At 39.2% G+C, this 125,261-nt stretch overlaps 7 protein-coding genes and 1 long non-coding RNA gene across 9 annotated transcripts in view; 3 read left to right on the top strand and 5 right to left on the bottom strand.

The window, feature by feature from the left end:
• Window positions 1–6,315: 6,315 nt before the first annotated feature.
• On the bottom strand, window positions 6,316–8,438 carry LOC309709488 (zona pellucida sperm-binding protein 4-like; the record flags this gene model as incomplete). Its single annotated transcript, XM_082538103.1, has 6 exons — window positions 6,316–6,499; window positions 6,583–6,775; window positions 6,864–7,021; window positions 7,195–7,292; window positions 8,128–8,301; window positions 8,427–8,438. 6 exons carry the CDS (start codon window positions 8,436–8,438, stop codon window positions 6,316–6,318), a joined length of 819 nt encoding a protein of 272 aa, XP_082394229.1.
• Window positions 8,439–11,464: 3,026 nt separating this feature from the next.
• On the top strand, window positions 11,465–13,776 carry LOC309711482 (zona pellucida sperm-binding protein 3-like; the record flags this gene model as incomplete). Its single annotated transcript, XM_082541836.1, has 8 exons — window positions 11,465–11,866; window positions 11,967–12,085; window positions 12,283–12,386; window positions 12,490–12,664; window positions 12,778–12,895; window positions 13,007–13,089; window positions 13,176–13,423; window positions 13,588–13,776. 8 exons carry the CDS (start codon window positions 11,465–11,467, stop codon window positions 13,650–13,652), a joined length of 1,314 nt encoding a protein of 437 aa, XP_082397962.1. The 3' UTR covers window positions 13,653–13,776.
• Window positions 13,777–14,864: 1,088 nt separating this feature from the next.
• On the top strand, window positions 14,865–43,235 carry mapk8ip2 (mitogen-activated protein kinase 8 interacting protein 2). Of its 2 annotated transcripts, none has more exons than XM_082540319.1 (14): window positions 14,865–15,692; window positions 25,920–26,025; window positions 33,851–34,090; window positions 34,212–34,290; window positions 34,587–34,790; window positions 35,288–37,484; window positions 37,665–37,876; window positions 38,479–38,554; window positions 39,178–39,350; window positions 39,444–39,553; window positions 39,636–39,758; window positions 39,888–39,958; window positions 40,050–40,148; window positions 40,821–43,235. In XM_082540319.1, exons 1-14 carry the CDS (start codon window positions 15,628–15,630, stop codon window positions 40,891–40,893), a joined length of 3,828 nt encoding a protein of 1,275 aa, XP_082396445.1. In that variant the 5' UTR covers window positions 14,865–15,627; the 3' UTR covers window positions 40,894–43,235. The 2 variants fall into 2 exon arrangements, with proteins under 2 accessions (XP_082396445.1, XP_082396446.1); XM_082540320.1 differs by having other exon boundaries at window positions 14,867–15,692; window positions 34,587–34,688.
• On the bottom strand, window positions 22,309–24,087 carry LOC309711538 (gastricsin-like; the record flags this gene model as incomplete). The annotated part of the gene is given in 5 exon segments (XM_082541919.1): window positions 22,309–22,419; window positions 23,404–23,522; window positions 23,848–23,932; window positions 23,934–23,966; window positions 24,064–24,087. Coding segments are annotated over 5 exon segments (372 nt in total).
• LOC309710657 (arylsulfatase A-like) lies at window positions 43,049–53,124 on the bottom strand. The gene is made up of 8 exons (XM_082540322.1): window positions 50,950–53,124; window positions 46,565–46,805; window positions 46,215–46,433; window positions 45,249–45,418; window positions 44,722–44,846; window positions 44,123–44,250; window positions 43,937–44,039; window positions 43,049–43,857 (listed from the first exon to the last, which is right to left on the bottom strand). Exons 1-8 carry the CDS (start codon window positions 51,168–51,170, stop codon window positions 43,571–43,573), a joined length of 1,494 nt encoding a protein of 497 aa, XP_082396448.1. The 5' UTR covers window positions 51,171–53,124; the 3' UTR covers window positions 43,049–43,570.
• Window positions 53,125–53,239: 115 nt separating this feature from the next.
• On the bottom strand, window positions 53,240–63,116 carry arsa (arylsulfatase A). The gene is made up of 8 exons (XM_082540321.1): window positions 62,820–63,116; window positions 60,429–60,669; window positions 60,073–60,291; window positions 59,561–59,730; window positions 59,154–59,278; window positions 53,989–54,116; window positions 53,803–53,905; window positions 53,240–53,711 (listed from the first exon to the last, which is right to left on the bottom strand). Exons 1-8 carry the CDS (start codon window positions 63,038–63,040, stop codon window positions 53,419–53,421), a joined length of 1,500 nt encoding a protein of 499 aa, XP_082396447.1. The 5' UTR covers window positions 63,041–63,116; the 3' UTR covers window positions 53,240–53,418.
• A 36,566-nt stretch (window positions 63,117–99,682) lies between these two features.
• The window catches only part of shank3a (SH3 and multiple ankyrin repeat domains 3a), a 223,719-nt gene continuing 198,140 nt past the window's right edge, over window positions 99,683–125,261 (top strand). Inside the window, exons 1-5 of the mRNA XM_082542543.1 lie at window positions 99,683–100,005; window positions 123,272–123,400; window positions 123,810–123,894; window positions 124,029–124,209; window positions 124,395–124,844. The gene's annotated coding sequence lies outside the window, so the exon portion shown is untranslated. The remainder of the gene's footprint in view (window positions 100,006–123,271; window positions 123,401–123,809; window positions 123,895–124,028; window positions 124,210–124,394; window positions 124,845–125,261) is intronic.
• Window positions 112,413–114,061, bottom strand: LOC309709502. Its single transcript, XR_014277526.1, has 3 exons — window positions 113,226–114,061; window positions 113,029–113,140; window positions 112,413–112,948 (listed from the first exon to the last, which is right to left on the bottom strand). It is a non-coding gene; the product is annotated as an uncharacterized lncRNA (long non-coding RNA).

The following is a 125,261-nucleotide window of genomic DNA, read 5'->3' as shown; positions in this document are numbered from 1 at the left end:
TATTTTCTCAGATGGTTGTACAAACAATAACGATATTATGTCATATCCATATCATGGCAGACAACATATGCTCAAGTGATGAGTTTTCTTAGTTATATTTTGTAGGGTCTTAAACCTACAGTGTGAAGTGCCTTGGCAATCATTTTGTTGCCACCATACAAATAAACTGAATTGTAATGAATATAATATCAAGCCCCACACTTCTGCCTTTGTCCAAAATACTGGCTCACACCACCAAATCAATGTACAAAGCCAGGTCCACAAGGACATGGATGATCGTGTGTGGTGTGAATGAACTTGACTGACCTGCACTGAACCCTGATCTTGCTTTGTGGACTGAGTTCATTGATTTGTAGGGTGAGCCAATACGTGTGACAATAAAAGTGTAAGTAGCTGAAATAATTTTTAACAAACGGGTAAAAGAAGGAAAAAATATCAAAACTGTTGCACTCAAAAAACCTATTGGACAGAGACAGCGTCTTGCAAGATGGCAAGAGAGCTTGTCTTCATTGTTGTTCGTCTTGTGTAAATGTCCAGAAAGCATGGGCCATGGATAATCTGTGGAGACACGGGTAACAACACATTGGTCACTTAAATTATACAAGAAATTCACTAAAAATGGCAAAAACAGTTACCTAATTTGAAGTTCTCCACTCAAATTCCGTAAGCCGCTGGAGGAAAGTTCTGACATGAGGGTTAATGTGAACAACCTTTCGCTTCACAGTGGTCCCAGTCTTTCTGCTTGTCCCAACCTTGGAGGTACATTTTGTTCCCTCTTCAGGGTTTATCCTTACAAAAAACCTTGCACACGCTGACTCCTGGTATTCCAGGTTCAATACATAGAATGAACCAAAGAAGACTGACATTGCATCAGCAAAGGTGTTCTCTTTGTCCAGCTCAACAATTACACGCCCCTCTGCACTCACCATCCAGCAGGTGGCAATTACAGAACTTTGAGCTAGCAAAACAGAGACTGGATACCTGTGTCCACGAAAAGCTCCTGTGCCAAACAGAAATTGTAATATGGTCTAATCAGCTCTATTTCATAAATGACTTCTTACCAAGCATAATCAGCCTTGGAGTGCCTGGCAGGTTGCTCTCTGCTTCAAGGGACATCCTGGTAGATGTTTCCTGCCAGAAAAAGGACCAAGACATTTTATGTAACAAATAAAAAAATATAACAGGACAGCAAGCAACAGCATTAAACCTAGAGCTGTATGAAAAAAGCTTACATCTGCTAAGACAAAGAGGGAGTCTTCATCTTCCTTGTAATACTTCATCATGAGAAGTATGGCTGCTGTGCCAACCTTGTTGTTGGTCAAAACTCCCTCACTTTCTATCTGCTGGATGAGTGTCCTTATACCAAGGTTCAATCTGAGCTTCTGGGTGGAGAAATAGTTAACAATCCTTCTGCCTTTGGTTATGAGGGCCTGACCTAAGCACTCACTGATATCGATGCCTGTGAGTTTGTGAAAGTGGTTTGAAAGACCTTTCTGAGTAAACAAGAATGGCCACTGCTCCTGAATTTCAGCTACTGAAAGTGAGGGACAACTGTTGATAAGCTGCCGCTGAGAAATATATGTGAGGCACATGAAGTCATCCACATCAGGTCTCTCCAAAGCTCCAGGTCCTTCTGAATTAAAAATTGTTAACAAGATGTCTTTCTTTTCCTCTAAAGAAGCTGACGTTTCCCCCTCAGGAAGTTCAACTGGCTGCCAATGAATACAGCCATAGCTATCCACAAGGCATCTAACTTTTTTATGTGAGGTTGCATTACTGTTGGGACTGCAGTCTTCCTCATTCCTGGTTCTCTTTGTTTGACGAAGTCTATGTGTTGTATTATCTCGATTAACATGTTCAACTCTAGATTTGATGCTTCTTAGTAGTGAATAATGTCCACAACCCAGTCTTTCTCCCTTTTCAGTAAAATCTGCAAATGTTTGAGGGTATCTGTTTACAATGATCTTAGCAACCTCTTCACAAGATGCACGTTTAGGTGTTTCTGCAGTTAACTTGCATGGCCTCCACAACAATTCTAACCATACTTCTGTCCTCTGGATGACCTCTGTCTCCTCTTGTGATTGCATGCGACAGTTGGAGTGGAAATCATTCCCAAGCTCCAGAGTAATGGTGTCATTCAAATTCTTTGGTCTGCCATCTAAAAAAAAGAGAGATGGTGTTAGATTCAGTGTCTACTTTTGTTACAGCTGCAAAGATGCTGAAATTCCTCTATGATGCTCTGTATAGTGCTGGTTGGCAAGAGCATTTTAGCCTGCATTTTTAAATGACATAAAGTCAACTGTCTTCTAATAGATTAACTATGTCCTGTCCTTGTATTATGGCAAATCCCCCAATTTCTTGTTGCCTTGACTGCTGAAGTGTCTACTTATGTTTTTGAGAAATATGGCTGGAAAATGATGTTCGGACACTGAAGTATTTAGAGCAACCTTCAAATGGACATAATACTTCCCCCCCATCTTTGATATGAAATCTGAGAGAGGCACAAAGAGCTGTGAAGTTTTGTGCAGCATACCCACATCCAGGAACATGAACACACCAGTGAACTTATAAAACTCCTCCTTAGTCGTCTCCCTTCTTGTTCTGTGATTCCTAGGCATATGTGAATGAAGGCAGAAAATGTTCTGAAAGTGGCAGGACAGTTCTCAGCTCCACAAGAAAACCTATAGTTACCTACATGTTTGTGGCTTTTAACATGCAAACTGAACAATATATATTTGCGTGCACTGAAGCCACAAAATTTAGAAATACACATAGTTGCAAAAAGTTCAGTGACCAATTACCTTTCCTAAATGACATATGCAATGCAAATAGTAAGAGTATTGTCAATAGGGACCAATTCCCAGTTTTTACATGATCAAAATTATTCACAAAAGGCTTCAATAAACAGAAAATGTGTGCCGACAAGAGAGCAGTGCACAAAAATGAAAAGATATTTGAGCTCGACTCTTTAATGGGTTTAACATGACTTAGTCAGCACCCCGCACCGTACAGGTAGTACAAGCACACCTGAAAACACTGACCATCTAACAGCTTTAAACATTTGGGCGCAACCTCGGTAGTTCACCGATTCACCTGTTGCAAACGTCCAAGTTTTTATCAAGTCTCATAAATCCATTGGCAACTATTACCTAACTAGTCTTTTGAGTCTCCACATTCATAGATATAGACATTTTGTCTTAGCATTTGAATGAAAATATCCTGGTAGGGTAGCTTGAAAGTCAAAACAAACAGTACTAAGAACGCATTTCTGACTTCTCTCGAATAAGTGAAAAAAAATCCAACTTTAATGTGTCCCATGTCAGTCCGTTTTAGGGAAAAAGTGTTAAGTGGTTTCATTTAATTTTGAGATACTCCCGCATGGACGAGCAATTTGGAGTCTAGCAGAGTTATCACTAATTGCATACGATCTTCAGATATAATCCAATCAACCTTGCATTTAACCCGATTGAACATCCAGTAACCTCTGACTACTTCTAAGTTGCACATGTTAACGGTCTATTCATCAATAGTTGATGGTCATGTTGTTCTCCTGCTTTGCAGCTTTGTTTGAGTCTGAATTGCGGCTTAAACGTGCAAAACTTGAGAAGCAGATCAATATTTTCTTCTTGTTGTTATTTAATGGTGGTTGGCAACCAGCGAAAGGAGCATTAACCACCTCGAGCAATATTTTCTATCCTCATTGTTGTTCTGAAAGTGAATACCCGACGTGTGTGTCATACATCACGTTGTGCGTCAGGTGAAGGTGTGGTGTCGGCTATCGCACCTGTCGCATTACAAAGCTTTAAAAACGTAACAATCGCTTTAAAAACACAACCCAACGCGTTAAACATGAACAAACATAAACACCCGTGTTACATTATCACGTATATCCAGGACATCTCTTCTGAACCAAGATGAAGTGGTGCTACAAAGGAATTATTTCTTTAGGAGAGTGCATTTAATAGCAGTCTGGCCTGCCACAAAAGGCACCGCTAAAAATACAGTTTCTGCTTGTCCCAGAATTGATCAATTTTGTGAAGTTGTAGGACTGATGCTGGTTAGTGGATGTGACACCTGAACTTGAGTAAAATGACGACCAGAGCATATTATTAGGTTAGTTCACTGTAGTTAGGCAGAGGTGTCTTAAAAAGTACCACCTTATACAAACCAAATGAAGGTCCAGTATAAGAAAGAATAAGAAGAGAAAAAAGGAACACCCTGCTAAATGAAGTCATTTTTAAACATTACTCTAAATGTAGCCATTAGTTTTTGTTGCTGGCCATACAAAAAATAAGTATACTTCAAGTATATTTCCCAAGTATACCTTACCTAGTACGTGTACTAATAATGCTTCTTGGGATTATATTGGCCCCCGTTTTAGTACATAACAGTATTCTTGAAATGAACTTTTAGATGTACTTTTTGTTCACCATAATTGTACTAGCATAATGTCATAATGTCTACAAGAGTATAATTAAATATACTCGACTCTATCACAATACTAACCTTACAGTATTAATAATGTTTCACATTGTTTGAATAAACAAATACATTTATTAATATATGAGGTTCCATTCAGTTCAAGGAATTAAATTTTAGTGTGGCTGCAACTTACTCCTTAATTTAAAAATTATGCTGTATATTGTAGTTTATATTTTATACTACTTTCACAGTGAATCGCATTTTATAGTAATACACTCTGAATGAGGATTTAAGTAATTACTCTTAGATCTACAGTAGAAAACAACAGAAATCCAGATGGTGTAATAGTATAATCTCAGTAACATCACCAATTGTTACATTTGCTGTATTTTACAGCTGTTTCCATGAGTACGGTGAGTTATCGTAAAAATAATGTAATCTCATGGAATTTTCCCACAATTACATGCAAATTACAGTACTAAACTGCTAACATCCTTTAGAGTTTTTTACTGTTGATTTTGCAGTACTAAGCTATGGAAATTACTGCAAAGGCTAACAGTGTTGTGATAAAACTTTGCAGTGCCTGATTTTATGCACTGAAAGTCAATTGACTTCATACTAAAGCGTATTTGTATTTTGCCTTTTATTCTGACATTTTATCTCCAGACAGGACCATTATAAGAGTGTTGCCTCCCAAATTTGCTGTTTTGAGGTGTACTGCTCAACTGATTAACTTTCTCTAACCCTCCTCAGTAATGCTTTACTTTTCATATCATTTTAACAGGTTTTTTTTTACAGCAATCTTTACATCAAATAGAGACATTGTTAGTGGTTGCAACAAGAGCAATAACAATATAAAACATACAAACAAAAACTTTTCATATCATTACTGTAAATGGTCAATGAATTTGTAGTGAATAGTGAACAGCCATACAGGATATGAAAAGTTTTGGAGTTATCAGATAATTTAAAAAAAAGTGAAAGTTTGCCTTTGCTGTGAAAGTATGCATGAAACTTAATGATCCACTTCCATGCACTGAAGGAGTAGTTTCAAATAAGATGTGTTTAGATGTGTTTTTGATGCTGTTATTTTAAAGAAAGTTTTCTTCACAAGACTTTATTTGACTAAGTTTGTCTTTGTTCTGAGTTACTAACATACCTTTTGTTTACAATCGATACAAGCAATATTAAAATATGAGAACTGACATACAATATGTATAATAACTTAAAACTAAGCTAAATCCCACTGAAATGTCATATGGAAAATAATTTGAGGGCTGCATAAATAATAAACCTGAGTAATGCTTTGTGAGGGAATGAAAGGATCAGGCAATGCTTTTATAACACTGAATATTTATTTGAAACACAGTCAATTCAAAGATTTCATCATTACTATGATCTGTTAGGATATTCTGTACTTCTTTGCACAAAGATAAGCTCTGGGCTGCTAACCACAGTGGTTTCTTCTCTTGTGACTTTCTTGACAGAACCAGCAATTTCTCTCCCTGTGGACATGGCAAGTGTCAGTTTCTATCAGACTTGCACTAAGTAGATCATAAAATGATGGGAAATGTACTATTTCTTTTTCAGATGAACCTTTTCAGCGGAGACCTTTTATGGTATGGCCACTGTTTAGCTTCGTTAATCATCTTACTCAAAAACAAGGGGGATCAAACTCCAGGAAACACTGTACTGATGGTGTCAGTGTACAACTTACTTTTTCTGAAGCACCTGGGTTCACAGTTATTTCCAAGAGTAGGTTGGTAAATAGCTACATCACAGTGGATGTACAGCTGGTCAAAAACAGAAAAAAAGCACATCTTTGAAAATATGTTACAACAAAAAGTAAGCATGAAATGAAAATAAAGATATTTTTCGCTTAGTATTGGGATGCTATACCTTTTCCTGTAAAGGAGGCATAATGTTTGGCTTTGTAGCTGCTGACTGGGTTGAACTACCATCGCCTACAAAATGGAACATTTTGAAAACAAAGCGGTTGTGGTGGCTTGGAAACTTGAATCCAAATGAGGGTCTGGGAAGCAGGGTTGTTAGGTAGCGGTCATCACGATAGGGGCAGCTATGTTAAAAGCAAAGTGTGTACAGTAAACATCAAAAATATAATACAAATGCCTCCAAATTAAGAGCACCACCTACTCTTACCCATCAATCAGCAAGTCCCACTGAGGAAGACTATGAAGATAGGAATCAGAGGTTGCCCAACATCTTTCAAGAGTTAAGACAAAGTTGGGATCGGTCCTCTCCATCAGGTAGACCTCAACGTAAACAGGATCCCTCAAAACCTTTCTGACAGGGTATTCGACAGCGGTGTAAAAAGAGGTGTAGACTTCCTCTTCTGTCCAAAAAATGAGAATAGTTGTAGTTGTTGACACATTCCCTACTAAAAGAGACTATCTTTGCAGATTTAGCTCTCCAAGACTAACCTTCAACACAACCCTTGGCAACACATTGTCCATTGGCCAGCTTGAGTTCCACACGCACAGGTCCAGCAGCTGCAACTGAGTTTGGCGGAGGAACCGGACCAACATCAATAACCAAAGCCTCAACTGTGGTGCCAACATATCTGCACTGGAACAACAACCTGGCACAAGAAATACAGTTTATCTTAGTCACTCATGAAGTAATTTAGCTATAAACTTTGAATAACAATTTCTTTCTCACTGAACGTTTTCGATCTTCTAGTTTCTGCCCATGCGTGGTAACATTTTTGCCTATGCTGTATCTACTTTCTGATAAAGATATTAAAATATTTACTCATTGTAGGTGTCCCTGGTAATGGATCCATGGGGTCCAGTAATCACTTGGTATACGGAAGACATCCTGTTCTCGTAAATTAGAACACCAGGCTCCTCCTACAGTATAATGACAGGATTTCAGTCTTTAACATTGCCTGTAAAAACTTAAACTTAAAACTTAAATTGTTAACTGAGATTCTAGTGCATCGGCCCAGACAGTTTCTCCAGGAAAGTTAGTCAGTGCATAGGCCCCCTCGCCAATAACTTCAAATCATCTGCTAAAAACCTTGGTATTACTTGTGATCAGCACCTGAATTTTGAAACTCAAATCTCAAAGGTTACCCAATATTGTTTCCTTCATCTCAGAAATGTTGCGAAAATCAAACCTTAAATGTCAGTGAATCCTCTTGAACTTTTAGTACACACTTTAAGTTTCTGTCAGTCCTCAGATCGTCTCCAATTAGTTCCGAATGCAGCAGCAAGGCGGCTAATGAAAATTACAGTGGTCACATATTATACCTGTCCTTGCATCCCTTCACTGGCTTTCAGTGAAATTCAGAATCCACTTTAAAATTCTGTTATTGACATATAAGGCTCTACATGTACAGGCCCCTGGTTATTTAGCTGAGTTTCTAACACCTCAATGCAGCTGGCCTCTCCGATTGTCTGACCAGGGTCTTCTAACTGTCCCTAGCTCTGATTTTAAAACCAGAGGTGTTGTAGCACCCAAACTGTGGAACAGCTTTGCTCAGTCAATGAGGTTGGCTCACTCTTTTATTTGTTTTAAGCAACTACTGAAAATAAAATAACAGTTTGCGGCTTTTATGTGAACTGTGCAGTAAACTCTGTGTTTTGAAAAGTGCTATATAAATAAGTTTTTCATGATTACTATTAGTAGTAGGAGGAGGAGTATTAAAAGTATCATTATTATTAATTCAGTTACAACACTTACTTTTACAACTGTACCACAGGCAGTGACAGGGAACTCATAGATGGCAAAAGCTGAAGTGCTGCCAACTGGATTGCAGCTGTGACCATTCTCATAGAAAGAAATTGTCTCCAAGTCAGTGTTGAGCAGAGTTGCATCTCTGGCCACCACCACGATGAACAGGCCTTCCTTGGTGCACTGAAGTGTCACTGAGGCAACAATAATAATAAAGTACAACAAAAAGAAAGACAAATGCAAATGCTTTTACCCTTTCACCATAATGTATCAGTGGTGTAGTTTATCTATAAAGCAGAACTTCTTACCAGATTTGCCATATTAGCACATGAGTCCATCAAAACAACAGTTTATAGCGTCACATTCAGAAGCAGAGATTTCATTAGTGCCACACGGTATCCTGTAGTTTTCCGCAACTTCACAAGTGTGAAATGACTCTAAAGGCTTTTGAGGGTTCAGAGGTCTTTTGGGCTGCTGAGGCTGCTGAGGGTATTCAGGGTTATTGATTTGCTTCTGCCCCTGTGGAGATGGTGGGTATCTAGGATTCTGAGGGTTCTGAGACCCTTGCCCATAATTTTGGGCATTCGATCTATAGCCCAGCAGGGCAAATAATAAAAGACGACAACAAGTCAGCTTTAGTACCATTACGTCACATAAAAGAACAGCAAATTCTGTGAAATGTATCCTGCAAATATGTTGACTTTTATAAGGTATGGTTAATGATGGCCTGTTAGGATCTCACATCTGAACAGTTTCATAACAAGAACCTTCACAGGGTCTGTCTGACCAACACTGTGCCTTCACAGTGTAAACAAAAACTTTTATTTATCTTTCATTTTGACATCGTTGCAAATCGTTGCAACAGGATGAAGTGTTCTTTGTCTGTGATTTAAAAAAAAAAAGAAGGTATAATTAGACGTAAGCAGGTCATCTGTGGACAGAAGGCAAGAGCTTTCAGTATTATGTATTTTGGCTGCATGAGCTATTCAGTCATTTTATTTGTGACAGGTTAAAATGTTAGTTTTAAAACTCCTGAGAGTCATTTTGTAAATCTATACTGTGCATGCATCTCAAACAAAATATACAGTTTCCTCCTCTTCGGTAACCTCTTCGGAGTCAAAGTCTTGTTTAGGATGAATTTTTATTTATTTAAGTCACTCCTCATAAAAATAAACGGTTTATTTTACGTGATAACCCAATAAAATCATGAATTTGTAATAATGTAATAGCATCTAGAGAGGTAATTCTGAGTAAATTAAAAAGTGATATAAACAAATTAAACCAGAGAAGAAGTATTGTGCAAATTGTACAGCTACTATTGTTTATCTGATGCACAAAAAAAACTTGTGTCTCCACAATTAAACTTTTTGTCACTGTTGTCTATATACCTGCACCCATTACTCACATGAAAACAGACTTTTTTTTTTTTAATGTTCTTTTATATAATTTTTTCTTCTCTTGCAAAACTGTGTACTGCAAAGCTCTGAGTGAATGTCTTTATAGTTTTGGCCAAAGTGATAGCAAAAGTCTATGAATCTCTCTGGTGGGTGTGTCACTCCTATCACTATGGCTGTTTAGCAGCTGGTGGTGGACTTCAGAAGGGGTCAGCACAGAGACTACAAGCCCATTATCATCAATGGAGCTCCAGTGGAGAGGGTGCAGTCCTTCAAGTATCTTGGTGTTCACATCTCCTCAGACCCGACATGGGCTGCCCACATTCAGGTCCAGACCAAAAAGGCTAGGCAGCGCCTGTATCACCTACGACAACTGAGGAAGTTCAGGGTCTCTCCAAAGATCCTCAGGATTTTCTATACAGGCGCTGTGGAGAGCATCCTCACACAGAACATGACATCGTGGTTTGGGAACAGCTGTGTGAAGGACCAAAAAGATCTCCAGAGAGTGATCCGTACAGCAAAACGCTGCTGCAGGATTGCTCTCCCCCCGCTTCAGGACACCTACACCAGGAGATGCCGGACTACAGCAGCGCAGATACTGAAGGACCCGTCCCATCCTGGCAACAAACTGTTCCAACTTCTGAATACTGGTAGAAGGTTCCGCATCTTCCGGGCAAGGATAGAGAGACTCAAGAGGAGCTTCTATCCCCAAGCCATCCGTGCCCTAAACACACACACCCGCCCTCTCACATCATCTATAATTGACTGAGACAGGACTCTCTTCCAGACGCTCTAAACCAAGGCACAATGTACATTTCAATTCCTTTAATTTTAAATATGTTTATATTGTCTATCCTGTAAAATAGTCAGATGTCTATTCATATTAATGTACAAAATTCACCTGCTTGCTGCTACTACTGCACATTCACCCAATGTATATACTATATATATATATATATATATATATATATATATATATCTATATATATATATATATATATATATATATATATATATATATATATATATATATATACATATATATATATATATATATATATATATATATATATATATATATAATGTTCCTCCTCTACCCCCCCCCCCCCCCTCCCCCCCACAATTTTTGCACATGTCGAGGAGCGTGTCAGGCTACATTTCACTGTGTGTTATACTTGTATAACTATGCATGTGACAAATAAAGAACCTTGAACCTTGAACCTTGAACCAGATCTCAGTACTGACTTGAAAGTGCATGGACTGCATGGCAAAAATCCTTCTTCAATTTTTTTTCTCCAATGTCCCTTACTGGGATCCATACTTTCACATGTTCTTTAAAGGAAACTGGATTTAAATACAATAACAACAACAACTCCCACCCACCTGCCCACTGTTATTAAAAAATATATAAAGGCCTTTTGATTTTAGACTTCCCTTGTGTTAGAATGGCTCAATAACATTTTCTTTCTCATATCTCATATATCTTCTTTTATTTTGTGGTTGGTGGTTAATCTGTTATGAATTAGAGCCATATTGATCTGCAGACCTTTACATAAGGTGCTTTGGCAAAATATTGATTTTGATCTACTATGTTAAGGGCACCTAAACCAGGGTCAACATAACCTTTTGTGTCCTGTTTTTCTGCTGCATCTTTGTCACCTGTTTGAATATCTTTTCTCACTTGTTTGAAGAAACCATGATTGAAGAAGATTTGCCTGTGTGCTCCACAGTCACATTTTATGACTAAGAAACTGAAGAATCTGAATCCAGATGTATAAAAAAGTTGCTAGTTAGCAAGTGCAGTCATTTCAGTAGCTAAAATTGATGTTCATCAACCCTGAGGCCAGCTGAAGGGGAGGGAATGTAGTGGAAGTAAACAAGTTCACTGTGTTATAAAAGCAGATGGGCATTTCCAGCTCCCTTACAGCACCCAGTGAACTACCGTGGGCACCATGCTACTGAAGTGTGCCACTGTTTGCCTTGTGGCACTGGCCTTGCTTGGACTCTGTGATGCTCAGGGTGGTTTTGTGCCTGGGGTGTGGGCTCCAGACCACCAACAACAAAAACAAATATTTGAAAAACCACTCACATGGAAATACCCTGAAGATCCTAAGCCCAAGCCTAAGCCTGATGTGCCGTTCCAGCTGAGATATCCTGTTTCTGCTGCATCTGTTGCTGTTGAATGCAGGGAGGACATTGTTCGTGTGGAAGTCAAAAAGGATTTCTTTGGAGTTGGCCAGCTGATAAATTCGGCTGACCTTACCCTGGGTTCATGCGCTGTTGTCGGAGAGGATACGCCAGCTCAAGTGCTGATTTATCAAGCTCAGCTGCAGAATTGTGGGAGCACATTAAAAGTATGAAGAATAAATATTACATTATTTTGAAATTTAATTCAAGAGCTGGAAAACAGGTTTATGTATAATTTGACTTGTTTTGTATATATATTTTTGCTAGATGACTGGAGATTCCTTAATCTACACCTTCACACTGAACTACAACCCCCAGCCTGTGGGTGATTCTCCTGTGATTAGGACCGACAAAGCAGCTGTAATTGTTGAATGTCACTACCAAAGGTACGTAAACATTGGGAAGATTTGTTAAGATAAAGACATCAAAACAATAGAATTATATTAGTATTTAATGTGCTCTATAGTACGACCTAAATATTTTTAGTAATCTAGAATTTACCAAATGTAATCTGGATATTTCAGTGATATATTATTCTTGCTTTAGTTTTTTGCATTCTCGTAAAACATGTCCTGTCACTTAGAAAGCACAATGTAAGCAGTCTCGCTCTTGAACCCCTCTGGGTCCCATTATCTGTGGCTAAGATGGCACAAGAGTTTCTGTACTTCACCCTGACACTCATGACTGGTGCGTTTAAGATCAGTTTCTCAGTGTGTTTTATATTGTATGCGACCTTGATTCAAAATACATACTTGTTTGAATTATAGAATTGTCATGTCTTGTTTCACAGATGACTGGAAAAATGAGAGGCCAAGCAACCAGTATTTCCTGGGTGACGAGATTAATTTTGAGGTCTCTGTCATGCAGTACCACCATGTGCAGCTCCGTGTTTATGTGGACAAATGTGTAGCTACCCTTTCAGCTGATGCATCTTCTAGCCCCAGATATGCATTCATAGAGCAAGGGTAATGTAGTTTGATGAGATTGTTGAAGTTGTTTTGTATATTAAGACCTGATTATCACAGATGCCTATGCTACTGGTTACTATGGTCATTTCACATTGTTTTCTTGTGTGCAGGTGTATGATTGATGGTAGGCTCACTGGATCTGTTTCGAGGTTCCTGGATCGCACTGCAGAGAACAAGCTTCAGTTCCAGCTTGAATCCTTCAAGTTCCAGAATGCTAACAGTGGAAAAGTATGCAATTCCAAATTTGAGTTACTAAGTGCATTGTGTTATATTTTCAACAACATTACTAATGTAGAACTATTACATAGAATAATAACATAAATTCTCTCCTGTTCTTAGCTGTACATTACCTGCAACTTGAGAGCAACATCTGTTGCCCAAGTCATTGACAGTAACCACAGAGCTTGTTCCTACATCCGTGGGTGAGTCTACCTTTGTACACATGTATCAATGATCATTAGACCAGAACTGATGTGGCGATACTGCTTACATTTCCATTTCTCCCAAGGTGGAAAGAAGCTGCTGGATATGATGGTGCTTGTGGCTCCTGTGAGTCTTTAACAGGTGGGCAAACTAGTATTGGAATTATTAGTGGCACTACTGGAGGTGGACTTGGTAATACAGGCACGGGAAATACAGGAACAGGGACTACAGGCACTGGAACTGGAAATATTGGTGGCGGAACCACGGGTTCTACAAGCCCAATTAAACAGGTCCCTTGGTTTAGGGGGAGACGGGACGTGTCTCAGCAGGAAGGTATGTGTTTTAAAAAAATATAAGTATTGCAACATTTTAGTAGAGGGAAAGTTTCATTTCAGTTGGTCCTACAAAAAGATAATTGTTTTATGCTTTCTATTTTTTAAGTAAAAAAAAACCCCCACAATGATGCATACTGCAACAATTCTTCTTTCTTTTCTCAGTTTTGGAATGGGAAGGAGAAGTCACCTTGGGTCCCATCTCCATTGAAGAGAAGAAGATAGCTTAAAACAATTTCCTGCTATAAACACGGCCATTAAAATGAACTTCATCTGTGGTTCATGCCTGAACATATGTTAATTTCATTCTTCTTATTCATAGCTCACAACAATATAATAAGACATTGAGGAATGAAAAGGTCCTTCACTGAAACGTAACTCCTTTTACATGCCCCCTCTCTGTAATTACAAATGTTTTATATAGAGCTTGTGTATCCATGAATTGGAACTATTCACATGTAATGAAAATAAAAACGCAACTGTTTGAATTTATTGTGTAATTCACTCAGAACTTTCTTAAGCTTTGCATTGGATCTATTGTAAATTGAAACAAAAAAATAAAATCTAGAAATTAAGAAACATTGAATAGATATAATAACAAATATAATGAGTTAAAAGAGCAATCAGGGGTTGAGCAAAAATGACTCAATAGCACATGTTAGACAATATAGTCACCTGTCTTGTTGTATTTCTGTCAATATGCATGCTTTTAGGGTAAAACAAACAAACAAAAAGGTAAAACAAATCAATATCAATATCATATCACTCAGAAATCATAAGTGGATGAAGGACGAAGCCATTCACAATCAGCCCCAGGCCATATCCTCATAGTGCCTCCTGATTGGTGCCCTCAGCCTGTCATCACAGACAGCACCCAGAACTCAAACACAACCAGCAAAAACATACAAGTAGCACAGAGTAATAGAAACATGTTTGCTAAATATGAGAAATATACACCTAACAGTGAAAGAAGAAGAAGCCACTTAAAGAGGCCTAACTCTCATCTTCTCAGATGCCCTCTCAGTCAGTCAGCATCTACACCTCAAAGAGCAAAAACACAGGAAATCCGGGCTCTAATCATGGCTCTTATTGTGCTTCCAGGTAATCCCTGTTTTCATTCAGCAATGAGCTTTTGCTGTCACCGTGTGGTATAAATGCTAAACTTCAGTTTACCGAGAGAGAGTTTCAGCACCACATGCAGTGAACAGCTACGCGGGAGGTCTGATCATAAAGCAGTATAGCCAAACACTTCAAAGTGTGGTTTTATGGAAGTTCACTGAAACACAAACCTATGTTCTCTGTTTTATTAAACTCATTTTTATTTGGGTCACGATGGAAATCCGGTAAGTTATGGACCCGAAATTAAAATTCATATAATTACATTTAATGTGTTCACCCACACTGCAGAGGCACCAAATGACTATTTCTGGGAGACGTTACAGTATATAGGCCTTGTAAACCTTGCAATTAAAAAGCGTCCTCCAGTCCATTCTAAGGCACGGTTACAAAACGAGGACTTAGAATTGAAGTCCCTGCCTTTTCCCGGGGAATCCTCGGATCTCCCCAAGGCTGGTCCACACGGATGTTGGCACGAAAAGCACGTTTGCTTTGCCTGCAAATTTTACTCACTGTAATTTCATCTTAACAACTTTATGGCCGCTGTTTTATCTGTTTTGCTCCGTGTGACCCTCTAGGCTCTGACTACATCCACTCAGCACAGCCTGCTCATATGGTATCAGCACTGACGTTATACCGTCTCCGCTTTACACCCCCTCCTCCTCCGTCTCTGCCTGTCTCCGCACTGCTGGCCCGTATCTGTTGTGTGTCACGGGCAGCATCACAGCGGCAGACATTTGGAGAGAAAAACACCGACTGCGGATACAAATTGCCCGCTTCATGTTTCGCAAGGACCTAACCGGGGAACACAGAGATTTCCGCGTTATTGCGCGCTGCCGCTGAAGCTCTTTTTTTTTTGTCTTATTTGCCTTGACACCCCTCCTTATCCTGCCTGTGTGGATGGTTGACTGCAGATTTCATGGTGCTGAGCAGGCTTGTCTGATTGAAGGCTTGCGGCCAGGGGGGCATCTGTGGGGCCGCAGATAGAGAAACCTCTGTCCACTGTCCCGTCCCGTGCAGTGTAATTGTGAATGGACTGCGCTCCCTCCGTGATTTTCTGCAATCGCTCTGAGTCATTTGTGGAAGAAGATGGCGGACAGGGCTGAGATGTTTTCCCTATCCACCTTCCATTCTCTCTCGCCTCCTGGATGCAGGTAAGAGCTCGTATGTAAAGTGACAGTGAGGGGTCGATGGAGGATGCGCTGGGCTGATATGAAAAGGCGCCGTGCATGTCGGTCTGTGCTGCTTTGATGACTGCAGTAAAAACGCACATCCCCAGCCTAGGTTGTAATAGATACTGTGAATAACCTGCTCGGCCTTCTGCTGCCTCACTGCGCGCATGTAGGTGCTGCAGCTGAACATTGCTGGTTGTTTATGTTTTTGGGAGAGACGACTTGGTGAAGAGGGAATAAAAGACTCGCGTTTTAGAAATTTCTGAAAATTGCAAAGAATGGCAAATTGTAAAACATATTGCATATGACTGATCTCTAGCTGTGGCGACAGTCACCCGCTTTGCGCAATCTCTGTGTGAGGCCCACGCCCTGTTGAGTCCAACCCAGGCAAGGGCACGTTGCTGAACAATGATTTACGGAAGTCCTACTGATATTGATGTTGTGTCAAACGCCTCTAATGTGACCTCTGCGACAATCAGTATGACAAATCAGCCCCGGTTTCTTCTTGTAGAAGCATATTTGTGGGTGGGTTACTCTTGCAGAGGCAACTTATTTCACACGTAGCGTTAAATCAGTGCTCTCTACAAGGGTGTTGTTGTTTAAAATATACAGTTTAGCTTGTTATAGTGTAATTGGCGGTAAGATGAGAAACACAGAGACATCTTGTAGTAAATTTAATGAACTGTGTGAAGAGAGTGCAGTAAACCTACTTTTGATGCTGGATGTGTATTGGTAACAATGTAACATAACAAATAATAATAATGTGTTTTAACAATGTGATCAGCATAAACAGACTTGTAAGACATCACTAACAAAGGCCAGAGTTAAGTAAACCAATTGGTACCTTTTCCGAGCTTTAGACAAGAAATTTATATATATGAAATTTATATATATATATATATATTTAAAAAAAATTAAGCTTCTTACTAAATGTAAACATTCTTAAATCATAAAATGTACAATAGATAAAAAATTCATTTTGATTTTCTCCTAATTTACATAATTTGTACAGCCTGTCATGGTCCTGGATGTATTTCTTTAGTGCTATCATCAAAGAAGTTTGCAGGAATGAAAGTGTCCGGTTCACAGTCCTTTGACTTCTTGATAAGTTGCAATAATGGGGGCGTCAAGGTTGTAGTTTTTCTTAGAGTGGAGACATATTTGCAATTTCAGCTATTGCAAAAAGTGCACAGCTCTAATCTGTATAGTCAATCATTTTACATCTTTAAATTCCTGTATTCCTGCAGCATAATTTAACACAAGACTTTGGATTTGTTGATAATAGACCCCACTGGCTCTTACAGCTGATTATTTGAATTCTAACCTCATAGTTCATAAATTCATCAACAGTAAATCCTATATATTGATGTATGTACACTTCCAAAGGCCAAAGTTCTTATACTACTTGGATTATCTTTTTCCTGGAATGGTTACAAATACAAATCTGGGTGTATTTCTACTTTTCATATGATTTTCATATGTTATGATATATAACCTTCAGTGGCTGCTGTAAGGCTTTACTCTGTGTCACCAAACATAGCAGGAATAATAAAGAAAACACTGTTATTTCTAACTGGGTTGCACGACTACAACATACAGCTACTATAAAATACTAGCCCAGAGTAGCAGAGAGAAACTGGATAAACTACAACACTAAAAAGACTTTATCTGGCGTGTTTATCAGGATAACATAAACCCTGTGCTCTAATGTGCATGAAGTAAACACATTTCATTTCAACGTGCCTGCTTCTGCCTCCAACATGGCTCATATCCTACAGAGGCAATCACATTAACAAACCAGTCCTGGTAGATTTTTTATCCACAGCATGTAGTCATGTGGGATTTCAACTGCACTGCTGGATCATGTCAAATCAATAGACCAGATCGTTTGCATGACTACCGGTGACCTGTTCAGCTCACTCAGCCAAGCTCTGACCATGGTATTAATGTTTTAAATTCACAGCACTACAGCCAAATCTAACGAATCTTAATTATATTAGAGGAATCATGTGAGGAGTAGTTTATTGCATTACTCCTTTGTGGAGGCTAATTGGTTTGTTTCTGTTGTTTTCAGGTAGTTTTTTTATACATTCGAGAGGGAACAAGTGGTTTGTGTTTATTTTTGGTTGGCTCTTCACTTTTTGATTATGAAATATCAGTAAGTAGGGATGTAGAAAGAGTCTTTCTGTAAATGTCTGTGCGTTTGATTGTGTCACAGCTTTTGTGTATGTGTGTGTGTGTGTTGTCTCTTTCTCTGTGCATCTGTGTGTGACAGATTCATGAGTGAAGCCACCAGTTGTGTGATGGTGTGGTCTGGTAATCTGCCTTACATAACCCTAACACTGTTTCCAGTAGGCAACAAAATCCACGAGAGGCAGCACCTCTCTCCCTGGAGCACCAGAAATTTTTTACAGGTTACAATTTCCCCTTTGCGGATGGAAAACGTCCTCAGCTGGAAATCTAAACTTTAAAAGAAGCATATGAATATGCTTCAGTGAGCAATTGATGGGAGATTTTAATTAATTTCTGCTAATAAGAGAAAACATGGTAGCACTTTCTTCCAGGCACAGAGAGCTTTATACCTTATATATACCTTATATAAAAGTATAAAGCTCATATATAGGAGTAGAACTTCATGGTGATTAAACTTATCCAAAGCATCATCTTACAGTAATGTACATAGAAGCTGTTCCACTGAGCTGTGCTTTGTTTCTTCATCATAAATATTCCCTGCAGTGGATGAAGGCTGTTTTGGATTATTACAATGCAAAGCCTTGTCCAATGCCGGGAACCCACACCTTGAAGTTCATTGATCACATTTTGCCCAAGGGTTTGGTCGGTCTTTCTTAGACTTGCTGAGGCAGCAGTCGTACTGTGCGCAGTCATTTGTTTGTTTTTAGTTCATGAGCGTGAACTGCTCTGTTTCCAGTTGTGCTACCTTTTTAAGGATGCCATTTTTAGGCTCCAAATTTATCAAAGGTCCTATTGACTCATTATCTTTTTTGACCTTATTCACATAATACACAAGTAAATCTACACAAAGCGGAGCCTTGGTTATTTGAATGCCATTCTTATTTTTGTTCTTATTTCATCCCTGTATATAACACATTTGCGAATCACAAGTTTGGGAAAATTAATTACATTTGTTTGTCTCTAAATAAAACCTAAAACAACTGTTGTTTTTTCATTGCTAATTTTGGGAACAAAGATACAAACAGTGTATTTTTCACGGCCTAGAATTTAACCAGTAATAGAAATAGTGATTTGCTTCAACCTCTAGTTTAATATATAGAAGTTTTATGAACATTTCGTGAACATGATTATTTTATGAAGTATGCAACCCCACCTCTCCACCCCCATGAATCCCATGTTTTCCTGTTAATGTTCTACTTTTGCCTTCCAACTCTTTGAAGTCATTTGGAGAAAAACAGAGGGGGAGGGGGTAATGGTGGGTATGGTTACCATGGCGTAAGAGGCTTAAATCAAATACAAATGCATTTTAGCTTAAGCGTTCCATCCTCACTCTTTTTGCAGATTTTAGCTTCAGTCTCTTTCCCACTGTCTTACATTTTCTGTGCAACTATCACTTGCCATGCCTTCACCTGTCAGTCTTTGCAGCTTGCTATTTTTTTTCATTTAACAGCAACAAAATAATGAGTCATATTTACACATTTTCCTCGCGTCTAATGGCTTCATTAATCCAAATCCAGACCAATCTGCATGAGATCATGTGCTCACAGCAAGATGATGTATCATCAGTGCCTTTGACTCAAACATGGCATGATCTTTGCATTTGGAGCTGAGGAAGACATCACAGAGTCCTTCGTTAGCATAAATGTGTGACTCGTGCGCGTGTGTGCGTGCAAGCTTGAGTATTTGTGTGTGTGGGGGAGGGGCATGCATACATGTGTTTGTCTCTCTAATGGTGGCTGAAAAACCTGGAAAATTATCTTGCTAATGAGTCACTACCAACTACAGCATGTCCTTGGCTTTTAAAGATGATGTCACTGTGAAGCAGGTGTTCATGGTTAAAAGGCAGCTTAATCACGCCACCACTTCAACCCCCGCCACCATTACCACTGCCACCACACCCACATCTGTATCTACTCTAATATTGTTATCAGAGTGTCATCAGACTTCCTCTCAAGCTTCTATTTTTGTCCAATTTCATTCTTGGATTGTGAGCGTATACTGATATATATTTGCATATTTCCTGGCATGTAGCCTACTAAATATTCATTCAGTGTGATTAGGGTTATTTAAAAATAACTAAATACCATCTGATAGTAAAGGGTAAGTGAATTGTCAAAACACTACCACCCCATTTCATCCATTAACGAAGATATTCATGCAGCAGATATATTGATGGGCGTATCCGGAAGATTTGGGGGTTCAGTGTTTTGGCCAAGGAGACACGGCCTCCCCGTAATCTAAATTAGGACTGCCCCCAAACATTTACATCCGTAATACATTTTCAGAAAAGCTTTATTGCATGTTTGAAAGAGTGTGGAGGCTAATTCTAAAATAAATTACAGAAGTATTAAAAGTCGAAGTCAGTCTGATAACCATGCAATCTTTCATTTTTCACAAGACAAAGGAAGCTTTGAATGTGTGGATGTGGAGACATTAAATACAAAGATGACAGTTCGCAGCTTTGAGAAATTCCGTTCTGGACATGACGGTGTCAGAGATGATGGAAAATAACTGTTAGAACAAATGCGGGCTGGAGCAATTAACTGAACTGAAGCTAAATCTCACGACACAGAGACGAGATGGGAGGAAAACCTTTATGTGGCAGTCAATCTGGGTGTGCCATTGCAGCAGCATGACCAGCGTCGGCAATGGTAATTTTTTGCTGACTTGAGTTTTGGGAGGTAGGATTCTCATCTTGCTCTGAATGTCACAATGTTGAATATCTGGGGATGGATCAGATGTTGGAGACTGGTATTGTATATAGATGATTCTTGCTATGTAGCCCTGAAGCCTCAGCTTGAAGTCCTAACTATTAAGACAAACAACCGACATCAAGCGTAGTAATCGATAAACCACGCAATGTGACAGACACTGCCCGCTCGCTAAGACACTGTAAGCAGTAGTGTCAGCACTGCAGTGGTATGGCTCAGCTTACAATCTCATATGTATCCTCAAAATATAAAGCTATTTAATACAAAATGCTTTAGAAAAAGACAAAATTGTGTCTGTGTTTGGTCTTTTCTTCATCTGAGTGGAGGAGACATGAGGTCACATTTTACTGTGCAAACTGATAAGCACACCAAGAAAATGGCACCGGTAACATAGTGGATTAGGTAGCAGCAGAGGAGACAAGGAATAAGAGACTGTGAAATCTATTACAGAGATGTGTCCTGAGACAATGGAAGAAAATGAACATTTGTGGTGCTTGGCATTAAAATGTTTTTAAAATCTGTATTTATATATGCTTGTGAAAGCAAAGCAAAGATTTTAATTTCTCTTCGTCTTTTTCTTCCTTTGTATTCACCGTTTCTTCGTTGATACAGCGTTTTCATCTTACTCCTTGTCTGCCTTAGCATCTTATATCATTGGTTCATCTGTTGTGTCCATCAGTTTCACTAAAATGTCACCTAAAAATCAAACATGGGACTTTCTCCTTGTATGCTGGTGGTGACTTGCTTGCATACAGCTTCACAGATGCTGTGTGTTTCTTTTCCCATTGTGAATTCCACACCCACAAACACCTACGCTTGCAAACACAGGTTCCCTGGAGAGCTCATTAATGAGCTCCTTTCTGACGTTTGGTTGCTTATAGTACTTATTGTACATATAGTACTTATTTTTCTATTTTTGTTTAACCTTTATTTATACAGGTAATCCCACTGAGACTCAGTGTCTCTCTAACCCTAACCCTACCTGTTTCAGACAAGTAGAATTAATAGATTTTGTAATAGAATTACAAAATCGAAAGAATAAAATAGCAAAAACTGTCTAATGTTGAAACAATAGACACTTTTATTTGATGAGGACAGATGATGACAGTCATGTCACAACAACAGATCAGTCTGACTGATACTGTGATGAAAATGTATAATTTTGTGCAAAATGAGCTTTTGCCTCACAAGTTCAGTCCAGTTGTTACATTTCAGTTTCACAAATTTTAGCCTAAATAAAAGTAGTTTTTCCCACACAGACACGTGTGTTCTGTAAATGACAGCATTATCACGATACTAATTCATTTCACTCAAAAATGAAAAGTGATGATAGATACACTGTGCAGCATGACAAGTGGCAACACTGTTGATTTATTAATTGCTCTTTTACGTTTTGTGGAAGATGAGTGTGTTCCCTAGCCTACAGATAAATGCCCACCCCCAATCAAAGTCTCATCCTTGCACAAAATCTAAGTCTGACTTGTATAGCAACATTTTTTCTGACAATTTTATCAAACAATAGTCCAATATGCTTGCTTGCAATAGTTCTAGAGAAAATGTAAGATGTAAACAAGGTTTTTGAGCAGATACAAAGTTAACATCAGATTTATGTTCAGCTCAGATCTCACTATTGACATTTAGACAACTATAGCAAAACCAACTCGGCTGTTGGTCCAGCCGTACTAGATTGAATATTACTCTCTGAGGAGCACGTCTCCGAAGGGCCGCAGGGGTTGGCCATTAGGAGAGGGCTGGTAAGTGGGGGTCATACTGACAGAGCAGTACTGGCATCCATTTTGGTTCTGCTGGAGGTGCAGACAGGAGATTCGATTGCTCATATTAGCAGTAAAAAGTTGAAAAATAAACAAAAACATTGGACATTCTTACAGGCATGGGTGGGCATGCTTTCATTTGCTTTTCATTTACTTGAATTACGTAAGCAGGAGGAGGCAGCACTAATAAAAAAGCGCAGGGTTGGCAAATTGTTGCACTCTGAAGAGAGAGTGTTTGTCTGTTCAAGTTTCCTGCCTATCCATACTAATTTTATTGGGCTCCATGACACTGCATGATGTAATTCACACCTGGTTTGGGGTTTGAGGTTTCTAAACTGGCCTGGCAGCTCTGTGAGCACCAGCCAGTGTTTATCAGGAATCTGCATGAAAAAAGATGGTTTTTGTGTCCCTAATTTATTTTAAAGAAAAACAAAGTCTGAACAAAATGTTGAAAAGCGCAGACCCTTGGACACCAATCTGCCAGTAGGTCTCAGAGGTGGCAGGAGTCCAGCAGATGATGCTGACTACTGGTACAAGCTACTGTCTATTCTCTGAAAGAGAGCACACTACTCAGCTGTTCTCATCTGAACCACAAATCAAACCGCTGCTTAGCTGTCTGTATAACAAAATTAGTTCAGTGCCGCTAAAGCGCAGTAGCAATGTAAAGTAATGTAGCTGAGGCGGGATATAGCACAAATGTTTATGTTATCAAAGTTGTACCTAGACAAGAAGAAACAAAAGATTTTGCTACTCAGCAGGTTTTGAGTAATCATGTTGTCCATGAGAGGGGTCCGTCTTCCAGCTGAGATGGAAAGATTGGGATAGTCCGAGAATGCGGTCAAAAAAAATCTCATTCGATTAATCTCTGCTCAAACAAGATCAGATCACCTGGTTAGTGATTACGATACCACCAACCTACAGAATTCAAAATTACCTTCTACAATGAACAAATTATAGAACAGCCTCACACATGTTTGTACTGTTAAAATATAATATTGTGGTTTGGGTTTGACCCACGTTAACAGTGTCACATCTGAAGACTCCACTGAGGCTTCGGGTTTCATAGGGTAGGTAGAAATACAGACATTTTGCAGTGGCGGTTGAGGACTGCTGGGGATCAAATTTTCTACCTGTCTCTAATTGACATACATCTGGAATACATCTGGAGTTTATGTCTCTATGCATTGGAGAGTTTTTTGGGTTTCACTTGATTTTTAGAAGGTGAATTTTAATCAACTCCAACACTGATGCTTTGCAAAGAACATAAATGCCTGGAATTGCACTGAAAATCTAAATCCCACGTATGGACCATATGTAATCAATGGAAACCAGATGACCAACTGCCACCTTTGCTCTCGTAGGCTATATCAGCTTTAAGTCTTCCATAGGAGATTTTTACAACTAAATGTGTTCTGACAAAGTGACTGATGAAGGATGTGGCAGTGTAAAGCGTGTACTCACTGCAAGCCTGAGTGTTACAGCAGACTAAGTCCACCCACAGGTTGGCAGAGCTGGTGTCAAACAGCACCTCAAAGGACTTTGGGGGGTGTGCCAATGTTGATGTCTCCATAGTAGGTAGTCTAGGCAACATAATAATTGACAGTAGAACAGAATATAGCAAGTTAGCTAGTTACTGCTCGACGGTTGTGTGTCGTGCATAAGAATTGATTTCCTTACATCAGCGTAGTTATTGATGCACATATCTTAGTAAGGCAGCTCATCCCCTCCCCCCCCAAGGCTTGACAGCTACCGCTTATCGAGAGGAGCCCTAAGTTGATAGAAGGCAAAAGCAACATCTTCTATCACTGGCGTTGAAGCTCTTTGAGTTACAGCTATGGGTTCTTTTTTTCCAGATAAAATGATAGCAGTTTCCTTACTTAACCGTTCCTTCGGCAAGCACCACCCACACTAGGACAACAACAAGACACTTGTGATCCCTCCGTGGTACACAACGTTTCTCAATGGCTACAACTCACTTTGGAGCTGTACTGGTGCATTACCACACCAGTGTAATTGTCAAAAATTAAGCCATGTCAGTTCAGATAGGGTCACCTACTTAAAACAAACTTTATGCATAACTTCAGCATGTAATAGGTCTTCAGTACACACCACTTTTTGTAATAACATTTTAGAAACAAAGTCAAAAGCTTTATTATGAAGCACATTATAAATTTGTTTGGGATATCTTACTGGACACATGGAATTTCTGCACTTTCAGCAAAATGCTTTCTCTAATTGTTTTCAGATTATGCTTTTGCTTGTTCAGCATCATATCAAGTGAAAAAAATATGCTCTTGCTCATGTCGCGTCTCTAAAAAACAAAACGACAGAATGAAACCTATGATTATTAATTTATTTCAAGCATTTTGCTAATAGGAGCTCTCCGTACTGTTGGGACTCTTCAAGGACCACTTTAGTACCATTTTATCTGATTAAATTTACATATCAGCACCATGGTTACACTATTTGTGAAGCTGTAGTTTTCCAATAATGAAAAATAAATGTATTATGTATGAACCTCTGTATCAACAGTACTTTAAACAGCTTTACCAAAAGCTTTTGTCATTCACCTTATCCTAATTATGATAGTAATATTTGTCTACCATAATAAAAATATGTTAAGAAAACTCATTTAGGATAATCGTATTTCACTACAAACTGATTTTTCTAACATTTAGCCCATCGTTCAAATTCCTCTCCTGTTAAAAAACCCAATAACCCTTTTTAAGTCATTACACATTCAAGCTGGCAAGCAGTAAGGGGAAGCCCTGATTGCATTAACTTTTTCATGACCCCTTTTGTATTACTGTGCATCAGCCTGTCCTCTTTCAGAACCACAGACCCAATGACATTGTGTACTTTGGACCCCTATATGATTATATGATGTAAGCTCGCATTCATACGTAATATGTAGAGCGTCCTTATCTTTGCAGGAAAGCTGCAATGCAGCATTTCCTTCAACACACTGCAAGCCAGCTGCTGTAGAACTGGAAACCTGCTGTAACTAATAGAGTAAAGACGGCATAGGGTCTGCTCAAGAAAACTTGGAAAGCCATGGCTCATTACAGAGATACACTTCCCTGCTGTAAATGAAAGTTTAGAAATCTTGGTGTAAGAGATAGCAGCGAGTAACGCTTCTGAGTCTTTCTGAGGCATTCAAAGCTCACATTTTTTACAATCATTCCCAGCTAACAGAATTTAAAATATTGACACTGAATTTGGGTGTTTTAGGTACTGCCACTGTCACTCACTTGATTCAGTGAATGCGCCAGACCTTGTTAGTATGAGATATTATATAATTAGAGATGATAGCGGGTGTTTGTGTGGTTGCTTTTGTTCAGCATATGAGCTTGAGATGCAGACAGAGCCTGACAGCCTATGAGTTAGAGCAGGTTTCCCCTTGATCAGTGTGTGAGCATGAATCAAAAAGAAATTCCCTTTTGGACCGTTCACTGATGGAAAAGACATATTGCAGGTATCAGTATTCTTTTTCAGAATTTGCAGTGAATATACCCTCTCTTGTGTATTCCCAGGCCAGCCCACGACATCAGCCTGGAGGAGTTTGATGATGAAGATCTCTCTGAAATCACAGATGACTGTGGGATTGGACTCAACTATGATTCTGACCCATATGAGAAGGTGAGATTCTTTTGTTTTCTCTTTTTTAATAGTGTGTTCTATTTTCTCTGAAGACATTTAAGGATATGTTTCATTTGCTGTGCTTCGTGACACAGAAATAATTCTTTAGATTGCCACATGTGGCTGGAATAAACATGTTTACAGTCTGTTAAAAAAGACGTTTTTGGTCATCAGTGTTAGTGGTGTTGATGCCTTTTGGAGCATTTTTACATTTATTTTTATTATCTGCTAAATAAAATGTTTGTAGTGTCATAAAGGACATCAAACAGGTATTTTACTAGTCACTTGGAAATAATTAACTGTTATTTCTATGCGTGTCAATGACTGGTTCACGGTCAATGAATCATGCTAACAAAACAGCATTAACTGATAACTTCACCCTATTCTCTAAATATGGTCATGTTAGCTTACAAAGCCAATAAACAGTGAGCGATATCACTGTTGATATATTCACTTTTGCATATACAAGTTAAGCAGAGCAAGTCTTATCCCTTTTTTCAAATGGCCATTTTAGGACATTCAAGGAAAGTTATGTGCATGTACATATGTGCTAGATCTGCAAAATAATTAATGTAATGAAATATTACATGAAGAGACAATTAGGGACTGTTTATCCTAGTTGATTAATGCTAACATGAAGCTGAGAGCAGCAGAAAAATGACATGACAAAAATATAATTTTATGAGAATCAAGGGTGGAAACTTCGTTTGTATAGGGATTAAATGTTCAGAACAGCTTATTTGGATCTGTTATTTAAGCATCTCTATACCTTCAGAATTGTATGTAAAGGAAGCCTTCCTCACCAGAATTGCAGTCATTACAGTAAGATAGCTATAATACACAAGGAAGAAAATGATAGCTCCAACAGCTTTGTTTCACTAGAAGAGTGAGTCACTCTCTACATTCTGCACTTATCGTCAAACAAATTGCATACATACTGGTTCTGAACTACTTTCATCATATAATAGAAATTCAAAGCAGGGGTTCCCATAAGGATCACATTCAAGCGACTGTGCTGAAGTATAAGCAAATAATTGAGTCATTAGCTGTATCATCCGACATGTCAGAACGGCTTAGGCTTTAATTACACCATTTCTAAGAACTAATCTTATACCACCAGCCTCTATATTTTCCTCTGTCCATCCTGTGGGATATAAATGTTTTATGCTGGTGGCGTTGAGCCATGGCTGCAGCAGAGGGTGGGTGACCCAGTGCAGTTTGCTGCTATGCAGAGACAACCTCCTTTCCTCTGTCTTTTCCTCCCTCCCAAGTGTCTTTCCCTCCCTCCCTACGCAGTGTTGCTTAGAGACGGAGCTCACATTCTCTCCTCATTCTCTGCCCCTTTTCCCCTTAAAGCCTCCCTCTCTGTATTTTCTTTCTTCCCTGCCGAGGTGCCTGGGAATGAGGATTTAGCTCCGGGATGGTTGGTTTTGAGGGTTAAGCTCCTGGCATAAATCTGTGCTAGATTTTGCTCTTTCTACTTTAATCCACCAACAAAACACATTATGTGAAGAGTTGGCAAAGCTGTTCTGTAAGAGAGGTGTCTTTGCATAACATCTAAGAAGACCTCCAGAGAAGGAGACTTCAGAGAGTGGATTTTACTCAAAGATGTCATAGATACACACACGCACGCGCATTCACACATGCACACACAAAGGTTTGTTTACTTGGTGCCACTCACTTCCAGGTCTTTACCTGGCAGTCTTTACTGTAAGGTAAAGACCCTACAGTATTCGGGAGAAAACCTCAACAGCCAAGCAATCCCATATGAAAAAGCACTTTGCAACATGACAAAAAACCCCTTAATTTTAACAGGAGGAAACCTCTATCAGAATTCTTTAACAGGGAGCCAATGAAGATAAGCCAGTATGGGAAAAATGTGATGTTGCTTTCTTGTCCCTGCTGCTGCTCTCACTGCAGCATTTTAAATTAACTGGAAGCTCTTTAGGTTAACTTTTAGGACAATCCAATAATGATCAATTTAGTAGTCCAGCATAAAAGGGATGAAATCCATAAACTAGTTTTGAATTTCAATTTTAGAAATGTTGGAAATTATAAAGAGAAAGCAGTCCTACATAACGTTTTATATCAGAATCAGAATCAGAATCAGAATCAGAATACTTTATTGATCCCTGGGGGAAATTATTTTTTGTTACAGTGCTCCATTTTAAACCAACATTAAGACAAGACAGACAATACGCTAACTAAGAATAGTACAATATATACATATATATACATACATACATACATAAGTCACTTATAAATAAATATTTGGAGAAGAAACATGGGCATTGAAGGACATATCCTGGTTAAAAATGACTCCCAAGTTCCTCACAATGTTACTTTAGGCCAAGGTAATGCCATCCAGAGTAAGTATCTGGTTAGACACAATGCTGATTGTCCTGATTTTTAGGGCCAAATATAATAAGTTCAGTTTTATTTAAATTTAGGAGAAGAAAATTACAGGACATCCAGGCCTTTATTTCTTTTCTATAGTTTAAGCAACTAATTTATGTCATCTGGCTCTCATTGTTAAATATAACTGGGTAACATCTGTATGCAGTATTTTCTAGTAATATTAGATAATAAAGCAAGCATAATGAAAAAGGTATTGATCCCAGTACAGAACCCTGTGGAACCCCATGGCTAACTTTCATGTGTGAAGAACACTCCCCATTTCCATGAACAAATTGGAATCTATGAGATAGATGCAATCCAAACCATTGCAGTGCATTTCCTTTAATACCAACAGTGTGTTCTAGTCCCTGTATTAAAATATTAGATATGACCACAAGTACTGAATCCTACACTGAGGTCTAACAGGACATGTATGGAGATGTGTTCACTGTCAGAAGCCATGAGAAGATCATTTATAACCTTCTCTAGTGCTGCTTCTGTGCTATGGTGAACCCTAAATCCAAGGTGAAACTCTTCATTCTTCTGTAGATGATCACGACTTAGTAGTTTTGAAGCTACTGTACTTACTGATATGTCATTCATGAAGTCATTACTAGATAAACCCAAAGAAGTTGATTCTATTCATCTGGACGTAGCGTTTTTAGTGGGAAAAACATTTCGTCTGCTACACGTCAGGACAATATGCAATAATGATTAAAACTGCTCATTTACAGTTTAAGAAAAGACAATTGAGTATAATAATAAACAAATAAATAAAATAGAGGTGGTTATTTTATCTACATTAATGTTAAAATCTCCTATATTAACAATTTTTTTTGATCTGTGCACTAAATCAGATAAAAAGTCTGAGAAATCTGATACAGACTCTGAATAAGGGCCAGGTGGATGATAGATAACAGCTAAAATTGATCTTTTTTTGCGTGTTTTCCAAAGCAGTGCTAATAGTTTTCAAATGAATAATAAGTGTCTGGGTCTTTGGTTTATTGTTAGGCTACAACAAAGTCTGCTGCCATTCCTCCACCTCGGCCTGTGCTTTGAGGATTCTGACAGTATGACTTTTGGTTGTGCTGACTCATTTAAATTAACGTATTCATCCTGGTGTAATCAGGTTTTCGGAAGGTGGTGTAGGTATTTAATAATTTACTACCATGAACTAGAGAGACCTAATGTTTAACAGTTCACACATTTTACATTTGGTACAGTTGAAACAATATTTTGTTTTCTTTGTAATTTTTTCAGCATTAAAATATTTTCAGCTGGTATTTTGTTTATTGAGGTCATGATGAGGTCATGACATTCTGTTGGAATAATAATTATAGTCTCTGTTAAGTTAAGCTGCTGAGTGTGTGGGTCGATTGTAAGTACGTGATAATTACATTTGGGAGTATACCTAAAAATGGTTTGGATCTTGAGGACATCAGATGCAAAACAGCAGAAGCCCTGACTGCTCAGTTCACAAACAAGAAAGCACAGGCCAGAGACAGTGTCGGTCCTCGTTATGTTACATCACTGCCCAAAGGAAGTAATCTTGCTGACATAGGATAGATTGGACACACACCCAGTTGCCCTTTGAGTGTTTGTGTATGTGTAGATAACAAAGAAAGAAGGGCAAGAGAGAGAATTTCATGCACATCGTGCTTCACATGGTGTTTGATTCTGCCTGCATCAGTAGGGTGTATGACAGTTTGGCAGCTCCTCATCAGCAGAAACATCAGTCTCTTCCTCATGCACCACACTGTGCTGATGAAGAAAGAAGCTTTTGGTTTTGATGTCAGCACGATTTGCTCATATTGGGCAGCACGTCTTTGATGTTTAGGACGAACAGCCAATCTGAACAGTGAGATTATCCTGCGGCCCCAATCCCCCACTCTGATTAATTCTAATTTGCTATGGTGTTCAAGTCTTAATCTGCAGAACACTTTGAGTTTGTGGTAGGCACACACACACGTGACCAAATCAACGAGACACATGTGATTTCTGATCGAGGAAGCAGTTATTCGCAACCAGATGTCAAAATTCTACAGCGCTTTTGGCCCTAGTTGTCTGTTTCCACAATCTTTAATGTCACTATTGGTTCACTTTGATGGTATTCTTTCAAGCTTTCAAACAAGAGCGACCACAATCCCAAGCCTTTTATTTGTGTATCACCCAAACAAACACACAACTCTTTTCTGCCTCGCGTTGTTCCTGACTCTTGACTTTCTGTCCTTCTAATAGCATCTCTGCCTCTCCAGAGCCCCTGATTGAATGGCATGAGCACATGCATAATTCAGTATGTGACAGAGCAGGGGTGCCTGTGTCTCAGCTGTGATGCAACTCTGATTTTAAAATGTGGAAATATAAATGATACACTGAAAGATGGAGTCCATCATGTGTCATACACTTTTACATGCACCCACATACAGACAGATAAAATTAGATAGACAGACAGACAGCCTGTACATACTTATAGTTATAGCATATTCATTGCATACCTTCATACCGTGTACATTGTAACATACCCATAATAGACCCATATTTTGTACCCTTATACCTATAACAGACCCATTTCTGTAATATATCTATATTATGGCTAAAGCACTTTCTGGATGGATGCAAACTGTATTTCGTTGCCTTGTACTTGTGACATGTGCAATGACAATAAAGTTGAATTCTATTCTATTCTATTCTAGATAGGAGAAATGGCTTTTTCTATACTTTTACAGTTGTGCCTGTGGAAAAGAAATGTCTTTTTATACTTTAAAGGAATGTATAGATAAAAAGAGACACTTCTAAATACATAATTCATCCCAAAACCAAATGAAAATTTATTCTGGGCAAAGAATAAAGGTTCAGCATGCCCTAAACATTTAGGGAGCTAGTGTTAATTATCTTAGATTTGTATCAGATACATGCCTTCTATAGGTTGCTGATGACCTCTTAATTTTCCACACCTCTATAATGGCGACTCTATAATGATAACTTACTCTTATAGTTTCTGCTGTCATTAGTCATGATAGTGCACAGCTCCATGAAACCCAAAGCTTCCTTTCACTCCACTGGGGAATTAGTTTAAAATGGAGCTGCCATCTTACTGATCTTCTGATATGCAGCACCAGCAGAATCAGTAGATAGAGTTAGCCATGCTGAACAAGGCTCTCGTCTCTTAATTAGAGATCAAAAAGCTTATTTTCTCCAACTATTTTTTTTGTAACCGCTATGTTTCTTTGGTAACTGCTATGTAAGAACAGAGCTGTTTAACATGACTATGAATGAGGGCATGCTTGCTCAAGTCTGCTGAGTGACAGGGGAGGGACAGTCAAAGGGTGAGTGGGGATGGCCTTGGGAGCTGAAGACCATGGAGATTGAATGCCGCCAACGTACAACTCTTATTTATAGTTTTTCTTTTTTTCTCTACCTGCCTGTCTGTCAGGTGGCCTTGTCTCCTGACAGCAGGAAGTATTTTCCCTGGCAGATGTGACATTTTCACAGCTCACTGATGAATCTGTAGATTTTTACACACTCATGGAGTTATAGGTCACATATCCTCAGTGATGGATAGTAATGGTTCAGTGTTTGCTGCAAACATTTGATTGCATCTTAATAGATCACTCATGCAAAAATAGATATGTTAATTAGATGTTGATATGCAATATCACGTGTACTTGATGGGTATAGACTGAGTGTGCGTTTCAGTCGCTGTGGCACAAAGTGGCTGCATCCAGCATCAGCAGAACTGTAAGCGGTAGATGGATGAGAGAGTGAGCTTTGATTCCTCCATTAAACAGACTGCACTGAGAGGTGGAGAAACTGCTGTGCTGTCCAAAATAAACAAGCAGGCAAATCAATCCTTGGAACTCCATTATAAAATTCAAAGCAGGGGAGAGAAGATTAAAACAAAACAAAAAAACCCCCAAAAAAACCCCCACAAATATTTGGTGGAGTGATCATGCTCTTTTTTAAAAACTTGCATGAGTGTTGGTTTTTTTACTCAGTTGTTCTAGTTCCTTAGGGAAATATTTTGTAGAGATGATTGTAGTTGAGCAGCCTCGAGTCCTACTTGAGGCATTTATATTATTTAAAAAATACTTAAAATATGTTAAAATGTATGTTCATACGACAGCCCTTCGAGAATTAGTCTCATAGTTTAGTAGTTAAGCCTGTATTATTACCTTTGCTCCATCAGTACATATTGGAACGTATAGCAAAACACACAAGCAGGCCAATGAATGTGTAGCCTATGAAACCTGAAAGTCATTTACTACATTGGTTTCCGGTAAACTAGCTGAAACCTGAGACGCGTCTGATTGATCCACTTTCATGTCAGCGGCCCCCACCCCTCCTTATCCTTAATCATTGCATTACGTCTCCGCTTTGTTCTTTGAGCAGTTCATCGACTTTACTGGTCTGCTGTTTGACTTTCTGAAAATGTTTTGCATTGTGACTTTGTACAGTTGTGGTCAAATGTTTATCATGTGCCTTAATGTCATTAATTTTAGGCTTTTAGTGATTTATTTGAGCTGTTCCTTTTCCAGGGTGGAATAACTGTGCAGAATATGTCTTTAATGACTTAGAAAAAAGAACTGTGTGAAAAAATTTGAATTTATTTTGGAAAAAAGTATAAAAAGTGTACATACACACCCACTATATGGTTAAATATCTCAGTAGCCATCAATAATCTTCTGGAATGCTGTAGAATCATCTGTTCACACAGGAAAAAGAAATCAAAGAAAATCATTAAAAGCATTTATGCAAAAACTGGTCTGAAGACTCAAAAATAAGATTGAAACATATTGTAAAGCTTATCTGTTGTGCTCCTTTACAGCTCTAGCACATTTATATTCTCTTTGTTTCAAATCACCCCATTAGACAAACCCTTAATCCAGGTCTAAAATAATTATTTTGAGTTCTCATCATTAAAAAAAACAAACTTATATTCTAAAAGGTAAGCCCAACAATGTCAGCTGACATTTCAACTTTGGATTATGAGTGAAGATTTAGCCTTAATTATGGACTTTTTTTTTTTTTTGCATGCTTTGCAAGCTATAGTTTTTATGTATACAAAACTGTAATAATTCTTTATAAAATGATTTTTCTTTGTTGTATTATTATATTTAAAAAAATCATAAAATACTCTATAATGTTTTTAAAAAATGCTGTACAAAACATTGTTGAGGGCCACACTTAACTTCTTTGGTTTATGTACAAACACACATTCATGTATTCATGAGTGTGCATGGGAGCTGATCACTGCTGGTGTTGGTATATGTTTAGTTCTCTTTCCTTGATATTGCTCCTCTAATTTTACTGATTTCTCAGACAGGCCTGTTCTCCTCCTTGTTTCTTTTCTGTTGTCAGAACAGCTGATGCTTTAATAATATCGCTGATAATAAAGATGTGGATCACTCTCTCTCTCTGTGTGTCTCAGGACTCCCTTATTCTGGAGAAGAATGACATACACCACCCAGTCTGCTCCTTTCAGGACGACTTTCAAGAGTTTGAGATGATTGATGATGAAGATGAAGATGAAGAGGAGGAAGAGGAAGAGGATGAAGAGGTTGATCCTGATGCACCTCCCTCCCCCTCAGCCTCCCCTCCTCCTTCTCCTACTCTTGGCACCATAAAGAGCAGACCCACCACACTGAACCTAACCACTGCTGTGTCGCAGGTAAGCATACTGAGGCTCTGATTCCAAACACATTACATCAACAAACTGTTTGACATGTGTTTTGAAATAGTTGTTTGCAATTTATCACTAACAATAGTGTTTGTCTCTCTGCCATCTTTAGGATTCACTGAACAACAATAGCAGTCTATCCCCAAAGAAAGGAAGCTGGCAGGACTCTTTGCGCAACCCAGCCTCACAGGGTTAGAACATCATTAGTTATTTATTTGAAAAAAAAAATGCTGTGACTTTATACTGTATGTTTTCTTCTATATTTTTATTTGGCTTTCTATTTCACAAAACAAATATATTCTTTGTATAAGCTTTAAAATGTATAACTAATATTAAATAATAGGCTAATCTATTAATCCTATAGAAAGACCATCCTACTGGATTTTAATGCTATTTTTGTTTAGTAATTGTTCCACATGATAATTCTATTCAGATACTATTATGAACTGTATAACACACAGGGGATAAAAATCTATTGTACCTCCAGGTCGTCTGTCTCCAACCCACTCATGTCTGGAGGATGGTAGCCATGTGACAGGCCAGTGCCCAGCCTCTCCAATATCCCAGGTCCCAGGATCCCAGAGCAAAGGTACTCCACTAAATCAGACAGGGGAGGGCGGAAACCCCCAGTCTCCTCATAGGCCCCTCCTCTGCGACATGGAGGGCAACAGGCGAGAGAGGCCCGAATACGGTAACAAGAAGGCCAGCTCAGCAAGCTTAGATCATCTCATTGATCACTGCTATTTAGTGCTGTATTGTGATGTGAATTTGACTTCAGTGATGCACAAGAGCAGCAAAAATCTCGTATGCTGATTCTCATGAACCAAATCATATTTTTTTAATACTTATATATATATATATATATATATATATATATATATATATATATATATATATATATATATATATATATATATATATATATATATATATGTATATATATATATTTATGGTTTTGACAATGAAACTTTTGCTGGACTTGTTCATGCTGCTTTCCATTTTCAGCTCATTGTGGATTTCTTTACATTGACAATCATTGTTTTTTTTTGCTTTATTCTCATCTGCTCTCATTAATTGTAAACTCTTCTCACATGTCAGCTTATTTCATTATGCAATCTCACCATAATTAACTTCAAAATCACGTACCAGCCTCTAATCTCTGTTTTTTTTTTTCACCTGTCATCATAGGCTCGTTTGGTCAACATAAGTCTCACCCATGTTCTCGTGATGCTACTGATCCAAAGGCTGATCCCTCAGTACAGACAACCAGAGCACCCTCCCTAGATGAGCATTCCCAGTGTTCGGACACAGAGGTGGACCACGATCTCAACAGCGACCACAACCACAAGCACTCAAACCGGCGTGCTACTGATACCTACACCATCACCAGTGAGTCAGGTATGGAGCCAGAGAATGACCTAGATCCAGATGGAACCAGCCGCTGCTTGTCATCCACCGCACCCATTGGAGCTAACGATGGTGCAGATACACCCCTGTCTGACGAGGAGCTGGAGAAGGACTTTGACGTAGAGTTTATGTGTAAGGAGGCCTACGATATGGTTTGTAAGGAGAATCACTCATCATATGTGGAGTTCCCCTCCATTGAACCCTCTGAGCTAGCTTCCTTCTCTAGTTATGTTTCATCTAGCCGCTCAGAAAATATCGACCAGTCCAACAGTTCAGATGCTCAAGAAGCGTCTAATGTGGAGGCAGCAGCTAACGACTCCACCTCTCCATCCTCAGACCCAGGAATAGCAGATATGAACCAACGGGGTTATGTGACTTCAGACCAGGACAAAGACCTCAGCTCTCCAGGCTCTGATTCTGACATTGAAGGGGAGCTGGAAGCAGCATTTGCTTGTGGTGGTCCCGTTGTCTCCAACATGATCTCATCAATCTCAGAGACAGAGCTGGACTTGACCAGTGATGAAAGTAGTAGTGGACGCTCATCTCACCTTACCAACTCCATCGAGGAGGCCAGTTCACCTACGTCAGATCAGGAACTGGATCCAGACACAGAGTTGGAGCAGGACAGTGGAATTGTTGGTCTGAAAACATCTCTACTTCTAGGTCAGCCAGATCCAATCAAAGAAGGCTCTCCTCTACCCTCTCCATCCCCACTACCCTCACCCACAATTGCTACACCATCTCCCATTGATTCACCCATCTTACCCCATGAGGCCTACGATGATGGTCAAGCTCTTACAGGGCTGCAGAATGTGTATGAAGACCTGCCCTGTGAGCACCAAGCTGACCCAGATGAGACTCTTCCTCCAGCTCAATGCAGTGAGGATAGTCTCTCCAGACAGATGGTGCTGCAGATAGAACCAGATCACAGCCTAGAGAGCTTCAAACGCTCCTTCTACCTGCCAGTGGGGCCCAGGCTAATGCCAAGCTCAGATGATTATGATGGAAGTGAAGGAGAGTCTGAATCTGAAAGCGAAGATGACCTGAGTGAGAACTCGGACTCTCCATGGCTGCTTAGCAATTTGGTCAACAGGATGATTTCGGAGGGCTCCTACCCAATCAGCTGTCCTGAGGAGTGTTTCAAGAGGAAAGTGTCTGTGTCTGATACCATCTCACCATCCTCCGACATTGGAGATGGAGATGGCTTCAATGATGAGGACCAAGCTAAGAAAGTTGGAATGAATGGATCACAGGAAAGAGACAAAGAAAGTGAAGAATCAAGAAGTATTGACATGCAGTCTTCAAAAGGAGCAACAGTGATAAATTCTCATCTCTATATGAGCAATCCAACCGCTGATACCATAACCCCACTGATTTTAGAGCGTTGTGCAAACAGCTCTTTGCATACTACTAAAGACTGTGACAAGAACTTTGTAGATAAACCATCTAAGAATGCGATGAGACAAGAAGATGATCCTGAGCCCAATAACGACTTGATGATGTTGGAGGGGAGGAAAGATCTCGACTCACCCAGCCTTAGTGAGAGTGTGATCAGCGACAAAGATGAAGGACGAGAAACGGAGCCCAAGCCAACGAGCCGTTCCTCAGCCTCCCTCGAGCGTATCACAGAAGTCAAACACAGCCTGACACTCGACATACCCAGTGCTCAGACTAACCGATGCTTCAGCCTCACTTATTCCACAGACAATGATGAAGAAGAGGACGATGCAGACTCTTATCCATTCCTAGGTGGCTTAAGGAAGCAGTCCCGTAGAGGTAGCGACTTAGAGCTGGACAGTTCACCACCCATTGATTCCAGCGTGCAGAATCATCCCTTACCTGATCATGACCTCCCACTGTGTGAGAAAGACCTGGCTCTGAGGCAGTCAAATGAAGACGATGGACTGGCCTATGACTCCATGAAGTACACACTAGTGGTGGATGAGAATACTACACTGGAATTGGTCAGCCTTAAAAGGTATGATCTGATAATATGTTTGAAAGCCAGTAAATTGAGTGTTTACTGAGTCTGACACAAAAATCTGTCCTTTAGTTATGAAATTGGAACAATTTTCCTTATTGTGCACCTTATATTAACATGAACTTGCATTACAAATGTTTATTACGCCTTAAATTGGGATTCAACTTGCCTTCTCAGGTGCACTTCTGTTCTGAGTGATGACAGTGAGCTTTCAACTCTTTGCGATGAGGAGCCTTTGGGGACTGCTAACGTGGACTATGGTCATGATGAGGAGGAGGAAGTGAGGCCAGAGCTTCTGAGCTCTTCTGAAGACTCTTCTCCCGAAGCTGACCTCCCTTTCTCCAAGAAATTTCTCAATGTGTTTGTCAACAGCACCTCCCGCTCGTCCAGTAAGTCATAAGCAATTCTGTTCTCTTATTTTAAGAAAGTGTTCATTCTTATCTCTTCCCGAGAGGTAAAAGAGAAGATCGAGACTGCTTTAAAATATTACCCCTAAAAATGAGATGATGCTCCGGTGGGTGTCATCTTACATTAAGGATAAGAAAAGGGGGGAGGTTGGGGGGACAGTTGGCCTGGCTCTGTCCAAAAATCCTGACTCCTTCAGCATTATTTCTAAAATTATCCACTCACAGCCTGCCCTTAGAATGAATAATGTATTAGAGTTCAACTCATCACTGTCAAAATGATATACTAAGATGTGATCTAAATATGGCAGGGTGCCCACACACGACTGATGGGAGGGCTCTACCAGAACATCATCAGGCAGACCTCTTGTCTCAAGATTTATATCTCTAATAAAGGGTGATTTGCATAATAAAAAAGCTCATTATAACAGCCCCATTTTCATTGCATTTTTGATATAATCCATTACCCTTCATTTAGAGCTCACCTTACAGATTTGCATAATAAATGTTCCTCAACAAACAACAGGTTACAGAAAAAACAACATTTTTTTTTAAAATAATCTCAGTCATATCTGTTTCCCATGCAGGCACAGAATCCTTTGGACTTTTCTCTTGTACCATCAATGGAGAAGAGAGGGACCAGACACACAGAGCAGTCTACAGGTAAAACAAACTCAAGCCTGAAATTAGCACCACTGAAGGAACAATGGGCTGGGAGGTCAACCTCCCAATGGGCTGACCTCCCAGCCCATTGTTCCTTCAGTGGTGATAGTTTGAATCATTATGCAAATGTACTGTTTATAAGATTGGGGAAACCAAGCAGTCAGCTGAGACTGAAGAAATCACGTGAGTGACGAAACGTTTCTCCCACTGAAAACGTGTCCAGATGAACAGAAACAACTTTTGGGCAACACTAATTATTTTGGGGAGGAAGACAAAGACATCACATGCGTCTCTTTGCCAACCATAAAGACAACGACAAGAAGAGAAAAGGCAAACAGTGCCTCGGTATTACACAGTACATGTTGTGTACAAATAATTTCACTTTTTTTAACCATAGGTCTCATTCAAAATACCCCATATTTACAACTCTTTGCCTTCCTCTACCCACCCTATTATTTTTCTTTCCCAGCTTTTTCATCAAAGCCTCCCACAGGGAGTCACCTAAAACCCATAAAAGATCAAAATAACTCAGGTTTATAGGAGCAGGAACATCATGTAAGGAAACATCTTTTTACAAAGGCAGTTTCCTTTTTTTTCCTTGACTTCTCTGCTGCCCTCTGCAGGTTCATTCCTAGGCATGCAGATGAGCTGGAGCTGGATGTGGATGATCCCTTATACGTGGAGGAAGAAGAGGACGACTACTGGTACAGAGGCTATAACATGCGGACAGGGGAGAGGGGCATCTTCCCTGCCTTCTATGCTCATGAGGTTATAGGTCAATCCAAAGAGCTGCTGGGTGAGTGCAAGAATACAGCGGCTTATTTCTTTTTGCTTTTTTATTCGAAACACACAGAACGATCACATTTTCTATGCATATTACACTCCGTAGGAATGAAAAGGAATCCAGCGTGGATTGAAACTTTCAGCGTGCAGTTTTTGGGGTCTGTTGAGGTACCTTATCACCAAGGCAACGGCATTCTCTGTGCTGCTATGCAGAAGGTAAGAAAAGCACATTTACACTTTTACTATTATGGATTGTTTACTATGGGCAGGATACAAATGTGGTTTCTCTCTGTGTTAGATTGCAATATCGAGAAAACGGACGGTACATGTGCGACCTCCCTCTCTATGTGAGCTGGAGATTAGCTTGCAAGGAGTCAAACTGATTATGAGCCTGGAGGATGAATATGAATCCCTTGATGAGGTATAAGACAAATAAACATAAATGACATGATTACTCAGGTAATCGATTGTCCCTCTGCTTTGGGATTATGTTGCACTGCTTCATCAGTGACTGAACTCTACTTTTTTTTCTGTCTCTGTCTATATTTAGTATGACAGATGTAGTCACTTCTTCCAGATGAAGAACATCTCATTCTGTGGATGCCATCCGAGGAACAATTGGTAATCAAACATCCATCTTCTGCCCATCCTGCTACCACCGTACAGTGTAACATCCGACTGATTGCATCACACTGTTTTGTTCTCTCTGCAGCTACTTTGGCTTCATCACTAAGCACCCAATGCTGAACAGATTTGCTTGCCATGTGTTTGTGTCCCAGGAGTCAATGCGACCTGTAGCAGAATGTGTCGGGTATGTCCATTTCCACACCCGCTGAGGGCCGTAGCTACAAAAATAAAAAAAAGAAAGAAAGGAAAAAAAGAACTCAAAAAGTAAAAAAAAAAAAATCTATTTGTTATGTATTTTAACTAAAAAAACAAATACATTAAAAAAATAAAATTTTATATTACAGTAGAAGCCACGGTGCTTAATTTGACATATTTAAGTAATAAAAATGACTATTCAGCTACTACTTGCACATATCTTTGCTGGAATCTGATCTCAAAGTCTGGATTAAAGTGCATTTTATTACAAATTTCTTTTGCAGAATGCTTGACAGCAATCCAGTTTGGGGGTTTTTTGTTATTTGCACACTAGCCATATGTGTGTGTACCTGTATAAGGTTAAATGGCAGCAGAATTACTCATGTATTATTCAGCCACAATGTGTTTGAATAATTAAAGATGCACATTAGCCCACTCTCTGAGGCTGGATTAAGAGGAGGCGGCAGAAATCTTTCATCCATCAGATTCTCGCCATTAAGTCAGCCAGAACTTGTGAAAAACAACTTCTGTTTCTGTGTTTTTCACACAAACATTGTGAAACATCAGAAACACTAAACAGCCGTACAAAACTGAATCTAAAAATATCTAATACTATCTCACAGGTAAATCTTTAGTCCTCATATGTCTGTATTTTCTGCAGACGAGCCTTCCAGGAGTACTACCAAGAGCATCTGGAATACGCCTGCCCCACTGAGGACATCTACCTGGAGTGAGAAATGTTGCCATGACAACCTTCTTCCTCCACAGCTTGTGTATGTTCATCAATTTTGCCACCAGAGGGCATTGTCAGTGGGGATTTTCTTTTTTCGCTCCATTGTAAAATACTCTTCTGTCCCTCTAAACCTGGGATCTTCATTTCTACAGTATGCTAGACATCTGACTGATTTCATTCATCCCTTTCTCTTTGTTTATTTCCATGATCTCAATGGATTGATTGCCTGTTTAGTTAATCTTTTTCTATGATATAAAAATTAAGATGCTGAGCACCTGTTTATTTCAAGATTCTTCTTTTGAGATGAAAACAATGTACCTACTACTGCTGTATCACTTTTCAATGCATGGCTAGTAGGATTACTGCACACAGACACACCAAGAAATACACATATCCAAGTGAATGGCAAGCAGCTCAACAATCAGTAAAGGAATGGTGTCTAATCAAGACGTCGGCGTTTGAGTTAACTGTATATATGTTTTTGTTCAATATTGAAAAACAGGTCATTTAATTTATACTTATAGTGACATTGGAGCAAAGTAGAGAGAGACAGAGAGTACAGCGAGCGGTCCTTGGTCCAAGCTTACCCCTGTGTTGTGTACAAATCGTAGTGTGTTGTAAATACATGTATAGAGAGTAGACATTCAGGCACCTCATTCAGACTAATTAAGAAATGCTCACAGTTGAGACTGAAGGTGGGAAATTTTGTTCTTGCTTTTGATGTATCGCTCTGACAGGATTAACTGCAGTTTTCAGAGCGGTTCGATGAGTTGACTTCAGATGAACTTTGAATGTCATTTGCTCTGCAGATATATTCATTTTGGATTTAGGGACAGTAACTCTCAGCAAATCTGAATGACAGAGCAAATTTACTTCCCTCCTGTTCTCAAAGTTGCACTGCTCTTAGAGCTTCAATAGCAAGTCATCCAGCTGGTACAGTTGCAAAATATTAGATCAGTGTGTGCTTTATATGGCTGATGCCACTTTTAGATGAAAGAAAGCTAAGGCCCTCTGAAAAGCCATATTCTCACATCTCTGACTGTTTAACTCTGCCTTTCAGTGCTTTCCTGATCTCCATTTCAGTTTCAATGAGGTAAAAGGAATGACTAGATTGATTGATAGGGGAGTGTCCTGCTGATACGTGGTATTCCAGTGGAGTCAAACCTTTAAAATGTCAGATTTACACTTTTGTTAATGGTTGGGCATTTATCTAATGTTTAAGCATGGTGAACAAGGAGAGGGATGCGTTTCCACGTTTAATTATACCTTCATTCACCTGTCACACAATAGGTGAATGAAGGAGGTTGGAGCGTCAAACCATGGCTTGCAGTCAAGCACCTTATATGGAGGTGGGAGTAGCTGAAGCCCACCTCCCCAATCACCCCCATTGTTCTCTCTGACACTGTTTAGCATCTTTTTATGCTGCTTTCAGTCAGTCCAGCAGAAAAAACACATCCTATTTGCAGGATTTCAGTGTTAAAGATTCACTGAAAGTTGACATGGCAGGAGAGAGGGTATTATCTACATATGTATTGCTGTCAGTTAGATCGTGTATATACAATAGCAAATCTATGATAGTGCTGTGTCCTTTATGTTGAGTATGTTATGAAAATGAATATGTACATGAATTAAAAAGAAGTTTAAAAAAGATCACGAGCAGATGAAAACCCCTGAACGAAAAACACACAAATATCTGTGATCTGCAATAATTTTATTTCAGTGTCTTTTCATGTTTTAACACACGGTGTAATCTCAGTCTGTCACACAGCTGGCATTCAGGTTCCTGAAGACTCCATAACTCTCTACAAACAGGCTTCAGCAGCAGCACGTTTAGGGCACATTTGTGAAATGTGACATCACTAGTGTGTGACACACAACCAAACTACTGACCAATCTGCTGTTAGAGCTGAATAGTGACTCAGTCAGCTGCCACTGGAAAACTATTATTGTGTCTTGCCGATTATAGTAATCGCATTTGAGCTCCAACAGTGTGACCCATCTCTGATCTGTATCTACTTGCCTCTGATTCTGTTTTTCTATCTTGTTACAGCCTAGTTAAAATACTTCTTTTCACACAGCTACACAAGAGCAACCACTGAAGATCTAGTCCAATATAGCCGCTCAGAAGTACTTCAACAGTTAAATCAACTTTTGACTTTATTACTTTAACAGGATTCTTCACTGTATACCTAGAGCAAAAGAGTATGTGACAGAACAAACATATCTTATCTTGTATCTTTAAAAACAAGGACTTGTAAAGTTCAAGGGAAAACAAAGAAAAAAAAATCATTCGCCTTGTCATGGGTTTGGTCTTATGAATAAAATATATGCTTGATGTCTGAACCTTTATTGTTGTCCTCATTGTTTGGTTAAATCCTAATTGTGTGAGTGAAAAGGGCTTACAAAGAATTCCCGAAGTGGAAATAAATTTTAAAAAAAATCAAAGAATAAAATACTCAAAGCATAGAAGAAAGAAAATACAGTACACTGTTAAACATTATTTCTGAATTGAGACAGTATTAAATCTTGGAAAATCATCTCCTCACTAAGGAAGCACATTGCCTTTACACTGCTTCTTAATTTCTAGCAATTAAAACTCCACTCTCTACAAGAGAGCAGCACTGCAGTTCAACTTTCCCTTTCTTTATTGTCATTAGGAGCTGCAGCAATGTTTCTCATCAACACTGACAGCAGCTAGGTTTGGGGCTACACTCAGGGTTGCAGCAAGGCTCGAGGCTGGGGTCTTTTCCTTTTGCCATTTGGCTCTCTCCAAACACCATGGAGGATTCAAATTGCTCCTTAACTGTCTTGACCTGTTGCAGCACAGATTGGATGTCAGGTGTATCTACTGGCAGAGCATAATGCTCACATGGGTCAGCCTCCAGATCAAATATCAGAGGAGGGTCGTGAGTCTTGCGCAATGCTGAGCAGTCTTTGTCTGGTGTAGTACTGCTATGGAAAGCACCTGATGTACAAAAGTGAACAAGCAGGAGTCAAGACCAGCTAAAGTTTGACAGTGTGAGCATGTAATAATTAATAAGTACCTTGTGTATAGAAGTGGGCCTTGTACTTCCCCAGCCTTACAGCAAAAAGGCCATAGTCTTCACTGGGATTTACAGGATAGAACATCACGGTCTCCCTTTTACTCTGTAAAACACAGAGAAAATACACACGAGCTTGGTTTTTTCATTATTTGAGTGTTTGCACAACTTTAAATACAATGCTCCTACCTTTCCTTGTTTAACGAGGATATCCGTCATATCGACCCCATCCAGCATCACCTGTGGTAGTTCAGCTCCTGCCAGGCGCGCCAATGTGGGGAGGATATCTAGAGTGCTGGCCATCTCATGAGTAACACCTTCAAACAATTTGTTCAAAAAAAGAATCACTAAAGGCTACATTTTTGTTTTCATTATAGTATACTTTGATGCTGGAAAAAGGGAGAGGCAATGCTCATGGAATAAACAAACAACACCTTCAGAACTACAGTCATACATTAGATTACACAGGGTGCTGCAAACAGTCTTCAGAGGTTCTGATCGCAGAAAGGCTTTGACATATGCTCAATTAGTACTAAGGTGCCAAACGTATTTCTCACACCACTGCACCACAACCAACAGCCTGAAATGCTGTATTGGCTGTAAATGGTATTTATAGCAATTTCTGATCCTACCATCTGAATGGTGATCAAGTTGTCTGGCACCAAAAACCATGCAGGTAAAACTAAATGTAACCAAACTGTGTGGCAAGATCAAGGATGGGTCAGGATTTTTTGTGTTTGAAGGATAATGTAGTCTAGACTTTTTGCAGACCACTAAAATGTCCTGACCTGGTTTGATGATTCCCGGCCAGTAGGCGATGGCAGGTTCTCTCATGCCTCCCTCATATGTGGTACTTTTGCCACATTTCAGAGGACCAGCAATGCCTCCACGGGACCTGCGCATCAGTTCAGGCCTACATGCAGAGAAAGAAAACAGATACCATTTAATAAAACATGATAAATGCAATATTATCACAAGAGTGCAAAGACTGTTAGAAACTTGACTACTGAACAGAGGAAAAATATTTTTTCTGGAGGGTGGTTAAATGTCAGCATGAGGAATTAAACTCCAAAACTCTAGTGCATTTCTCTTCATTGTTGTCTTTAAGTCACTGAATGAAATATGTCTCAGTCATACACGTCACAGTAGTCTTAAGAGTTTAAAAAAGATTGGAATTAGTGTTCTTTGATCTTTAAAGATTTAAACATAAAGTCCAGTCACCTTTTTAAGCTCATTAAATGAGATACCAAAATGGAATAACAATAAATACAGTTCATAGATTAGCAACAAATATGATAATAAACTGAAAACCAACCCATTGTCTGATGTAAAGAAGACCAATGTGTTGTTGATCACTCCTGTCCTCTCCAGAGTTTCCACCAGGTGGCCTACAGTGTTGTCAAACTCCAACAGGGAATCCCCGTACGGACCCCTTAAAGATCGGCCAGCTGCCCCAATACCTGCATACTGGGGGTAGTGGGTGTGCTGAAGCAAGAAAACAAGTGGTTATTAGTGTTGTTAAGATTGATACTAAAATATTGATTCTTCCGATACCAGATATTTATGTTCTAGAATCAATTCCCCTATTAGAATATTGGTATTTTAGTAATTTGGGGTAAAAAAAAATTTAGTTTATGATGGAATCCTTTCCAGACACTTAGAATCAAAAATAGTCATTGTAGGCTTTAAGAAATAAAAAAAAAACAACTCAAAATATTTGATATTTATATTGTTTATTTCAAAACATAGATAATGACATATATATAAAAAAATGTTTTTAAACTTTATTATTATTTTCTATCAGTCACATTTGTTTTTAATTGTTTACTGAATGTTTTAAAATGCAGGAGTTGACTTTTCAGGTTTGTTTGTTTCTTGTGTGATAATTCTTCACAATTACAATAAGAAGAAGAAGTCTGATTTCTGGTACTCATTATGAACATATAGTTTGAAATACAGAACTTTCGGTTTTCCAAACACATTAAGTTTTTGTTCAAAGCTTAGGTATTGGACGAGTATCACTGATACCAGCTCTGATTTTACTTGATATGGGATAAGAAAGGAAATCAGTGGTATTGCACATCACATTGATTATTGAGGGACCAGAATCTATCCCCCAGAGGACTAGAAAATTTTGAATTATCCTGATATTTACCATTTTGAAAACACATTTTTAGGCATTCAAAGAGCTGATGAACCAAAGCTTTGATTGCATTCAATAGAAGGTTGATTTTGCACACTTTAATTCATGCATTTTCTTCAGATTGCTCTTGTTGCTCACATGTGATGGATAGTAGAGGAAGAATGGTTGTTTTTTCTCAACCGATGTGGTTATGAAGTTGGCTGCAAAGTCACTGTAACTCCTCTCCAGATCCAGGAAGTTGACTGGTTGTTGCTTGATGACCTCATTCTCCATTAGTGGGACGACTACGTTGCTAATATCACACACTCCATAGCACTTTATATCTGGAGGGAAACAAGTCAGATTCTTACAGGGGCCCTGGGGAAGAAAAGACAAGATTGAAAAATTAACAGACAGCAGTACAGAGTGAAGAATAGTAAAGTGAATATAGCAAAGAAAAGAAATTTCATGAAGCAATTTTAAGTAGCACAGACTGGAAACACACTGACCATGTCATGGGAGTATGGGATCCCCAGGAAATGGTCAAAGCCCTGCTTGGTTGGAAGAAACATGCCATTATGCCCAACACCTAGATGCCACTTTCCTATGATCGCTGTGGTGTAGCCCAGGGGCTTTAACACTTCAGCGATGGTGGTCTCATTGAGAGGAAGACCACCTATAGATCCTGGGTAAAACACGCCTGGGTAGATTCCTGACCGGGTCTGATAGCGACCTGTCAACAATGATGCCCTTGGAAAAAAACAACAAACAAGGCAGTTAATTAACAGTGGAAAAGATAGTGGGGTAATTTTGAATACTCTTACTTCACTTAGGAAAACGGCCTAAAGAAACTCACTGCATCAATTCATCCAACAATGGAAGATGAAAAACTACAGGACATGTAGGGAAGATTTCATCACTTTGGTTGCATGTCAAAGTAAAAGTTTAGAGGCAGCAACAAAAATTTCATGTACTTAATGAAATTTGAAAATAATTACTCTATATTCAAATATTAATTCCGTCATCTAAGCTTTTCTTCCATCGAAGAATCACAGCAATCTTTTCTTCTTTCCCTTCAGCGGTCACCACAGCAGATTGCTTTCCTCCATCTCACCTACCACCCCCCGTCTTTAAATCTGAGCTGAAAAATCATTTTACATTCTCTCTATGCTGGTCACTCCCAATGAAAGTCTTGTTCAACGCTGCCACCTTTAGCACCACCTAATATCTTTTTGTTAGTGTCATTGATCTCAAACCACACCTCATAGGAGATAATGTGTGGTTTGTGCTATCACAAATATCACAAATAAACCCTGATACTAATCTCCACCTACTCCACCAAGCCTGCTCTTTCTTCTTCACCACTTTTGTGCAAAGTCCGTTGCTTTGTACGGTTAACCACAGGTATTTAAACTGATCCATGTTCATTACCTCAGATCTATCAATTCAAGCTGCAGCGAATCATTAAGAAAACCTAATTAAAAAATCATTTTTGTTTAAATGCTTCATTTTTTAAATGTATTTTATGTGAGCTTTATTTATACAGGTAGACTCAGTGTCTTATGTAGAAAAGAGATGTGTTTCGGACAAACATATTAAAACTATAACAATAAAATAAACAATAAAAAAAGCACAAATGGCTAATGTTTATGCAGTCATATCAAAAAACAGGTTATCAGCAATGATTTCACGAAGTAATTTCTATGTCTTTTAAAGTCTGCAAGTGAAATCAATTGAGAGAGCTTCTGTAATGTTTTCCATGACGACAGAGCAGAAAAGGAGAATACCTTCTTTCTGAGCTCTGTATGAACTGATGCATGGTGAATGTAATAAAGTCCAGACCACAGGCTATGACTAAACTATTTATGTGACATGTAATCTAATAAATAACAGGGAAGCAAACCACAAACTTATAGATAAGATGATACCAATGAACCATCCTGGGTAAGGCCAATAAGGACCAGTAAACCAAAGAATATAAAGTACAATGGTGTGTTAAAGGTTTACAGCCAATTATAAATCTTAATGCCCCGTGATAAAACAGAGTACACAGATGGGCAGAATGTGCAGAGACATGTAAATTGTATCATCATAATCTAGGAGGGGTAAAAAAAGGCGATATCAACAAGAGAAACAGATAATATTGTATTGTGATTGATAATAATATAAGTATTTGTATGAGGCCACAGTTTCAATAGAAATGCCTTTAGCAGATACAAGAGAGGGAAGTACTGCAAGCATGCTTTTTGTATTTGAGAAAAATACAACCTTGTTTTTTACTGCATTTAAAACCAAAGCTGACACTATGAATGTATAAAATCAAAAGATAGCTGTAATTTTTCAAAAACCACATCGACAGTATGAGCACAACAGTAAATAATTGTATCAGCTGTGTAAAAATTGACAGATGCATTTAGATTTTGTCCCAAGTCATTAACAAATATTGACGCGATGCTCAAAGTCAATATGTGGCTTAAAGGAAAGATTTTTATCAATCACAAAACCCAAGTATTTGTATGAGGCCACAGTTTCAATAATAATGCCTTGAGCAGATACAAGAGAGGGGAGTACTGCAAGCATGCTCTTTCTGCAGGCACTTTTGTGTTTCAGCATTTACAACCAGTCTGAGCTGACTCTGTGACTGTATTCAACCAAAAGGTAACTGTCATTTTCGAAAACCACGTTGACAATATGAGCACAACAGCAAAATAATTGTATCATCTGCGTAAAAATGGACAGACGCATTTAGATTTTGTCCCAAGTGATTAACATAAAAAGTAAATAACCCTGCCGCACTCTGTTGGTGACATTTAAAAAACTGGAAGAGAGACCATTGAGCTGCACATACTGCCACGGTGGGAAAGGTAATTTGAAATCCAGCCAAATGTTTGGTCTGAAAGTCATATTTCTAATGGCCCCTGAGATAAAATGCCATGGTCAACAGTGTCAAAGGCTTTTGATAGATCAATAAAAAAGGGCAGAGTGTCGGGGCTCTTCAAAGCTTTGCATACCTCTTCTATCACAACTCTTAACACATTTACTACTAAATACAGACCTGCAATAGAAATATATCTAAGAGCATGCCTGTGGATGACAAGCATTACATTAAGCCCATGTAGGCCCTGGTTTTTCTATAAAAAGATTGATTACAAGATTGATTTTGTATACACACATGTTGAGGAGCAAAGAGGTGGAGTCACTGCCAAGAGGTGACCTCAAGTGTAGTGGGTAATTTTTTTTTCTAGGGTCCCCAAAAGCAGTGCTTGTTACTGTAACCACCATTAAACATTTATAGTGAAAAAGCTGGCAGGAGTCCTACATCAAACCACCTTATCATCAATCAAATCTAAGTAAATCTGTAGAAGTTACAATAATATATGCAGATGAAATGTTAACTTGGTCTTAGTCTACAATGTTTAAATTACAGGCTGTCAGCAGCTGTCCTATCTTATATGGCAGCAATAGCTGCAACAAGCATTGGGTGGGGGTACATGGAGTGTACGAGACCATACTTATTTGAAGGCTTAAGTAACATTATTTTGGATTTTTAGATGATAGAAAATATAAATATAATATGAATTAAGTTATATTAATACTTACAAATATAGAAATTAAAAGGTTTCTTTGTCTCATCCTGCAGCACAATACAATTATACATGGGCGACTAAAACTCTGAGCCACAAACCTGGGGCTGTTAGACTGAACACTGGAATATTATTGATATTGATTATTAATACATTATTAATACACTATTTTTTTCTGCAGCGGGAAACATTGCATCAAAGCACAGGACTACAGCATTATTTGTAGTTGAATGAAGTTGCCAGGTGAAACTATAAACTCTGATGTTCTCTTCCTAGTGTCCAATCATTCTCTCCCCAATGCCACCGTTATCTCACCCGTCATAAACATTTCCTGTTTTTGACACGTCTCAGTATTTTTTAGCCCCCCATTCTCAGTTTCTCCCAAGTCTTCCCTCTTTTCTGTTGATTTTTTCTTAATTAAATTTAAAAAAATGTATTTTTATTTTTATTTTTTTATTAATTTACTGGAAAAAGTTTTCAATCTTCCATTTCTCAAACCAAGAATACTCAGTTTTAGAAGAAAGTTACTCCTCTCCCATTTTAATAATACTTTATATTACTATAGGACCTCAATAGCTATGTCAGAATCAGAAGACTTTATTTATCCCCAAGTGGCAATTAACATACAACAGAGCAGCATGAAGTTGAAGATAAGGACAATAAGAACAGGCAATAAGAGTGAGATGAAGTTAAGGACAAATTGGAAGAGAGCAATGTTGGCTGGAACTGCTAGAATAAACTCTTAGAAATGACTGGTTGGCCTATAACCTTTGAAACATATGTTAAACGTATCTCGTCAATGATATTAAGCAATTTTAAGCCAGGAGGAACATTTGTGTCATGAGGTTCAGAATCAGTTTTTTTGCAAAGAGGCATTTATATATGTTTTAGTTATGAATGTAAAATGCTCATTGGCATTAAAAAATCTATTTTTCAAGAATGTAGACCAAGAGGACAGCAGAAACCGCAATAAATATAACATAACAGTTCTACAAAGATATTAAGTGGATTAATGCAGAACTATTTAATGCACAATATATACAATAACGCAGTCTACCATTAAAATGACTTATTTATTAATGAGCCCATTAATAATTTGTCAGTTACAACTTCATAGAATAATTTAGGATCAAATCGACTTGAAAAACAAAACAAAACAAAAAACAAAAAATAAATGAATAACAGAACCTTAACATACTTCACGGCCACTTTCATTACTTTAAAGTTTTTAAAAAACTGTTGAGCTAAGTCTCGGATTGATTTCTGTTTTATTCACAAACGCCAACAGTCAGTACTGATTACACCGGTACCTGGACGGGGTGCACACGGGGCAGGTGCTGTAAAAATCTGTGAATCGGAGCCCTTCAGCTGCCAGGCGGTCCAGGTTGGGAGTGAGTGAACTAGGATGTCCATAACAGCCCAAGTCCCCGAAACCTAAATCGTCAGCGAAGAGGAGGACGAAATTCGGCGGTGAAGCCGAGCAGGTGCACAAAAGTAAAATACCGAAAAAGGCGAAGCAGCTGGATCCCATGCTTTTCCGTCTTTAAGTCTGACTGATAGTAAGGAAGCGTCAGATCCCTATAAACAGTGATGTGCGGATCGATACGGGAATATCGATTCTTCCGATAGCAAATATTTGTGATCTAGACTCAGTTCTTATTTCAAAATATCGATATTTAGGAAATTTGTGGTAAATTTGTAATTTGTGATTAATAGGAACACAGTGGAAAGTAACTATATTATTGGGACTGTCTAAATGATTGGCAGGAACTACTTCTTCTTCCGCCTGTCATAGTGATGTGCGAAATACGGCTGTATAAATGCATCACGGCTCTTCACTCAGTTGATAACCACAAGAGTCGCCGCGTGTGGGCCAGTCGCAGCTCTACAGACAACCAAGACGCGGTTTTTGAAACATTTTGCAAGGCCACAAATTGTACAACTGTATAGTGACAATAAAGGCATTCTATTCTATTCTAAAGTAAATTATAATATCAGAAAATGATGATGAGGCAAACTGAGGGAGGAGGAGAGGGACAGGAGCTGCTAGTCCTTTTGCACCATCCAGCTATAGAGAGAGAAAATGTGAAGCTGCTGGTGACATGTAGCCCTCTTGCTGAATTTTTTTAAAGTATAGAGGTGGGTAGATTGATCCAAATATCGATAGTATTGATACCAACACTTGTATCAGTATCAGATCTATACTAACGCTGTTCGATACTTTGTTTCTATCCTCAAAGTCCAGTATGTATCCCCCTGTCCATCCAAATGAATGTGGCAGCTGATTTTCTGATGATGATAGAGAGTACCAGGAGCTATTTTTTTATGTATTCTCACATACATGTTTCTGTGAGGTGGACAGGAAAACAAAAGTGCGACTCTACCTGCATGTAATCAAGCTGGCATCATGTGAAAAGAAGAAACACATGGCATGGGAGCATTTAATATGTGCTGTACGTTCTGCATACAGACAACTGTGCGTGTGAGTCTGTGTGTGAGGAGGAAGGTAATGTTTTTGATAGTGATGGAGGCAAGTCGGAATGGAGGTTAGAAAGCTAGTCCCAGTCACATAAAATTATTACATTTTACACAATGGAGTTTAGGAAAGTCTAGGGTTATGCAAGCATTGTTTGACCAAGTCATTATGAACTTCTCAGAAGTCCTCATACACAATGGTGTGTGTGTGATATGTCTATCAGTTAGCTTGCGTGCTGTCTTGCACCATTGTTGCCATCTTAGGGAACTAGATACTTTGCTTTATCATTCACTTTCACATCTCTGTACAGTGCTAACCTAAGGGAGAAACAAGCTGTTGGATGATGGAAAAACAAAGAAAACAACAGTCAGTGAGAGATTTTGAAAAAGTACCTTGCTGCAGCAGCTCTCTTCATCTAATCTTCTCCAACACAGAGCACTCTAACAATCTCTGCAGGGAACAACAACCCTGGAAGGAGGCAGCGATGCCCCTGCTTTTCCATCAAATGTGTTCATGTTATATTTAAGACAAAAAGAAAAATCTAGCCAAGCTGTCATGCTCAGCTCAGGTAAACAATGAGTCAGTCATTAGTCTGGTAGAGCTAATGGAGCACCTATAGCATCATTAAAAATCATTAGAAACAAATATTCAGTAATGACTGGTATATGTTTGCCACAAATAATAATAAATTTGAGGGTGTTTTCCAGACCCATCTAATTGTTCTCCATGAGTTACAGAGAAGAAGCAGGAGAGCCACTATGGATAAATGACAGTCTATGCACTACACAGGCTGCCTGCATTGTGTTTTAGTAAAAGACAACTGCTCCGACCTTTTATTGCGAGTAAATGAAAAAGAGTATGTGACAGAACAACATATCTGATCTTGTATCTTTCAAAACAAAGACTTGTGAGTTTCAACGGAAACAAAAAAATCATTTGCCTTTTCATGGGTTTGAAAATACATCTTGAAAATATATGATTGATGTCTGAAACTTTATTGTTGTCTTCATTGTTTAGTTAACTCATGATGTTATGAGTGAAAAGGGCTTACCAAGAATTCCTTGAGTGGAAATTAGAAATCAAATAAAACAATACTCACAGCACAGAAGAAAGATGATACAGTACACTGTTAAACATTAGTTATAATTTTAACAGTATCAAATTTGAGAAAATCATCTCCTCACTAAGGGAGCACATTTACTTTACATTCATTTTCCATTTCCAGTAATTAAAACTCTCCACAGGAGAGCAGCACTTTAGTCCAACTTTCCCTTCCTTCCTTAAGCTGTAACAGTTTTTCTCATCAACACTGACAGCAGCTAGGTTTGGGGCTACACTCAGGGTTGCAGCAAGGCTCGAGGTTGGGGTCTGTTCCTTTTGCCACTTGGCTCTCTCCAAACACCATGGAGGATTCAAATTGCTCCTTAACTGTCTTGACCTGTTGCAGCACAGATTGGATGTCAGGTGTATCTACTGGCAGAGCATAATGCTCACATGGGTCAGCCTCCAGATCAAATATCAGAGGAGGGTCATGAGCCTTGAAGACTGCTGTTTCTGGACAGTCTTTGTCTGGTGTAGTACTGCTGTGGAAAGCACCTGATGTACAAACATGAACAGGCAGGAATTAAGACCAACTAAAACTTGTGACAGTGTGAACTTGCAATATTCAAAATATGACACGTAGTACCTTGTGTATAGAAGTGAGCCTTGTATTTTCCCAGCCTTACAGCAAAGAGGCCATATTCTTCACTGGGATCTACAGGGTAGAAGATCATGGCTTCCCTTTTACTCTGTAAAACACAGAGAAAATACACACGAGCTTGGTTTTTCCATTATTTGAGTGTTTGCACAACTTTAAATACAATGCTCCTACCTTTCCTTGTTTAACGAGGATATCCGTCATATCGACCCCATCCAGCATCACCTGTGGTAGTTCAGCTCCTGCCAGGCGCGCCAATGTGGGGAGGATATCTAGAGTGCTGGCCATCTCATGAGTAACACCTTCAATAGATTTGTTCATAAGAAAAAAAAAAAAAAAAAAAAAAAAAAAAACAGCAATCACTAAAAGGCTACATGTACATAAATTATTTTTAATCAGTGTTGGGGAGTAACGGAATACATGTACCACCATTACGTATTTAAAATACTGTATTCCGTTACAGTTACCGTTTAAAAAGGTAGTCTTCAGAATACAGTTACTTTGTTGAAATAGAGATTACACTGCGGTCTTTTCCTGTTTCATATGTTAGGCTGTCCCCTCTCTATTTTTGGTAATTCGACGCCGGTGAAAACCCAAACAAAACACGCAATAAGAGGCTCAAATGCCTGTGTCTCAATCTCGTGGCCCCTGTCACCTCTACTTGCGGCCCGCATAATGACGTGATATAATATTTTTTAAAATTATTGTTCAAAAAAATAATTTAATGTGAAGGCAATAGGCAGAGTGTTACAGGCATAGCCCTAAAGAATGTAGCCGCATGGGCAGTGTAGCCCAGTTGTAAGTAAGCTATTAAGACTTGACTGTACACTGTGTTCGTGTTTTTCTCCTAAACAGTAAGTTCCATTGGAGCAGCCTTTCAATGCCTCTCTCTGTCTCACGCTGGCAAAGATGACCCAAAAAACAAAGTAAGGAGGAGGAGTTGGCCGTCCGACTGCGGTCTGGAGTGTGGGGCCTCCCTGCTGCTGCGGAGTCGGGGCGGTCTGCCTCTCCCCACCGCAGGGAAAAGGGTAACACCACCTGGGTCTGGGTGCAGTTCCCCCCTCCAGGGGCAAGGGTACCTAGACCCGGTTCGTAGAGTACGCTTGGGGAGTGTGATCATGTGTACAGCGTCTCTTTATGTCTGTCTCCACGTTGGTTGAGTGTGGAGTAAGTGCATATGAGAGCATGAGGGTGGGAATGGATGTTTGTATCTGTGTGTGCCTGTATGTCTGTGTCTATATGTCAGGTTGGGTATCAGACGCCACCTCTCTGGAGACACCTCAGGCCCTCTAAGGTTTGGAGGCCTATCTCCCACCACCACCACTTCCCCTGCCAGTGGCGGACTCCCTCAGACATCGGTGCGTTGGTGGTTCTTTGTGTCTGGGGATGGGCGTCCAGGTACACACCGGCTCACTCCTTGGCGGCCGCTTATCGGGGCCTGGAGCCTGGGGCTCGCTCGGGCCACTTCGGAGGTGGGGTGGCCCCGGCCTCTCGGCCTGGGGCTCGGTCACTCAGGCACAGCTGGCTGCCGACGGAGCTCACGGGCGCGTCACTGCAACTCCCCCTGGCTTCTGCTCCGCAGCTGCTGAGTGAGCCCTCATCTGGGACTCTCCTCAGCTCTTTCTGGGACAGTGGCGTGGCTGCCCCTCTGTTAGTCTTCCTTGGTCTCTTGTGTTCTGGGGGCCTCTGGATGTCTGGAGTTTTGATCTCCTCCACACCTGCTTCATGCCCTGGAGGACGGGGCTGTGGCCCCCCCACACCCTCTAGCAGATCATTACATGAAGGAACCTTTTAAAAAAAACAAGCGCGTCCATGCTCACAGGTGTACACACGGGTGATCACACCCACAAACTACACCCTTTTTGGATCCTACCTCAAAGCACACTGTGTTCTGTTGATCTTATGTGCTGCACAATAATGTTTAATATTTAGTATTTACTGTCATATTCCCATATATCATTGTGATGTTGTTTATTCTATTACTCTTGTTCTCTTCTGCTTGTTTTCTTTTTTCTTTCTCAACAGGTGATCCAGGTGATCGATATATGCATTTTTTTTCTTTTTTTTTCTGCTCATTCTGTTGGTTTTTGTTTTTTGCCCTTCTCCCCCGTCCCTCTTCTCAGCCGTTTCTCTTTCCCTCTTTCTTTCTCCCTTTGTTTCCCCCAGTCAAGTCTGTCCCGTATTCAGTAAGTGAAAATAAAATAAACAATAAAAGGTGAATCAAATGGACCATTATGGCAAGGCTGGGATGGTCAATTTGGTAAAGTAAATCCGTTGGGCATCTTTCTTTGCCTTTAGGCAATAATTCTGATGGCAAAAGAGCCAAACTGGACAGGCAAAAAAAAAAAACAAAAAAACAAAGTAAAGCTAGTTTTTGGTTACGGGCCTGACACGGAACCAACATATTAGCCAGAGGTCCGTTTACTATGGTTCGGAGCCGTGGAACTGTTTTATATACGCGCTGAATAGTTTTCTACACGAGATCGCTGCAAAAAGTGCAGCCTTACCTAATATCCACCCTACTGTCACTCATTTTATATTAAGATTTAAAAATCTAGTTGGTATTGATGTGGCGAGTATCCTTCAGTAATAGTAATAATTCACACAGCAATAGTACATTCAAGTAGTTGTAAAAAGCTTGATAATATATTCAGTAACCAAAGTATTCAGAATATGTTACTCTCATTGAGTAATTTAACGGAATACGTTACAAAATACATTTTGCAGCATGTATTCTGTAAACTGTAGTGGAATGTCACCTTCCCAAGACTGTTTTTAATTAATGGTAATATACTTTGATACTGAAAAAAAGAGATGCAATCTTATTATTGAAATAGGGTTAGGTGAGCTGCAGAAAGGTGCCTAAGAAGTACGTCAAGCTGTCCATACCTGGGGTCTTGGAAACTGCCAAGCAAAGAGTCACAGCCTTGCCCAGCCACTTGAAGAGGTATACCAAAGAAATAGAAGGCAGGAGAATAAACCAGCTGTTCTCCACAGAACCATCCAAGGTGTACTCTCATTGGCAGGGGAATAATATGAGAACAGTTCCACCAAGGCTGGAGACAGACCAATACTGGAAGAGCATGTGGGAAAAGGACGCAACCCATAATGGAAATGCCCACTGGCTAGAGGATCCAAGAGCAGATCACAGCAACCTCCCTGAACAGGGACCAGTAACCATCACAGTGGCAAACATCCAAGATTGGGTCTCCAGTACGAACAGCACCAGGCTATGACATAGTTCATGCCTATTGGCTGAAAAAGCTGACTGTACTACATGAGCATCTGGCAATACAAATGAACCAGCTACTAGTTAATGAGACATACCCAGAATGGCTAACTCATGGCTGGACAGTCCTGATCCCCAAGGACATCCAGAAGAAATGAGTCCCATCCAACTCCCAGCGAACAACCAATGACGAGACTGGCTATGGATACCAACTATGGAATGGAGCATCGTCAGCCACCTCCTCTACATGGATGATATCAAGCTGTATGCCAAGAGGGAATGAGATATCGATTCACTGATCAACACCACCAGGAACTACAGCAAGGACATCGGAATGTCGTCCAGATTGGGGAAGTGTGGTCAGATGGTAACAAAGGCTACGTTCACACTGCAGGTCTTAATGCTCAATTCCGATTTTTTTGTCTGCTTGTTCACACTACAAATAAAATGCGACAGCAAACACGCTCTAGTGTGAACCCTCAAAGCGGCCCGCATGCGCAAAAGAAGACGTCACACACAACGCGCTCTGTTTAGACCAAGATGGCCCTTAATATAAAGACTTCGGACTTTACGTTTCCCAATTTTTGCTTTAAGTTATTTTGTTATTTACATTATTATGTAAATAGCCTAATAATGATCCTTATTGCTGTTTTAGAGAGGAGCAGTGCTTCAAAGGATAGTTGCAGATTTCTGTCAGAATCTGCAGATTATACAGTACAAATAAAATGTTCACGTTTCTCCAACGTTGTCTTCCCAACAGTTTCACTGACATCTACGCTGGATGGCCAGGAAGCGTTCGTGATGTCTTATCGGGTGCTTCTCCGGCGCTGATAATTGGCGTCTGTCTTGTGTCAGTGACGTAAAAGACGGATTTAATGCGACTTGACCATTCAAACAGCAGTCGCTTTCTAAAACATCAGATATGTATCGGATTTAGTACCACATACGAAAGTGACCCAGATCGGATTTGAAAATATCGGATTTGTGCCGTTCACACTGTCATACCATGATTGGATATGGGTCTCATAGGGTCAAAAAAAGAAAAAAAAAAAAAATCGGATTTGATGCGCTTTCACCTGCAGTGTGAACGTAGCCAAAGACAGGGAAGCTTGTTAGAAGTGAGGGGATCAAACTACCAGAAGGCAACGTTGCAGAGATTGAGGATACCTACAGATAGCTAGGAATCCCACAGGCAAATGGGAATCACAGAGAAGCCACTAGAAAATCTGCAACCACCAAGTACCTGCAGAGGGTCAGGCAAGTCCTGAGGAGCTAGCTGAACGGTAAGAACAAGAACGGGCTACCAACACCAATTCCCTGCCTGTGATCAGGTACCCTGCTGGGATTATAAGCTTGCCAAAAGAGGAGATAAAAGCCACTGACATCAAGACGAGGAAGCTCCTGACCATGCATGGAGGGTTTCATCCCAAGTCCAGCACCCTGAAACTGTACACCAAGCAGAAGGAAGGAGGGCCGGGATTAGTGAGTGTCAGTACCACAATCCAGGATGAGACAATGAAGAGGAGGAACCATCATGGAATGACAGGCCCTTGCACAGTATGTACCACAGGCAAATAGAGGAAGTGGCTGACATACAGAAATCCTATCAGTACCCAAATCCTACTCTCAGCACAAGATCCATAGAAGCATAGCGGCTTGGCTCTACCACACCAGGCAAGACCCCAGGTGCAGGCTGTGTAAAGATGCCCCTGAGACAATCCAGCAAATAACAGCAGAGTGCAAGATGCTAGCAGGCAGAGCACAGTCCTAGGAACAGCAAAGTCAAGTCAAGTAATTTTTTCCCAGAGAACTGATCCTCATTTGATATTTTCTTTTTTAAACGATTCTTTATAAATCTACAGATGACTATGTAGGAAAATCCCTGCAGATCAGTAGTTCATGAAATACACAGAGCAAGCTGTCTGACACCAACAACCACACCATCTTTCTGCTTTAGAATATGGTCAGCAGTAACAGGTAAAAATAAATGTACTCAAACTGAGGTCTGTGTGGCAAGATCAAGGATGGGTCAGGATTTTATTTATTTATTTATTTTAGTTTGAAGCAGGATGTAGTCTGGACTTTTTGCAGACCACTAAAATGTCCTCACCTGGCTTGATGATTCCCGGCCAGTAGGCGATGGCAGGTTCTCTCATGCCTCCCTCATATGTGGTACCTTTGCCACATTTCAGAGGACCAGCGTTGCCTCCACGGGACATACGCATCAGTTCAGGCCTACATGTAGAGAAAGAAAGCAGACACCATTAAGAAAAAAGATAAATGTAATATCGCAATAGTGCAAAGATTTCTAGGAACTTGACTACTGAACAGAGGAAAAAAATTTTCTCGAGGGTGGTTAAATGTCAGCATGAGGAATTAAACTCCAAAACTCTAGCGCATTTCAGTCATCATTGTTGTCTCTAAGTTATGTGTGGTAGTTTTAAGAGTTTGACAAGAAGGCAACTGGACTTCTTTAATCTTTTAATTTCTAAATGTTAACAAGTCCTGAAAACTAACCCATTGTCTGATGTAAAGAAGACCAATGTGTTGTTGATCACTCCTGTCCTCTCCAGAGTTGCCATCAGGTGGCCTACAGTGTTGTCAAACTCCAACAGAGAATCCCCAAACGGACCCCTTAAAGATTGTCCAGCTGCCCCTATACCTGCATACTGGGGGTAGTGGGTGTGCTGAAGCAAGAAAACAAGTGGTTATTAGTGTTGTTTGAAATATTGACTCTTTCAATGCCGCATATTTATATTCTAGAAGTGACTGATCATATTAAAATACTGAAATTTGAATAATTGGGGATGTCTTTTAAATGACTAATTCGAACACATTGGAAAGTAACTATTATCTATCTACAGAGGACTAGGAAATGTTTAAATTATCCCAATTTAAAAACTCTCAGACATGCACAGTAGTTGATATTTACCATTATGAAAACACATTTTTAGGCATTGATTGCACTCAAAGGTTGATTTTGCACACTTTAATTCATGCATTTTCTTCAGATTGCTCTTGTTGCTCACATGTGTTGGATAGTAAAGGAAGAATGGTTGTTTTTTCTCAACCGATGTGGTTATGAAGTTTGTTGCAAAGTCACTGTAACTCCTCTCCAGATCCAGGAAGTTGACGGGTTGTTGTTTGATGACCTCATTCTGCATTAGCGGGACGGTTACAGTGTTAATATCACACACTCCATAGCACTTTATATCTGGAGGGAAACAAGTCAGATTCTTACAGGGGCCCTGGGGAAGAAAAGACAAGATAGAAAAATTAACAGACAGCAGTACAGAGTGAAGAATAGTAAAGTGAATATAGTTTTAAAAAAAAAAGAAAGAAAAAAAAGACAATTTTAAGTAGCACAGACTGGAAACACACTGACCATGTCATGGGAGTATGGGATCCCCAGGAAATGGTCAAAGCCCTGCTTGGTTGGAAGAAACATGCCATTGTGTCCAAGCCCTAAGTGCCACTTTCCTATGACTGCTGTAGCATAACCCAGGGGCCTTAACACTTCGGCGATGGTGGTCTCATTGAGAGGAAGACCACCTATAGATCCTGGGTACAACACACCTGGGTAGATTCCTGACCGGGTCTGATAGCGACCTGTCAACAATGATGCCCTTAGAAAAAAACAACAAACAAGGCAGTTAATTAACAGAGCAGTGGAAACATTTAAAGGCAACTAGGCAGCTATCGATTATTTTAGTAACTGAGTAATCTATTTATTATTCTATTGATTAATCGAGTAGTTGGATAAGAAATACCTTTGTCTTATTAATGAGCAATAACAAATATTCAAAAGGGACAGAGCACAGGTCTTTCAAAATGAACTGCTCATTGGTTTCCATTTTAGAAATTGCAATGTCTTAAAGTTTTACTGCATACAACATTTGCGCCATAACAGATGTATGATGGTGTAGATCAGAGGTCCCCAATCTCAGTCCACGAGGGTCAGTGTCCCTGCAGGTAATTACCTTCTCAACATGCCTTGAAGTTCTCCAGAGGCCTGGTAATGAGCTAATCATGTGATTCAGGTGTGTTGACCCACGGTGAGATCTAAAACCTGCAGGGACACCGGCCCTCGTGGACTGAGAATGGGGACCCCTGGTGTAGATGTTAATAATTAAGATTAATAATAGTTCAGTGTTCAGCCTAACAACCTTCAGGTCAGTGGCTAAGAGTTTTACTGCCCAAGTACATTTATATTAGCCTGTGAGAAAAGCTTTTATTTTTATATTTTAACATTTTAATGAAATGAAACGAACACAATATTTTATATAATTTCACTTTCAATCTGAAAAATGTTACGAAAGCTTGAAATTATTATGGTCTTGTATACCCCATGCCCCCCTTTAGACTCCCCCCTGTCTCTTGCAGGTATGCTTCCATGTAAAACCACCGACAGCCTTCAGCACGCCGTATAATTTAACCAGTCAGGTATCAGACTAAGTTAACAGTTCATTTGCATATTTTAATACAACTTCTGCAGGCTACAAAGTTCACTTTTTATTCACGTCGGCGTTGATCAGATGCTTTGGTGAAGGACTCCCGCTAGTTTTTTCCAGGAAAAGGTTTTAATGGTTTTAATGGTGAGTACAGGAACAGTGCTGCTGTTTTGGACACTAGAAACATGTTTTCTGTGTTTTTGTGTAAAATTGGAGGCTGTGTGGTTAATATTTGTCACAATGTTTATTTACACACTGCTCCTAAATACGTTTGTATTGTAGGTCTGTCTTCAGTCGCGAATGTGGGTGAAACGCTCGTGTTTATATCGTTTTATACATCGCCGCCCTACAGAGCTGTTCCATTAAAAGAAGTATCAAAACAATGAATTTGTGTTGAGAATTTTAAAAAATTGAATTATTTGAATTACTCGATCAATCGTTTCAGCCCAAGAAAAATTTCATGTACTTGATGAAAACAATAGCAATCTCTTCTTCTTTTGGCTGTTCCCTTTAGGGGTTGTCACAGCAGATCGCTTTCCTCCATCTCACCCTATCCCTTCTGTCACACCAACCCAATGCATGTTCCTCTTTTCTCCTGCCTGGCATCTCCAGCTCCATCTTTAACATCCTTTATTGAAATGGTCCTCTACCCCTCACTATTCCTCATGTGAATATGTCCAAACCATTTCAACCCTGCCTAACTAACTTTAACTAATCAACTGTCTCCAAATCTGAGTTAAAAATGATGATGATTTGTAATCCTGTCTGTGCTGGTCATTCCCAATGAAATCATAAGATATCTAACTGCCACTCACTCTTTTTGGTGTCACAAATATCACAAATCACCCCTGATATTCAGAGAGAGAGAGAGAGAAAAAAATCCTATGTAGTTTAATGAAGTTGCCAACTGAAACTATAAACTAGTTTCCATTCTCTATCCAATGTCACTGTTATTTTGCCCATCATAAACATTTCCTGTTTTTGACATGCCCTCCCAGGTCTTCCCACTTCTGTTAAGGTTTTTCTTTGTAATCTAATTTAATCAAATTGAATTTTTTTGTTTGACTATCTATCTATCTATCTATCTATCTATCTATCTATCTATCTATCTATCTATGAATGTAAAATCCTCATAGAGATTAAACATTTATTTTCCAGGAATTAGGCCAAAGGGACAGCAGAAATTGCAACAATTATGCCATAACAGTTCTATAAAGTGATTAAGTGCCCAAAAAGGGCTGGATTGATTGTAATCTAGAACACAAAGTATACACAATAACGCACGTTTTATTCACACACGCAGTCAGTACTGATTACACTGGTACCTGGACGGGCTGCACACGGGGCAGGTGCTGTAAAAATCTGTGAATCGGAGCCCTTCAGCTGCCAGGCGGTCCAGGTTGGGAGTGAGTGAACTAGGATGTCCATAACAGCCCAAGTCCCCGAAACCTAAATCGTCAGCGAAGAGGAGGACGAAATTCGGCGGTGAAGCCGAGCAGGTGCACAAAAGTAAAATAGCGAAAAAGGCGAAGCAGCTGGATCCCATGCTTTTCCGTCTTTAAGTCTGACTGATAATAAGGAAGCGGCAGAGCTCTTAAAAACAAAATAGAACGTCACGTGCCAGAGGCCGGAAACGGCTGCACGCCGGTTATGTCACGGAATGCTGGGAAATGTAGTCTTAAGCATCAGATTAGACTAAAGCGCACAACCGTTTTTGTGTTTTTGTTTTTTTTTTAATTTCTGCTTTTTAACGTTTAAATTAATATATATTTTTACAACCTATTCTCCTTCTTACAGCTCAACACCCAATGTGAAGACTTTTAGTTTAAATCCCCAAGTTCTGCATAGTGAATTAGGTCCAGATTTAATAGGTTAACTGACTGCACACAATCACACCTTTCACAAAGGTTTTAAAATTGTTTGTCCTTTGTTCATGGCTTGAAATGATCATCTTTCGGATTTTGTTGTTCCATTTTATTTTCAATGGAACAACAAAAGCAACAAAAATAAAAACACAAAAATACATACATACACAATCATAATTATCATTAACCAAATGACACAAAACAGTTAACACACTGCATCATACAGACACGTCCTAAGAAAGGCAGTTGAGTAATTTACTGGTTAGAGGTGTTCCTCTGTCATGTTTTGTCTCCTCTTTAAAATTCTTAATCTGAGGTCTCGCGGTCGAGCTACCGTCCTCTGTGGGAAGGTTGGCTGCTGCCACTGATTCGACTTGACACCTGGTCAATTACACGAGCAAGAGGAGAAATAAATCACTGGTGCATCGCTGCAGAAGCCAGCAGTATGAGTAGAAATTAATGTCACAGCTGATTTTCTGATATAGAGACGGTACCAGGAGCTATTTGTTTATGTATTCTCATATACATGCTTCAGATAGGTGGACATGAAAACAAAAGTGTGGCTCTCCCTGCATGTAAATAAGGTGGCATTGTGTGAAAAGAATCCAAACATAGCACAGGCATGAGAACATTTAATATATGCTGTACATTCTCCAGTCAACAGTTGGTGTGAGTCTGTGTGTGGGGGGAGGATGGTGGCATTTCTGATGGTGATGGGGGGAAGTGGGAGGTTACAAGCTAGAGCCAAAAGCATAAATTAGTACATTTTACAGTGGGGTATGTATCATTTGATCAAGTCACTGTGAACTCCTCTGAAGTCCTGATGCACAATGGTGTTTGTGATATGTCTACCCATTAGCTTGCATGCTGCCTTGCACTATTGTTTAGCCTTAGGGAAATAGATACTTTGATTTATCATTCACTTTCACATCTCTCCACAGTGCTGACCTACATTCAGCAGCAACTGTGGCTGTATATGTAAGAGAGAGGTAAGCAATGGGATAGAGGGGATGAAGATGCCTAATTAGAGATCCAGTTGTATCATCTGTTTCCTTGGTCTTTGCTCTGTGCTTTCTGTAACTACTATTTTCTTAATACAATCTCACACTCATCAAACAGTCCACAGTGATTAGTTCTGTGTGCAGACATATGTACGTGTGTGCATTCATGTCACTGTCTGCTTATGTGTGTAGCACATGACCCACTGAACTAAGCAAAAGTCAGCTAACACACACGCCTACACAAATGCACACATGGAAACTAAGGGAGAAACAAGCTGTTGCATGATGGAAAAACAAAGAAAACAACAGTCAGTTGGAGATTTTAAAACAGTACCTTGCTGCAGCAGCTCCCTTCATCTAATCTTCTCCAACACAGAGCACTCTAACGATCTCTGCTGGGAACAACAACCCTGGAAGGGAGGCAGTGATGCCCCTGCTCTTCCATCGAACATGTTCTTTTTACATTTAAGACAAAAAGAAAAATCTAGTAAAGCTGTCATGCTCAGCTCAGGTAAACAATGAGTCAGTCATTAGTCTGGTAGAGCTAATGGAGCACCTACAGCCTACAGCAAAAATCATTAGAAGCAAATATTCAGTAATGACTGGTATACCTTTGCCACAACTAATAATAAATTTTTGAGGGTGTTTTCCAGACCCATCTAATGGTTTTCCATGAGTTACAGAGAAGAAGCAGGAGAGCCAAATGACAGTCTATGCACTACACAGGCTGCTTGCACTGTATTTTAGTAAAAGATGACTGCTCTGACCTTTTATTGCGAGTAAATGAAAACCATTGTCAGAAACAACACAGAACAAAACGAGCAGCTTGAATCAGCTGAGGCTGCAAAAAGTTTCTTACCCCCACTTCTTTCTGTGTGCTTCTCTCTCTCTCTCTCTCTGTGTGTGTGTGTGTGTGTGTGTGTGTGTGTGTGTGTGTGTGTGTGTGTGTGTGTGTGTGTGTCTCCCTACATGAGCTAAGCATCAGTTGCCAAGCTGTCTGGGACTGTTTCCGAAGCAGTGTCCATTGTTTGGGATTCAAATTTGGGCATCTTCATATAAAATGGATTGTCCCGCAAGAAAAACTAATCAGAATTAATGTCCCATGACAGGGTGTGTGTGTGTGTGTGTGTGTGTGTGTGTGTGTGTGTGTGTGTGTGTGTGTGTGTGTGTCTGTGGCTTGAAAAATCTTTTACAGTCTGTGGAAACAAAGTGTGTGTTCTTGCACTTGCTCTTCGAAAAGGCATGCACGTGTATATGATGCAAGAGCTTCAGGCAGACAGAGGTGTTGTACAAAACAACCCTGCACAGCTCATGGAGACAATGAATCCCACCATGCGCTGTCATCCCACAGGACAAAAACAAGAGAGAGGAGCCAGCCTCATGCCTGCAAGGAGATCTAATCCCCATACCTTTTTATCCCCTCTCCCCACCTCGCGCGCTCTTTTCTTAAGAATCAGAAACTCTTACAATTTTCTGCATGTTATAAAATCTTACGGTTTATTTGAATCTTCAGGAAGCACAGCAGGTGGTGAGTGGGATAAAAGCCAACACTAAAATAATTTTTATGAAAAACTCATTTTCACCTTGTTCAAAGTCATTTCACACAATATTAATGGTCGGAGGCTGCAAGTTAAACTGTGAAGGACTGTGGAGCAGTGTTCCTGGGCACGCCGCCTGTGTAAATCTGCGATATAATGTGCAGATAAACTGTTTTAACACCAGTGGGCGCCATGGGATCACATTTTCCCTTATTTCCTCAACCACTGAAAAGTGATTTTGAGAGAGAAAAGATTATTTTCTCTATCAGTTGATGCATCTGATTTAATGAGGAATAACAGGAAGAAAAAAATCTATCATATTACACAATAGATAGTTTGATAGATCGATCAATATATATTTCAGAACCATGGAGAGCTCCCAATACTTTGATTTCACTCTGCTCTGACAGCAAAATTTCTATAAACGACCTTGCCTTCTATCGCCTCGTCATCTTGCAAATACATTTGCAGTTCACAAATTGCAATATCTTTGAAGTTGCTCGTGAGAGAAGATGTAGTGATTGTGATGAATAAGCGTTTGTGATAAATAACCCAGAATTGTTTCATGGTTTTCATCATGAAATTAAGGCACATGCAGTTTCTTATTGTGATAAATGATGACTATTACAGATATTGTCAGAATAAAATTAGGAAACCACACTTTTGGTTAGCTTGAATAGCATGAGTACTACAAAGGCAAGGCAGTTGTGTGAGCCTATTTTGTCTACCATGTGAGTGGGGATCTAACAGTACTTTCAATGATAAAAAAGTCATTGTTATTCTGGCTTGTTAGCTGAGGGAACAGTGATAGAAAGCATCCTGGCAAATAAACAGAGGTTCATTGGTACAATAGAGGTTGGAACAGTGCACAGAATTATGCAATGAAATCTAACAGGTCTCCATGGAGCAACATGAGCTGAAGAACTCATAAATGTTTGAGGACCTGCTGGGGAAATATGTGCACGCCTTTGTCAACGGTCTCAGCTCACATGCTGAAGCTCTCATTGTAATATATACAGCAAAATGTTTTCTTCCACTTAAATCTACTGGAATTACTTTACAATCAAAAAGAGTGTCTCAGTCGTTTTTCCTTACTTGCGCACAAAATGACAGTCAGATGTAAACAACACCTGCCTGTCTCTGTGTGGTCTCCGCTTACTAAAGAAACACGGCTGGTGGTAATCATGACCTGCCCTCAATTCCCTCTACAACTGCCTGGTAATATGATAAAGAAAGACAGCCTGATTGGCCCTTCATGCCTACTGCCTTCCTCAAACTGCCCTCCGGCTGTCATCTGCTGCCATACTGCAAAGCTGCCTCCATGAGTGATTTATTCTTTTCCAGGCTGACTCCTGCATCACCCCTGCACTCATCATGCAGGCAAACAGACTTGAGAGATACACAGAAATGGCTCAAGAGGACAGGGCCTTCACAGAGCGAGATAACATTGACTCAAAATGGAATTTCTGCTGCATTTATGGGGATATGACATAGTAAAGTTTAGCAGAAAACATCTGATTAATGTTGCATGAGATAAATAACCAAAATGTGTATGGTTCCAGCTTCCAGATCCTCCATCCACAGCTCCGCTCACCTTGAGATGTGCCTTTGCTCAGCTTGTCCTCAGGGACAGAAAACTCTGTGCTTTGATTGTAAACAACCCTGTCCGAATTTATTATCATCTGCCAAGAGTGTGTAATCCCAAAGACCACTCCCTCACGTCTGTATTTCCATATTCATGAAAAATGTCGCTATTGAAAGTGAATTGTAACTTCTCTCATTTTCCAAGTTGAATTTTGCATTGTCATCACTCGTAATTGGGACGTTGGGCCCTAAAAGATGCAGTATGCTCCCTTTCCAGCTTCTTGTGACTGAGTAACACAGAACACTGGATGTTTGATCACTTCTCTTGTGCACTTCCTTTTGCCTTAGATGTTACATCACGGAAATCCATTTTTAAACGTATTCACATTCGATTCATCAAACAGAAGAAAATGATGTCAAACACTGACAGATGTCAGCAGAATATATCTCTCAATGGAAGATGTAAACAAGATTGTTGGTCCTTCATTAGCAGCTTCAGTGCTTTGCTAGGTTACAATATGTGACCAGATCACTCCTAATGACTGTGGAGCCACAAACAGTAATGAATGCAAAACACATGAGCTGACTTAATGATTATTCTCCCATTTGAGAGTTTATCTTGATCAGCTGTCGGCAGATGTGGCTTCCTCTACAGCCCATTCTAGGTACAGAGAGAATCTGATAAAGGTGGATAGATAATATGCAAATAAAAAAGTAAAGGACTTCAAACATGCCATTTTTTGCGGGAACTGCAGGATGGAGTGTTCTCTGTACAGTTAACTTAAATAATGCTTTAGCTGGCCACATTTTTAGCAAGAATATAAGCAGAATATAAAGAGAGTGTAGTGTTTTTGTAATCGGCATGAGGATATCTGAAGTGATTTAAATGCATTTCTCAACAACTATAACTTTTCCTCCTAAGTTTTCCCTTCTCTGGCATTTTAAACTCACAAAGAGCTTAAAGACTTAAAGGTTTTGCACCACATTAACATGTTTGGAGAACAGATTATAAATACTTTGAAATATAATACATTCCAGTGCATCACCTCTCTAAAGTATGACCTTTCTGACAGGGTCTACAGCAATGATGTTGTATTGTTTTGCATTTTACACTATCATTGCTGTTCCTCAGGCTGTGCTCTTTTGGGCAGAGATCTTGGTGATTTCTGGGATCCACTGGAGCCACTTGCCCAGTTTGGGGGTCACAGGACATGAATACTGTATGTAACTTTAATGTACTATATAGATATATGTTCACTGGCTACTTTGTTTGTTACACCAGTTGAACTGTCACTAAGACAAATATCTAATCAGCATGATGGCATGACATGACAGCGCATTACAAGATGGTTAAAACTACCATGTCGTATGGATGTTAGTACCATATTTGCTGGTCTGCTGAGGTCCTAGGATTTTCCCACATAACCTGTGCTAAGTTTACAGCGAATCATCTGAAAAATAGAAAATATTCAGTGAGTGAGTTCTGTGTGTGAAAATGACTTGATGATGTCAGACGATAGAGGAAAATGGCCAAACTGCTTTGAACTGACAGGATGGCAAAACCAACTCACATCATAACCACTAGTTACACCCAAAATCTGAATGCATGCACATCCTGTTCAACCTTGAAGTATTTGAGCTAGCACAGCAGAAGACCGCTCATGACAGCTAAGAACAGGAAACTGAGGCTAACACACCATGTCACAAAGCTTAGGCCATCTTAAACTGGTTCCTTGAACATGACAGCAAGTTCACTGTTCTCAAACGGCGTCCACAGTCAACAGATCTCAACCTAACCGAGCACCTTTGGGATCTGGTGGAATCCTTAATTTGCATCTAGGATGCGCAGCTGACAAATCTGCACCATCTCCCTAATAATCTCATGTCAGTATGGGCAAAAAACTCTGAGGAATGTTCTCAGCACCTTCCTGAATCTGTGCCATAAAGAATTACAATGTTCTGGGGGCTAAATGGGGTCTAACCCGATACTACCCAGGTGTACCTAAACATTATACACAGGTGTTAAAGCAGTACCATTTTGGTATCAGTACTTCTCAACTGCATAATGAAGTTCACTTTTTCTGGCTTTAACTACCGTGAAGTGCAGTACTGCTCATGAATGTTGCTTCCACTTCCAGTGCATTATTCACATGGAATTCATCTGATGGGGAAGCTGGAAAGGGAGATGTAAATGAATTTAACAAGTAAAGCAATATAAAGTGTCTAATTATAGTTTCGACTTTGAATTTGCATGTCAAGCTATTATCTGCATCATTTGAGGAGTGGCTCTTCAAGGAGATAAATCTCACTCTCTGTCAAATGGGAATTTAAGCTATCATGTTGCAGATCAGCTCCCACACCTGAGGTTGGTCCACAAGCAGATCTAGAGCTTTGAATCAATTACCACTTCAATGCCCACAAACCCAGATCCCATTTCTCTCTGTCACGCTCGATAAAAGCCATTCCCTGACTTTCAGCGTACATTCTCTGTCTCTCAGTGCTGGAGCTGCTTTTCATTTGTTTCACAGATCTTTAAAAGTGTTGCCCATTTCACATTTTGTGAACTGACTCAGATCTCTTTCTGGAGTAAAATAACCCCATGCAGGTGTTAATGTCAGAGTTTAAATTTTGACTTTATCCCACACTGACCTCACTCTTTTTTTTCCTTTTGTTTTTTGAAGAAAAATTCAACCGTCAAACTGAATTACGTTTCACTCACTCAGCACTATTTTGTTTGGGTTAAAGATAACTTCATTGGTACAGTAGCACAAATCTTTTTCTTTTCTACACTTTACATTCATCTTGACTTCTGTTTATCTACAAAACCAAAATCTGTTTTAACAAAGATATATGTTGCTGTATTTTCCAGGGAATACAGTGCACATATGCACAGATACACAAATAGTTTTCTTACTATAGGATATGGAAGCCAGTTCTATATTGTTTTGATGAAAATAACAGTTTCACACTGGTGAAACAGACAGACTTGCGATCTTCATAAAAAAAATCCACTGCCAAATAAAAGGCAATAAAAAAAATGATCAGAGTTCAAACACAGAGGAGGAAAATAGATTTAAAGACACCCATTGAATGCATGATGAGATCAGTTGTGTAGATTCCGCACATCACAGTAACGCTTGAATTAGTAACACATTGTCATAAATAATTCCCTGGACTTGAACCCAGTAATATAGACACACGTGGGTAAAAACATTTGTTTTATGCGGGCCTGATGTCTCATTACCCTCCGTCTATATGGACAGCATTTGACACTGCTCAGCTGAAATCAGCAGCAGCTTTCCTTGAAGGTGACTCTCATCAGATTTAGTCAGCATTGTTCTGTTTCAACCATGAATATGTAAATTGTCCTTTTTGGCTCCATTTGAGATGAGATCAATTTGTGGCTGAAGTGGATTGACTCGTGGACTTTTAAATACCTAGAAATCTCATTGACATGAGTGACAGCCTCTGCCCTTCTCAGGTGGAGAAGTGAGAGGAATATTTGGACAGTTGAGTAAGCATACGTGAATGCGTGAGTGAGTGTGCAGGACTGTGTGGGCTGTGTGTGTGTAATGTATAATTGTACCAGCAAAGATCTAATGCTGCACCTTGGGAATGGTGATTATCTGGAGTAATTCCTAGTTCTTTTCATTTAAATCTGACAAATTGTCAGCCACAGTAATACAATTTTGCTACCTTTCAAAGAAAAGAAGAGATGGTACAGATCTTTATTGCACAGGGCAGGTAAACAATGGCTGGATCCCTTATAGGCACACACTCGCACAGAGCACTTCTCAATTATTAATGCAGGTGTGGATTACCTCTGCAGAGAGGGAGAGTTTACATACAGGTAAAGAGTGAACCATTTCACTCCATCTGCCCCATTTCCAATTCCACTTTCATCTCCATCAGACCCCCTCAGCCATATCAGTCAATCAGATTCTACAAGGGGACCTCTGAATCTGTCTCAGCATGCACAAACAAACACACAATGGTAGCTAATGACTGGCCAGTTGCTGAAAGGCTTGTCTCATTCCTCTTCTCACAGAGGAGGTATTCAGTCCCCCCCCCTCCTGCTTGTGTTTGGTCTGCCCTAGACTGGCTCCTCGTGACTCAGTTAAGTCCATCTGCTTTTGAATGGTCAGGTATTGTTTCACTAACCAGGATCCTCTTACCTCACACAACAAAAGAGAGGCCATCATTCCATCCTTACACACACACATTCACACATGCATACATAGAGGAACAGACAGTGGAGAGCAGTCTGAGAGCAGCAGTCACATTTTTCCCAAGCGTCTGACTGGAAGCTGCAAGGAAATCACGTTGTATCCAGTATTTCAGAAGAGTACCGTGTCCTTTGTCTCAGTGGTCAGTGTTTCACGACTGCATCATTCTGCACTTTTATCCATTTTGTCCATGTGCACTTCTGAAGTAAAGTTGTTGGTGAGACTCTCTTCTCTTGAGGTAGGACAGAACAAATTAAAAAGCGCTGAAGTTGTATTTAATGTATATGTGATTATAACCAACTAATAATTATTAATCATCATTAAAAGCAGACTTGCATTCTTTACAGCAGCATAACACTACTGCCCTTAATTTGGCATATTTTTTTAAACTTAAATGCATGGCATTAGCATCGCCAGTTCACCATGACATTAGCCTCATTAATTTCACCTCTTTTTAAAAATTGCGCTCCAAAGGTTTTTTTTTTCCTCTTCTTAGAAACCTGAAAATGGACCAAAAAGCTGTTGCTGTTTCATAACAGGCTCAAAAAGCCTATTGACACACTGATATTCAGGAACAGCAATATGCCTAAATTATTATTCAGATTTAAAGTTTTTAATTTAAAATTTTAGGAAAGTAGTAATCTTATTCAACTATCTGAAGCAACAGGGATCAGCAAAATTATTAAGGACCGAATATCTCAGTACAAGATCCTTCATCACAAAAGTCTCAGATGTTCAATTAACAAATTTAATAAAGGAAGCTGTGTGGTAACAATAACAAAACCAGAAAAAAGTGACAGAGAAAAGAAGCAGCATGAGGATGTGGGTGAGAACCAGGATTTCTTTGAAAAACGAATAAAAAGAAAGCTTCCTAGTCTGTCCCAGGTCTTTTCTACATTATTTTAACCAAAATGTTCTTAAAAGTAAGGATTTAAATTTGTGATACTTAAAATACACCTTAGTTTAGTAAATGCAATGATCCTCTTGGATTCCTTTCATTGTTTGTGTCACATTTGATTATGAGTTTTAAAAAACTATAAAAATCTACAAACAGTATTTTAGCTCTCCTCCAGTGGATCATCATTACACTGCAGGAAATGGAGATAATCCCTTCCTCAGCAGGTCATACATTTCCCAATTTTTTGTAAATACTGGTAAATATTAACTATAATTGCACATGAATCAGCATATAACTGAATTAAAGAACACGGTGCTTTACTGAGATGTAATTTCATGCTGGATATGTGTGTGTGTATTAAATATAGCGCTGTAGAGGTATATCTATGTAAATCCCATTATTATTATTTAGCATTTTATGATGTTATTCCATTTTGCCAAAGGCAGGCATTGTTTTATTTATTGACTTAATCTATTTTATGTGGTTTATTTTAGGGCATTTTTTACATTTATTTTGACAGGGACAGTAATAGAGAAAAGAGGAACAAACTGCAAGGAAACAATATGTTGCAGATGATCCTCAGCTCAAATCCATTGCTTGTTGGTTTAAGTGTCCAAGAAATCTAGACTTGAACACTTGAATGTACTCTTAGAAATCAGGTGTGGATTCTGGCATTTTGGGGTTTTTTTGCTTGGAGTTTACAACCTTTTCTGTGATAACTGACTGTGAACAGCAGAAGTGAGCTGCTGAAGTGAGAAGGTAGAAAATAAATATGAAATAAGAGTTGGGAAAAGTAGAATTTGCTTGTTTCATAGACTGGTAGGCTGAAGAATAAACAGCAGTTCAAATATCTCCAGAAGAGCTGTAAATCATTCACTTCAATTCAATTTAAATTTATTCATATAGCACCACTTCACAACAACAGTCACCTCGAGGTACTTTGTATTGTAAGATAAAGACCCCACTGTAATCGAAAGAAACCCCAACAATCACACAGCCTTCAAGCATTGGCGACAGTGGGAAGAAAAAACTCCCTAATAACAGGAAGAAATCTCCACTTGTTGCAATAGGCTGGGCGATAGGACAAAGGGAAGGAAGCAGGGAGAGACAGGACAAAAGGCAAACTATAGGAGAGAGACACAGACTTAATAACTGCTAATGATTAAACTGAGTAGTGGTGTATAAACAAACAGAGAGTGATGTTTCTATATTTCCAAAACTAAACTGACACACAATAAAAAGAAGCGAAATTAAAATGTTTTATATGCTGTAGTAGCAAATGTGAGAGCTTGGTCAGCTGACTGACGCTGTACAAAGCCAGGAAGCCACAGGTGGTAAACAGACTTTGCTGACATACATTAAAAGAGTGAGTGGGCCCTCAGTGCATCCCTTCCTGATTGCCCTGATAAACATGCTCTCTGTACATCTTTTCTTCTTTCATCACTGCTGCCCTTAGGGCTCCTCCTCACCTTCGCAACCTCTCCATCTGTTTCAATTAGTAGGAGTGCAGGGTGGAGCGCAGAGGTCGATCACGCAGGCACAAGGCTGCAGGTGCACCTACAGTATAACACACAGATGTCACTCTGTGCCTATTAGTGGGGAACATTGTCACAGATGAGAGCATGAGGATGTTACTGCTATAACAGAGCTGGAAAATGTAGGTTTTGGGGATGCTGGGACCACTCAGGCACATGGAGACAGGCACTGAGTGACAAAGTAAAGCAGAACTAAATGTTATGGTGCAGAGATATACCCTTACCTTCTCTCATCTTCTTATCCCTTGCACCTACATCGAATTCCCTCATGCCTGCATTACACCATGTTTGTGGTTCTTTTTTTTTAAAATCAGACGGTAATGAAAACACCTCCCTGAATAAAGTGCAACAAGCTAAGAGTAATGGCTTAAAGCTGTTTATTTTATTCATTTTTTTTTCTTGTGAGTAAGTCAGTCTAGCCACTCTTAACAGCATGCACATCCTTTTAATGCAACCAGCATTAACTAACTACAATGTGCAAAGACATCAGGTATACTCAGATGTCCTTTTCAGTGGACACCATAAGAAAATAAGTGAAATATAGATATAAACGTTATACAACAGGATAAATGATGCTTGTTTGCTTTCTTGCCTTGAGTATGTATGAAGCTCAGGAGACAATTAGCTTTCCTTATGCTAAGCATACAGACTGGGAAACAGAAGGCTTCACTCTGTCTTAAAAAAAAAAAAGTCTGCAGTAGAATATGTTCTCTTTTTTCCCCCCAATTATTTTTTCGTATATTTCTCTCCGGCAAGTGGAAATATTTAGAGAACTAAGATGCTGTTACCACAGGAAGGATTTGATTTCTCTCCAAATGCTCTCGCTGTCGGACAAAAGACCATCAGACAATCAAAGTTCTCCTGAGTTGTGTTTACTGTCAGTCGCCTAAAAAAAGTTTCTAGGGTAGTACTTTTAAATCCTAGAGTGTAATATCCATACTAACGCTGGACAATTAAAACTTAATCTAGCACCACTTTCAGAAATTTGTCAAACGTAGGGCCAAATTTGAAATCTGAAGAGTTTTATAATTATATTTTACAGGTCCCAGATGCCTGCCAGTCTGTTTTCCTGCTCTTGCACAGAAACGAGTGACTGAGTCATATCATATTATATTCATCTCTCTGTATCTGCAAAAAAGCCTCTCAGGGTGCTGGTGCAGTCATGAAGGTGATCAAAACCCTTTAGATCTGTACATCTGCGTGCCCTGAAAATACCAGAAGTCTTACTGCTTCCTGAGTGTCAGCTTTGACCCAGCACTAAAATAAAGCCGAGGACCTCTGTGTTTGTGATGACCCTAATGAATGTCAGTCAGGTCAACCAATGGCAAAGTTATACTGAGGGCCTTCAGGGATGAGTGATAGAGGATGTGATACCAGCAGAAAAGAGTCAGATGCTCTTTTGACTCTCTCTCAGTCGCAGGGAGGAATGCTAATGACATTTTCCCTGAAGAACTGAAGAAATACAGGCAGAGAAAAACTAATGACTCTCTATCTCTGTGGTCATAGCAAGCCTGCGGACAGCTTGTTAAATCTCACAGCAGACCAACAAGATGTTACTCAGAATGCTTAAAGCCATCTGCACACAGAAAATGTCTGGCATTTAAAAACAAACGTAAAAGAAACAGGATCCATGATAACAATACCAAAGAATTTAGAGGGTCGTCCCCAGTGTGTTTGCCCAGAAATGTGGGCGTAATACACAAGGACAAGATATAAGATTGAGCCATAACTAAGTATATTTTCATTGTTGATATTTCTATTATTTCAACATATATATATTTCAGTTCCATTAACTTGTTTGGGTGTAAAAATTTCAGAGGAAAGCTTGTCTATCAAAACATTCTCCTAACAGAAACTCTAAAGGTCATTACTTAGTGTTCAGTGTTGTGCAGTTATGTATTCAATAACTTCATACACAGCATGTACACACAAAATGCCTTTTCAGCTTTTGTTGCCACCTAAACTAATATCTGCTATCATCAACGCCAGGAGGCTGAATAATTGGTTATATTAGAGTCTCTTCCTATGAGAATCCTGCCATGATTAAGAAAATTATCATACCCTAGTGTGTTATACAAATATGCATTCATGCACACACATGCAAATGCGCACGTACGCGAGCGCGCGCACACACACACACACACACACACACACACACACACACACACACACACAGACAACAGAATCAGAGTTCAGGAATTATGACTGAAATGACTCTTGTTGAATTGGGGTCATTCATTTATTGTACCAACATTCCTCTGACTGGAGCTCAACTTCCATCAGTACCCTTACAACTAGTAGTTTGCAGTACTTTATTGTATTTAGTTCAAACACGATTATATACTCAAAAAACAACCAACCAAAAAAGCGCAAATACATGTTGGAGAAATATTGGATGGGCGAGCAATATAACAAAATTACTCTCCTCCGGAGAAGATTTTAGTGCCATGAATATAGCAGTTGTTGTTTCAGCTCAACAACAGGCAATTAGACTTTACAAAGAATAATTTCTCCCAATCTGACACCGAGTTTCTCTCTGTAGACAAAACAAATTCTGTAGATGCCTCTCCTTCATCCCTTCCTGCAGAACAATGCCTGTAGGAGGCTCGAAGAATGACTGATGGTTTGTCTTTAACAACAGTTGACTAGGATAAGGTCGGGACTTTGGGGCAAGACTTACAGTAATCTGACACTTTTTAGGGACCGTGTATCTGCTGCATCTCTCCTATATCTCATTTAATTTTGCTACTGCATGAATAGAAGAAGTACAAAGAAAAGACAGAGGTCAATGAAATTGTGGTTCATTACTGTTCCCGTGTGTATCTGTGTTGACAGCAGATTATTCTTAAAGGCTTTGGGCAACAATGAAAGGGCAGCAACAAGCAACAACACAGTAGTTTATTAGGCTATCCACAGGTATACATAGATTCACAAATGAATTAGTTGGTTTTTTTTATAGAAATATGGTTTGCACTTAGATAGTATCCAACAGCTGTGTTTTGTGATTTCATTACCATTCAGATTGCAGATAAATAGCAGCACATTATGATATATTCATTGATACAATTTAAAGAGTTTACAGATCATTTACTGAAGTAAAAGGAAAAACTTAAAGAATCTAAAAGTGCTTAATAATTTTTTAAAAAAAAAAATCTGCATTTAATCTCTTAATAAAAATAACTACTATAATACCACTGTTATACTCTTATCATTATACTTTACTTTAACTTGTCCTTAATGTAAATATGTAAGAAAAATTGTGTATGTTTCTGTTCTGTATCCTGTGTACTCTTTGTTTGTGTATGTGTCTTTTTGGCTGCTGTTACAACCAAATTTCCCCTTGTGGGACAATTAAAGGATTATTCTATTCTATTCTATTCTTTACCTACAATGCAGTGAAAAAACATTATTGACTTTCCCCAGCATGCTTGAAGCAATGCAGATAAAGTTATGTTTCACATTTTTATTCACATTTTAATTGAAAAATAAATACTCGTGTTGGATAAAATAAGTGCCACCACTAAATTTATCTCAAATTCACATCCATACAGGGCTTCTAGATGGTTTCCCAGGGATGAAAACCACATGAGGGAGTGACAACGCTCTGTTATTTAGACCTTTGACAGGTAGGATCTGCTGTTCTCTTGAAGACTGTAATTTCTGAACGGGTCTCTGAGTTCTTAAGAAAAAAAAACTTTGAGTCTATGAAGGGATTTCAATTTTAACTGTATAAAATTTCACTACAAGGAAAATCTGCAACAAAAAGGGCATCTCAGTCCAGTAAATTCAACAGAAGAGCAAGCAGTGTGGTACAAAACAAAGGTTTTTAGAAAGTCTGTGAAATGATCTACTTCTTGTCACAACGCTTGCAGTTGTGACAAAGTGCCTGTAGGCATGTTTAAAAGGAGATTTTTTAAAAATGACCGGGAGAAGAGAACGAGCTGTCTAAAAAGAGCATTAGAATAAAACTACACTTTGCCAATAAACATTTGTTGAAACTGGGCCTTTTGGAATCGTGTGCTCTGTATAGATCGACGAAACGTTTATTTGGCGACAGTAACAGAAGGGATGTTTTTGCACACATGCAAGATGTTTTTCTGGAGAAGACTGTCATAGCCGCTGTGAAGCATGTTGGAGGAGATGTGGAAGTTTGGTGTTATGTCAGTGCCTTAAGGAGTGGGCAGCTTGGAGTCACTGATCTCAACGTGAATTCTGCATCTTTATAAAAAGTGCTTGATGATAACATGAGAGCATTTATATAAAAGCTGGGTTGACATCTTGTCTAAAGGAAAAAACATAGTTAATACATTTGATCCCATTTTGAGGTTATTGCTCTTTTCTCTTTATTTATTGTGTAACACATATCACATAATGCAAAAATACTTGGATTCCCTTACGTCTCTTAGTCATCACAGTGACACTATTGGTTTATTGTCTTACTTGTGCAGGGTCATGTAAGTTGTGACTGGCTAATTCATAAAGGTCACATTAGATCCCCTCGGCTCTGTTCTGAGGTGTTCGGTGCCTGTGCTCCCTGGTTCACCACTCCTGCTGATGTGATCTTCACTCTAATGACAGTGGTGACTTTGCCACAGGCTTTCCTGTTTCTCTCATTTTCACTGTCATTTTGTCTCTTCATCTCTTTCACTTTTGTTTGCCCTCTGTCTCTCCTTCTTCTAGGACTGATTTAACATTTAACATCAGAATGACCCTAATGTGGACAAGTAAAACCAACTCTTCTGCATGTCTTATGTCTTTCTCAAAAATTTTTTCAAACAAGTTAGAAAAGGCACGGTGGCACGGTGGTTAGCACTGTTGCTGCACAGCAAGAAGGTCCTGAGTTCAATTCCACCATCAGGCTGGGGTCTTTCTGTGTGGAGTTTGCATGTTCTCCCTGTGTTTGCGTGGGTTCTCCCCGGGTACTCCGGCTTCCTCCCACAGTCCAAAAACATGCAGTAGTGGGGATAGGTTAATTGGTCAATCTAAATTGCCCATAGGTGTGAATTTGTGAGTGCAAATGGTTTTCTGTGTCTCAATGTGTTAGCCCTGCGACAGACTGGCGACCTGTCCAGGGTGTACCCTGCCTCTCGCCCTATGACAGCTGGGATAGGCTCCAGCGCCCCCCGCGACCCTGTAAACGATAAGTGGAAGCAAATGGAAGTACCAAACATAATAAAAAAGCACAATGCCCCGAGAACCCCAATAAAATATACAAAATTAAAATGTTGCTCTAATGTTAAAAAATAAAACATTTCCCAGGTTTGAGTGCAAATAAATATTATTGTGTTAAAGCTGAAAAAAATAAAAGGCACCACTTAATCAACATAAGAGACTGTAGAAGATCCAGAAGACTTGTACCCACTATACAGAGTCTTTTAAGTAACTTTAGAGAGGCCAGCGCTGGCGTCATGAGCCCCCCGGGCTTGGTCTTATAGTAAGAAGACAGACTGCAACAAGTTGGATGATCTTTATTGCTTCTTGATGAAACCAAGTGTCGCAAGAATTGCAGTAATTAAGTCATTGATTTAAAAAATCTAAAACAAATTCACATTTGAGTTAGATGGATGTTTAAACCAGTAGAGAGCACAGATAGATGAATGTTAATCATCGAGTCTACTTTTTAAAAGGTTGAGTCAAGAACCAAGATAATAAAAATGTCAATATCTGCCATCTGTTATGGCACAGAAATAATATTTAGTGCCCTTAAGAGAGATTCTTTGGTGAGGGGGGGAGGTAGATTTAGAACTACTCAAAAAATTAGAGCCAGGAAGTAACATTGAAATTGTTAATATACTACTGCTGATATGGATCCAGATCCAGTTTGTAGTACAGGCCCGAAAGTGTTAACAGTATTTCCAAAGGTGAGCGATTCACTGACAATAGCCAGCTAAGGCCAGGGTCTGACAGTAACCAGAACCTGTTTAACAAAGTAAATGAGACAGTGGTTATGACACGTTCCACTGAGGTGATCAGAGAGAGGAGTGTGAACTTGTTAAGCAGGATTAGCTCTATCGACACCCGCGCAGGGAATAATGACTGAAATATTGATGATATTTATCTTGTCAGCAACAAAATTTGGAAAACAGTTCTGAAACAGTATTAAAACAGGGATGTCCTACGGGGAGGCATTTAAGAGATGGCATCTACAAAAAATAATAACTTGGAAATACTGAGACTTACAGAAAGCTTGCTGAAATAAGATCCCCTGAGCTTTTGCAGCTTTTTCACGTGGAGTTAATAAATCTACTGTTTGGAGTTTTTTCACATGTAAGATTCTCGAGCCAATAATTTTATCATTTAACCAGGGAAGCAGATAACTAATTGCTTTTTGTCTAGACCTTCAAGGGACAACCAAAAATTGAAGACCACCAGCAACACATATGCAAGTGCAAGCAGTGTAAGATTAACGTGAAACGTGAGTTGATTTTTTACCTCCATGAATTTTTTTACTTTTTCATTTAGCAGCCCTCTGTTACTGTTGCATGTAACAGCAGTGTTACTATTGATTGAATGTGGTAGACGTACTCATTCGATATTTCGCACACGTGATTGATGAATGCTACTGTTGGTAGATGAGAAGTTTGTTTACATCTATTAATCGTGCAAGTGATCAATAGAACAAGAGGCTTAATAAACCCATTGATTGTTTTCTAATGTAATTCTCTTGCAACGGCCACATCATTTAATTTCCCTCAGATCATCGCACTGGAATAGAGGCGTAAACGTTTTGCTTTTTCTCTGGTAACTCTTGCCTCCGTTAATTGAATGCAATGTTCTCAGTCATAGAACTCTTGCATGAACCGTGTTGTAGAACTGATATAAAGATACAAGGTTCATCGGAGCCTAAAAGAAGAAGGATAATAATTATAAATACAGTAAGTTGAGGATAGCTGTGTGAAAAAAACAGGTAGTTGGTCAACATGTCAGGCTCTTCTTTCTGCTACACTTCCACCACTGGGGCCTTTCTGTTAGTCTCCTGTGTGACATCCACCTATGGCAGGGGTCTCGAACTCCAGTCCTTAAGGGCTGGTGTCCTGAAACTTTTCCATGCGTCCCTGTTGCAACACACCTGAATAAAATTAGTATGTCATTAGCAAGAGTATAGAACTTGACTGCATTCTGAGGTGGCAACCACTAACCCTACTCAAGTAAATTTAACTAAATGTAAGTGTTTAGAAAAATGTACTTCTAAAAGTACTTTTATTGCACCATGTTCATTCTCTTATGAGCTGCTGTAACATGAATCAAATGGCTGAATTGCCACCTCAGTAGGCAGTCAAGTTCTACAGAGTCTTGCTAAGGACAGTGGCCCTCGAGGACTGGAGTTCGAGACCCCTGACCTATGGAAACACCTCTGTGGGGCATTGGGGTAACTGGTGCTTAACTCCAGTGTATCTCCTGACAACAGAGCAACAATTTTTGTGATGATTTCACTCTCCACTATGACACCAGCAGAACAGAAGTTACACCTTAGGCAAATAGACTCTATCACCTTTGTGCAGTATGCAGCGGCATTTCACACATCGTTGTGCCACAGCAGTTGTTCAGTGAAATATCTGTGCAACCCAGTTGGCGGCCCTGCTATTTACCTAGTGTTTGCTTCTAGGTTGTTCTCAAGTTTCTCACAGTAATTAGCACTGAAACATCTGATCTGCAGGTTGCATACTGTGAGCAGTTGTTGGTCTGCCTTTTCGGGTGATAAGTGGCTATATGTCCCTGACTGGTTTGTCAAGTTAAAAGGAAATAACCCACACATCTGGAGTTCTTCAGTGCTAAACTTGACTGCTTGTTTAACCACAGGCATGAATGAAATTAATCTTACTTTGACAGCTCATGTTTTAATGTTTACAGGCTTGCTTTTTTTGTGTCACATGTATCATCTTTGACTCTGTACACCATGGCCTAGTGTGTCTGTGTAGGGTTGAAGTCTCAGCAAAGCTTTATACACAGAATAACTGCTCTTGTTTTCAGATGGTCGAATTTTTCATCAACCTGATGCCCCCTTATTAAAAGCCCCACTAGTTAACATAATTAAATAGCTCAATTATAATCAGTGAGAGCTGGAACATTAGCCTGAGCTATCATGGAGCCGATGGAAGGCTCAGTAGCAGCTCCAACCTGCTGTTTACAGGCAGAAAGAAGTCACGGGCCTCAGTGTGGTTGGGCTCAGAAATGAAAAAAAAAAAAAAGCACAGTTGGACATTGATTGAGAGGCTGCAATTTACATACTGCAGAGATTTTGGACAAGTTCTCTGAGAATCTCGCAGCTTCTGCTCCTGAGGTTTCCATACATAGAAACAGGATGGAGTGATAGACAGACAGACACACAAAGCCAGGTACCCATAGAAACAGACAAAGGAATAGGCAGACAGACAACAGTCGTGCATGATTGTGCACACAAACAAACTGGGAATGAAGTAAATCCAATTACAGAGAACAACAGGGGGGCACATAAAACAATACGGTTGTTACACCTTCAATATCAACAGTATTAACAATGCCTAGCCATTACAAATGGAAGAAAATCAGTAATAGGAATTTGATGATTGCAGACTGTTTCTGACTGAATTATTGTGTTTTGTTCATATGAAATGATCTTACTTAATTAACAGTGTTGAAGCTGAGTCCTGGGTGTTTGCCTTTGAAGTCTTGCCCTTTGCATAGAGTTGGAAAATGTGTCTCATCTTTGCAGTTTTCTACAGTCTGTGCCTTGGTAGCACGCTCACTCTGATCACGATTCAGCTGTTGGCCAAAAACAAAGAAAACAGAGAAACTCATTACTGCTCTTCTGGCCTTCCAGTTGGATTTCTTTTCTCTTTTTTTAGGGTGGGGGCTGCACAAAGTTTTTTCTGCAAAAAGAAATAAAAACAACATATGACACTTAGTCATGTCTCATAGGGTGATATACATAAGTCTGACGTAGCTCTGGGAGTTGGCTGTTCATTAATATAGATTTGCCTTAATTCCTTTCACATCCTGTTTTTGAACAGTTTTTAATTTTTAGAACATTTTCTCCATGCATTTGTCTTTTCAGTGACCTTGAGATCAGTAAGTCCATTTTTACATTTATACACTGATAACAGGGTAATGCACAACTGACAGCTGCTTAGCTTTAGATTCTGAAATCTATATTTGGGCAGGGCAAACACAGCCCTACCTCCCTGATTAATCTGTCTCTGTCACATATCTCAGTTGTATTTCTCTTTATCAGATCTGGGCCCAAGTTGTGCCTTCATTGTCTGTCTCTGTTCTGCCAGAAGTGGCCACTGGACAGACATTGGTAGGCAGAGGTCTCATACTCTCTCATCTATAGCCAGGCAGAGGTCCAGATAATCCCTATAGAGGCAGCAGATCACTGTCTCTCAGTGGCTCAACAGCACCAAACTAGGAAGGCTGATAGGAGGAGTAATTAGTGCTTAACAGCACACTTGGTGTGTCTATGGGGGAGAGGGGGGAAAAGAAAAAATGAGACAGAATAGAAGCAGTGGAAAAGGACAGATGGAGAGAGAGGGCTTGTCCTTGTAAAGTCGCCATGCTCCCTTAGAAAACCTAGAAAAGTAATTGCATATAAAGTGGGTTTTTTTGCAGTTCTCATTAGCAAAATGGTCTCCCACAGGGTAAAGGTTGTGAAACAGAATTCAGGTTATAAGGCAATATACTTATAGTGGCTCTGCTATTGTATATTAGCCTTATCCTTATGCTCACATGCATGCATCTATGCATTCAGTTAGTCTGTCAGCCTGTTGACCTCAGCACATAGTTGCAGAACAGCTGTTCCTTCAAAAGTTTTGGTGCATGTGTAGGTCAGCGCTTACTGTGTCTTTTATTAAGTGTGTCCCTCAGTCTGATTCTGTCCTCTGAATGTCCTGTGCTGCATTTGTTACTAAGTGACAGCCCTGGACATCGAGGTCAGAACACCAAGGCCACTGAAAACTTCCTGCTGTCAGAAGTTTTAGACTTAGGACAAATTATAATTGGTGATGTGATTTTTGAGAGACACAGAGATCTTTTGTTTTAAACCAAAGCAAATATGTAAATGTCCAACATTTGGTAATGGGTTGTGTGTTTGGTTTGTCTTTTATTTTGTACACTTCCTTGTAGTGTTTACCTCTTTGTCCAAATACATGATGAATTTGATAGTAATAATCATGGTTAAGCTGTTTTGAGAAATTTTTTGAGTGTATTTTGAGTTCGTAAAACATTTCTTCTTATTATATTTTAAAGAAAAAACTCTCAAGGGCTTTACTTTTCAGAGCAGCAGCTTTACTAAAATAATTTCTCCCTCATGTATTAACAGTTTTTTTTCTATAGTATATCAACAACTGCAAAATGTAATAAATACAAAACACTCATCTCCTTTTCCACTTAAGGGTGGCTATTGATCAGGAGGTAGTGTGGGGGTGGATCGATGTCCTGTCTGCATATCTAAGTGTCCGTGAGCAAAATACTTGTGAGTGTTTTTGCTACTTGGACTGTATAAAAAAACGATGTTTGCAACCACCATTTATTATGTGAAGGCTGTGTGAAGGCAGGAGTGGTAGTAGGAGGACCCAATGTGCAGACACTCGGAGGCAGAACATGAACTCAAAAGGGTAGCAAAACTAAGACTCCAAGGTAAACTTTACACAAACAGACCACACAGCAAGATAAGGGTAGATCGCGACACCGACAAACTGAAACACAGGGAGGGAGCAATCAGGGAATGGGCAACAGGAGGGAAACACAGCTGGGGCAAATCAGGCCTAACAAGACAAAGGAAGCAAAACCAGATGCATTTACATGAGACATGGACTTTCAAAGTAAAACAGGAAACATAACACAGACTGAGCTTACAGACACAGACTCACAGGCAGGCACTACAACAGAGGGAACAGAGACGTGGGACCAGGGCAGACACAGACACTGACTGGACACGGGGATATAGCAACTAAGGATTACACAGAGACATAAACCATAAGACAGAACTCTAACAAAGAAACCAAAGACTAGAAATGATAAATAATATAATAAACTCAAAACCCTGGGTCAACAACCCAGGCATCCTAACACCATGATGTTTCAGATTGAGCATTTTTGCATTTTACTTCTCAAGTGAGAGGTAAAGTCTTTTTTTACTACCAGTCTTCCTCTGCTGCCCATGCATAAGAACTCAAGTTTAAGAGATTATTTTTTTAGACCTATAAACTATGCCCATCTTTTGGATAGTTTACGGTTTGTGTGACTAGGTGACTATAATAGTGTAAAGCAGTGGGTCACCCAAAATGCAAAAGATTCTCAGTTTGAGAGTGGGAGGAGACACACACCCGGAAAGCTTGTGTTGGGAATAGCATCCACCATAATAATATGTATCAGATCAAATATCTGGATCCATCCATTGTGGTGACCCCATGTGAATAAGGGAACAACTGAAAGATGATGAATAGTAGTATAAAGCACTTTAAGTGGTCAAAAATAGACAAGGAATCTATAATGCCAGACCTTTTATTTCAGTTTAAAAAGGCCAGTTTTCTGAGTTTCATGAACTGAAGTTGTGAAGCAACTAGAAGTTATTGTACTCTGTTGCAACACAGTCACTGACATTAAGGTCACTTGGTTTCGAGGGAAACAAGGGACAAGGAGTTTGATTTCCCTGTTGGAGTCAGGACCCTTGAGAAGTCTTTACCCTGGAAAACCAGTGAAGAGAAATGCTTTAATAATCACACTTTGATTAGACTTCTACTCCCAAAACATCTAACACAATTACACCGATTAACACAGGTAATTAAACTCCTAAAGGGATGCACACATCTGTTTGTTGTGGTTTTTATGAGTTGAGAAACAGAAGCGTACATGTTACTTTATCTGTAGATAAAGTCCATTAGTAGTTAGAATTTCTCACAAGTGAATACGGGTATGTGTTCAGGTACAAGATATTGCAGAATTGTCCACCAAAGGATTTTATTTAATCTATGTGGAGTTTATTAAACAGAATACACGCAACCAACTGATCCATTTTTGTGAGACAGGTGAGTGAAATGACTATTGAGGGATACCTGAGTTCAACTGATGTCAGCAGGAGTTTGAGGTGGATTACTTATACGACTGTCACTCTGCGACAACCAGGTGAATCATAGAGCGGTGAGAAGACGAAGAAAAGGCAGAGTGATGGACAGGGAGGGGGAAAAGAGGAAATGGAGAAAGGAGGAATGTCAGATCTGGTGCATTGGAAGTGATCTTGGCAGGAAACCCAAGTTACCATAGCGACCTGGTGAAAGCTCTGCAGCAAGAAGCAAAAGAAAGACAGAGAAAGAGAGGAAGAGAGACCTTGAGGTATTGTCTCTCCCGCTGCATTGGTCTTTTATAGTAATATTTTGAGCATGTGTGGCACTTAATTAATGTGTATGAATACACGTGTTTGCCACAAGTACACGACTGACTGTCAATACTCAATGCTTATTGACATCATTTATGTATTATTTATCATGACGATAATGGAAAAGCTTTCAACTATTACTTCATCTGTTCCATCATTAAAGGCCAGTGAAGTAAATCAGGGTCCCGTTAGGCTCATCAGTGCCTAGCTCCACAGTCTGGCAATCCCTGGTTGAAAGGATATGAAGCAGAACTACATGTCCATTTTATATGAGTGCAGGCTTTGTATTGTGGATAGTAATTGGTAGTCTTTGATTAGCTGGACTGCTAGGAGTGATGACTTTAATGAGCTTATTCACCAGCGTGAAGATTCAGATAGGGATTCTGCCATAGACAACCGAGGGGATAAATGAACAAATACACCCACCCACACACACACGCACATATACACAGCATACAGTATATATCCGGATCACATCATATGAAGCTACATTAGGTATTTAGGTTGTTTTTCAACTTGTGGTAGTGTAGCTGTTGTTATGACCTTTAGTTAGTTTGTGTGTACATGTTTGTTCATCGTGGCAAAATGTGATACTGCAGCGAGAACTGTTTTTGTTTGTTACCTGGCACATTTTGTCAACATGATTTCACCAGAATCGAGTAAGACGCAGTCGCTAAGGTTTACAGGTGTGTAGAAGCTCAAAGTAATAGCCTCTTTACTTTAACGCCCCTCCAGCATATTTTTTGTAGCTTAACACATTGAAACAGCACCTGTTCTGATTCCAACACAAAGCTGTTTTTGATTTACTCTTCTGCCACTATTTTCCAATGGTGAAAAAAGTATTCATATCAGTTACAAAGGTAGCAAAAATGCAAGTCTGCTAACTGTCACATAAATGCAGTCACCAAAAATGAAAAGCCTGGCACAATTAACCCCCAAAATTCTACCAAAGTACAGTATTTAGAGCGACGAAAAATAAAAATTTTAATCCAACTTAGCCACGTTCCTATAATTGGAGCTTAACACCTCTTCTTTTCAGGCTGAAAAACAAAAGCTTCTCTTGTCCAAGAGCACATTTTGGTTCAGAAATATTCCTTTGACAAATTTCCCTCTCTTTCTCCTTTATTCTCAAAGGACGTCCGGGTACAAAAAGCGTCCTTTGCCCTGTCTGTCACCCTACTTATCATCTAGGACTCTCGTGTCATTGCGCTTGCGTCTCTCTGTGATTGCGTGGCTGTTATTGAATGTGCTGGTCGACATTGCTGAAGGCTTGCTTTGTTTGTATGTTCTGGAGACGCTTAGGAAATGTCAATCAAATTTCAGTTGGCACTACATGACTTCATGTGAGCTTGTATTTGTTGAGTTACAAGAAGTCACCTTTTTACACAAGCAAGGATGGGTGGGTAATAAATCATTCCCTGTTCAATCACAACGATTTGAAACGATTTCCATTCGACTTCCTGTTCTCTTTGTGTGTCTGCATGGTCAAGGTGTTACTCATGTAGTACACGCCTTGTGTTACTCAAGGAATGTTTCTTTTTTTTAATGTGGACTAAAGTCCATAAAAATTAATCACGTTTTAAAAGGACTACCGCGTTTTCACAAAATTAAGATAAGTCAATGCAGTGTCCTCATAAGAATTGGATACACAGGTGCATACAAGTGTGTGTGTGTGTGTGTGTGTGTGTGTGTGTGTGTGTGTGTGTGTGTGTGTTTCTGTCAGTGTGTAGTGTAGTGACATCTGGCACCACATGTGAAAGAGATTAAACATTTCCCACAAAAATCTCATTTCTCTCCCGGGCTCTTTTCCAATGTATTTGTCACCATCGCAACAAATCAAACAATGCTGCTGAAGTTCCAATGAGAGTATTCAGTCCAGCCTTTGCCTATGTGTCTCTGTATGCTTGTGACTTTTCCAAGAAATCACTCAAAGTCCTCTTCAAACGTTTTTTGTTTTTTTTTGGTTTTTTTGGGAATATTAAATGGTTTAGACTGAGAAAGTGGGCATGGAAAAGAAATCCAAACAGAGCACTGGCAGAACAGAAGATCTATACAGAGAACCCCAAACTTGGTAAGCAGACAAGCAAATGTTACACTGATTAACTTATCACCACAGATATTACATTACTGTAATATATTAGTAATATATTGTATAGGTTACCCTTGTGGTGGCAAAACAGAGGTTTCATGTCTATGCTATGAGACCTATTATGGGTCCTGTTATGTCTGGTATGGGGTAGTTGGTAGCAGATTGTTTGGATCTTGTGTGGGAAATTATGGTTCACATGTGGTAGAACATGGGCAGTCTGTGACCAGCTTCAGATGCCCCAGTGTCTGATACAGTCCTGATCAAAAAGTTTAAGATTACTTGAAAATAAATAAAAAATTCACTGCGGCATGCTTGACACAAGCGTTTCCATGAGGTGAGTGGGAACATTTCTCCAAGTAGTGAAGACAGCCGCACCTACCTAGGGCATCTACTGTCTGGAACCATTGTCCATTTTTGTAAACTTCCTTTACAATCCATCCCCAAAGGTTCTCAATTGGATTTAGATCAGAGAAACATACAGGATGTCCAAAAGAGTCATCTTATTCTCCTGGCAGAAGTCCCTTGTCGTGCAGGCACTGTGTACTGTAGCATTGTCCTGTTAAAAAATCGAATCATTACCACAGAGACGAGGACCCCCAGTCATGAGGGATGCTCTCTGCAACATCTGGACATAGCCAGTGGCTGTTTGACCCCCCTGCACCTCCTGAAGCTCCATCATTCCACTGAAGGAAAAAGCACCCCAGACCATTATGGCTCCCCCTCCACTGTGGCACATAGAAAACATCTCAAGTGGAATCTGTTTGTCATGCCAGTAATGCTGGAAACCATTAAGAACATCAAGGTTACATTTTTTCTCATCAGAGAATAAAACTTTCTTCAACCTTTCAATGTCCCATGTTTGGTGCACTCTTGAAAAGTCCAAAGTTCTGTGGCGGTCAAGGAAAGAAGGCTTTTGAAGACATTTTTTGCTTTTGAAGCCCTTCAGTCTCAGGTGCCGTCTGATGGTTATGGGGCTGCAGTCGACACCAGTAATGGCCTTAATTTGGGTGGATGATCGGGTGTCTTGACGGACAGCCAGTTGGATCCTCTGGCTCACTGCTGGTGAAATGTTTTTGGGTCTTCCACTTGACTTTTTGTTCCATAACCCTCGGGATCATTTAAGAAATTCCAAATGACTGTCTTACTGCTTCCCACCTCAGCAGTGATGCCGAGCTGTGAGAGATGCTACTTATGCAGTTCAACAATCTGACCACATTCAAAAAGGGAAAGTTTTTTTGCCTTCAGAACGTCATGACAGTGTGAATACCTGACACAAAAGACAATGAATCCACATTTTTGCACAGATTTTGCCTTTTAAAGGCACGTGGTCCTAAACTTTTGATTAGCTGTAAAACAGCCTGTTTCACTTTAAGTGTAGTTTTCAATAAACTGCGTGCTCAAAAAAAATATTTTGTCTCACTCCCATTTCTTCTTCTTGCATATTGAAGCTCTACTTGGAACCTTGTTAAGATCCAGCAATACAAAATATGATTTTCTTTTTGCCATTTTTCAAGTGGTCTTAACTGTATATGTGGCACAAATGGTTTGCGAGCTACACTTGCTTGTGTTCTTGTTTGTCCATCTGCCACCTACAGAGAAGAGCAAAGTTTTAAGTTACGAAAAACTAAAAGAGAAGCTGAAAAGTAACCACTGCAGCCACTGTCTGCAGTATTCAGCGTTCCACTGACACAACGTCATCCATGTCAAGCACCATGCACTTAGGATTTTGTAGGGCTAGGTGGAAGCACTATCTCCTGGGCAGATAATTCTACAAATGGATAGAACTGTGATTGGATAAATTAAGTATTATTGGCTGAAGGGCAGGGTGGTGGATCTGACTTGCTCCAGAACACCCTGTGGAGACTCAATTGGATTGGGATCTGGGGAGTTTTGAGGTCAAGTCAATGCCTTGGGCTCTTTGTTGTGTTCATTGAACCATTTTCCCACAGTTTTTGTGTAGCAGAGCCAAAGACTGTGTATAACCAGCCAATATGATGCCACACATTGCTTCTCAAACCCCCATTTTGAAGCCTCAAAATGTGAGTTCAGTCTGCCGCAATGTAGGGGTTTTTTTGTTGTTTGTTTTGTTTTTTGAAAGGGAGAAATGGGATATAGAAAAAGTAAAAAAGCTATTTAGAGACATTACTTGATTAGGGGCAGGAGTCATATCTAGAAATTCGCATCAGTGTCAATAACAAAAATGTGCAAATCTTCGTATAGAATATATGGCAGACAGTATAGGTGTTTCTGTATAGTGCTGAGAGGGTATTTATGTGGTGCAAGTGATCACTTATTTCCACTCAGCAATCATTACAACGCTCACTTTCATATTGCGCTGATAGTTAGTATTGATCGGGTCTTTCTGTGTGTGAGAGATATGAAACTAACAGAAAAGCTGCAGGGTCTCCATGGAAACTAGTAGCCATGCTTCTCCACCTTATGTTAAGGGGATTCTCATTCAAGAAAAAACACAATTTGACATATTGACCTGTGACTTCTAACTCTCAGCTTCACAGGAGCATAAATGCTTGTGTTTGTATTTTTGTCCCCCCGTAATACAATCACATAACCTGAAATTGAAATTGTTTCAACTGAAAGGTGGCTCAGCCAAGCTCTGAACGGTTACCTTAGAAAATAAGTCCAACTATCACACACATCCAGTAAGCTATTGCTTTTTGTATGAATGAAATTCAAGAAAAGAAATTTGGGATGAATGACAGATCTATACAAAGTATGAATCTTCAGTCTGTTGGCTCTCAGTTACAAAGCACACACACACACACACACACACACACACACACACACACACACACACACACACACACACACACACACACGCCAAAACAAAAACATGGGGTGGAGACAGAAGATTACTGGCAGCTCCTCTTTCATGAGCGAGTGTTTGTTTTTATGTCAATTAACAAAACAAGGGTTCAGCATAATGAGGCTAATGAGGAAGCACATCATTTGGCCCAGCTACTTTAACGATCTGTCAGTGGAGACGCAAAACACACACACACATACACACATTTTCTACGCATTGCAAGTAAAGGTCAGTAGAAAAGCTGATTTGAGTTAAAGCTGAAACCATGTATTGAATTTGTTTGATTCGCTGAATAACACTCAAATCCCATTTTTCCACAGCCAATAGCAAACACTTGGACATGGTTTACAAAAGAAATGATTTCGAACCAATGACAATATATTGAGTAAAGATTGTAATCCACCAAGATCGAGCGACTTGATTATTTAAATTATTAATCAGTCTGAGTCATCATAACTAATAATGACTGCAATCAGTCTTTTTCATGGTTGGTGATAAGTACTCTCCATTTCCATTATCATCATCATGGGTATGGTTGTCTATGTTCCCTGTAGTGATGCGTTGAAGTCTGATGCTGGTGATAAGCCTAATCAGGCAATTATTACTGGTGTAGCAAGAGACTGTGTGTGTGTGTGTGTGTTTGCATAAGTGCATGTAACTGAATTTGAATGTGTCATTAAGAGTTTGCACAGACTTGCGTAAAAGCCTTTAGTGACAACCATGTCAGAGTTGGTTCAGGTCAGCGCTTACAGTGACGGTGGGTTTGCTCAGGAAAAACGAGCATACATTCTTGAAGCTCTTGTAAGAACTAAGAACTAAGAGAACCTTTAAAATAGTTCATAGAGCATAATTATTATTAATTAGTTTAATCAGTTCTAATTCATCTCTAAATTCAGTTCAGGTGGCTCTCAGAGGGGTCCAGGCTCATCTGCAGGCACCCCTTTTATGCATTTTTCTGCAAACCACTGATTTGCTTTTATGTGAAATGCAACTGATCTGGAAAAGGTTCAACAAAATGCTTTGTTCACCACAAAGTGAAAAATAGACTTTATTCATGTAACTAAACAATAAAATAAACTTAAAAAGCAAGATGACCAACAGTCTGTATTGCTTGCTAAACTCACAACCCACATGAATAGGGTTCTTTCATAGCCAACCATACTGTCAGGTTGCTACATATATTTACATAGTACATCCTTGATGTGGGCCAGACACTGAAATCTAGTCAAATGTGTGACAGCAGGTGTATTCATGGTGGTTTGTTCCTACCTTTCTGTTTGATTGCTGTTTCTGTGTTCTGCATGACTGAACACTGAGCCAAACAGTAACACCACTTTTCTATCTTTGTGCACAATACACACACAGGCACAAACACACACAGAGGGGGGAAAAAAGTACAGTCCAATTTATTTACACCACCAGCTGTTCTCACCTCTCAAAACGGGCTATCACAAACACTTCAGTGTGTCGGAGACAAGATGAACACAAAATTGAATCTCTTTTGCATTAATTAATCCAAGCTCCTTAATAAATATGAAATGAAGTGACAACACAGATGGGAAAATGGCTGTTTAAACACAGTGACATACTATATCCAAATATTGCAAAGTGAGTAAATGGTTAACATGGGCCCCTTTGGCCACACAGCAACAGTTGTGAGCCTGGGCATTTTTTCTGGGTCTGACCTTCATTTATCAGGTTGTTTATTCACCGAGGACTACACAGATTCCAGCCTGGCAGCATGGATGTGAGAACAGTTGATGATGGATTAACAGAGGAAGACACTTGGATCGGTTTAAAGCCAGGAGATGAACTCTGTGATTTGGTTCGTCCCGCTTCCCTCTAAAAGCTGCCACTTTCATTTCTGCTCCGGTTCTCATTTTTTGACACTCTATCCGTCAGCCCTCTGTTATTTTAAAAAAATTTAAGCAACACATTTTCCATATTTATTAGCCCTTTATCTTCATCCTCAGCCACATATTCACAAGCAACCAGAGCCCCATCTCTCTTCTAATCCTGTTATCTGACTTTATATTACTTGGTTTCTTTTCCATTATTTGTTCAATTTTTTTCTCCACCTTCATAAACAATTAATTTCTTCCTGCCAGGTGCAAGTCATATATTTCCTTCCATTTCTCCGCCCTTGTGTTCCTCATCTGCATGCTGTTCGCTCTTTATGCTCCTTTTCTTTCTCCATTCATTAATTCTTTCTTTCTCCGCGTCTGTGTTTTGAGTGGTTGTGTGTGGAATATAAACCTCACAGAGGAAAGATGTCATCTGATACAGTGTTTCCCCAGTTAGCTGTGATCAATGTGTCTTGTTGTCATGCTTGCTTCTCTTGACATCACAACAACTGATCAATATCTTTCGTATAAACACTCCCTGCTAACACTAACCTTCTCAATGCGTGTGCTCACAGATCAGTCACAGTTGTCCCACTCCATTTACATCCAACCCATTGACAAAAGAACCAGTAAAGAGAAATAATGCAACACGCCAGCTATAATTGAAACTGTAATGAAGGAGTAGCCCATTCACTAAAATGTAAAGGACTGAGGCTGCTGTATTGTTTGGTCTTAAATTGGAAGAGCTTGTTGAAGGGATGTTCAGTTTGGAGTCAGTTTTAAACTGTGTGAAATGTTTATATGTAACTATACATTTACTATAGACTAGTGTGCAAATGTTTTGGGCCACCTTCAATTGATTTTTATTTGAATGGGAAAATAGAAAATAGGTGCAATAATTTATTGAGAAGTGCAAACATAAAAAAGTGATAGTGTACAGTTCTACCAAGCTTGAAAGTCAGTATTTGGTATGACCAACTCTCCCACACTGTTTCAATACTGTTGAGGTCTGGGAAGACCAATCCATGATCCTACTGATCGGAAGGTCGGTGGTTCGATCCTTAGCTTCCCCAGTCTGCATGTCAAGTATCCTTGGGCAAGATACTAACCCCAAACTCCGATGCGTTCATCGGAGTGTGAATGCGTGTGAATGCAGGTTAGTTTGCACTTGTGTATAGAAGTGCTTGTACAAGTGGTGAATGAGGGTTATATATATGTTATAGAGCGCTTTGAGTACTCTGGGAGAGTAGAAAAGCGCTATATAAGAATCAGTCCATTTACCATTGTGTGTTTCTGCATCCAGATGTACTTTTACTGTCCTGGTTGTGTATTTGAGATCATTGTCATTCTGAAACATGAAACTGCTGCCAATCAGACCCTTCCCAGATGGCATTGCATGGTGGATCAAAATTGACAAGATCCCCAACCCCACTGGCTGGCATACAGCCCCAAAGCATGACAGAGCTCTTACCATGGTTTATGGATGGCTGAACAGTAGACACTTTTTTACCTTCCTGACTTCCTCCCTATATACATGGCTTCTTGACAGCCACACTTCTAGAGAGACCATTTTAGATGAGGCTTCAGCAAAAAGCAGATGGATCAGCTCGCCAGATCTCAGGTCCTGTGTTAGGACTTTACTGTATTTTCTCCTATTTCCGAAGAACATGGCCTTCAGATGAGTTATTTTCATTTAAGTGGCTTAACAAACAAGCAAACAAAACATTCCTTTGAAAATGATCAGGTACAAGGACTAGACTAAAAGTGAGTGAAAAGAAAGCCAATGTCCAAAGAAAACTTTGGAAGACCTTCAGAAAGCCTGGGGAACTATTACTTTGCTTGTAGTGTGTCTACATATTTTCTTATAGCCATACTACAAGATAGTATATCTCTTTGAAAGTAAAATATAACGACATGAGGGTGACTCATGACTTCTCCGTGGTAATTACAATAACTCGATTATATTTTTAAGGATATTCATGAGATCTTGTTTTTATAAAACCTACAAAAAACAAATTTTTGTTGTAGTTTCTTTTTTATATGTATTAGTAAACCATGCCTCTTCAAATCTGGTGCAGCACAGGACCACGCTGACATTCAGTAATATATCAGTGTGACTTTGATGTAATTTGGTTTCTTTTAAGCCATAATTTGCTTCACAGAAAATGACAGAAATATCAGAAAAATACAGGTTGTTCACTTTTTTAAACTAACTTTAAGAAGCAATTACTTAACAATTCATTTCTTAATTTTCAGTTATTTTACCAAAACGATATCCTTAATCCATCCATTAACAGTCAGCAGTTTAGATTCAAATATAACTTATAGGACTATGGTATAATATACAGAATCAGGCTGATACTTTGTTTTTCTCCCCTAATTATTCTGGAAAGTGATTTAGTAGTCATTAAAATGTGTTCAGAGTTGGCAAATTGATGACGATTAATCTCATAAATCATGACACACCACTCTCTCCTAGATAAACTACCATCATAAGTTGAATTATCTGTATTGGTATCGGCAATACTGGTCCTGTGTTTACTTGGCATCTGATTGATACCAAAAATTGCAGTATCACACACCACTACCATCTCTGTAACTGTATAAGTTGTTTTTTACAAGAAGCAATTTCAGTCAAATGGCAAACCATCAGTTCCCTAGTGCCAATTTTAAGTTAAATGTATTTCTTTAAATAAGAAAATTGATACACACATATTGTTCCACTGTGCCATTTAATATTATAGTTTATAGAATCTATGGTATATTCTACTATGTTTGATATATCACACACAATGTGATAAAACCAAGATTTATGATGTCATCTACTGATCCCTCAAATTCTATGGGAAACTGTCACATGCATAGATGCAATTGTGGAAGTGCAGCATCCATTCATTCATCTTTCAAGCTCACCACTTGATAAAACTAACTTCAGACTATCGCACACATTTATTTCCTCTCCATTTGCATCTCCTCTCTCCTCACTCCTCAACTCCACAAAGTGAAATTAAGGAAATGGAAGAGCCCTCATCAGAGCAGAGTTGGAGCCATTTCTCCGTCATGGTGATAGACAGGATGAGAAGAAGCATGAGTTGGCATAGAAACAACCAAATGTGATCCATCTGTATCTTAACCACTTATTCAACTCAAGGTTGCATCCTAGTGTAACAAGCACGACAACTTCATGTTCCACACTCTTTTTGTGAGTACACTGAGTAGTTCATATCAGCAGAAAGGTACAAAGGTTTAGACACATCTTGTCTTTGCACTGCTTTCTGGGCAATGGTTCAGCACAGATCTGTAGAGATGACGAATCAGAGAGAGAATCGAGTACAAGAGGGGAAAGGAGGTGAATTGGTGGGGTGGAGGTGTCCTGTACAACTGCCCAGTGTGCTGCCCACACTGCCAAGGGAGCACAGAGGAATGTCTGTATCCGTGTTTATCTTAGTGGTCCCATGTGTCTAAATGAGCAGCAAAGGACCAATGTGCCACATCACAAGATCTGTTGTCGGGGTTCTGCAGCCAAGGCTAACACTGGGCTCTCAAAGCCATCTGTCTCCATATACTAACCACTCAGAGAGCAAACCTCTGCCCTCTGTTGCTTTATGCAGCCAGAGTTTAGCTGAATACTAAAGGCTTGATATGCTAATGTGACATGGTGTGAATTTCAATCATTTGAGTAGCTATGAGATAGTTGAGAGGGCATTGTACTATGGTCATTATTGTGTTTAAATGGCATCATATTCTCCTGCAACCCACCTCATTGCAGGCTGCCTTCAGGCCCAAGGCAATTATAATCGCTGGCAGAATCAAGCACATGCTTTATATATGACCCTCCAATAACCCCATGTCTACATCTGATAGTCAAGGTCATTCATTCTCATTGTTCTGCTCTGGTAAGCATGAACTAAGGCAGTGGCATCAGGCTTTTCTTCAGAGTATGTAGACCGAGGTGCATTGCTTTGAATAAGACGGTGCTGAATGTTGAATTCACTGTATCAATACAGTGGACAGGCTTTGATGGCACAGAAAATGTTGTTGTAATATATTTAGCTTGCCACATCTGTAATCTCTCCATTTAATGGTAGATTTGATTTTCTTGGTTCATTTTGAGTAAAAAGGATATTCAAAATTCAAAATAAATATTTTGTGTGCAAGTATGCTTACAAGATAACAGCTGGAAACCTCATTTTTGGAATGTCCTCTTTCTTGTTTTTGTAATATTGGCATAGGTATTATAAAACTATGTACAGGTAACACCTGGGAATTATTGACTTTGGGATGATCCATCCATCCATCCATCCATCCATCCATCCATCCATCCAGACATGCTTATCCTTATCAGGATCGCAGGGATGCTGGAGCCTTTCCCTTTGGCATCATCTTAAAATACAAAGATGTATTCATGTGTTCTCCTGTTTTACTTTGTCACACTCTTGAGCACAATATCACAGATACACACCCAGTCACCTGCTTGAAACAATACCGTGCATTCAAAATCTTTAGAGGCTAGTACATTTGTATTTTTCCAACTTAGTCTCTTTGATCTGACAGTAAGTTGAAGGAAGAGGAGATCAATGACTTAAGCTGTAGGGTGTACGGTATACAGACAGTTAGCTATTTCACTTCCTAAGGTGAATTTTATATTTATGAATCTTTTAGAGCAAACCACCTTCAACCTCAGGGAAAACAGAATGCTAAGTCAACTGTGAAGAAGGATCCGTTTTTTAAACTTTGATTTATTTATTTTATTTCAAGCTCACCCGGCTGCGGCGTTATATCTTTTTCATTCTGGGATGTTTTCGTAGACACTGTATTATTATAAATGAGAAGGAATTTGTGGATATGTTTAGACTTTACTGTTGCAGTATTGATGCAGAAATATTGGTAAAGAAATACCAAATATTAGAACAAAAATTCATATGAAAAATACGTAGTGAGGTAACTGTGACTGCATCAGCAATTCAAACTGATTTCTTCAGCTGGCACCAGTTGGAAGTAATGGTAATATAATGGGAAAACATATCTTTAGATTTGCTGGATGGTAATATGCAACTAAAACAGTTCTTCCGGGAAGATCCTGTAAAAAATCTGGGATAATTGCTGCATTAGTTTTCTCCTTTTTTTTTTATTCACCTAAGAATTAAACTGGTGATAAATTAACTCAGTGATGTTATCCACTGGCTTTTCAAATTTAAAATGCCTCTGCTCTTATTCTGGTGGGGAGTGGGTCCATCACCAACTCTCATTTCTACATGCCTTTCAGATATAGCCTCTTTTTTTACTTGGTAAGGTTATTAGCTAATTTCAACTTCAAAGGCAAGATAAACAATTACTAATGCTGACTGTTTGGACATTTTACACTTATTTGGGAATATTAATCAACAGGTTAGCATCGATTGGTCAGCTAACCTTAAAGTGAAGATTAAAGTGAAGTAAACAAATCCTCAGTGTTAATGTCATAATTGTTTTTGGAAATGATGAAGGGGTTTAGTCATTTTGCACAGTCGTTTCAATATAAGACTAGCTGAAAGTAATTAATTTATTTAATGAAATGCACTTTGTTGTTCTAGAATGAATTGATATCACATTATTAGTTTTTACTGTTAATATTCTTACACTTTAAGAATGAAATAACACATATGTGTCAAAGTCAGACACAGTTCTAATTTTTTAAATTAGTGACAGTTGCAATTTGATACAACTTCATACAATGGTTTCTTCTGATATTTTGCATGTTGTCTTACTGCACAGCCAGCTGTCACTTCTCATTAGTATAGCAAGGTTGTTACTAAGATGACGGCTGCCACGCAGTGGCATGCATATTGGTTAGATCAAACGGTAGGAAAGTAGCAACGTTTACCAGGAATTTATAAAACAAATAACCATCGAGTAAAATAAATAAAGTTTAAAAAAATTCCACAGCTCTTAATCTTGTTAAATTATTCTCTGTCAATTTTCAGCAGTTAGAGCAAAAAGCTTCACATCTTTCATGTACAAATTAGATCAGATTAAATATTTTGGACATATCTAGCAAGCAAAGCATTTTTTCTTGAATAATAACTGCGGACTTATTTATTTACTTATATGCTGAAAAGTAAATAACAACAGCCCAATAAATATATATTTAAAGAAGTTTAAATTAATCACTAAAAGAAACAAAAATATAAATATCTAAGTTTCAATCACACATCCCTAACAGCACTCAGGGAACAAGTAAATACCTCGATTCCATGGATCAATTAGTCCTTTTTTAAACGATTAGCCTATCACCATAAAATATTGTTTGCTTCACAGGGTACTTATAGACTAATTTGATTCGTAACATTATTTACTTACGTTTTTCGACGACTCACAAAATCCAGTCAGCCTCTGACCCCGCCTCCCCCTTTCTATTTCATGATATGGTCTGGTCCAGGTGCACGCGCCCCTAGCAGACGCCGAGTGCTATAACGAAACCTCTCCAGGAGGACAACAGCATGGCTCAGATTAAAGTCTGGGTTTTAAAAAAGAAAAGGAAAAGGCAGGTTGGAAATTAAACTCACAGTAAACTAAGTCCACATGAAAGAAATGACTTGAATTTCCTATTATTAGTTAGCTTACTTCATTCCTAACAACCAGTTACAAGTTTAGCCAACATGCGGTGCCAGGCCAGGCAAATGGAACCTCTGGCTCAGGATTAGCTGTCTCTCTCCCATCTCTCCATACGTATACTTCTGACACAGGACCAGCCCCACTGATATCTGAAGGAGGAGGTGAGTTCTCTTATGTGAGCTTGTGAATAAAATTCAGGGACATATTTTAGTTAACTATGCTTTGCTTGAAAATGGATATCCAAAGTGTTATTAATCAATATAAAAACAAACAAAAGAAAATCAATAATGTTATAATGGGGGGGTCACGTGGCCAAGCATTAAGATGGCAGCTTGGCGAGGTCGCTCTCAGGACAGTGTACAAACTTTCTATAAAAAACCCTTGCATATGCTGTTAGTGTGGTCTGGAATATACGGCACTGACATGTCAAAAGCTTCATCTGTGAAACAGTGTGACATCTTTACCCGAAGACGCAAGACAGGCGCTATACCATCAACGTCCGACACAGATGCTAACATGGCTAGCATAGCCGAGGTTTTGGATGAACTCAAATCACTCCGGTCGGATTTTGGAGCCAAGTTGGACAGCATCGATATAAGACTGACTGGGATGGCGAGCGCAGTGACTGCACTGGAGGGTAAAGTCTCGGAGGTAAAGCAAGACATATTGAACCAGGGGGCTCATATCGAAGAGGCCGAAGCCCGCATTGCCGAAGTTGAAAGCACACTTGAGAAAACAGAAACGTCACTGAACTCGGCTATCAAACGAATCGCACTTCTTGAAGCCAAAACAGATGATTTGGAAAACCGCGGACGACGAAAGAACCTGCGCATCTTCGGCATAAAAGAGGGAGCAGAGGGGCAACAATCACTCTTCGACTTTATTAACATCATGCTACCTAAGTGGCTGGGGCTAGCGCCCGACAAGTCATTCACACTGGAGCGAGTGCATCGCACGCTTGCCTCCGGGAAACCAAACCAGAGCAGAGCGGTGCTTATTCGTTTCTTAAAATTCCAAGAGAAGGAACTGGTATATCGGGAAGCAAGAAAACAACAAATTACACATGATGGGGCCAAGATCACATTTGCACAGGATCTGTCTGCGGAGACGGTTCGGATCCGACGGGGATTTCACCCGGTTGTCAAACTGTTTATTGATATCAATGCCTTCCGTGGATTCCAGCACAACCCATGCAGACTCAGAATCCTGTACGGTGGGAAGATCCACCTCTTCTCAACACCTCAAGAAGCCGAAAAATTCTACAAGACTCTGCCGAAGGAAACAGCAGAGGATGCTCATCACCAGTGAGTTGGTTAAACAACAGGTTAACCATTAAGACACTCCATAAGACTGCCTCTGCTTCAACATAACCGACCAGTAATTGAGTCACTGATAAGAGACAGATAAAATTTTGAGCTCGAATTTATGTGGGACTTATGTTACCATAACTGGGCGTTTTTAAGCGCATATTCGTTCTAAGTTTGATTGCAATCGTTTTTGGGTTGTAGATTAACAGCTGAACCTCACTTAAGTCTTTTTTGTTTTGTTTTGTTTTGTCCTACCAAGGGTAAACTTTGCTTTATTGTGGGGGAAGAATCAGTATCATTATATGGTTAGTGTACACTGTCTGATTTATGGGGTTTTGGAGAGGTCGCGTTGACTAGTTACTCCTCGGTGATGTGGATTAACGCCCTCCAAATAATTTGTTCAAGGGAGGGGGGAGACATTTCCAACAAGGAAATGCAAATGTTCAATCAGAAATTGTTTACAAGTTCTTTATCTGGTATGTGTGAGTGTGTGAATGTATGTGCAAACCTGCTTCTTCAATTTTCCCTTTACTTTGTTTATTTAAGTGAACAGTCTGACAATATTTTATGGAGAGGACAACTAAAGAGAACATTTTGAAGGTTAACATTACGACCTGGAACGTTAGGGGGATACGGAAGTTAGCTAAACTGAAACAAGTATTAAACCGACTAAAACATTTTAACTCTAGGATTATTTTCCTACAGGAATCTCATCTTACTGCATCAGAGATACATTTATTAACCAAAAGATGGCAGGGTCAGGTATATTTCTCTTCTTTTACTAGACATGCCAGAGGAGTCATTACTCTTATACATAAGTCAATCCCATTTCAAACTACGAGGGTGATTACAGATCCAAACGGGAGATATGTAATTGTGCAGGGCCGTATCTCCATGTTAGAAATAAACCTGATAAATATCTATGGCCCCAACGAGGATAACCCATCCTTCTATGAAAATCTATTTCTCACAATATCAACCTTGGAGGGCCTTTATATCATAGGAGGGGACCTCAATTGCGCCCTGGACCCTAACCTGGATAGGTCGTCTCAAACTGACACTACTCATACCCAGACTAGAAAAATACTTTTTAACTATATGAAAGATTTGAGATTAAATGAGGTCTGGAGAACAAGGAATCCAAATAACAGGGAATTTTCATGTTATTCTAGTTCGTATCAAAGTCATTCGCGAATAGACTACTTTCTTATCTCTACAGAGTTATTACCTTGTGTTGAGAACTGTTGGTATAACAGTATTGTGATTAGTGATCACGCAGCAGTATGTCTATCAGTTAGATTGGGCGAAGTTGATCAAGGTGTAAAGCGATGGAGGATGCAAACATTTTTGTTAAAGGACCCATCATTTGTCAAATTTATAGAAACTTGCATTGATCAATATTTTCAAATAAATAAAGATGAAACCACAGCTAGTATTAGGTGGGAAGCATTTAAAGCTTACATAAGAGGGGAAATTATAAGCTACAGTAGCAACAAGAGTAAGCAATATAACCAAGAATTAAAATCATTAGAAAAGCAAATTAAATCTAATGAAACAGAATTTTACCAGAGCAATGATCCCACTAAACTAAACAATCTGACTATTCTAAGAGCCAGGTATGATAAATTAACAGCAGAGAAAGTGGCAAAAAGTTTAATGTGGACCAAACAATTATTTTATGACCAAGGAGAGAAGGCAGGAAAATTATTGGCCTGGAGGATAAAAAAGATGCAAGCAGAAAAGGCCATCACCCACATAAAGTCCAAATCGGGTATTATAACAACAGACCCTTTAAAAATAAATGAAAATTTCAGAGAGTTTTATCAATCTTTATACCAATCTGAATATACGGGAAACAGAGAAACACAAGATGCATTTCTTGATCAGTTAAAATTTCAAACCCTCTCAGAAGAGGATAAAACAGCCCTTGATAGTCATTTAACAATAAAAGACCTGTCAGAAGCCATAGACGACCTGAATAGCGGTAAAACACCTGGTCCTGATGGACTTCCAATGGAATTCTATAAAACATTTAAAAATAAATTAATACTGCCACTTCTTAACATGTATGAGGAGTCATATAAGTCCGGAATACTCCCAGACTCACTGAGATTAGCTACAATAACCCTTTTATTGAAGCCAAATAAGCCTCCGACTGAATGCTCCTCTTATAGGGGAATTAGTCTTATGGGATGTGATACGAAGATTTTGTGTAAAGCACTCTCTAGAAGACTAGATAAATGTGTGCCTAATTTGATAACAGACGATCAACAAGGTTTTGTTAAAACGAGACAAGGCTATCATAATATAAGACGTGTCCTCAATGTACTTTATGAGAAAAACAATAGGGAGGACACTGCGCTGCTATCACTAGATGCGTGCAAAGCCTTCGATAGAATAGAATGGAATTATCTCTTACAAGTGCTCCCCAGATATGGACTAGGTGAAACATTCCTGAAATGGATCCGATTATTGTATACACATCCAACAGCACAAGTTTTAACTAATAATAACGTATCAAAACCCTTTAATTTACAGCGATCAACCAGGCAGGGCTGCCCTCTGTCACCAATTCTCTTTGTGTTAGCAATAGAACCTCTGGCCATAGCTGTGAGAGCAAATGCAGGAATATCAGGGACAAGAATTGGAGGAAGAGACCATCTAATTTCTTTATTTGCAGATGATATTATATTTTTTTTGACTAATCTGAAAGATAGTATCCCTAATTTAGTAACATTAATAAAAACATTTGGAGAATTTTCAGGATACAAAATTAACAATTCTAAATCAGAATTAATGTTTCTTAATGAGGAAGAAAGAAGAAGCCCTGTGGTGGCCACCCCATTTAAGACAACTACAACAGGCTTTAAATATTTAGGCATTAGGATCACTCCAAGCCTCAAGGACATAACCTCAATAAATTATGATCCCCTTGTAGGAGAGGTCACGGAAATGCTAAACCGTTGGACAAACCTGCCTGTATCTATGATAGGCCGGATAAATATCCTAAAAATGACAATTTTACCCAAATTTTTATATTACTTCCAAACACTTCCGTTGCCTCTACCAACTTCATTTTTTGACAGTTTAAACAAACTATTTAACCAATTTATTTGGAATAATAAGAAGGCAAGGCTCCGCTTACAACTACTTTACTTGCCCTATGAAAGAGGAGGTCTCCAAGTCCCCAACCTCAGATGGTATTATATGGCTGCCCAACTAACATCAGCCACCCATTATTTCTGCCCAACAACACCTCCAGCCTGGGTTGACATCGAGCAAAAATCTGTTCCAGATCTTCCCTTACACACTTTTCTATATTCTTCAGACACTAAGACATTAAAAAAAACTACAAGGAACCCTTTCTTGAAAAATACAATTATAATTTGGCATGCAGCTCATAAATATGTGGGCGATCCTCCATCGCTTTCGCAATTTACCCCTATTTGGGGAAATGAAAAGTTCACGCCTGGTAAAAGTGATGGGGGATTTAAAATATGGAAAAATAAAGGCATTCAAAAAATTAAAGACCTATATGCAGATGGCATACTGCTCACATTTGATCAGTTGTGTAAAAAATATTTAATACCCCCAAAGCATTTTTTTAAATATTTACAATTGAAAAACTATTTGTCATCAAAACTGCAAAGGATTGCTGAACTTCCACCATTGACAAAAATAGAGGAGGTATGTGTTAAGAATACAAAAGGGAAAGGTTTTCTCTCTATATATTATAATTTACTGGTGCTTTCCTCCAAAGACTCAGCAGCAGATAAACTGGATGCTTGGAGAAGGGAGATCCAAGAGGACATAGATGAAAATGACTGGAACCAGGCTTGCTTAAAAGCACAAAAACAAACAATAAACACACGCTTTAAACTACTGCAATATAAATGGCTCATGAGAACCTATATAACACCTGTCAAGCTTCATCATATGTCCAATGATATTCCGGACATCTGTACTAAATGCCTAGTTGAAAAAGGAACTCTTCTTCATTGTCTATGGGAGTGTCCTAAAATCCAGGACTTTTGGAAAGATGTTATCAAATATCTGTCTGAAGTGTTTAAGGTAAAAATCCCTTTAATAGGAAAACTCTGTGTACTTGGAATATATCCAAGGGAATTTAAGCAATCGGGGAAAAAAACTAAATTACTGGACTACGGACTACTTCAAGCCAGAAGAGCCATTGCGCTATGTTGGAAGAGTATGGATGCTCCCTCCATGGGACTCTGGAAGAAGGAAATTGCAATCTCTCTAGGCCTGGAAAGACTGACATATATTGCCAAGGGCAAACAATGGGACTTTGTGAATATGTGGAAGCCATATATGACTATTTTAGGGAGTGGAGGTGAAGGACATTTATGAACAAAAAGGAAAAGAAGAAGGAAAGGAGGGGAGAATCTTGTCTATCCAAACCCATTGTATTTTTGTATTGCTGTGAGAACTATGCTCATTTCTACATTTGAATGTGATGTAGGCAGGTTTGATGTATGGATGGATGTGTGAATGTGAGGGTGTTCAACATTTGTTTGTATTGTACTATAAAAAATTTCAATAAAAATATATGGGAAAAAAAAAATAATGTTATAATGAAAAATATTAAAATGTAAACAAAAAACTTGCACATATCTCATCAACCTTAAGCGATTTTTTAAAACGTTTTTTTATAATGATAATAATAATGGATTGCATTTATATAGCGCTTTTCTAGGCACCCAAAGCGCTTTACAATTCCACTATTCATTCACTCTCACATTCACACACTTGTGGAGGCAGCTACAGTTTTAGCCACGGCTGCCCTGGGGCAGACTGACAGAAGCAAGGCTGCCATATCGCGCCATCGGCCCCTCTGGCCATCAACAGTAGGCAACGGGTGAAGTGTCTTGCCCAAGGACACAACGACCGAGACTGTCCGAGCCGGGGCTTGAACCGGCAGCAACCTTCTGATTACAAGACGAACTGCCAACTCTTGAGCCACAATCGCCCCATTTATCTAAGCAAATTAGTGATCTATGTCTGCACAGTGTTATATTTTTAGTGTTGGTATGATTTACAGTGTTAAAGTGGTGGGGCCCAAATTTATATTTTTTCCTCAATCCCTGGTTGGCCCCTGGTTGAGAGTACCCCGTTATGTTACATAAACCTTATCTAACTGCTGTTCTTTACTCAAGCATCAGAATTATTCAATATTTTTAGATTTACTCTCACCATTAAAATGTGTGCCTACCTAAAGCTGTGAAGTGACCCCGATTTTTTTTTTAAAGCCATGTGCACAGGTGTATTCAAACATTCATAGACTCCTTACCATGGTTAATTTAAATAAGGCATGGTATTTGCTTTTTATGGATGTATTTGAATAGTTGCTGGATCTAAACCTTAGCGGAACAGCAGTAACAGCTCAGATGTTCTGTCTCTGTGTGTGAAGCATTAGATAACTGTTAGGTCACCCACATTTTGGCAACAAATGATACATTTGGCTCAAAATCGTCCCTGACATTCTATGTGTGTTGTCACTCCATGACACTTAGCTCCCTGCCTGCATTGATCTAGCTGAGCTTGTCAGCTGTTATTTGATGACTCAGAAAAATGTTCATAATTTGGGGCTGCCGTGTTCATTGTGACTTGCAGAACAAGGCACCGAGGCATGGGTTGACTTTTCGTTTATTATTAGATAGCTAGAAGGTGTGCTTACATTTTGGTTTCTGTAAATGTACGCAACTGCATTTCTTTAGATAGTTAGGCAGGTTAAAGGCAGAGTTTAAGGCAAAGGTGCAATCTATTTCTACTCTTCTTCCTGATCAATTAATTCGATTATTTTTGGCAAATAATCAATGATCTTTACCTTTTCCGACAAGTATAGATTAGCAGATATGAAGTAAAATAATGTCAGTGTTAAATGTTAATCGATACAGGGAATACAGTTCGCTGTTGAGTTTCCAGAAAAAGTGCACAGGGAGGAAACTTAATGGCACTATCAATCACTGTAACAAAATCTGCGAGACAATCTTTAGTCCTAGGCTTAGAGGGTTTTAATGAGATCATTGGACGGTGAACTATCACTAAATGCCAAATGCACTTTAGCTAAGCATATCATCACAGGACTGTGAATGTATGCTGCGGTATTCATGTCATGGTATGTCCTGTGCCAGGTTGTGTATTGTCACAGCCCAGATGAATAGCAGTACTGAAGTACAATGTAGGTAGGCAGCCATTCTGTCTATGTCTTATTAAATGGTTCAGTGCTGTGCTCGGCGTTTCTTAGCTCTCTTCTGTGTTTGATATCTCATTTGGCATTCCCTCTGTGCACAACCCTCGTTATCGTATTCCTATGGAGTGCACTGGCATTTGACACGCAGACACCAAAGACTCTAGCAGCATTACAGATCAACTGCCTTGCACAGCAATAGTCTTTCTCTGTCTCATTTGGTCTTTTCCTCTCCAGTCTATCTTGTCACATAGATCTCAAACAGGTGATGGACTTGAAGGGAACCAGAGGATGTCACTTTCCTAGGCCTTAATATAATTACATCATCCTGTGTGTCTCTTGAGCGGTATGTGTCTACAGTCTTGAAAATGACCCTGAGGAGAGAAATGTATGCAGCTGTTAGAAAGTGAGCTCTTTGACATTTGAGATTTTTCTCATGTGTATATACTATGATGACATCTGTTGTTGCACATGAGGTTATATGACCCAGTTTCTACAGAAAATGTAACATCTTCTCACTATTACAAGTTGAATTTCTCACGGTTCAGTGCAGTCATTTTGAACTAAAACTAAAGGAAAAAATGTGTGATAAGTATGAAAATTTATTTTTGGCCTCATAATTATCAGAACTTTGTTTTAAAAAATTAGGTTAAGCCTTTAATGCAGGTCAGTTTTTTATACATCCCCGATTCCCAAATTTGTAAGTACAGGTTGTTAAATGAAGGCTAAATTACATTCAGTTTGTCTTTAATGCAATGCAATGCAATCAGCAGGCTATCCTATCCTGAAGCTTATTATCCATCAGACTTTGTCCATTTGTTATGGAGATGTCAAAGATAAGTGAAACTAGACAATATACTTCCACATGCAATCGATATTTACAGCAGCTATGTACAGTGTGCTAACCTTGTCACCTCAGCTGTTATCTGATATCAATATTTATTATAGCTAGGCTTCTTACACTAATATTACCCAATGAACGCTACTTCTGGCATGAAAAATGACAGTGAAGATATCTGCCAGTTAAAATGATGTAAAAAAGGTCCAAAGGATAGCCAACCTTATGCTGTCGATGCATTGACCACTTAATGTATGCAGACGGGTAGGTGTGCCACCTGCTACAGATAGACTCTGATGATACTCTGGAGAGTTGAGGAGAGCTGAGGGCACCGTAGTCTAGTAGTCATTGAAATCCAGAGGTCTACATGCACCCTCACCCTCACTCTCACTGTTTGATTGCAAAGTTTACATTCCTCAGAGCCAAACAGACCTTTATGCACTTGTGGATGTGAAAACTATATCACCTGTTCAGTGCTGTGTGAGTCACAGGCAAAATATGAAGTTGAGTTTGTACTTTGGGATTGTGGCAAGTAGTACATCTGCATTTTTGCAGATGTTATCAGTGTTAACATCAGATGTTGACATGTGCACTTTTTGGTGGGGAGTTCATATATACTAGTCAGTAGGGCTGCACGATTTTGCATAAAATGGGAATCACGATTTTTTTGCTTAGAATTGAGATCACGATTCTCTCACGATTTTCTTTTCCAGTATAAATATTTATTGCGCTTATTAACTGCACATCAACTTCGTAACATTTGAGACTGAACATAAAAACAATAAATAAACATAAAAACAACAAATGTCTCACATTTTGTCGTTGCCGCAAAATGTTGTACTGCTTGAAATTCCGTCTCCACTGTTGCTCGACACTGCGTGTATAGAGCAGGTAGTGCAACAATAGAAAAATAGTTGCGGGACGGCACTGTGTAGCGTTTGTCTAGGGTGTTGATCATTTTCCTAAATCCCTCGTTTTGCACAGTGTTGATGGGAGCCATATCTTTGGTCAGGTGATAAGTAATAGCCTCCGTAATTTCTTTATGCCTGCGGGAGTTCGACGGGTATAGGGAAGCGCTGTATAAGGTTCCCGTTATTGATGTTTGGGTGGTTGACCGGGACGGATTTTCTCCAGTCACTTTCTCGTCATCCCTGACGTGCTCTCCGTTGTTTTTTTCCCTGCCACTTAACCTATACGGTGGAATATCTTAATTAGTGCTTGAGTTGATGTTGCATTAACACATCTTCAAGCATGTCACTTTGGTGATTGGATCTTTTGCGGCTTTAAAGGAAGAATTAACAGGATTATGTGAACTGCATGTCCTCACCTGGATAGAGAAAAATGTCGACATCATTCCTGTGCACTCTCATAACTCTCTCAAAACTTTGCCTTTCTCTCCTTAAACTCATATGCTTCTTATAAGTTCTCTTCACTGTACTTAACAGTTTTCCACCATAACCCTTTAAAGTATTAATCATGAAATAATTGCCATACAATTCTGTTTTCTTTAATGGAGTGTATTTTGAACTGTCAGAAATTGATTTACATATTTAACTATTAGCATCATATTTGCAACATCCAGCATTGTTTGGTTTTGTCTTGTAATACATTTTTCAATTTATTGCTTAAAAATGCGTTGTGCACTTTGATTATGGTTTTCAGTGAGAAACGAAATCACACTGATAATGTACAAATCTCAAAAACTCAAAAAACACATGTATCAAACATGCTTTATTACGCATTAAGTGTTAAGAGCGCTATTAAGGACTAAGATGCATTGTGAACAACTTTTATCTGCCACAATTAAGTCCTAATTCTTAGGAAATGTCAAAATGTTGAGTTTTGCAAAGCTTTGTTGTGGACTTCTGTATTGGTCAGATGAGATCATCCATTTTCCGGTGAAACAAATACTCAATGCCCCACTGAAATCTTTTTTCTGCTCTAATGATTCACTGCAAGGACATTCTAACCAGACCCTGCCAAAGGTGGAGAACTAGTTTTGCCATACCACATACCACACGGCTCTTTGGTCATGCAACAGTTTTTAGGAAAATCTCTAAATCTTGATGAACAGCAATAAAGAGTGTGGAATAAGTAAGAACTAGAAAGTTTTAATGTATTTATTGGAAAAGACAAAAAACAGCCTTATAAAGTGATCAGAATTGTTTGCTGTTCCTTAACGTTGATGGGTAGTGGATTGTGACAGAGTGAGGACAGAATCAGAAAACAACAGAATTAGCTGTGAGTTATTTAGAGCCTGTCGCGTGTCTTGGGATGAGGCCAGATGGACAACTGTGATCCTATTACCTCTGCTACACAGTTGTAGGTCTGCCTTCAGATCCTGAATTCCACAGTGAACGGGGTACACATGGACAGCTTCGGTTTTTCTGTTCATTAACTCTGAGAGGACCTCTGAGTGCCTTGCCTATCCATTCAGAAAACAGGACTGAACACAGTTTATGGTATGTGTCACTAAAGAAGGATGCTGTTGATCTTTGATGATGTAATTAGGTGCTTACATCAGTGCATTTTACTCTGTGCTGTTTGGTGCCTGTCTTTTAAGTGTAAAATATCTCTCTTTCACTGACATTAAACCCAGAAATATTCTGGTATTCATGACATGTCCTGAATAATTTTTACATAAAAACAGGTTACATGAATAATTAAGATTTTCAGAAAAGTAGAATAGAGTAGAACTTGTGCGTTATGAAAGCCACTTGAGCCAACGAAAGAGAAATGTTTGGATCATAATCCAATTATTTTGCATCAGTAAGGTTTGAAATGATGCGTAAACAAGTGCACAAAGAGGGGAGCAGGGTAGGAAGCAGTGCTGATCACTGGTTGGCTGTTGGCCATGCAGGCTCGCGGGTCAGTTGTGGTCATTCAAGCTCTGGGCCCTGTTTCAGGAAGCCGGTTTAGAAAACTCAGAGTGAAAAACGATACGCAGGGTTGAGTAACCCCGAACTGTCCAACTTGGAATATTCGGTTTCAGAAAGGCTGATAACAATTAGTTCAGTCAACGCGGAGTTGCTTTAACCCCAAGTGAAGCGCGCGGACGAGGATACATAAAGCCCTGATAAGCGGAGCACAGATTAAGCGAGTCACCATGGAGACGGAGGGAAAGAAGGCGCGGTCAATGTATTTTACAGCGCTTGACGCCGAAATTCTGACGGCAGCATATGCCGATAACATGCAGATTCCGCGGAAAAAAGTAACACAGCCACAGCTGCGAAAGACAGGGAGCATGCATGGCAAAACATAGCCGACAGAGTCAATGCGTGAGTGTTAATTTAAACATTGATCTAGGGATTTCCACCCATTTAACATGTTATTTTAATATATTTTATTTTATTTTATACATTTTATTTCCTGATGTGATGTGAGCGCAGGTGCAACCCAACAGGCCCCAAACGTGCCTGGCAGCAAGTAAAAATGAAATATAAAAATATAGTCCAAACAGGTAAGGTGTAATTGTATTATGAGCCATAGTGCTTGGTTTGTTTGTCCGATGTAAATCAATTGCAGTTAGAGGCTACATTAATTTTCTGTCTGTAAGCACTTATTGAAATTATCTGAGCACATTACAAGTACATATTTGCTTACTCTGTATGCTCAAATGTGGCCCGTTATAGCCAACAGAAAAAAAGCGGAGGCCCGAAAAACAGGTGGGGGTCCTCCACCACCACCACTCAGAGGCTGAGCAGTTGGCCCTCAGCCAAAACAGTGGGCGCCCTGTGGCTGAAGGCATCTCTGCGGGGACATCCTCTGAGTCAATAACCCCGCAAGACACAAGTGCCCACATAGGGGGTAAATTCAAAATAATACATGATGTGCATACATCCTTTCTTCACAGTCACCTTTGCAGTGCTACTCATTCATTTGATAAACTCTTCACCATAATGGATTATTTTGTAGTGAAGTTATTTTCCTACTGATTTTGCCTTCCCTCAGTCTTGGTTGTCTTTGAGAGCATAATGACAATGAAGTGTAAGGTGATTGGTATGTTTGTTAATTGCCATTTGGTCCCTTGTAAGTTATAAGTGACCTGTATAAACCTCATATTCTATCAGTTGATGGTGGTGGTGTACTGAATCTGGTGCAGCCTCCTGTTGAGCCAGACCAACATGCAGTTGTGAGTAATACTCCACAGATTATATGAGTTTACAGTAGAACAGCAATGTTGTTTATTTCTTTACTACAGGAAAATAATGAAGAAACATTGACAGCTGTTACAGAGGAGGAAGCAACAGAGACACTTTGTGAGGTTTACATCTTTTAATACTTTGTGTACAGGAAATACAGGCGACCAATAAAGCCAGTTGAACAAAAAATCTGTTTATTCTTCTTTCAACATGTTGAGGTGATGGGTCAAAAGAAATGATTGTGACATATGGTGTCTCTGACTGCGCTTCCATCTTGTATGTCCGTGGGAGGGTCAGGATGTTCATGGTTTGGATCACTGCTGATGTTTGGTTCAGAAGGACAGTGTTCTCCTCTAATTGTGGCAATGTTGTGAAGAATCACACATGCCACAATAATGTCACATGCCCTTTCTGGGGTGACCCTGAGTCTTTGCAGGCACTGGAACCGGGCCTTAAGCATTCCGATAGTCATTTCAATTCTGGCTCTTGTCCTGCAATTAGCCAGATTATATCGCTGCTGTGGGCCCGGTTCAGGGTCAGAGTAAGGGGTAAGCAAATAGGGTAAACATGGATACCCCCTATCACCAAGCAAGTAGCCAGTGAACTCTCCTAAGACAGAAGGATACACTTCAGTTCAAATGTCCCTGAAGCAATTGGTCTTTATATATTTTAAAGTATTCTCAACTCACCATGTCCAAATTTTGTGCTCAGTGTACATTCACGGAATATTTGTGAGTCATGGACAGAGCCTGGCCACTTGGCTTCCACATTTGTGATAATGTTGGCAGCATCACATATGATCTTCACAGTGCAGAGAACACAAATTAGCATCCATTACTATAATGATATAATTTGTTAGTTTGAAATGCTACAGGGAACTATGTACCTGTACATTAATGCTGTGGGAAGACTTCCTGTACACATAGTCTCCTTCATTTACTGAAGGAGCAATGATTGGAATGTGAGTGCCATCTGTACAGCCAATCACGCCTGGGAACCGTGAAAATAAATGTAGAATTTAAGTAGTAGTCCAAGTATCACCACATCATAAATTAAGTTTTGGTCATCCTGATACCTGCAATTTTGTGGAATCCCTCTTTGATGAATCTTGTGGGTCTATGACCGGGGAACACCACAAACGAGTACAGGAGACGTTTCAGTGCAACTGTAACATTCCTGACTGCCCGACAGACGGTAGCCTTGGAAACGTGCTCAGCGTCACCAATATTATACAGAAAGCTCCCGTTTGCAAAAAACCGAAGTGCAATACAAATAATATGTAATGAACTGAGAGCATGTCCGCGATGTGTCACATGCGTAATATATGGCCTGAGGATGTTATCCAAATAACTTATAGATTGTGCTGAGAAACGGTAACGTTCGCACAGAAAATCATCAGGAAATGATAAAATGTCCAAACGCGCTCTGATCACTCTCTCCCGGCGGAGAGCTCTGCGGAGAATTTGGGCTTCACGATCTACTGGCTCTTCAAGGAAGGGACACGCCATGTCCGACACTTCCTACTGTCAGGTTTCCGACAAAGGGGCGGAGACAGTCAGGGTTAGTTGTAGTAAACCTGCTAGGGGGCAGGTTAGCTTCACGGCGTGTGTCGTCATAGTGACTCACTCAGGCTTCAGCTGAACTCGCTTTGTGAAACCGAAAACCCAGAGTTTTCGTTAACTCAGGGTATACTTACTCAGTTTTTCCACTAAACCGGCTTCCTGAAACAGGGCCCTGGTCATTCAACTGATTACACCAGTGTCACTTGTAAAACATAAAACTGAGAATAAATGAAAAAGACTAAAGTAAACAGCAGTAATTTATTGGGCCAGAGGATGTTATGTTTTGCAGTTAAATTGGAGACCAAAATGTAGAATAACAAGAAAATATATATATTTAATTGAATTACATAAAACGGGCAGGGTTAGTCCTGAAAAGTAATGACTCAGAAGAGGCTAACAGAAAAACTAGACTGGATATACAGCATAGCTCACTGGGAAATGAGACACAGATGGAAAGTCAGCAAAGGGGGGAAAAAGGGTCAAAAATAAAAGCTCAACAAGGTACATGAAAAAAATCAGCCTGAAGAGCTGCAAACACGAAGACAGAGACAGCGAAAATTAGAAGCTGGTAAGAAATGGGAAACTAGAAAGACAAAAGAGCAGAATAAAAGTAGAAGATAACAAGGGGCATGAGAGAGACTGTTTTATTCCACATGTTGCTTTAAGTAAAATTATTCCAAAACTGCGTGTCACAATGATGGTTTTGTGCCTGAACCTGCATGTTTTTCCTCTGGTTGCTCCACTTTCCTGTCACAGTCCAACTTGGCAGTAGGAGTGGGTGTGAGAATTTGTGGTTGTTTGTCTCTCTTTGTTGGCCCTGGTCCAGGGTGTGCCCTGTATTTTGCATTATCAAACCTGGGATATGTTCCAGCTGCCAGTCATTTTAAGGTGGATAAATGATTAGGCAAAAGAATGGGCAGTTTTGAGAACCTAAAAATGCAACGCAATACAGCAGCTCCCTACAAGAACAAAACTGTTTTTTACAAAAGACAGCTTTGACAGAAATCATTACATACATTAAACTTTTATAATATGCGTATGCCTATAATATCAAAAAAAATAGTAACACCACACCCTTGAACCCGCAAAGAAAGATGAAATGAAAGCATATAAAGATAAATGATGTGATATTAAACATTCTTTTTGTTATTTAAATGGATGGCTACACAATGACAACAATTGTCTTGAGGATTTTTTCTTATTTGAGGCATTTTTGTCATGTCCCTGTTAAATATTTATGATGACTTCATTTTGTTTTTTACAAAGTCTGTTTCATATTGCTTATGTTTTGCATTGTTTTTATTTTGTTGGGCGGAATGGGAGTAGTGATGAATGAAGGATAAAAGGTGTTTATCTTTGTTCCTGGGTGGGGGGTAGACAAATGGATGGCCTTAGATATTCAAAGCAGATTTTTTGAAAGGTAAAGATATGACTGCAGTAATTTTAATATAATTAGAAATGTATTTATTTATTTATTATTCATATTTATTTTTTATTATTAATAAGAATTGTATTAGTAATATTCACTTAAGTGATTGAAGCCTGAAACCCTAATTTACGAATAAATTCTTTACAAATCCTACCATGTGGATTCATGGATTTTTTTTTCACATTCTGTCTCTCACAGTTGAAGTGTACCTCTGGTGCAAATTACTGACCTCTGTCATCATTTTAAGTGGGGGAACTTGCACAATCGGTGGCTGACTAAATACTTTTTTTGCCCCACTGTGTGTGTATATATATATATATATATATATATATATATATATATATATATATATATATATATATATATGATCTTTAACTATAAAATGTAAAGAGAAAGTCATCAAAAAAGAGAAGCAAGCGTACCATTAATTTACAATATAAATGTTTATTTTATAGCTGACATTGCTGCATTATTTGTATAAAGCAGATAACTCTGCTAGGTTAATTTTTGAAAGTGAGTTACTATTGCTTAGTTTTAACATTACATTTCATATCAAAATACATACATTTAATAGACATTCATAAGAGCAATAATTCTGAGGTAACAGCCACTCAGTGTCTTATGCTTGATAAATATCCTCTAGAGAAGATATTAAAAAAATCTTGTTCACAGGGTACTTGATATTACATGATAAAAATGAGGTGGTGGGTGATAAATGTACCCGAATACACCAGTGTGTTAATTGTGTTAATCAATGCAAGTTGGGGGAAAGCAGTATTGTAAAAAAACTGCCTCACGGACAATTTTATTCGAAAATAATTAGAAATGACAATAACTACTTTACTAATAACTGATTTACTAAGTAGAGTGAATTAGCATGATGTCACAATCTTAAAAATACACCAATATGAGAAAGTCCTGTAGATGAAATACTAAAAATGTAGTGTTTACATTTAAATCTATAGATACAGCCAGTTAATCTCAGTCATGACCAGCAATTTGCCAAGGGCTGCACATTAGCGGCACAAAACTAGCAGACCTGATGACAAAGTGAGCAACCAACATCCTTACAAAAATAATTCAGGTAAGCACAGGACTTATGTATGTGTTCCTCTCTGGAAACAGCGTGGCAATTTAGATCAATGAGAGGTAACTGAAGGAGAATCAATATGTTTTTGATATAAGAGCTAGCTGTTTTGTTAGAAATTGCTGGTCCTGAGGATTGGGACTCTGGAGGGAACACAGGATTTATCCAGAGGAAAGCTGTGTTATCATAAACTGTTCAACCATATAAACTTGAAATCTTTATTTAACAGATGGCCTCTATCATGCGTACAAGAACTCAAAACAATACTCGCTGTAAGATCTCTAGCTTTCCCTGTGTTAATGAAAAAACTGTTATTGTGCCACGTGTATAAATGCGTGTGTTTCTCTCGATTTCTCTGTAGAATGTGTGATGCTGTAAGTACATATCAAAGTCAATATTACATGCAGTAACATGCTGACACTGTGATACACTGACACATCCCAATAATTGCTGTAGCTTGACAGACATCAATATGATGTGTAATAGCTCTGATAGAGAGTTAAAAAAAAGGGGAAGAAATAAAATAAAAAACTACAGTAAATTAATTTTGTTTGTGCACACTACTGAGAAAAGACTGTGCCTGAAATACTGTAAACTGTAGTGCTCTGTGTGAAAAGTAGCTTGGCTGCCTGCAAACCTAGATATATCATCGGGATTCTGCTGCTTCCTCCCAACACTCCACCTTTTGTTTTGTTCAGTTCTGCTGCATTTGATCTAAATACAGGTAATATTGTGGGGCAGAAAGATGTGGTGCTTTGCTGTAAACTAAAGATGGAGTAAAGTGCATTATGTAAAAGCCAAAGTCTTGGCACCATACTCAGAGCTTTGAGCCATCTAGTTATACACTAGTTCTGATTACATCTCCCCTTCTCATTCCAAATAATTGGACACTCCTGATGATTCACTACCACAAGGTAAAAAAAAATGACACATACTTCCTTGTTGGCATTAAATTTGGTGTCGTTTTCAGTCAGTGATATGCAATAATCCTTAGCAAATCATTTTTGTGGGTTACCTGAAACAATACCTCTCCCTGCTCATTTAATTTACAAAACTGATGCTGCATTTTTTTCAAATCTGACACGCCAAATGCAAGGGCATTATCCATGTACATACTTCATATGCAACTATGTAACTATGAAAGCAGCAGGACATGGACAGTCATTATAATGTATACAAAATAAAAAAAGGGATTTATATTGTGTGAGGAAGGTTTGCCCACCCATTACGGAGGAGTAAATACAGCCACATATATGTACATGCATAAGCTACGATGATTACAGTAAGAAGATTAAACCTTCAGTTTGATTGGAGTGCTTCTTTCAGTTAGCCCTCAAAGTGTTTAATTAGCCCTGCCACTGTGAGTGTGTAAAATGCTTTTAAGCAACCAATATAATTCTCTGAAAAAGGAAAATAAGTTTGTAACTTTCCTGTTCTATAATGCATAAAATATTCATTGTCACAGAAACCACTAGAATTACCTTAAGCTACCTAACCTAAGATAGTTTAGTCAGATTTGTATAAACACATATAATCTGAATCTGCATATGGCTCGTGGAGAATATTTTGGAGGTTGAAACATTAATGATTTTCAGCGCATATGGTTAATTGAGTTTCCTGTTTTTTAGATTATCTTCAAGGCTTCAAGAAAAACAACACCTCTCATGACTCAGAGGCCATGTCAAACACTCCGCGCAGCTTTATTAGTCATTGATTACTTACTTGATGTTCATGGGGCACAAGTCCAGTTGAACTCAAAAATTTAGGATTTAATGGGTTTGCTTATAAAAGTGGTCTTTCTTTGAGATGCTTGGGAAATTTCATACCCTATTTTATCTGTTTTATAAACCATCGTCTTTTGCAATGGGCATAAAACATCATTTGAATCCAGTATTTTTTCAATATGGAAAGGATGATCATGGCGTAGTTATATCAAAGCTAAAGTACTACATATTTAAGGTGTCAGCTGGTGGGGCAAATTCCTGTTACAGGCAATGACATGTAGACCTTTGCATGCTTTTCCTCAGTTGTTAGAGGATGTTTATGTTTTTTAAGCTGAGTTTAAGTTAACTGTCAATTTGTTTTGAAGTGATACTCATTTAGAGTCAGGGTGTAATTGTTTGTTTGCACATCTCTCTGTTCCTTGTCTGTCAGCCTTTTCACATTAGTCACTATCTTCCAGAACATGCAAATGAAATGATAATTATGCAGACATCTTAAAAGTGGTATGGAAGGGCTGCTTTCCGTCTTGTCGGGTTTATCATCTCTCCAGCACCTCTGCTTCACAGTGACTGCTTCCCCAGAGTTATGATTCCTTTTTGTATCTGGCCAACTGGTTTCAAAGTAATTTGCTGAGGTTTGATTTTAAAGAGCTATTTCTTTCCCCATGTTGGTGTAAAATCACCATCTGTCTCATTGTCTGCTCTGATTTGAGTGGCCTGGAGATGCATTCGGATCAAGCCTCGCACCCTGTTGCCTGCACAGTTTTATGCAATATACAATTATTAAAAGTAAAGTGACCATGCTTTCATAATTAATGCTATGAATACTTTATCTGTTATCTCCACACAGTATAAACGTCTGAAATGCCTAAAAGTTCAGTTAAAGGAACTAAAAAAATATGAAATTGTGGCAACTCTTTAAAAATAAATCAACACAATTTTTCTTTGGTTTCTTTAGTCTTTGTAACTCTGGATGTACATTGGGGTGATTGTAATACATCAGACATAATTTGGCCCCAGTTATCATCTTCATGATAATACTGTGGGATGCTGTGAATGTTTTTGCAGAGCCCCGTATATCAATCTCAATAAGGTCAATCATTTCTTGAACAAAGACACAATTTTTGTATCTTTGCCTCTGTGCACCATCACAGTGGATATGTGATTGATTTACAAACTTTCAGCTTTAATTCAAGGGGTTTTCTAAATAAAATTGCAGGTGTAATTTAAGTATTACAACCTTTTTCTAGCATTTCACTGCAATTTCAAGTATGAGTTGCTACTATTCAATTCAATTCAATTTTATTTATATAGCGCCAAATCACAACATAAGTCGCCTCAAGACGCTTCATAGATACAGAGAAAAAAACCCAACAATCATATGACCCCCTATGAGCAAGCACTTTGGCAACAGTGGGAAGGAAAAACTCCCTTTTAACAGGAAGAAACCTCCGGCAGAACCAGGCTCAGGGAGGGGCGGCCATCTGCTGCGACCGGTTGGGGAGAGAGAAGGAAGACAGGATAAAAGACATGCTGTGGAAGAGAGACAGAGGTTAATAACAGATATGATTCAATGCAGAGAGGTCTGTTAATACATAGTGAGTGAGAAAGGTGACTGGAAGGAAAAACTCAATGCATCATGGGAATCCCCCGGCAGCCTATGTCTATTGCAGCATAACTAAGGGAGGATTCAGGGTCACCTGGTCCAGCCCTAACTATATGCTTTAGCAAAAAGGAAAGTTTTAAGCCTAATCTTAAAAGTAGAGATAGTGTCTGTCTCCCGAATCCAAACTGGAAGCTGGTTCCACAGAAGAGGGGCCTGAAAACTGAAGGCTCTCCCTCCCATTCTACTTTTAAATACTCTAGGAACAACAAGTAGGCCTGCAGAGCGAGAGCGAAGTGCTCTAATAGGGTGATATGGTACTACAAGGTCATTAAGATAAGATGGGGCCTGATTATTTAAGACCTTGTATGTGAGGAGCAGGGTTTTGAATTCAATTCTGGATTTAACAGGAAGCCAATGAAGGGAAGCCAAAACAGGAGAAATATGCTCTCTCTTTCTAGTCCCTGTCAGTACTCTTGCTGCAGCATTTTGGATTAGCTGAAGGCTTTTCAGTGAGTTTTTTGGACATCCTGATAATAATGAATTACAGTAATCCAGCCTGGAAGTAAAAAATGCATGAACTAGTTTTTCAGCGTCACTCTGAGACAGGATATTTCTAATTTTAGAGATGTTGCGCAAATGGAAGAACGCAGTCTTACATATTTGTTTAATATGTGCATTGAAGGACATGTCCTGGTCAAAAATGACTCCAAGGTTCCTCACAGTGTTACTGGAGGCCAAGGTAATGCCATCCAGAGTAAGAATCTGGTTAGATACCATATTTCTAGGCTTTTCAGGGCCGAGTACAATAACCTCAGTTTTATCTGAATTAAGAAGCATGAAGTTAGCAGCCATCCAGGTCTTTATGTCTCTAAGACATTCCTGCAGTTTAACTAATTGGTGTGTGTTATCTGGCTTCATAGATAGATAGAGCTGGGTGTCATCTGCATAGCAGTGAAAATGTATGCTATGTCTTCTAATGATACTGCCTAAGGGAAGCTTGTATAATGTAAACAGAATTGGTCCTAGCACTGAACCCTGTGGAACTCCATAATTAACCTCATTGTGTGAAGAGGACTCTCCATTTACATGAACAAACTGGAGTCTATTAGATAGATATGATACAAACCACTGCAGTGCAGTACCTGTAATACCTACAGCATGTTCTAATCGCTCTAATAGGATATTATGGTCGACAGTATCGAATGCTGCACTAAGGTCTAGCAGGACAAGCACAGAGATGAGTCCACTGTCAGAGGCCATAAGAAGATCATTTGTAACCTTCACTAAAGCTGTTTCTGTGCTGTGCTGAGCTCTGAAACCTGACTGAAACTCTTCAAATAAACCATTCCTCTGCAGATGATCTGTTAGCTGTTTGACAACTACTCTTTCAAGGATTTTTGATATGAAAGGAAGGTTGGAGATTGGCCTATAATTAGCTAAGACTGCTGGGTCTAGAGATGCTTTTTGAGTAAAGGTTTAACTACAGCTAGCTTGAAGGCCTGTGGTACATAGCCGATCATTAGAGATAGGTTGATCATATTTAAGATCAAAGAATTAATTAATGGCAGGACTTCTTTGAGCAGTTTTGTAGGAATGGGGTCTAAAAGACACGTTGATGGCTTGGAGGAAGTAATTATTGAAGTTAACTCAGAAAGATCAATTAGAGAAAAAGAGTCTAACTTAACATCAATGGTACTAAGAGTAGCTGTAGATAATATTACATCTGTGGGATGATTACTGGTAATTTTTTCTCTAATGATAAAAATTTTATTTGTGAAGAAGTTCATGAAGTCATTACTAGTTAACGTTAAAGGGATTGTTGGCTCAAAAGAGCTCTGACTTTTTGTCAGCCTGGCTACAGTGCTGAAGAGAAACCTGGGGTTGTTCTTATTTACTTCAATCAGTGATGAATAGTAAGATGTTCTGGCTTTGCGGAGGGCTTTCTTATAAAGCAGCAAACTATTTCTCCAGGCTAAATGATGATCCTCTAAATTTGTGACACGCCATTTCCTCTCCAGATTACGAGTCATCTGCTTTAGGGTACGTGTTTGAGAATTATACCACGGAGTCAGGTACTTCTGATTAGAGACCTTAGTTTTCACAGGAGCTACAGTATCCAGAGTCGTACGTAGTGAGGAGGTGAAATTATTAACAAGATAATCAACTTCTGTTGGGGTAGCGTTCAGATAGCTGCTCTGCTCTATGTTGGTACAGGGCATTGAAGATGATAACAGTGGGTGGATTATATTCTTAAACTACTACTGGTTAGACTCAAGAAGAGCAAGATCAGAATACACGTTGCCAGTAAAAAATATCCAAAAGAATGTGCACTGTTTTAAAGAAAAATCAAGGTAAACTTGGACCAGAATGATAAGAAGAGAAATGTATGGAGGAGAGAAACGGCTCATGATCCAAAAAAAACAACAACATTCCCTATCAAACATGAGGGAGGTAATGTTATGACATGACAGAAGTAGAAGGATGAAATCTGAAGTGTATAAGGCTGTAGAAAGTGCTTCACAGTGCAAATGGATAATGAGCAAAGCAATCTGCTAAAGCAGCCAAAGAGTTTTTCAAGGTAAAGAAGTGGGATATTTTTCAATGGCAAAGTCAGTGACCTGTTCTCAACTCGACAGAGAATGCTTTTCAGCAACTGAGGACAAAACTAAAGGCAACTGAAGGCAGCTGCATTGATTGCTTGGTTTAAAATCAAAAATACAAAAAATGCCTTTGCTAAAGAAAGGTTGGAAGTGAGGAGTTTTAGTGCAGTTCGTAACTCATACAAAGTCCACTGGTACTACTAGTCTCATGAAAACAGTGCTTTAGTCATCAGACAATAACCAGTGGGTTCCAAGTTTGGGCCCTATGGTTTCCACTTTTAAGTATAGATGTTTATGTATGCAGTTAGACAAAGAGGTCACAGTCAAATGGACACACACAAAATAATAATTAGAAAATGCAGATATAAAGCCAGTACCTTGTAAATTGTTCCAACAGGAGAGAAGAGATTAACATGATTTGCATTAGCATATTTCTAAAAGAGAGGAAGAGCTGCCTTTCCACCGGCAGTTAATTGACTCAATTTCAAATGCATGCATTGCCCTCTCCCTTTCTTTATCCCCCCACCCTCCCTGTCACCCTCTGGGCTGAATTAATGAGAGATCAGTGAAAGGATGCTTACAAGATTAACAAATGCCTCAACACTTAGTCAGTGTATATGAGTGTCATTGGAGGCCTCTGTTGTCCCAAAGGGGCTGTGAGGATTACAGCAGCATACAGTATTGTTTGATTGATGTGTTATGTAAAGGAATTACTAGGGTGTATAGCAAATTATATAGAGGCCATGAAGTAATAGCTGTCTATCCTCTATTTGTCTTTTCTGGACAACACACCTAATACTGACACCAAATTCATTAATGTTCTCTACCAAAGTGAATCTTATTATCATAAAGTAATTTGTGTTTTTTTTTTAATGGGCAAACTTAGTCAGCTTTTTATTAAAAAGATGTTTGGGGTTTTTTTTACAGGTTTTTTTCAGGTGCCTTATGTCACTGTTTCCCCAAGATTTTCAAGCTTTTGGGATGATTTTAATGAAGAAAATGTTTATACAAAGCCTGTCATCTGAAACCGGGATTACCCTTTCATATAAAATGCAGGTTAGTGTTGAGATAGATTTTTTTTTTCTTGTTAGTCTCATTGTTATACTCATACACGGTACTGTACCACTTTGTATACATACCTAGGGAATTCAAATACAAAGTTATATAAGACTGTTTAAAAGTCTTGAGCCACCCCTCATTTCTTTAGAATGGAAAAGTGGAAATAGTTGTAAGTAATTTATTGAAATATGTGCAAGCCTAAATGAAAATGGAGCCTATAAGTTAAAAACTATTCTAAAGAGCTTGAAACTCAGTACTTGGTATGACCAGCTTGAACTCTTTTGAAGTTTTTGTGTAGTTTCTTTAACTTGTCTTTGGAATAATTCTCCAGAATTCTTGAAGGACATTCAAAGCTCTTCTTTCGATGTTGGCTGCTTTTTGTTCTGTACTCTTAATATGATTCCAGAGTGCTTCAGTAATGTTGAGGTCCAGGCTATGAAGAAACCAGTTTATGGCTGGTAGAGTGTTCCACTGTGTGTTTTCATGTCCATGTATCCTTTTACTGCATTACTACTGTGTGTTATTATTGTCATGCTGAAAAATGATAATTTTTTCCAATGTTTCTTGCAATTTGGCATAAATTGGTACCGTCTGTGAAAGTTGAAATTTCTTAGGTACTGAATAGCAGACAGCCACACTGTACACAACGATTGGCTGGTGTGTACTGCGTCTTTGCCTTAACAAGCGAGTAGAGCAAAAAATGGTGATTTATGACGAGAAAGTGCTCTTGAAGCACACTGGGACATGTAGCTCTGCAGGAAATGCGGTTTTATCGTGTTGGATTTTTTGGAAGCAAGGCAGCAAAGGTAAGATAGAATTTATGCTTATGGTTTTCAAACTTAAAGCCTAATTTTGTTGTTCTTTTGTTGCTGGTTCAGTGAGTTTTGGTTGGAGCCCGCTCTTTAATTGTTTGTTGCTTTTGCCGTGTTTGGTGGTCATGGAAATGGTTTTGTAAGTTTTTAGCTGATATTCTGACATTTCTGTACCATAGATGTCTGCATTTAAACAACAGACCTGGTGGTGCAGCCCTTGAAACCATAACCTTCCCCCCTTGGGCTTAACAGATTAAGAGTTTTTTGCTTGGGAGATGGAGAACAAAAGAAAACAACTGAAGAAAGTATCGCAGATGAACAGTCTCTGAAAGTCATGTAGGAAAAAATAGGAAGTAGAAAGAAATCCAGCGAAGACCTGACAGAGGATGCGAGAGATTCATCTGGTGCTTCAGTTGATCCAGCTACTCTTTACTGAACCCTCAACAGAACTGGTCTCAGTGGAAAAAAGAAGGCATTCTTAAGAAAGGGGGAAAAAGGAGAAAAGATATGACACATTACACAAGAATCATTCTCAAAATAAGTGGCACCAGGTCTTACAGAGCGATGTGAATGACAACTGACAAAGAATTGTCAATCTGCACAAAGGAGGTCAGGAGAGAGATCCAACAGTAAGTTTCAATCCCATGTTTGTTTGCACATTTCAATAAATATTCCAATTTTCTTATCAAAATATAAAGATAGAAGAGAGGCTCAAGATTTTTGCACTGCATATTGTTATAGTTTCAGTAAAGAGCAGGTCTTAATCAATCAATATACTGCTGCATTCAGCTGGGCCATTTTGGGACTGATTACTTTGAATAATGAGATTCTTAGAGCTCAATTCAGGTGCCCTTTATGATTAATTGAAAAGGGCCATGAAGTAATGAATTTAAAGTTACAATAGAAATACAATAAAGGTGTGTTTATTAAATGGCCCCGTGCACCTACTCACACAAATATTTACGCACCCACACAGCAAGTGTTCCCTCAAGTTTAGGAGAGCAGTGAGTAATTAGCATTGGCAAAAGGCATTGACACTACAGAGA

Source organism: Aulonocara stuartgranti (assembly GCF_965226115.1).
Source record: "Aulonocara stuartgranti genome assembly, chromosome: 7".
Taxonomy (NCBI): Eukaryota; Metazoa; Chordata; class Actinopteri; order Cichliformes; family Cichlidae; genus Aulonocara; species Aulonocara stuartgranti.
This window is presented reverse-complemented; position numbering and strand designations above follow the sequence as displayed.

What these genes read in the sequence shown, in the direction of transcription:
- mapk8ip2 (XM_082540319.1), top strand. Translation starts at nt 15,628, where the DNA reads ATGGCGGACAGGGCTGAGATGTTTTCCCTATCCACCTTCCATTCTCTC. An exon ending in CTCTCGCCTCCTGGATGCAG is followed by an intron (nt 15,693 to 25,919) that starts GTAAGAGCTCGT and finishes GTGTATTCCCAG; the next exon opens with GCCAGCCCACGACATCAGCC. An exon ending in GCGAGAGAGGCCCGAATACG is followed by an intron (nt 34,791 to 35,287) that starts GTAACAAGAAGG and finishes CTGTCATCATAG; the next exon opens with GCTCGTTTGGTCAACATAAG.
- LOC309710657 (XM_082540322.1), bottom strand. Translation starts at nt 51,170, where the DNA reads ATGGGATCCAGCTGCTTCGCCTTTTTCGGTATTTTACTTTTGTGCACC. An exon ending in TCCCATACTCCCATGACATG is followed by an intron (nt 46,434 to 46,564) that starts GTCAGTGTGTTT and finishes TTTCTTCCCCAG; the next exon opens with GGCCCCTGTAAGAATCTGAC. An exon ending in TTCTTTACATCAGACAATGG is followed by an intron (nt 44,847 to 45,248) that starts GTTGGTTTTCAG and finishes CTCTGCATGTAG; the next exon opens with GCCTGAACTGATGCGCAGGT.
- arsa (XM_082540321.1), bottom strand. Translation starts at nt 63,040, where the DNA reads ATGGGATCCAGCTGCTTCGCCTTTTTCGCTATTTTACTTTTGTGCACC. An exon ending in TTCTTTACATCAGACAATGG is followed by an intron (nt 59,279 to 59,560) that starts GTTAGTTTTCAG and finishes CTCTACATGTAG; the next exon opens with GCCTGAACTGATGCGTATGT. An exon ending in GCCGGGAATCATCAAGCCAG is followed by an intron (nt 54,117 to 59,153) that starts GTGAGGACATTT and finishes AATCTATTGAAG; the next exon opens with GTGTTACTCATGAGATGGCC.